Below are 144,179 nucleotides of genomic sequence, written 5' to 3' on the forward strand. Positions count from 1 at the left end.
TTGTATTAAAGATATTAAAAGAATAATTCTCATAAAAGAATGGAAGCTTTATTAAAAGAGTTGTTCGTGATTTTTAACCGCAACCACGGACTGCAAGTGCCGGGAACATTGCTTTAATTAAATTAAAAGCTTAGATGACTTGATTTTTCTCGGCGAATCCCAAAAGGAAGGGTTTTCTAAAAATAGGCTACCTACATTATCTGTTTTTAGAGCAAAGAGAAATTAAGGAATGTGATTCGGAAAAAATCCCGACTAATATTATAAAGGCGAAAGTTTGTATGTGTTGTGTGTGTGTTTGTTACTCCTTCACGCAAAAACTACTGGACGGATTTGGCTAAAATTTCGAATGGAGATAGATTACATCCTGGAGTAACACATACTTTTTATCCCGGAAAATAAAAGAGTTCCCGCGGGATTTTGAAAAACGTAAATCCACGCGGACGAAGTCGCGGGCATCAGCTAGTCAAGTATAAATTGATTTCTGTAGAGTTTAGAGAAGGGTTTAGGCCATACTCCATCACCAGTATTGGTGGTGAACCACCACCAATTGCGGATAGGTGGACTTTACACACCTTCGAGAACATTATGGAGAATTGTTTTGAGACATGCACGTTGGCTCACGAAGCCGGCTGGTCTCCCGTGAGTACCTACCTAGTATTTAGCGATCTGTATCTCGAGCTACTATGAAGCATTCGTGTAAATCCCTACGTCATAATAAGCCATGCCAGCCATAACAAGCCATGTACCACGTAAGCCATTAAGCCAGTGAACGTACGCAGCACGGCAATGGCGCGTCTGCGATGCGTTCATTATCACTAAGTTAATTTAGATCTACTACTAACAAGCCTACGGCCTATGTATGTAAGGCTAGTGGCACATCTAGATGAAATCCGTGTGCCGAATTTCGTTCCAACCAATCCAATTTAATTCATCAATCTAATGCTGGACAGATTGAGATTATTGACAGATCACGTGATAATTTGTTCTCGTCATCTTAAATATAAAAGGAAAAGGTGACTGACTGACTGACTGACTGACTGACTGACTGACTGACTGACTGACTGACTGATCTATCAACGCACAGCTCAAACTACTGGACGGATCGGGTTGAAATTTGGCATGCAGATAGCTATTATGACGTAGACATCCGCTAAGAAAGGATTTTTGAAAATTCAACCCCTACGGGGGTAAACAAGGGATTCGAAATTTGTGTAGTCCACGCAGACGAAGTCGCGAGCATAAGCTAGTCTTCTATATTATGTATAAAATTCAAAGTCCTGACTGACTGACTGACTGACTTATATTATATCAACGCATAGCCTAAGCCGCTGGTCCTAGAGATATGAAATTTGGAGTGTTTGTTCTTTGTAAAAAGTAGGTGCACACCTACTTTTACTTTTTCGAATTTTTCGAAATTCCATCCCTAAGGGGGGTAAATTGGGGATGGAAGTTTGTATGAAAGTCTATCATTTCCAGTTCAAGTTATTTCCATGAAAATTGATGTTTGGGTTTTCGGTTACAAAAGAAACAATACGTAAAAATCCTGAAATAGGTACCCTATTTCAGGATTTTTGGAAAATTCTACTCCCACGCCGATTTTCTAAATTCCACCCGAGCGAAGCCGGGGCGGGTCAGGCAGTCTTCCAATTGATTGGTATGTTGAACACATCCCCGATCCATTCCGCTTTTGTAGACAGGCAGGTACCCGAAGACTTCCCCAAAATACCGCATGCTTATGTCAATCAAAAGACGTTCCGTTTCCATAAATGATTCCTTGCTAATGAAGAAAGCGTCATACGTCGTTCTTAGCTCGGAGTTCCATTCAAAGATTTCCTTTGTTCACACAACATGGGGGTTTTTCATCTTGGCACACCGAGGCACGGCGCTAGATCTGAAGATAAGCATGGAAGGGAACGTCATAATGAATGCGAAAGCGTAAGTTTCTACATATGTGCAAATGCAAGCCTTGCCACGTTTTTATTATTTACGCCGCAACGATGACATGAGTTAAGGTACAGTTTTCTTACCTACAACCAAGTTGAATTTTGACGGTGTAGTATAGACGATACGATATCTCGTGGAAATACTATGGACGAAAGTATGCTATGTCAAAGATGCAACTAAACTCGTCGTGTCAAATCTCGTCAAGACTCGGTTTAGCAGCAGAGCCGTGAAAAGGAAACTGACAGACACACTTTTGCATTTTTGATAAAACAAGATGATGCCCACGAATTCATCAAGTTTTTAAAAATTCATAAGAACTTTTTGATTTCCCATTAAAAAAATAACTATTTTATCTTACTTTGCACATATTTAATTATATCTATGCAAATAGAAGCTGTGGTAGCCTAGTGGTTAGGACGTCCGCCTTCCAATCGTAGGTCGGGGGTTCGAACCCGGGCACGCACCTCTAACTTTTCGGAGTTATGTGCGTTATTAAAATATCACTTGCTTTAACGGTGAAGGAAAACATCGTGAGGAAACGTGCATGCCTGAGAGTTCTCCATAATGTTCTCAAAGGTGTGTGAAGTCTGCCAATACGCACTTGGCCAGCGTGGTAGACTATGGCCAAAACCCTTTTCACTCTGAGAGGAGACCTGTGCTCTGTAGTGAGCCGGTGATGGATTGATCATGATGATGATGATGCAAATAAATGCGTTTCTTGGTAGTGAAATAATTGAAGGACAAACTAACACACTTTCACATTTATAATATTATACTTAGTACAATTTGTGAACAATTTGCAAATGGCGATGTAATATATACCTACTCGTATCACACATCAAAGAACTGATGAAGATGTTGGGGTCCCAAATTGTTTGAATGATGACCCCACTAAGAATGCGGCTCTCGGCGAATCGCTGGACTCAAGTGGCGAATGACTGTACTCTACGGGAGATTTATGCAAGAGACCAATGTTCAGCAATGGATCTATCCATTGAGATGATGTTATGTAAACATTTCCCGACAGTCGTTGTGACGAAACGAGCCCTTAACATCAAAATATGAAAGCCCGATGAAGAAGCATACGAACGAACCTCAACACCACTCGCTCGCGTTTTACGAAGATTGCTTTTGGACAAAACGTGGTGTTTCTTAAATAAACAACCAAACATAAACGCTTCCTGAGTTTTACGCCTTGGTGTAAGACGTCGCGTTAAGTGTTTTTAAACTGAATGTAAAACATTCAAAAAAAGAATATGAATGCGTACAAAATGAGTTCTCACGCGCCATTTTAAATTTATATGTCAACTGTAAGTCGAAAGAAGGATTTTAGTCTCTATTTTAAAAGCGCACCATAGTTTTGACATGACAGTTGACACATAGAGTTAAAATGGCGCGTGAGAACTCATTTTGTACTGACTATGCAATATGTGAGTAAGTAGGTACCTACCTATAAAAGCAAAACAAAAATATTTTTATTTTATTGTGAGATAGACTTGCGCTTGCCTAACATATTAAAGCAATGATGAGATCTAAGTTGGAGCGCATTTAGGTAGATATCTTGTAGAAGTACGTGCATATTCACTGTGAAAATATTACTGAATTTATGATGGCATTCCTTAGAATACGTAAGTATTCTCCACATATTTTTTTGTAGAAAAGAAAGTTTAAGACATTTAAAAATAAAGTTCAAAATATAAAGCCCGAATAGACACTTTTGAAATGGGCATGTGTATAAAAATATTCATATTTTTCGTATGTTATCTAATGAAAAATTGTTAGTACAAAATAAAACTTTTTATTTTCCTTTCATATGTAAGTACTTTTGTCGCAGTTTTATTTTTCTAAATAATTATACTCACAAAGATGTCAAAAAAGAGACACGTAAAATTGTGGTAATCTTAAATGCACACCGGTCCATTAGGATAGAAATCTTTTCAGTACCAAAGTAATATTTATTTTGTTTTCTATTGTCTCCTTATTCACGGAATGAGTCGTTATTATTTCGTCCGATAAAAACCATTAAGCTAGCCTTAAGTGTCCCTTATTCCCGTCAGTGAGCATAAATGCCAGCTTATAAATATTCAGGAGTTTAGTCGTCGTTTTACGTACAGCTTTGCATATAAAACGAAGCTTTCACTAGATGGACTTTGGCCATTGATTTAAGGTCAATCTATTGTTCATTTATCCTTCCGCAATAATTATTGCAATCACCCTTTGTTAAAGGACTACGTATGTCTATGTAGATCGTTATGTTGAACTATTAAGGCTGTTTATGCCAGAGCAAAAACATGCAACAATGCAGATATTTATTTACTTTGTTTTCTATTGTCTCCTTATTCACTGGAATGAGTCGTTATTATTTCGTCGTTTACTAGTAGTTTACAGTTATATTATGTACTAGCTTCTGGATTCACACAGGATACAAATGGCATTTTTTTTTCAGAAACAAACATTATAACATCAGGACGCGCACCCTGGGGGGGGGGGGGGGGGGTCTCATAGTCGTTTCTTAGCTGACAACTTAGCTTAGCTCAAGAAAAACCCTACTTTCCAAATTTCAAGTTAATAATATCAATGATTAAAACTGTCCCATACAAACTTTCATCCCCTATTTTACCACCCTTATTTTCCAAATTTTCCAAAAATCCTGAAACACGTATTTCTTCATTTGTGACCGAGAACCCAAATACCAATTTTCATGCAAAAAATGACGGAGTTTCATACAAACTTCCATCCCCCATTTAACCCACTTAGGGGTGGAATTTCGAAAAATCCTTTCTTAGTGGATACCTACTCTTTACAAAGAATAGACTCTCCAAATTTCATGTCTTTAGGACCAGCGGTTTAGGCTGTGCGTTGATATATATGTCAGTCAGTCAGTCAGTCAGGACTTTGAATTTTATATATTAAATATAGATGTATTGAGGTAATTATATCGTATTTTGAATATAACATTACAAGCAGGCTTTGAAATGAATTATTCAAGGGTATTATAACATACCCAGCCTAGCTATAGTGTTCTTGGTAGCGTATAACATCATTACTATCCATCCTACTAATATTAATATACTTTATTATCAATGGTTAACAAATAAACTATTAATAAACTTAAATCTAAAAAAAAAAAACAACATTAAATTAAAATTAAAATAAATTAATATTATAAATGTGAAAGTGTTGATGTTTGGATGTTTGTTACTCAATCACGCAAAAACTACCGGACGATTTTGGCTGAAATTTGGAATGGATGTAGATTATAGCTAGGATTAACACCTAGGCTACTTTTCATCCCGGAAAATCAAAGAGTCCCCGCGGGATTTTGAAAAACGTAAATCCACGCGGACGAAGTCGCGGGCATCAGCTAGTATTATTATAAATGCAATGGTGTATTTTGTTTGCTGGTTTATTAGTTTATATCACGTTGCAATAGATCGACCCAATTTTTGCGTGGATATAGTTTAAGAGTTGAAGAATAACATAGGCCACTTTTATCCTGGATCATCAAAAGAGTTCTCACGGTATTTTTAAAAATTTAAATCCACGCGAACGAAGTCGCAGGCATCAGCGAGTAATAATATAAAGAAGGAGTTCCGAAATTTCGTCCATTATTACAATATCGGTCACGCTAAAGCAACCGCAATAGTTAATAACAATAATTAATTGATCAATATCTAGCCCTTTCAGCATCTATAACGTTTCTCACTTCACTGAGTATACCAATAACTAATTAATAATAATGGTTATATTAGTAATTTTGATCAGTCAGTCGTCATAATGATCATCTTGAATTACTAACTGATCCACTCCAGTTTCACTCGGGTGGAATTTTTGAAAATTATTTTTTAGTATGGGACAAAGATATATAAAACTCTAGATCGGCAAAGCTCATACATTTTTTTTTGAATATGGGTAGTATATGATTAGTGATTAAAAGGTATAAACAAGAAATGGGTCGAGTAGGTACTCGTTTATTACTCGGTACATCGGCACATTCGTACTCGGACGAATAAGGTTGAAAGCCGAGTATCCGGTTAAGTGACAAAGATAGTAATATACACTATACAAAGCTCACGGCCACCGCAGCGCAGCGCACCGCACCGCAGCGCACCGCACCACATCGTACCGCAGCGCACCGCACCGCATCGCACCGTAAATCTGAACCGAGTAACTCAGTCGAATACTCGGTTTGGCAAAACTAAAACCGAGTAAAACTCGTTAAGTACTCGGTTACTCGGCATAACTTGTACTCAGTACATCTCTAGTAGAACGCGAACTGGCTCCCCTTGAAAAAGGACACCGGATGGATTCGAAACAAGTCGGGCTAACGTTCGACTAAACACGTGAGTAAAGCCGGGTGTGCAATATGTATAATGGAAATCACTCACGATAGTTTAAACTTTAAACGCTAGTTTAAACTTTAAAGGCTAGTTTAAACTTTAAACGATACTTTAAACTTTAAACGCTATATCACGATAGTTTAAACTTTAGACGCTATTTGATTTGATTTGGACATAACTCCGTAAGTCGGTGCGTGCTTAGCACTGTAGCTACTATCAGCTGCTATTAGATAGATATTGGCACGCAGTGAAGTTTGAACTGCTATAATTGCCAACAGTGAACTTTAATCATGCTATTGATTAATTATCTACCTAGTATCCAGTGAGGCGAGGGGTGGTATCGCTGCGGTTGATTTAGCGCACGTGCCTAAAATATCACGGAAATTTCCAAGTGAATTTATTATTTGTTTCTCATTTCCAGAACAATTTTTAGTGTTCCGTACCTCAAAAGTAAAAACGGAACCCTTATATGATCACTTTGTTGTCTGTATGTCTGTCTGTCAAGAAACCTACAGGGTACTTCCCGTTGACCTAGAATCATGAAACTTGGCAGGTAGGTAGGTCGTATAGCAGACATTAGAGGAAAAATCTAAAAACCGTGAATTTGTGGTTAAATCACACAAAAATTATTAAATTGTGGTCATGAAGTAATAATTAGTATTTTCAATTTTCGAAGTAAGATAACTATATCAAGTGAGGTATTATGAAAGGTCTTCACCTGTGCATTCTAAAACAAATTTTTATTTATTTTTATGCATCATAGTTTTTGATTTATCGTGCAAAATATCGAAAAAATACCACTGTTATACGGAACCCTCGGTTGCGCGAACCTGTTTCGCACTTAGCCGGTTTTTTATTTATTTCGATACAAGTTAGCTCTTGACTGCCATCTGACCTGGTGGTAAATGATGCAATCTAAGATGATAGCAAATTTACTTGGAGGGAGTATGATAGTTTCATTTAACCTATAAGGTAGGTAGCTCTGCTCGGTTTCTACGCGGCATCGTACCAGAACGCTAAATTGCTTCGCATAGCTTTGCCGGTAGAGTGGTAACTAGCCACGGCCAAAGCCTCTCACTAGACCGTAACAGAGATAATTTAGAAATTATAAATTTCTGAATTGTTCTGCCAGGAATAGAACTCGGGACCTCCCACATAAGACAGCAGCACTAGTTTGCGGCCATGGAGGTCGTCAAAGGAGGGAGGCAGATTTTCCGCATAATAATACGATTGATCGATGGAACTCAATTTCTGACAATTATTTCCTACCTACCTACTTATTATCATAATTTTGAAGCGCAGCGAAGTGCGTAACGGTTTAATTGCTGACAGGCGAAGCTTAACGATGTTATTGATTAATTACATTCAGAAACTCAAATTCTGACAGTTGACAACTTTGATGTGGTTTTACCTCAATTACTGCCGATTTGACAGCGGTTTCCTTATTCAAAAGCGTTTACAGTACGTTTACTATAACTAAACTTGTCCTTTGCAGTCATGTTGGCACCATTGCATTTCACGCAATAATAAACCCTAAGTTCTAAGGAATACCTGACAAAGCAATGGTACCAACATGACGGCAAGGGACAAGTTATGGTGAACAGTCTGTATACTGCAAATATTTATGTACTAACATATGGATGCAATCTTTAACCTACAAGAAATCTATATTAAGTGTCTATTATATGAATTACGAACGTGTCAAATTATTTAAAGTACTTAAATCATGAACGTAAGCAGGAAGAGAGGTGGGGTTCAAACACACCCCATGAAATCCGAGAAATTTTAAAATGTGCATAAATCCAGTGAAAGAATTGAATCGCTTTCCATGAAAAACTTTAACAATTGGGTATTTGACTCCAATTTTTTTATTACTTTATTAAAAACTAGAATAAAAATAATGACGTAAACTGAAAAAACTAATTAAATCGATCAAATAACAAAAAAGTTATGAGCATTTAAATATTTCTGATTAGACAGAGATAGCGATACAGCAGTTTGACGTCACACCTACTAATGCCATAGTAGCGGTTTCATACAAATTTTCGTTTTGCGAGAAAGGGATAGAAGACCCTCCCACTCCAAAATTATAATGCCTGTAACTTTGTAAATCTTTATTGGATTTTAATACTTTTTTAAGTGTACGTCATTATTTTTATCCTAGTTTATAATAAAGTAATAATATTTATAAATTAGGTATGTAGTACACGTGGACAAAGTCGCGGGAATAAGCTAGTTTAAATATAAAACGAAAAGGTGACTGACTGACTGACTGACTCACTGATCTATCAACGCACAGATAAAACTTCTAGACGGATCGGGCTGAAATTTGGCATGCAGATAGCTATTATGACGTAGACGTCCGCTAAGAAAAGATTTTTAAAAATTCAACCCCTAGCGGTAAAATAGGGGTTTGAATTTTTTGTAGTCCACGCAGACGAAGTCGCGAGCATAAGCTAGTTAATCATAAAACAAATCATACGTCTGAAATTAACTTAAATCGATGAGTGTAACTTTAATTAGGGTAAAATGTGTATGGAGCCGTTATCAGGCGGTTATTGATGTGTAGTGAAGTGCGAAATGCTGTAATTGCCGACAGAACACTTATCATGGTTATCATGATATTGATTAATCACATATGAACCTATGGATTTACTTACTTACTGAATTTTGACTTGCTTGGGGATATTTGGCCCTTCCCAGCCTCATAGAACTATCACGATGAGTACCTATAACTAGTGAAAGAAAAAGTTTGGTAAGTATTAAAAAACCGGCCAAGTGCGAGTCAGGCTCGCGCAATGAGGGTTCCGTACTACAGTCGTATTTTTACGACATTTTGCACGATAATTCAAAAACTATGATGCATAAAAATAAATAAAAATCTGTTTTAGAATATGCAGGTGAAGACCTTTCATATGTTACCCCACTTGATATAGTCACTCACTTTGAAAGTTCAAAATACTAATTATTAGTTCATGACCACAATTTAATTTTTTATGTGTGATCTAACCCTAAATTCACGGTTTTCAGATTTTTCCCCAAATGTCCTTTGAGTGTTCCTTTTTTTACTACGGAACCAATTTAGCGAAGACATGCCATATCAATCAACATTATTGACAAAACGAGGCCGATCTCCAAGCACTTTCTAGTCTTCATCCAAATTTAGATACCTACCCAAGCCTTTCCTGTTGACTTTCGATATTAATGGTTGTGACCAAGCCTACTAGCCATTTTTCATATTTTTGGATTTCTTCATACGAACTGTAACATATACAAAGATCAACCGAGAGAGTTCAGTATACGCTTAGTACGAGATTTTATGTCTCACCAACGTTGATAGTATTCGAGTGTCGAAACACTTCCGTATTATAGTAAACTAGATCTTAACTGCCTTGTTTTAAAGCTCAAGTTTGTCTACACATCTACAACCAGCGCTCCAAGCGGAAACGTTGCGAAATTAAAATCAGTGGTATTAAATTTTTGATTTAAATTCAAGGCTTATCAGGTCCATTTTACTTTGACATTATTGTGTTTCGAATCTCGAATTTCAGCAACGATTGTGAGACGTAAAATCTTATACTAAGCATACAGCATTTTTTAAATTACTTTATTTGGTATTTTGTGTAGCACATCAAACAATCGGACATTTAGATAATTTTGCGCATTAAAATGTATTTAATTTTCACTCAAAAGCAAAATGCGGATGTTGATTGAGGCAAAAAAACGGTCAAGTGCAAGTCGGACTCACGCGCGAAGGGTTCCGTACCATCGTACAAAGTATACCTAACTTTTATGTTAAACAATGCAAGTTAATGTCAGACTGCGCCATTTGTGATTTAGTAAATTAATTTTTGCGTGAACACATTTTAATTTTTTTGTGATGTAATCACAAAACTGTTTTCGGATTTTTTTCTTTACTTGTGCTATAAGATCTACCTACCTGCCAAGATTTCATGATTCTAGCTCAACGGGAGTTACTGGGAATTACCGTATAGGTTTTCTTGACAGACACGACAGACAGACGGACAGACAGATAGACAGTCAGACAACAAAGCTATCCTACAGGATTACTTTTTCCGTTTGAGGTACGGAACCCTAAAAATATTAAATGTCCATTAGGGAATCCGGAAGGGCAAATTAATCTGTCATTTCTAAACCGTCGGATAAAACGTGCGTTTCAAAATGGCTTCTTGGGTATATTGCCTTTTTGTTTTTGATTTGATGTTTATTTTTAATGGAGGTGCAGATTTTGCGATGAAAAACTCAGATAATTACGTAAGTTTTGCGAGGATTTCTTTCTCGGTCATTAACGGATTCGAACGGGAATGGGGGAAAATTAAGGTCAAATAATATTGCTAGTTGAATTTTCCCAATTCAATTAGACGAAAAGATTTCCACGAAATTTTTCACGCGGACGTAGCCGCGGACAACAGCTAGTGATATATGTATGTGTAAAACAAATCCAAGATCAAATATATTTGATCAAGAATAACATGATTTTATCAACTACCCGACGCTCTCCCTGTGGTGCAGTGGTAAGCGCTGTGCTCTTATAAGTTGAAGGTTCCGGGTTCGATTCCTGGCCTTCGATTTCTAAAATTATCTCTGGTCTGATCTAGTGGGAAGCTTCTGCCGTGGCTAGTTACCACCCTACCGGCAAAGCCGATGCCGTGTAGACCCCTTCCAAGGTAGCCCGCTTCCATCTTAGACTGCATCATCACTTACCATGGGGTGAAATAACAGTCAACGGTTAACTTATATCAGAATTAAAAAAAAATTGCGATAAATAATTCAATTTGTTTTTCAGGGTCCGTATGAAGTGGAATGGGAGAACTACGCCACATGCCGAGGCCCCAAATCCTTGAATCTGTCCGTATATACCCCAACTCTAATTAAACAGCCCGACGGTTCCTACAGATATCTACTCAATATAACGTTCACAGATACCGTGAAAATTGAAGAGGTAAGAAATGTATTGAATTACTGTTAGAATGGGCAGGGCACATAGTTCGTAAAACCGATAGACTTTGGGGTCCCAAGGTGCTGGAATGGCGACCTCGCACCAGAAGACGCAGTGTTGGAAGTATGGGTCCGTATGAAGTAGAATGGGATAACAACGCTACATGCCGAGACCCCAAATCCTTGAACCTGTCCGTATATACCCCAACTCTAATTAAACAGCCCGACGGCTCTTACAGACTCAATATAACGTTCACAGATACCGTGAAAATTGAGCTTAGGTTAGCTGGACTTAGGTTTCTTGTAGGGACCACACGTCACCGCCTGATTCTAGCGGCTATATGCGACTCGTTAATTGACTGTCTGCCTACCTAGAGGGGGATCTTCCAACGCTGCGCTTTCCAGGGCCTTGGAAACCCAACCTATAGGTATCGATTTTTCGAAATATGTTCCCTGCCACTTCAGCTTCGCAACCGGCTGAGCTATGTCGATTACTCTGGTTCTCCTACGGGTCTCTTCATTTCTATTTGATCACGTAGAGAAAATGAAGGTAATAAGAAAGGTCAGAGTAACTCAGCGGACGATGGAGAGAGCTATGTTGGGAGAAATTCAAAATGAAGTAGCAGACAGGTATTTGTCTTTAGGCCGCCACAAGTACCTGTTTTTAGTGCAGTTTATACAGTACATCGAATTTTGGAAAAAGATAGCGGTTTTGTAGAGTCGTCGTCACATAGGTATGAGTGACAGAGACAACGCTCTACAATGTTGAAGCTCATTCGAAAGGTCGATGTTTCTTGCCGGCTACAGTACCTACATACGTAGTTATTTTAATTTTATCCTAATAGATAAGAATGAATGTGAACACAATCAAAGGTGGGAAGAAGACGATATTATGGAATGTCAATGTAAACAAACCATGTCAACATTACATGCTGGCGGCCATGCTCGAAACCTACTTCGGAGTGAAAAACTGCTGGGTGAAAAAGGTAAGCATAGTTTAAAGGCTGTCTTACGCCGTAGCTACAACATGCGACAATACAGCTTGCGACAATTGAAACGGCTTTCTGTTTATGCACGCCCTATATTGTATTACTCGGAAACATCATAGAATGTCGCACTGTGTTGCTCTGGCGTAAAACGGCCTTAACGGTCCAATAAAGTTTTCAAATGAAAATTAAAACCAATTTCAATAACCACAAACACAAAAAACTATAAAAAATTGAATTTATTATACTTAGTAAATATTATTCTAGTTCTATAATACCTAATAACATTTTTTGGAGCCGGTGTCTATATTTTGAAGTAGTGTAGTCTACTCTTCAAATTTTTTATGGCAAATCAATAATTTTCAGCTCATTGCCATTAGCACCGAAACATATATATAAGTAGGTATATACCTACTTATAGTATTATAAACTAACTCTTGTAAATATATAAATACGCATTCTGTAATAAATTAAATAACTTTTTAATTTTTAGTGTTTGTGTTTATTGAAGCTGGTTTTATTTATTTATTTTATTTATATACCCTCAATTAATGTAAGCTGTGATAGCCTTGCTAGCGGTTAGGACGTCCGCCTTCTAATCGGAGGTAGGGGGCTCGATCCCGGGCACGCACCTCTGACTTTTCGGAGTTATGTGCGTTTTAAGTAATTAAATATCACTTGCTTTAACGGTGAAGGAAAACATCGTGAGGAACCTGCATGCCTGAGAGTTCTCCATAATGTTCTCAAAGGTGTGTGAAGTCTACCAATCCGCACATGGCCAGCGTGGAGCTATAGACTATGGTATAGACCAAAACCCTTCTCTCACTCTGAGAAAAGACACGTGCTCTGTAGTGAGCCGGCGATGGGTTGATCATGGTGATGATGATGACCCTCAATTTATTTTGCAGGGTGACGTTTTCGTCGACATGCCACTAACGGAGCTCATGGTGAAATACATTGGAACGTCGTTCTTTTATGGAGACTACCTATTCAAAGTTGTCGTTAATTCGAAAAAAGCAAATCTAGCCTGTCTCGTTTTCGATCCAACGTTTAAGAAAAAGGGTAAAACGCCTTAGTTTACTGCCTTTATTTACTTGCATTCTTTTACTTGTGCATCTTCATATTGTATTCGCGAGCAGAAAATAATTATTGTCGTAAAACAATAAGTTTTTGTACCGTTATTTATTTCAAAATGCAAGGAGTTTAATGTTACATTACAAGAATAAAAGTTGTATTTATATTATTAATTTGATTTTGGTTAATTAAATTTAGTAACATTTACAGGAAACTAGCTGATGCTTTTGACTTCGTCCGCGTGGATTTTGAAAATTCCATGGGAAGTCTTTGATTTTCCGGCATAAAAAGTAGCCCTATGTAGCCGTACGAGATAATAATAATAAAATAATAGCTTTCTTTGTACCATTTTTATCGCATGGGCCGTTAAAAGTTAACAGACGGGCAGACTGACACACTTTGGCATTTATAATATTAGATATAGGTAATATGGCTTAAATCCTCTTAAGAATAAAATTGTATTTCGTGGTTTAACGACATATTTTAATGTATAAAACGGGTACATACCACGATTAATTTTTGTTTTTATTTGTCGATATTTCAACCCAAAACACGGGTCGTGGTTACGACGCGCGACGGGACTGCGGTGCTGCGAGAGACGAAATTCGAGCTGTCAAGGGCAGTAGCGAACTACCCTCTTTCTTGTTCTTTTCGCTGGAACTTCACGAGCTGTCCGGCAAAATACACTCACACCGTCACTATTAACTTTCGATGTCGTACGATTAATACGTACGTACAAAATTAATCGTGGTATGTACCCGTTTTATACATTAAAAAATTGTGTTTTTAATCGTTGGATTTTTGGTGGGAGGCTATGACCGTGGCCAGTTACCACTGTACGACAAAGCCGCGCCGCCAAGCGATTTAGCGTTCCGGTACGATACCGCGTAGAACACGATAAGGGGTATGGGCTAAATACTGAGCCATTCCAAGTCAGCCTGCTACTATCTTACACTACAAAATTACATACCACCAGGTATCGGGCTGATTTTTGTACAGAATTTAAAACCATTGAAATACTTAACTTTTTAAAATTGATTTAATCGACATTAATTTTGAAACCACACGTTGAAATAGCAGAGCAACTATTTCGTACCAGTTTGAAAATCTGCTACAGTTTCGGTATGAACTTTGCAATTTCTAAATTGTTGAAACACTTTATAGCTGCCACAAAATCTATTAATTCTCACACTAACTCTCTATAAATTAGATTTAACACTCCTAACGTCCAATCGCGTTCCTATCGACCGCTACCATATATTTCTCGGTCCACATTGAAATCCAAACCGAATAGCGAAATTCGCCACTTCTATAATCGTTCACTCGAACAAAAGCCTCCTGATTGGGCGATGGATTAAAGCCCCTACACATTTCAGTACTTTAGTATCGATAGGTATATGTACTTAGGTAGTGTCTATTTTTAGCAGGCCGTAATTTAATATAGCAAGAGATTACCGTATCAATACAAGTGTAACCAGAACCCTAGTGAAAACGAAAACAGGTGATGTACTAATGATTACTGATATGATACCACGAAATAGAATATATGAAAAAAATTCTACATTTTTTAAAACTAAGTATACGATATAATGCAAATACGCTTGAAGTGAACGAACGTTGCATAACTCAGAGTCAATGCCGCGTCGTAGGCAGGGCATTGACCCGAGTTTTGCACGCTATACATTGCGGGTTTGAAAAATACTAAATCACAAAACTAAAAGTAGGTATAAGGCAAATAAATGGTTGATTGTGCTTAAGCAGTGTAGTAATAGCGCTAAGTTTTCGTTAACATCCTAATTAGGTACGTTCCGTATAGTCACTATGACGTGACGGTACAGTCAACAAAAGCTAGTGTCAGATACGAGTAGGTATGTAAGGTCTGTTAGAATCAGGTAGAACAGTGAATTAATCTGAACAGTGCCAATGATTTACAGCCTCCAGTTTGGGGTCATTTGGTTGTGGACGCCGTGGCTCGCTACTTTACTGAGCAATTAGCATTTATAGGGTTAGGCATTACTTACGCCTAATGTGATTCATTGCAAGTGATAGCCTAGTGGTTAGGACGTCCGCCTCCTAATCGGAGGTCGGGGGTTCGATCCCGGTCAATAACGTTTATTACTTGCTTTAACGGTGAGGAAACCTGCATGCCTTAGAGTTCTCTATAATGTTCTCTAAAGTGTGTGTGTGTGAATCCACACTCGGCCAGACTCCATCTTTGGCCATCCAAAAGCCTTCTCATTTTGAGAGGAGACCCGTGATCTGTAGTGAGCCGGCGATGGGTTGATCATAATGATGAATGTGATGTCGGACTTGTGGTACCTACGAACTAATGAAATATTCCCGAAACGGTCGTCAATGTAATGTTAATTAGCGTTGCAAATTCGCTGTAATGGTGAATCATTTTTGGTCGCCGAGGCTATTAAATAATTTAAATGTTTTTCTTTATCCTACTGAATATTATTATTAAGCCTTTATTGCTGATAGTTTTCAGGTTTCCGTACCTCAAAAGGAAAAACGGAACCCTTATAGGATCACTTTGTTATCTGTCTGTCTGTCTGTCGGTCTGTCAAGAAACCTAAAGTGTACTTCCCGTTGACCTAGAATCATGAAATTTGGTAGTTAGGTAGGTCTTATAGCTGAAATTCGGGGCAAAATCTGAAAACCGTGAATTTGTGGTTATTTCACACACAAAAATTGTGGTCATGAATTAATAATTAGTATTTTCAATTTTCTAAGTAAGATAACTATGTCAAGTGAAACAGACTCTAAAACAGATTTTTATTTATTTTTATGTATAATAGTTTTTGAATTATCCTGCAAAATGTCGAAAAAATACGACTGTAGTACGGAACCCTCATTGCGGAGCCTGACTCGCTCTTGGCCGGTTTTTTTTTCCTACTGAATAGGTAAGTACCTAATTAATTATTATTATAAAATTTAAAAGTTTTCTTACTGGGATGCAAGCTATATCTGTCCCCGTCAAAATTTGTTAAGCGAATGGGCTGTGAAAAGCTATTTCCCAATCGCAAGTAACAACAACAATTTTACAACTGAGAGTAGAAAAAAATGAGACACAAAGAACACTACGAACCACACACGATCACAAAATGCTAAGCGGTTTGACTCAAACAAAACAGACCGGTCAGTCTGTCTGGCCGAGCTGGAGCTAGGGGCGATGTTTTGAATTCGCTGCAAAGTCTCCATTTATCCCCCACTTTATTATCCGGGAGGGTACTTGTTGCGTGCACAAACACCGTGTGGGGGAAAACAAACGATGACGTCTGCGCGTAAAAACTGTTATACCAATCGTTATACCGTACACCTATATCTGGAATGTTGCTGGAATTTTTATACGAGTCCATAAAGGATATTAGATTGGATTGCATAAAGGGCAGTGTGTGATAAAAGTAGATATACATTATTATGTCTATCGATCTTCTGTCACTACCCATAGCATAAATGCGAAAATGGGGTAGACGAGAAACAAAAATTCATCCTCACTTACATGTAGGGAAGCTATCCTAAATTTATTTTTATCACAATTTTATTGATTCACCACTTTGTCGGCGTGATTAATATTTATACCCATGCCAAATTACAGATTTCTAGCACTACTAGTTTCTGAGATTAACCGAGGACGGACGGACGGACAGACGGACGAACATGGCGAAACTATAAGGGTTCCTTGTTTACTTCGGAACCCTAAAAACAACATCTAATAATATCTATGAAATGTAATTTGAGTGCACAATGGTGGTTTAATATGGTTGCAGGTTATTCTCGTATTGTCGCAAAATATACTGTATCTATAGAGGTATAGAGCCGTTACGAGCACAATGGGTGTCGGCGCAATACAATGGGGAATATTGTTATAATGTGTATTGACGTAGGTGATTTTTGTTTGCGGGATAGTATTGTGCCAGAAAATAATAATTGATCTAGAATACGTTCTATTTTATCATTATTATTTGATTTTGTAGCCCTTGTATTATATTTTATATCGTAGAAGTTAAGGGTGTGTAATGGTGTCTAGTGTCAAAGTTTCATATTATGATATGTTTTACGGTTCCGTACCTCAAAAGGAAAACGGTTGTTGTCTGTCTGTCTTTCGGTCTGTCAAGAAACCTACAGAGTACCTACTTCCCGTTGACCTAGAATCATGTTTGACAGGTAGATAGGTCTTATAGCAGACATTAAGGGAAAAATCTGAAAACCGTGAATTTGAGGTTACATCACACAAATAAATTAAATTGTGGTCATGAACTAATAATCAGTATAGATATTAGTATAGGAACCGGCAGCAATCGATGGCTGCAATACGATCCGGCCCGTGAAAGTCGTAGCGTAAATCATGCCTGGCTAAACCATGGCTAAACTCATGTTGAAGCGTTTATGTTATTAAATATTAATCGCAAATTACTTGCAATTTACACTTTAAACAGTAATCGCTGTCGAGTAATTATGGAGTAATTGAAGAGTAATAGTCGAGTAATTTACGTTATGACACGGCAATCGGTGACAATTTCCGCTTTCTTCGCTTACTTATTCAGATTGTAATGATAGACTACTGATTGCTTGCGGTAGCTCAAGCGAAATATTCTGAGCGGCATATTTTTTTTATAATAGCTTAGGTACATTATAATAAAAATAATCTCAACTTATAGGAACTGACTTTATTCCATTTAGACAATGCTTAATAAACTTCAATCTTAGTTCTAAACTATTAATTTCTTCAAGACATAATTATAAATTCTAATTTTCCCTGTTTCAAATCACTAGCTCCGGCTTTCCTGGCCGCCATTTTACATCTGCTCCTAATTCTTTTTTTAAATTCAACTCTAGGCAAAGCAATATCGCTAACAATTATGTAGAGTACGCGATAAATCGAGATGGCAATTGGGGTGGGGACGCCCCGCACACCCGCACAGCCCCCGGGTTAACCTGGTGCGAGACAGCACGGGTGACGTATGGGTGTACGCGGCGTCCCCCCGCCTCATACCCCGATTGCCATCTCGACCTGTCACAAACTATAGGTACCACGTGTAATTATAAAATTCGCGTGAGTTTTGGTTTTTAGTTTTAGTTTTAATTTTAAACCCTTATTTTACCCTCTTAGGGGTTGAATTTTCAAATATCCTTTCTTAGCGAATGTTTACATCATAATACTAAGCTATCTGCATGCCAAATTTCAGCCCGATCCATCCAGTAGTTTGAACTGTGCGTTGATAGATCCGTCAGTCAGTTAGCTTTTCCTTTTAGGTATATACTAGCTCATGCTCGCGACTTCGTCCGCGTGGACTACACAAAATTTAAACCCCTATTTCACCCCCTTAAGGGTTGAGTTTTCAAAAATCCTTTCTTAGCGGATGCCTACGTCATAATAGCTATCTGCATGCCAAATTTCAGCCCGATCCGTCCAGTAGTTTGAGCTGTGCGTTGATAGATCAGTCAATCAGTCAGTTAGCCAGTCACCTTTCCCTTTTATATATTTAGATTATGTAGAAGAAGATTAAAGTCCCTTTAATAATATGTGCCTAAACACGTTCCAATCAAAATAGCTGCTACATTAGGGATTATCTTTAGTAGTAGCGGTTTACCGTTCAAAATTCATTGTATTAATGCAGCAGTCAAAATCAGATTTGGAAATTATTCCACGACGCCAATAAACACCGCGTGCAATATAACGGCAATAATAACTTTCATACACTTTGCATACTAATAACATTTCATGTATTAAACTATATTATGTGGTTAGAATATCAAAATATGAATAGATTATGAAGCGGAAACGCGGACACTGATCGTCGGCCTCGTTCGTTAATTCGCTCAGTGATTTATGTGGCCCTATCGTCAATTCCGCTGTCGTGCAGGACGGTACTATAATACCTGCAATATTGATATTGTGGCAGGTTACTTAGCAATCGTTGTTATATTGTATCAAAAAAGACAATTCAGTTTTTAACAATAATATAACGTTGCTTTATGAATTAACAACTTAAAATTAAATGAAACAAAATAATTAAACAAATTCCATTATAAGTTAATACTTATTGACAAATTACAGATAGGTACATCATTATTAATTAATTTCAGTCATAAATGATCATCGCCTCGCTATCGTTCCGCTTTTCGCTATCATTGAGGCCGTGTCCTTATGCATAGAGATAGGCATTATTGCTACTTAAAAAAAAATCGCGAATCATTATTTTTTTTCACATTGATTTTACAAGTGATTTTCCAATTTTTCATACGCATTTAATGTGTCACACGTAGCATTGTTTGATTTTATTTATTAATCTAGGAATGATTATGACCAACAGCGCGATATTTGAATTGAAACAGTAGATAGGGCGGATTTTGGTGCTATGGGGCGGGCTATGTTGGTTTTTCAGAGGAAATCCGAATTTTGTGAAACCTGCATCAATTATTATTACAATCGCAATTGTTGCGAGTGGCTGAATTCGTGCTATTCTTGTTGCAACAATGCATTGTAGCCAATAGTGAGCGAGCGTCAACCAATCAGAGGTGAATGTGATCGTGACATTGTAGCTGTCAGCTGTCATTCTACCGCAATCGCGCAGCTGAAGAGGTGGGCAAGTCATATCTGTCGCAACTGATATTCGCTGGGGCAGACGTGGAGTGGAGACCGTGTAACGGTAAGGACCTCTTGGAACGACCTTAAGGCCTGATGACCTTATGAAGGTGGCGAAAAGTATCTTGATGAAAAAGTGTGTGGGATTTCAAAATGAAATAAGATGATAAATGCTTCAACCTGCAGATTAAAGGTATTCGTAGGATGAATTAGTAGATATTGTTTACTAGATTATACTTGTTTTAGTTTCTAGGCTTTAGTTTTTAAAAAATCTCAATGTAACTCTTTTATTTTTCGGGATAAAAAGTAGCCTATGTCACTGTTCAGGTCTTTAACTATACCCATGCAAAAACACGTCAATCCGTTGCTTGGTTGTGACGTGATTGAAGGACAAACCAACAAACCAATAAACTAACAAACCAACAAACAAACACACTTTGGCATTTATAATATGGGCAGAGATAATAATAATTATTAGTGATGCACTCTGTAAAGTCTAGACGACTTAATCAGTTAATCAATTCTAAATACACACTATGTATAGATAGGCACTATTTACATAGTTAATCAAGCCACAAATTCATCTATTCGTCGTCGTGCTAATTATTATTGGTATATGAATACCTAATATATTATAATATAACTAAATGATGCCCGCGACTTCGTACGCGTGGTTTTAGGTTTTTTTTAAATCCCGTGGGAACTCTTACCATCTAAAGCATTCCAAAACAGTGAAAGATGCATCTGACGATTCAAAAATACCTACTTGTAAATGTTTAATTGAATAAAAAATATTTTTATTTTATTTATTTTACTTTACAACCCTATTTAGGCTACATACGGTTAATGATGATCACACATTACATCACTTGCTGCACGCACCGCATTTTATAGCACTGGGAAATCCATATTTCTTTGATGAATTTTTAATACTGAAAGATCGTAGTGTTGTACCTACTACTTATTGTTTTAGTAATGCAAATAATACAGCCAGTATTGCATTACGATGTGTTTTTAACGGTGTTTATTTTTGCCCTCCATGGTATATCTTTGGTTCGGTCAATAACATCCCTATGTTATCCAAGCTCAACTTTCTCTTTGACTTGCATCATAGGATGGTACTTCTATTATAGCTGGTGTACAGTATCCTCTAGGCAAGCGCGCTCTAATCTAGATCATAGCATTGCTTTTCATTAAGCATGATAATCATCTAATTCAAGTCTGTCATGCAATAATTACAAGTAGAACTGTGACTGGTCTTTCCCTTCCACGCTTGCCAGATAGAACCAGCCTTCAGTAGATAATATTATTTTTAACTAGCCCGTGACTTCGTACGCGTGGATTTAGGTTTTTAAAAATCCCGTGGGAACTCTTTGATTTTCCAGCAAAAAAGTAGTAGTAGCCAATGTCGCGTCAATCCGTTGCCCCGTTGCGACGCGATTGAAAAACAAACCAACAAACAAACACACTTTCGCATTTATAATAAGGGTAGTGATTAAGTAACTAAGGGTTTTTGATACCTAAACAAAAATGCGTGGCAGTAGGAGAGTATGTTCTTCACATGAAAAAGTGGAAATACGCTGACTGCCAACCTGCGCTAGTCGGAGAGGCACGCAAAGAAGAAGACGAGAGTATGGTGCGTGCGGTGCGGTACTACTTACTACGGTGTGCGATCAAATTAAACCATACAATTGAGGGTAATATCAATATGAACATTATCGTTTTCCTTGTATATTTTATATCGATTCCCAGCAGAAATTGCTTGAATGTTGTACAAAATGGTGATATCGTATTACTGTAACAATACTGATACGGACTTTTTTTCGTTTAATTTTTGTTTAACTCGATTCTTTTATCGCCTTTTTTGTTGATATTGATACTTACTTGTTGCAATGTAAATTGAGCAATTTACATTACAGTTACTTTATTTATATTTTACGTATGTTTTCATGCGGGAATTAAGAAATCTTTGTACAAATTTTCATATTTTCATTTATTAATTCTCTTTTTGTAGTACATAGTGTACAACAAATAAAGGCTGAAACCTGAAACAAAGAGATCGCATGACGGAATGTGAGCTATGCGACTCCAACCTATCCATACGATACTCTATCCACGGAGTGAAGTTAATATAGAGGTCTCTCTGTCACGTAATCCCATACAAATGACAAAGACAAAACACGTCCATTAACGCGTTTACCATTTTGAGGCACCAACCAATCACAAACAAAACTATATGTTTGCGAATTTAATTTTTAAATGTTTTCGAAAACGTTTTTGAGTTGAATATCGAATGTTCTTTGAAAACATGTTTGTGATTGGTTGGCCTCTCAAAATGTTTAATGATTATAGAGAGTGCCCTATAGTAACATCTCTCTTTGGATAAAGTATCATCATCATCATCACCATCACGGTTAACCAATAGCCAGCTCACTACAGATCACGGGTCTCCTTACAGTATGAGAATGGAGAAGGGTTTGGCCATAGTCCACCACGCTGGTAAAGTCCATACCTACTAATATTAGAAATACTAGTGTGTTAGTGTGTCTCTCAGTATATCTGTCTGCAAGCTTTTCACGCCCCATCCGTTCAACAAACTTTGATGAAATTTGGTAATTAATTTATAGAGTTCTATCCCGGGGACGGATTTGTCCCAGAAAATGAAAGAGTTCCCACGGAATTTGTAAAAAACCTGAAAGTGAAACCAAGCCTTCTAAAATTTAAAAATACCTTGAAAAGTAACACAATATTTTTTAGGAGTCGGATTTGTTACTAAATAAACAACTGTGGGAAAAACGTCAATAGGTCTTGGGAACTACTACGTTTGGTCAAATATTGATCTCTTCCCATTCAGAGCTCCTTCGAAGTTTCACACCTCGAAATTTAGTTTTTAATTATTTAATGACTGACTGATTTTTTTCAATAGGTTTTTGTTTCTATGGTTGGTGTTTTTTTGATAAATGGTTTACTTCAAAAAAATGTTAGGTTTGACACTTTGAGAATTCCTCAAAACTCTACAAACTTAGTTTTTTGTAGGTAGGTATGGTTAAACTGTGAAGTTTCCCACAATTTTTTTTATCTAGTTGCAGAAACTGAACCCAGATTTCTTTAGGCTTACGCCAAAATGAATATCAATCCTATAAGAAAAGACTACACAAATTTCAACTCCCTATTTAGGGTTGGAATTTAAAAAAATCCTTTCTAAGTGAATGTTTACGTCATAATAGCTATCTGCATGCCAAATTTCATCCCGATCCATCCAGTAGTTTGAGCTCTACGTTGGTAGATCAGTCAGTCAGTCCAGTCAGTCAGTCAGCTTTTCCTTTTATATATTTAGTTTATAGTATTATTTATAGTGGTGGCCTAATGGTTAAGACGTCAGCTTTGTATTCGACGGATGCAGGGTTCGATCCTCTAACTCTCTAACTCTTTGGATCAGTCCCTAAATTTTTGGAGTTATGTGCATTTTAAGCAATTAAAGGAAACCTGCATGCTGGAGATTTCAATAGTAGGTAGGTAGGTAGGATATGTAAATTCTGCCAATCCGCACTTAGCGTGGTGAACTATGGCTATAACAATACACTTAAACAAAAATGTATTGATCGTAATCAAAATCCTGTCGCCAAAATAATCGACATATACGAGAGAAAAATATTACATCTGAATTGCTATTACAGTTGTATAGAAACATTTTTTGTTATATTATGAGCGAACCTCAAAAGAGCCTTAAGTAACTCAATCAACGATGAATGAGCTCAAATATGCCCAGAAAATACCCGGAGGTGACGAAATGAGTTACACAGAAACTCATTTTGGTAACGATAAAGGTAAATGGAGATTTTCAGGGAACGACGCGTTAACCTCACATGTGCATTAAATGGAACCAGTGTTTCTGTTCTACTTCTTTCTTTCGCTTATTTGAAAAGAAAGAAAGGGAGAGAGATTTCTTTTGAGGCTTCCTTCATAAAATAGACCACTTAAGCTGATTGCATAGTACCGCTGCAAGAAATATACTTTTCAGTAGGTAGCCATTGATTGAAGACTTTGAACAGTGCGTGCTGCTAGTGATGACATAATAAGGATCCGATCAGATGGGCATGGTCGCTGACTATGTTCATAAGAAAGCACAGAGTGACTTAGAGGACGATGGAGAGAGCTATGCTAGTAGTTTATCTACGTGATTAAATCAGAAAAAGAGGAAATCTGTAAGGAGAGCCAGAATCCGAGCCGAAATTTGGTACAGAATTAGCAGACTGGCTACTTTTTGTCACGCAAAATCAAAGAGTTCCCACGGGATTTTTAAAAACCTAAATCCACGCGGATAAAGTAGCGGGCATTATCTAGTTATTAAAAATAATGAATTTAGCTAAAACAATGTAACGATCTAATTTGATTAAAAATGTTTTGAGGATAAACAAAATTGCTTTATAATCTTCATCAACATTCCTTTGAGGCTAAAATACAGGTAAGATGGGACGCGGGGCGTTTGAAGTGAGTATAAAGAAGATATCCTCATTTTCTTTTCATTCTGATTATGGTCCAAGATCCCAGTGTCGCCAGACGTTACTTATTTTTTAAGACTATGTGTACTCTTAATATACACACATTGCTAAGCTTATGCGCACGGCCAATTTAACCTGGTGTCTAGTTCCCGTGCTTGAAATTGATATCTTTAAATTGGCCGTGCGCCTAAGTTAGCAGATCAGTGTGTAAAATTAACGTGCGCTTTTTATTTTCATTCTGGTTATGGTTCAAGATCCCAGTGTCGCCAGACGTTACTTATTTTCTAAGACTTAGTGTGTACTCATAATAAACGCACATTTGCTAAGCTTGTGCGCACCAATCAAACCTGGTGCCTAGTGCCCGTACCCTTAGTGACCTCAAGCACCGGGTCGTATTAAATAAAACCACGACTTATACTAATAGTATTATGTTAAATAATACGATATTTAAGCAGAGAACGTGTTTATTGAGCTAAGTAGCATGACAGTACAACAATATCATTTTTCATCTTACCCACTTGTATTATCTTTTTATTATAAAAAGGTAAACAAATGATGTAGGTAGGTTTTTATACATGACATACCTTCCCTCTAAGTAAGTAATACACAATAATTAAAGTTTAACATCTTAAATTGATAACTAAGTACACAAACAAACAATTTACAAATCAATCATTCAAATCAACACAATCAATATTCTCATTAGAACCACTGGGCCTAGAATATGGAACTTTATTATGAAGATTTCGTTTTGTTCTAATTTTCCCCCCCGGTATGTCTATTTCTGCTGATTTAGGTATTCCTAATATCTCTTCCCATCTCTCTGAGCTGGGTATTTCAATTATAGGATCAGGGTCATTTTCTATTTCTCCTTCGCCTGTCTCAGAGCTTGGTATTTCTATAGCAGGGTCATTTTCTATCTCTCCTTCTAACCCATCCTCTTTTTCTTTGTCATTTCTGTCATGAGTTTCCTCTCTGTTTTTTATTTTGATTATTTGGTCCATATGTCGTCTTAACACTGCACCATCTCCGGTTTGTATCCTGTAGCTAGACGGGCCGCTTTTCTCCACAACCTGCCCTGGTAACCATCTCGGTCCGCTTGAGTAGTTTCTGTACATGACCTTTTGTGACACATTAGTTTCTCTGGTTTTTTGTTGGGCGTTATTCATGATTTGGTTTTCTATTCTTCTGTGTTGTATATTATCAGGGTGTAGGGTATCCATTAGCGTGCGAAGGCGTCTATTCATCAACAGTTCGGCAGGACTTTTCTTTGTTGTGCAGCATGGAGTAACGCGTAGGCCTAACAACATGTTCGGAATTTTTATTTCCCATGATCCCTCCATCTTCCGTAATTTTTCCTTCACTGTCTGTACCATACGTTCTGCCAAACCATTAGTGGCCGGATGGTATGGTGCGGATGTCACATGTTTTATTTTGTTGGATTCTAAAAACGATTTCATTTCACTGGACACAAAAGAAGTGGCATTGTCAGATACCAGGGTTTCACATATGCCATGAGTAGCAAATAAATTCCTTAAATGGTGAATCACTGTTGTGGAATTTGTGTTGTTTACCATTAACACTTCTGGCCATCTAGAGAAGGCATCGACGACTATGAAAAAATTCTTATTCATAAATGGTCCTGCAAAGTCTATATGAATTCTAGACCATGGCCTTGAAGGGATGACCCACTCGTGTGAAGATTTTGGAGGCATATGTCTATTTTCTAAGCACCTAGCACAATTGCTGACCAATTCATCTATGTCTTCATTCAACTGTGGCCACCACACATAACTCCGGGCCAGTGCCTTTGTGTGGACAATGCCGTTATGTGTAGTGTGCAGCATGTGTAGGATGTTTTGTCGAAGAGGCTGTGGTATAACAACACGACATCCTAGTAATACACAGCCATCTTGTAAAGACAATTCTGTTCTATGTAGCCAATAGGTTCGTAAATTTCTATCTGTAACCTTGTTTGGCCATCCACATTGTAGAAAGTGAACAACTCGTGAGAGTGTTTGGTCTTTTTTAGTTTCGGATGCTATCTCAACAGCAGAATAAGGAAAATCTTCTAGTTTTTCTGCCATTAGAAGTATTTCATATAAAGGTTCTTCTTCTAACTCAGGCACCGGTAGAGGCCATCGACTTAAACCGTCTGCATTGGCGATTTGAGTTCCTGGTCGATAAGCAATATTGTAATCGTGTGCCGTTAATGCTATAGAGATTCTTGTCAAACGGGGCGATAAAATAGATGGCATAGGTCTTTTTGGATCAAAAATTCCAAGCAGAGGTTTGTGGTCGGTTATCACCGTAAAAGACCTCCCAGCCAAATAGTTGTGGAACTTTTTAATGCCGAACATAATTGCGGTAGCTTCTTTGTCCAATTGTGAGTATCGTCTTTCATGTGTATTTAACGTCCTAGAGCTCATTGCGATCGGACGTTCCTGTCCGTCTTCCATCACATGTGATAACACTGCCCCGACACCATATTCTGAACTATCACATGTGAGTATTAGTGGTTTATTCAAATCATAATGAACTAATGTAGTATTAAATGTAAGCATTTGTTTGGCTTTACTGAAAGCTTCTTGTTCACGTTCAGTCCACCGCCATTTTTGTGATTTATCAAGGAGTCTGTGCAACGGCTCCAGTAAAGTTGCTTTGTGAGGTATAAACCTTTCATAGAAATTGTATAATCCTAAAAACGCCTGTAACTCTTGTACACTTTTAGGTTCAGGTGTTTTCAAGACGGCTTCCACTTTGCTCGGAGCGGGGTGTATACCTTCTCCATTGATCACAAAACCTAAAAATTCAACTTTCTCCTGAGCAAATTTACATTTGGTCTTGTTAAGATGAAATCCTGCCTTCTGTATACGGTTTAGAACCGCTTCGAGTCGTTGTTGCATAAGAAGCATTGTCGGGCCACTCACAATGATGTCATCAATTAAAACTGCGACTCCGTGTATTCCTGCTAGCAATGCTGTCATTAATCTTTGGAATATTCCAGGACAAGCTTTGACTCCAAAAGGTAACCGATGAACTGAATAAAGACCTTTGCATGTGTTTAAAGTTAATATTTTTGATGTGCTGTCACTAACTTTTACTTGCGTGTATGCTCTATCAAGGTCTAATGTTGTAAAAAACTTAGCACCTGCAACTGTAGCAAATACCTCATTTGCTGTCGGCATAGGGTAAGTGTCTGACTCTGTAGCTTGGTTGACAGTACTGCGATAGTCTCCACACAAACGGACATCACCTGACTTCTTTATTATTGGTACGACCGGTGTCGCCCACTCTGAAAAGGACAATGGCCGTAGTACACCTTCTGCCACCAGGCGGTCAATTTCCTTTTCAACTTTAGCTTTGATAGCGTAAGGTACCGGACGTGCTTTTAAAAATCTAGGTGTAGCGTCAGGTTTTAGATGTATAGTAATAGGATCTCCAGTAAATGTGCCAAGTCCATCTCTGAAGATGTCACTGTATTTAGAAATTGTCTTGTCAATGTTCATAAGATCACTATTCGACATAAAATTAATATTTAGTGCAATATTCAACGGGGTCAACCAGTCCCGTCCCAGAAGATTGGGACCACCCCCTTTTGCTACAATTATATTTAAGGTACATTTGATGTCTTTGTATTGAACTTGTAACTTAGTTTGGCCGAGTAACATGACAGGTGTTTCTGTCCATGTGCGTAGAGTAAGTGACACTGGTTGGAGAATGATGTGTAGGTTTTGGCATTTAATCTTCTTCCAAGTGCGTTCATTGACTATTGAGAAACTTGCGCCTGTGTCCACCTGAAGTATTACAGGTATGCCTTCCAATAAAACTTCAACCACAAATGGTGCTACTTTAGTATCACATTGAATACTGTAAAGGCCATTCAAGTGTGTAGCTATTTCATCATCGGTGAAGTTAATGCTCTTCTTAGACTTCTTCTTTAATAAACAGATCTTCTCAATGTGGCCGATTTTCTTGCAGAATCGGCAAGTGGCGTTAACAAATCTACATTCCCCACCATGACGGTCCCCACACCGGTAACATAGTCGTATGTTTGTCTTAGTCTGTACTGCATTAATATCCATGGCTTCCACTGAGGAACCTTGATTTGTAGTGGCTGCTGCACCGTTTGAGCTTGTGCAGCTGCTGTCTGTACTTGTAGATGACTGAATCATGTGGCAGTCTTTTCCCGCCGTTTCGGCTGCTAGCATGGCATCAACGACGTCTTGATAACGCAGGTTATCTTTTTTTAAAAGTTCGTACTGTAGACGACGATCCTTCATGCCACACACTAGTCGGTCGCGTAACATCCGTTCTAATTCCATAAAATTACATTTAGAGCTAATTTTTCGTAACTGTGCAATATATTCGGATGCATTTTCATTTGTATTCTGATTCCGTGTATAGAATTTGTATGACATTGAAATTTCATTTGGTTTTGGGCTGTAATGTTTTGTCAAAATAGCTTCAATTTCCACAAATGTCACATCACTGGCTTTTCTTGGTGTAATCAAAGCTAAAAATGTTTCAAAAACTTCTGCTCCACACACAGTAAAGAAATTGGCTCGTTTTGCGCCATCCAACATGATGCCGTTAGCCTCAAAACAAAACTTCAATCGATCGATGTAATTGTCCCATATATCTATTTTAGGGTTAAATTCACCAAATTTCACTGCTTTATGATCCATTTTAATCGAATTTGCGCCTCGTCGCCACTATTATGTTAAATAATACGATATTTAAGCAGAGAACGTGTTTATTGAGCTAAGTAGCATGACAGTACAACAATATCATTTTTCATCTTACCCACTTGTATTATCTTTTTATTATAAAAAGGTAAACAAATGATGTAGGTAGGTTTTTATACATGACAAATAGGTATGCAGGTTTATGCAAACCCAAGGACGAACACATTACTATGACAAATTCAAAGCACTATATTGCTTACACAGTTGAATATGACTGCGATACAATTGACTGTTGGTTAACTAGTGTAAACTAAGCCTAACATGTTTTTGGCTGTAAAAGGCTTGTAGCCAGAGCCGAAAAACGGTGTTTGAAATGTGTTTGGCAATCTGTTGTCCTCTCTCTCTCTAGCGATCTCTTATCTCGCTCTCTTGACTACACTAGCCGCTCTCCGTTGTACTCACTAAAATGTTCCTTACAAATTAAATCCCTTTCGATCAATATATTCCCTTTTTATTTCTGTATAACCCTTCAGGTTATCGGTCCCAGTGACGCGAGTGCTATTGAAAATTAACTTTATTTGTGGCGGCGCACGGCTGCGCATACGACGAAAAAATGGCATCATCCATGCACATTTCCATAGAAAAATTAAAAGGAATAGAAAACTACAATTCCTGGAAATTCCACATGAGGATGTTGCTTATCCATGAGGAATTATGGGATTGCATCGAAAGAGACGATGGGGAAAAGGACATGAAAAGACAACTCAAGGCGTTGGCACGGATTTCGTTATCAGTACAGCCGGCAGCAATTCCACATATTCGAAATGCAACAACGGCGTACGAGGCGTGGCGTAATCTTCAAAAGGCCTATGAAGATAAAGGTTTGTGTCGTAGATTAGGATTATTACGCACACTATTTGCTGTAAAATTAAACGAGAGCCAAAGCATGGAGGCGTACGTCAACAAAATTACCGAGATCTCTCAACAATTAACGGAGATCGGATCGGGGCTTGAAGACGACTTCGTAGCTGTCATCATGCTGAGTGGACTTTCAACAGACTATGATCCTCTCATAATGGCATTAGAAAACTCAAACGTCAAACTTTGCAGTGACATAGTCAAAGGAAAATTGCTTCAAGAAAATCTGCGTAGGGATGAAAATAGTGGTGGGTCAGCTGCTGCATTAGTTACTAAGAAGGTATTTAAATGTTTCCGTTGTAAAAAGCCGAACCATTTTTCCCGGGATTGTCCATTAAATAAGAAGAAAACAGAGACATGCAAGCGTAAGGAAGCGGAAAAGAGCACAGATAAGTCTCTTGTCACAGCACTCTCCGTGAAACTTCAAAGTGATGTTTGGTGCGTAGATAGTGGATGCACTAATCATATGTGCAATAATCAATCAGTGATGTCAGATTATGTGTCTAAGAGTCCAATCGAAGTGTGTGTTGCGAATGGTGAAAAAGTGTTTGCGTCGGGGTATGGCAATGTCAAAGTACAGATGCAAAATTGTATTAAGCAAATAGAAAATGTATTCTTTGTACCTAAATTGTCAACTAACCTATTATCTGTTAGCGCAATGACCAAGAAAGGATTTGAGGTACATTTTAATGAAAAAATCTGCAAAATTGTTCATAAAAATAACGTAGTTGCAACTGCAACACAAACTAATGGTATTTATGTACTCGATACCTTAATTAAGAAAAATGTATGTAATGTTGCATCAGATAACGCTGTTATGTCACCTCTAGGGGTAGATAGGGAGAATTTTGTAGACTGTTCACAGATAAAGGACCCATTTAACGCTGGCAACGTGGCACTAAGTGGAACTGGAACTGATGGTTTGGATAGCCAACTTTCAGCGTCCAGCGTCTCACAAGAGACCTGGCACAAGCGTCTCGGACACTTAAATTCTCGCAGCATGAATTTAATGAAAAAAGGTATGGTAATTGGCATTAATTATAATGATAGCAATTATAAAACTTGTGTTGCATGTATAGAAGGCAAGCAAACAAGGACACCCTTTCCGTCAAAATCGTATAGCAGGGCAAAGGAGGTCCTAGGGCTCATACACACTGACTTGTGTGGACCCTTGCAGAAGTCCTTCGGTGGAGCCAAGTACTTTATGGTGCTGATTGATGACTTTTCAAGAAAAACTTTTGTTTATTTCCTACAATATAAAAATGAAGCTTTTCAGTATTTCAAAGATTTCAAAGCTCTTGTAGAAAATCAGACTGGCGCTAAGATTAAAGTTTTAAGAAGTGACGGAGGAGGTGAATATGTGAATAATGAATTTCAGAGGTTCCTGAAAGCTAGTGGAATACAGCATCAAACTACTGTACCCTATTCTCCACAGCAGAACGGTGTGGCCGAGCGAGCAAACCGAACCATAATGGAGAAGGCTCGGTGTATGCTCTTAGATGCTGGCTTGGACCAGAGATATTGGGCGGAGGCTGTCAATACGGCAGTATACCTAAAGAACAGAAGTCCAACCAAGGCCGTGATGGGAGCGACTCCTGAAGAAAAGTGGAGCAACAAGAAAGTAAATGTAAGTCATCTACGTGTTTTTGGCTGTCAAGCTTTTAATCATATAGTAAACTGTAAAAAGCTTGATAAGAGATGCAAGAAGCTAATTTTTGTAGGATACTGTGAAGATAGTAAAGGATATAGGCTAATTGATCCTGCGAACCCTACAAAAATTATAAAAGCAAGAAATGTGAGGTTCATAGAGGAAAATTTTCAAAATGACTTGTCAAATGATGAAAATTTTGAACAACAAAATTTTGTTATTTATCCTCAGAATGATGTCAATTCCAATTTGTCAGAATCATCTAATGAAAATGAGGAGAGTAGGAAGCCTGATGACAGGTCGGAGGTATCCAAGGGGGTTTATTCCCAAAACAGTCATCGTAGACAAACTGTGTTTTCATTGGCAGATTCTGATCAAAGTCTCTCTGAAACATCCATGGAAACAGATGACCCGTCCGATCCAACATATGTTCCAGGAAGCTCAACGCTCGAGATGGCAGAGTCTGACAGCTATGATTCAGATATGCCCGAGCTCGCCAACTTGAGCTGCGCGAGACAGGGCGTCGACAGCGACGAGCCTGCCACCGTGCACGAGGCGCTGAGTGGCGATGAAGCTGAGCAATGGAAGAAGGCTATGGCAGATGAGTATCAATCTTTTTGTAAAAACAAATGTTGGACACTGGTCGAGAAACCAAAGAACCAGAAAGCAGTTCAATGCAAGTGGGTCTTTAAGAAGAAAAAGGGACTGAATGGAGAGGTTCTGCGTTACAAGGCTCGTCTGGTGGCAAAAGGTTACACACAGAAGTATGGAATCGACTATCACGAAACGTTTTCGCCTGTGGTAAGATATTCTACCATAAGGATGCTTTTAGCACTTGCAGCTGAGTATAATATGGATATAGACCATATGGACGTGACCACAGCTTTCTTGAATGGCGACTTACAAGAAAATGTGTTCATGGAACAACCAGAGAATTTTAAAATAAAAGGTAAAGAAAATATGGTATATAAATTAAATAAAGCAATATACGGACTTAAGCAAGCCGCTAAGTCGTGGTATGAGAAGATAAACAATGTTCTAACACAAAAATTGAACTTCAAGAAACTAAGTTCTGAACCTTGTGTTTATGTCAAGAGTATCAGAGGTAATTTGATAATAATAACATTGTATGTTGATGATATTTTGATCTTTTCATCCTGTTCTAAGGAAGACAAAGACAGTTTAAAACAAGAACTCATGGAAGAATTTGAAATGAAAGATTTTGGTCCCGTTAATCACATACTAGGTATGCATATTTGTAAACAAGATGGAACAATAACTATCGATCAGAGTTCTTACATAAAGAATATTTTAGAAAAATTCAAAATGGAATGTAATTAGGTTTAGTTTAAGGGAGAGTGTTGGTTAACTAGTGTAAACTAAGCCTAACATGTTTTTGGCTGTAAAAGGCTTGTAGCCAGAGCCGAAAAACGGTGTTTGAAATGTGTTTTGGCAATCTGTTGTCCTCTCTCTCTCTAGCGATCTCTTATCTCGCTCTCTTGACTACACTAGCCGCTCTCCGTTGTACTCACAAAAATGTTCCTTACAAATTAAATCTCTTTCGATCAATATATTCCCTTTTTATTTCTGTATAACCCTTCATTGACTAGTAACGCCATCTATTATGTGATCTAGAAAATATATTATTTGGTCTCGAACACACTAGTACAACTCTGTCGCACACTTTTTTTTCTCTTAAAAAAGTAAGGTCTGGCGGTTCCGGGATTTTGCTCTATTATATTTGGAGTGGAATCCAGACAGATTTTAATAAAGGAAGTAGAATCTCATTTCTATGCGTCGCATGCGACGCCAATGCTCAAGTGTTTTCACTAAGACTTCAAGAGGAGCCAGATTTTTCTCGAAAAACTTGTCCTTCAGAGAAAAGATTCTTAGCTTGGAAAACATTCAAGACCAAATTAACCGCGAAAGAAAAAAAAGTTCCTTTCTCTTTCGCGTTACGGAACTCCAGAAAAGGATAGCTTCCCTTGAGTCTTAATAATTTAGTTTTCTTTATAACTCTATATTATTATATTATAAGCAACGTGTTAAAATTTCGTGAAAAATATAAGTATTTTCCGTATTTTTCTGCATTATTCTTGTTCGACTTGTGTTATTTTTAAAAATTCACCTTTCAGCGCCAGGGTCTTTTTCGCCTCGAAGTGTTTTTACGGTTTCCACAAGACTTTAATACCGATGAGATGAGACGTTGGTCATTTGAAGTGAGTATAAAGAAGACATCCTCATTTTCTTTTTATCCCGGTTATATTTTGAGTGGAATCCAGACAGATTTTAATAAAGGAAGCGGCGCGGCGCCTCATTTGTATGCGGCACCGATGCTTCAGTGTTTCGAGTAGGTACGAATTTAAAACTGCTGTATTTTTCCAGGAAGAATATAGGTATAAACTTTTAGGGGTTTTCTTTCTACCTATATTGCACATTGAACATTAATTATTTTAGTTTTATAATTATACAACTAAAACTTATTATTGTACCAAGTAATATTATAATAATGTCGAAATGATGAGTATGTGTGTGTGTGTATGTTTGTTACTCTTTCACGCAAAAACTACGGAACGGATTTGGATGAAATATAGAATGGAGATAGCTTATACTTTGACTTAACATAATATAGGCTACTTTATAATATGCCGGAAAATCAAAGAATTCCCGCGGAATTAAAAAACCTTTATCCACACGGACGAAGTCGCAGGTATCATCTACTTAGTTACTAATGCGAGAAGTCTTGTATTCACTCCTTGTAGTCATTTTTATTAGGGTTCCGTACCTCAAAATTAAAAATGGAACCCTTATAGGATCACTTTGTTGTCTGTCTGTTGGTCTGTCAAGAAACCTACAGGGTACTTCCCGTTGACCTAGAATCATGAAATTTGGCAGGTAGGTAGGTCTTATAGCAGAAATTAGCTGAAATTGTGCACAAAATGTTTCTTTTGTAATGTAGAACTTCGAAAAATCCGGCCTACATTAGTAATAAGGCTGGATTTTTCGGAATTCCTATGGGGGCGTGTAACCGCGGGAGTCGGTCTCAAGTTATTAATAATATTTAGAATAAAATAAATAAAGTCAACTAAGAAAAATTATTAACCTTTATTTTTATATTACACCAAAATTTTTATACAAATACAGAACACAGCTGTTATGTTTTGCAAATACATTCAGAAACACAAGCCAACACACGAATCTACAATAATTATTTGGATATCAGTTTTCTATTTCAATTGTTACTTGAAATATTATCAATAATGGAATGGGTTGGTATATTATTTAACAAATAATTCGTAACTCATTAATTTATTTTGTTTAATTAGGTACATTATTATACACATTTAATTCACTGGGATTTACGTAATATTCACAGGTAAAATTATGTGTACGTTTTGAGAGGAATCATTTAGTGAGTGATATCAAATCATAAAATGAATAGTTTAACTATTTGAGATGTACACCGAGATTTCGATTCGAAATAATTTATAGGGTCTTGGATTGTAGTAATAAAATGATGTGATTTTTTGTAAATGCGGTAGTTTGTGGTACTAGAATTCATTATTAAAGAGAATAATTTAAAATAATCATGATTTTTATTCATTTAAAAAATAATTTATTATAAACGTCACGCTGTACGGAAAGCGATTAATGACGTCACATGGCGTAAACGACAAAAAATTTTAATTTTTTAACTTAAAAATAATTTTCCCGCAGAAATTACTCTATTTTTATGTTAAAAAATTGAAAAAAATGTCGTTTACGGATTGTCACGTCATTATTCGCTTTCTGTACAGGGTGACGTTAATAATTATGTTAAAAATAAATAAAAATCATGATTTTTTAAAATTATTTTCTTTAATATGAATTCTAGCCCCATAAACTACCAATATACAAAAAATCACGTAACTAATCAAGTTAAATAATATAATAAATAGATTTCACGAATTAAAAGCCTGTAAATCATTCATATTCTTAAAATCTGGTATTGACTCTAACTAAATACTAATTACAATTATTTTAATATTTTACATTGATTCTGTTGCTTAGGCCCATTACACACGGTTGACTAGTCGCCCAGCAATCGTTAGAATCTGTAATTTATATACCTAGAAGTTGCCGTGTCATGCGCACGAAGTCGCCGCAACTCCGTGCGCATAGGCGGGTAGGCACGGTGACTTCCATATAAACTATTCTAACGGTCGCCGTCGACTAAGTTGCCGGGCGACTAGTCGACCGTGCGTAATGGGTCTTACCTAAACATTATAATATAACCTAATCCAATAAGAGTCTGCTTAGTTATAATTATATCACAAAATACTTAATTAACTTAAGATAAGTCGACCGTGTGTAATAGCTCTTAGACCCATTGCGCACGGTCGACTATAGTCGAAGCATTTTAAACTGAATCGTCGAGTTATCTGTCTGTTTCAGACAGATAACTCGACGACTCATTTTAAAATGCGTCGACTATAGTTGCCTGCAACTCAGTTGACGGCGACCGTTAGAATCTGTAATTTATGTGGAAACCACCGTGCCTACCCGCCTATGCGCACGAAGTTGCGGCGACTTTACGCACATAGGCACGGCAACTTCCATATAAATTAAAGGGTATAGACCCTAATGGTCACCGTCGACTGAGTTGCTGGGCAACTAGTCGACCGTGCATAATGGCTCTTAGACCCACTGATTCGATCACTAGGCATGGTCGACCAGTCGCCCGACCAGACGGCAACCGCTAGAATCTATAATAATTTATATGGACGTCACCGTGTCTAAGCGCACGAAGTTGCGGCGACTGCGTGCGCGTAAGCGGGTAGGTACGGCGACTTCCATTTAAATAACAGATTCTAGCGGATACCGTCAACTGAGTTACCGGGCAACTAGTCGACCATGCGTAATGGGTCTAAGGGAAACTTGTCACAATTTTCATAAAATTACACGTATAGTCCGCGATAGGTCGAGAATTCGAGATGACAATCGGGGTATGAGGCGGATGGACGCCCCGCAAACCCGCACGTCACCCACACTCGCCCGCATCGAGTTAGCGCGGGTGCTGTTTGTATCTCAACCTGTTGCGTACTATAGATATGTTACGAAAAGTTAATGTTATAATTTTTAAAACAATTACTAACTTCGAAAATTACATAAATATTTATTACTTACCTATTTATTAGAAAGATACCTACCTACTATGATTATAAAATAATTCCACTCAGTGTATTTACAAAACTTTAGATATAAACATAGTTCAAATAATTAAACGTAGGCGTTAAACTGATTTAATTTACTCAGTTTATGATATTGTTGCATAAGTTAGTTCAACATTAGTTTTACAATGGGGCCGATTCTCTTGTAAACAATCTCTAAACTAAACTAAATTAACAGGTCTAAATCTAGTGCTATCCTTTTCCGCAAACAACATCATGTAAGGGACAGCAATATATTTAGAGGTGTAATTTTAGTTAAGTTTAGAGATTGTGTACAAGAGAATCGGCCCCAATGTTAGTTAAAATAACATTTATCTTTTATTGTTGTACTTAGCAAGCCACAGCACACTTTATTGTGTTGTTAATAAGGCCCGGTATCCACCTAAACGGAGAGGAGAGGAGATGCGTTCAATCGATCAATCAGATTCAAAATAGATGACGTGAAAAATTATCACGTCATTTTTTAAAAATCGGATTGGTTTACTGTACACATCTCCTCTCCGCTCCACTTAGGTGGATACGGGGCCTTATAGTCTACTAATTTTCAACATAATACTCTACAATTTTAATCAACGTATTCCAAGTTTGAATTCAAACGCCACAGACAATTCATCTCTTATAGAATAGTTTAATTAAATATTCTAAACCAGTCTTCTTTTTTATTTTAATTAGCAACGATACCTTCTGCAGCATTGGCATTGATGCGATAAAGTTCTTAAAGAAACTTATTCAAGTCCACAATCCACATTTTTTACTGAACTAAACTTACTGTTACTAAAGTGAGCACTAAAGATAAATTTGATAGAATTTTGATACTCGAGCTTGGTTGCCAGTAACTTTCGTCTTTTGATGATAACATTAATGAGTCTTCTCCATTCTGTATAACTTCTCCTGCGCAACGCAAATTCTCAGGTGGAATGTCAACTACAACTACTTGGTTTCCAATTGGGTTCACTGCATCTTCGTATTTATAAGATGGAGAATCACTGTGTACTTCTTCTTCATTACCATCCTGTTGAAACACTTCACCGTTTGGTTCAACTTCAAACGTATTTTCATTTTTGATTACCATTTCTTTATTTGTACTGTCTTCGTTATTAGTATTTGTGTTTTTGTTATTTGTATTGATATTATTAGTAATACAAGTTACTTCATCCAGCGCCATCCTGAGTGGTTCACTCTTGGTTTCATTTCGCAATACTTGAATCCAGGATATACGGCAATCGCAGATAAGCTTATTACCTGTAAATGAATATATAGTTAATTTTGGACTACCCATGATCTAGCAAAGCTGCATATCCACAAATTGGTCGATGTTATGTTGAGCTAGGTTGGTAACTAAATAGACGACAGTCTTTGAATTCCAGAATTTCATCTTCTTGATTATCTAACAAAATCAAAATCGGAGCAAATTGGAAATATAAACCGTTGTAAAGGTCAGAAGGCAGTGGTTCCGGGTAAAATCTTGTAACCTGTCAAATCTGTTTAGCATTTTATGCAAAATCTAGCCGCCAATGCAGGTACCTAACAAGCTAGGCGAAGAATATCTTTAGTTTAAAAGTTTTGTTTAAGTTTGGCACCGATTCTGTTGATTTGGTTTAGACCAAATATTAAAAAGGATGGAACATGAATATTACATTTAAAGACTTTACTAAACAATAGGCTCGCGATTGGCAGCTAAAGTCACGAGGTATGACAGCTCTTATTAAAATTTAAAACGGTGTCTGCCCTTTTCATATTACATTAGTGTGAAGATGATGCGAATACTCTTGAGTACAACTAAAATTGTGAGTTTTGTAACCCTCTAGCGTCTGTGTAAAATATATTTTCTATGAAAAATTGCATTCCCTGTGTAACCGCTCTGAGCGATATACAATTTGTTATACAAATATTTTACTCAGGAGACGATAATATGTCAACAAAACTTATATAAAAGCTCTCATATTATTGCTTATACTGATATTGAAAGTCTATTTTTATAGATACCACAGAATCCAAACACGAATACATATGGAAAGTAACTCCGAGCCTAATGTAACAAAAAACTCATGGGATTTATCGGGCTGGCGCGCGTATCGTCGGTCAATAAAAGTGTATTCCTACTAAAAAATCGGTCAAGTGCAGGCTGGACAAGCACACGAAGGGCTCCGTACTATCGTATGAGAAATAAAACTATTTTTTTTATTTTTTTTCATGGCGTCCATTTTGAAATTTTTATTATTTGTTGTTATAGCGGCAATCGAAATACTTACTCTGTGAAAATTTCAACCTTTCAAGTATTACGGTTCATGAGATACAGCCCGCTGACAGACAGACGGACGGACAGACCGTTTAGTAATAGGGTCCCGTTGACACCCTTCGGGTAAAGAACCCTAGAAACTCATGGGATTTATCGGGCTGGCGCGCGTATCTTCGGTCAACAAAAGTATAATAAAATTATCATGAGAACACTCCCGTTATGTTTGTTGATTTTTAATAATTTATTCTTCATTGTGCCCAAATCGTGTTATTACGCCATTGTTGACTCGCTAAAGGGAACTGTTATACTCATTAATTGTCCTTAACGTTAGGAGGGTGCTTTGGTAGGGGCTCATAAGCCCTGCAGGGAAGGCGCCTTTGTTTGCACAAAATATAGTTATTTATCTTCCCATGAGTGTCCTAAGTATATCATTAAGCTTTAAATAACATATCTGTTCAGACATAAGTTGCTTTTGTGTTATGGAGTTTTAGTATTGTTTAATTGATATTTATTTATAAATACTGTTAAGTAGAGTTAGGTACCGACTTTAATTGCATAATTACGTCGAAACAAAATAACAACACTTCCAAGCCAATGTAATTGTATAATAACGAGTGATTTAAAAAAATTGTCTATAAAATTAGAAATTGTAGAGAAAATTACTTACCACTTAAATATAAAACGGATGTTTTCATTTTCAAATTTTCAATAATTGGTTTAATTGTCTCGTAAGTGAATGATTCTATGTCATTATTTCTCAAGTCCAACAATTCAAGTCCTCGGACACCTTCCAAAAGTCCCTCGTTGATAGATTGCAATTTATTTCCAGTCACAGATAGTTTTTGAAGCAAAGCTAGACCGTCAAATGCTCTTTCAGACAAGTATGTTAGTTCGTTGTTATCCAATAGAAGCTCATTCAAATTCCATAACTCCGAGAACGTCAGATCGCCGACCATTGACAATTTGTTCGACCTCAGATCCAATCTCGTCAAATTCGCAAGACCCTTAAATGTATCTCTTGTTAAGACCGAAATTAAATTTGCCTCCAGTACTAAGTCGTTAAGTACATTTAAATGGTCGAAACATCCATCGTGAGCCAGACTAATGCTGTTAAACGACAAATCGAGATATCTCAGACTCGGCAAATCGACAAAAACATCTCTCCGTATTTCAGTTACTTTGTTCCCCTTTATTGTTAAGTTTACAAGCGCCGGCAGGTTTGAAAATGAGAACAAATCGAGCTCCATTATTTTATCGTTCATTAACGTTATTTCTCTAACTGTCGACATGTTGGTGAAGGTCTTCTTTTCGATTTTGTTCAGCGTCGCGTAATGAATGAAAAGCTTCTGCAGTCTTTTCAGACGTTGAATGACTTGAAGCGGAATGAATTTGAGAGCCCCGTCTGACCTCACATTGAACGTTAATCTTTCTAAATGCGGTTGCGAAGTGAAGCTGGACCAAATTGGGTCAGTTTCATCAATACCGCCGTTGAATACCCAACAATCGGCCCGCGTTGCTGTTTTCACTTCAGTGTTTTCACAGTAGCAATGCACTTTCGATTCCCTGTTCGTTATTTCGCACATGTTGTCTTTAGCCTGCACAGAATGATATCTCCTTTCGGTTTTATCCCTGCGTTTTTCATTTAGACGGCTTTCAGTAAAGGATATTTGCACTGAGGTCAATGCAAGAGCGAGGAGTAAATATTTAACGACGGTCTCCATGCTCCCCAGCTTTTTCAGTTATCTGGAACAAACAAAAATCTGCATTAAAGAGAGCTTTTATGCCGTGGCGATATTAAATTTATTTAGGTGGAACAACATCTGGTCAAATATTATAGGTATTCTTTTTATTTGAACAATTTCAAAATACGAATATGTAGGTACGTTTTAGGAATGAGATTTACAAATAAACCCGTCTAAATAATTGGATATTTGATTACTTTTGAAATACAGTAAAAATGGATTGTTATGCTTGAAAAGTAATTTATTATCTTCTTCTTCTTCAAGTGCCATCTCCTACCGAAGGTTGGCAATCATTAAGGCTAACTGGATCTTGTTTACTGCTGCCCTAAACAGTGATCTTGTACTCATGTTAAACCACTGGCGAAGGTTCTTGAGCCAGGATATTCGTCGACGGCCAGGTCTACGTCTGCCTTTTATCTTGCCCTGTATTATAAGCTGCAGTAGATCGTATTTTGGGTTGCGCATAACATGGCCCAGATATTCGAGCTTTCTCCTTTGCACACATTTAAGTAACTTTATTAGTATTTAAGTAAATTTATTATCAGCATTTTCAATGTTAAAGCTATTACATAATATGCTAATTTAAACGCTTTAGAAATTTACACATTTTGAATTTGGATCCGCGTGTGACATATTCCAAGATTGAAGACATTAATATTATAGAAATGGGTCCATATAAGCACGAATACCATTATAAATCCTGACATACGATACTGAGAGCACTTTAATATTGAATAAGACCTTTAAGTACCAATATACCGGCACAACCCGCCTATTGCTGTTTGCATAATATGATCAGAAATTTTCTATCAGAAAACTTTGTTGCACTCAGTCAGCGAACATCACAAGCCTAAGTATGGACAGGTAATCTGGACAGACATTATTCTGACAGTCTGCGGGGTGGGGTCTATTACAAAATGTTAATAAGCAGTATGCCTTTTGGGGACCGTCAGTTTTTTTTGACACAATGTTCTGATAGTTAGTATTCGGTAAGGCTATAAAGGTACAATCATAAGGTTGTGATATCTTAATATATAGAGGGAAAAGGTGACTGACTGATCTATCAACGCACAGCTCAATCTACTGGACGGATCAGGCTGGAAATAAAGGGCGGATCAGGCTTTAAAATTCAACCCATTCGGGGATAAAATAGGAGCTTAAAATGTGTATAGTTCACGCGGCCGAAGTCACGGGCATACGCCAGTACCTATTTTATAAAATTCTGTCAACACTTGAAGTCACCCGTTACTATTGAGGCATAGGTAGGTACATCGATATTTTTTCATATGGATATTCGAATTGATCACTTGATCAACAGCAACAGCAGATTCCGTCCTATAGAACAATCGCGTTAGTCTACGAATTTGACGAACGTTTTCTTTTAACTCCATTTGCGAACGCTGAGAAATGGGCTAATATTCTCTTAGATTAATGCTATTTTTATTAGTATTTCAGTAAGTAAAATGTGTTCAGTTGAAAGAAAATGTAGGTACTTTCTTGTTAGGCTTTTGCGCCTTTGCGACGAATTTTCGTAAAGGTTTCAACTTCCCAAATAAATATTTTACTCAATGGTGGTTGAATGCTTGTTGTAGGGGTGATATCCGTAGTCTATCGTCCGGAAAGAAACCATTCCGCGAGTCGGGAGGCGCATCTCCGTGTTCCTGGTGCACCTCAGACGGTGTGTAGGGACTATATTGGTCCCCTGAGGTGGGTCCGCAGCAGGCGCCGCTGGCTGGGTTGCGCGAACGTGTTTGGCCCCGTAGCCCAGCCACCAGGCGATGCGTGGAACATCGTGGGGTTTTAGTCGGTAAAAGTCCGACATAACCTCCGTGCCTCCCAGTGCGGTGGTATCCATGAGGATTTCCCCACGGAAAAAAGGGGTGATGGCAGTTGGAGCCGAATAGTCCTAGAGCGGAGATCATGTAGATACAAGTAAGCGAAATGTCGCGCCCTCCCAGTAAGATGGACCAACGATATAATGGGTGTGGTAGGAAGTTGCTGGATGAGGGCTACGAACCGAGTGTGGTAGTGCTTACCTATTAGAGAAAGTCTATGTCAAGTTGTGGACATCCACAATCTGACGATATTGATGGTTATGATGGACATAATACCTATAGTCCGCGTCAGGTTGAGATGGCCTTCGGGGTAAGAGGCAGGGTACACACCCCCACGTCACCCGCGCTCGCCCGCACCGGGTTAGCACTGGGACTGTGCGGGTGTGCGGGGCGTTCCTTCCCCGATTACCATCTCGATCTGTCGCGTACTATAGGTACCTATCAATGTTTATCAGCAGAGTTACAAAAAGACCAACCAATTAATTTGCAGCTTACAGCAATAAAACGCAGTGTGCTTTTCGGCGGTTAATTAACATTTAATGGACGCTTAACAGTAAAATATGTGACGCGAGCAAACAAAATACATTTCCGACATTAATAATGACATGTGCGTTAACATATGAAATTGTTAAAGTGTGGATTATTTATTTCATTGATAAGCTTGGGGTCTCTGGTACATGCTGTAATATTTTTAATTTAATTTAATTTATTTTAACACAGAATTTAATTTTATTTAAATAGGGCAATATGAATGATATCTACCCACTGTTTCTAAGACGGAGACAGAACGTACAACCTACCAGGATATTACTAACACCCCACTCGTACAAAGTATGAAGACATAAACAAAAATCATTTCTTAGTGGATGTCAATTGTCTACGTTATAATGGCTATCTGTATGCCAAATTAGTATTGTATAGCCTCAATAGCTCAACCGGTAAAGCAGTGGACTGAAAACTGAAAGGCTGAAACAAACTCCGCCCGTTGCACTATTGTCGTACCTACTCCTAGCACAAGCTTGATGCTTAGTTGGAGAGGAAAGGGGAATATTAGTCATTTAACATGGCTAATATTCTTTTAAAAAAATCAGTCCCATCCGTCCATAGTTTGAGCTGTGCGTTGATAAACCAGTCAGGCAGTCAGTCAGCTTTTCATTTTCTATATTTAGATGGGATAGCAGTCAAGAGCTAGTACCTAATCGAATAAAAACAAAAAACAAAAAAAACAACTAGGTCCTATTAAAAGTTTTTGTTCAGGAGAGGGCTGTCCAAAAATCCAATACAATAAAACCATTCCGAAGACAACAAAGGGCCTTTGTCCATCTGTCCTCAGTTTCCTTGATAAGACAGTTACTATAAAAAGAAACGAGTGGCGCTCTAATTAAAAGAGCCTCTTAATTAAACATTAACCTCGGAAACCTCGGGGGATTGTCGGCCATTTTGATTTAAATGATAATAAGAATGACAATAATAAAATTATTCGGATTCTTATCAGATTCCATTTACTTTATAGTCCCTTTTATAGTTAGTTTATTGACTGTCTTTATTTCAACTAACATCTGGACTAGCCTTCGTAAAACTTCGATTAAGTCAGCACTATTATAATATTTATTAGATTTTGAACTTTGCCTGGTCTTCATAGGGTAAAAAATATAAAAAAAAAATTATATAATATGATCTTTAATTTTTGTTTGTCATATTTTATGATAAAACTTACCATTTAACAGGAAAATGAAAAACACGGAAAACCCATTTTTGTGAACTTTGACCTTGAATAACTTTTTTTGCAAATATGGGATCGATGGGGACTTTTCACAATTCATTTCTAATAATGTTTCCAAATCTGATGACGTTCCGAACATTCGTACCAACTTTTAGCTCTATGCGAATTAATGTAAACTTGAATGTCTACTTATATTAACCGCGCTACGAGTTTTTCTACGTGATTGGTTAAGAAATAACGTCTTGCGAAGCTAAAGTGGCAGTAAGTAGGGCATATAGCTCAAGCAACCCTACGAGAGGCCTATGTACAGCAGTGGACGTTTATCGGTTAATTACCTACTATATTTTTAGATGTGTCCACAGAGCCTAGGTAGGCTTCGCTTTGCGCGACAGCACAGCATTTATGGGCGCGTCGCCTTTGAGTCTAAAGATTATTAAAGTCGACTTTCATAGCCAATATTTACTTTTAAACGGCAACAAGACTAGATAAACAGTTATATTTGATGACTTTATGAGTCAAAGCGTAGGGAGTTAGTGTTTTTCCACGGACACCGCACGACAAGTTTTGGTTTCACGATACGGGGAATAATACACAGAATCTCGTTTACGGCAAAATAATAGCTACAGTGCACTTTTCATTACCCGGCTCGCTATTGGCTAAAATTAGCTATTGCAGCAAAGATTCCATAAATTAAGCCAATCGCAACAATTGAGATTGTAGCAATGATTTTTTAAATAATTTTTTGTAGGCGCATGCTTGACCACGATCACATCTGATGGGAAGTGATGATGAGGCCTAAGATGGGACACGTTTGCCTAGAAGGTGCCTATTCACTCTTGTTTTAAAGATACCCGCGGGCTGATTACGTAAAACGTTGCAGTAGCGACAGCAACGTGACAGCAGTAGCAATGCGACAGTTCATAGATTGTCCGATAGAGGGTGAACTAGAGCTCGATTGCTGTCTGCTTTGTAGCCGCTTTTACGTGTGACGTTTGACCGCAATGATCGCGAGTTTTACGCCTGTCTTATAATTGGCAGAAAACACAGATCTTGGAAGAGTGTTCCGGACCCTAGCCATGCGTACCTATAAGGAACGATGACGCAAAGCGTTTTGTACGCGCAGATGGAATGTTGACGATATAGGGGTGGAAACTTGCCCGGCGTCTTGCGGTACAGTGGTAGAAAGGTGAAAAATATAACAAACATAATACGGAAACGCTCGAAATCGTTTCCGTATTATGTCGTGTCGTGGGGTGATCTGTGGAAACACGCTATCAGAATGAGTCATACACACGATTCCGCCGTCACTCCACACCCCCACAAATTAGTCTGAGTGCACATAGCCTTCCGGACCGCAATAGAGTAGGTACAATCAACGTTATTTCATGGCACCTAGTTGCATTTCTAGGGTTCCGTACCTCAAAAGGAAAAAGGAATCTCAATAGGATTCCAAACCTCAATAGGATCACTTTGTTGATTGTCTCTCTGTCTGTCATGCAAAATGTGTTCATGAACAAATTAGTTTAATAAATCACCATATAGATGGCGCAGTCCGTCATTAACTTGCAGTGTTTTACATAAGAGTTGGGTATTTCTTGTGTGCGGAACCCTTCGTGTGCGAGTCCGAGTTGCACTTGACTGGTTGTTTTTCACAGCTATTTTTGTGGTACTTTCACACGCCACAAGTATTGCGCCGCCTGAACCCAGCGGCTCCCTACGACCGATTGAGTTGTAGTAAAGTAAATAATGATGGAATACAACCCGTCGGAAATATCTGAGAACCTGGCGTAATGACGTCATGCAACATGCTTGTGTTGGCAACGTTACTGGCACTGGTACTGGCAACGGTACGGTAGAACGTAGTGTTTATTCACACTTTGGGTACTGGATAGACAAAAATGGGCAAGCTGCGGGGAAGCACGAGGGAAAGCGCATTCCAGCGAGGTACTCAGATATTTCTGACGGGTTGTAAGTCAGAGAATAAAATATATCTCACTCAGAGCAGGTACTTACAAAGTCAAATTCCATTTACACTTTAGAACTTTTTAACTAAGAAGATTCATACAATATTCTTTTAAATGGCCGAAATGGTAATGACAAAATAAGGTCAAACAAAAATATTATCGCGAAAAAAATAAAGAAACATTTCGACTGTTGCTTTTTTCTTTTACTTTCAACGTGTTCTTTAATATCAAGAGAAATTTGGTCCGTAGGCTGTTTAATTTAATTTCTTTGGCGCAGTACGTAACTAATTGATATGCAAAACCAAGGATACACATTTTTTGCAGGTTGTTTGTTTTGATTGGTTAGTGGCTTTTTATTGCACCATAATATAGTCAATTTAACTTTGCCACTGAATGACATATTCATGTAATGCTCTCAGCGTACTTCAGTAACTCCCGAACCAGTATTATAGACCCATCATTAAATGGGTCCCATTGAGCATTATTGTCCAAAAGCGCGTTGAACGATGCTTATGAACGGGGTATAGGTGACATAGATCTAGCAACAGTGCGATGATGTGGGACCACGAAAAGTTTATTTTTTCGTGGACGAAGATTACAATTGGATTCAGGGACACGTATGCGACACAGTTGGTCATGACGTTCTGGAGCATTAACATCTCCTCGCAAAATTTGACACATAATTTTCAGTTGATCGCAAATGCGTCTGACCTCCAGGGAGTTGAAACCTAAGCAACCTAACAGAAATTTGGTTGGATATAGGAAAGGGTAATATCCATAGCAACGTTTATACAGGTATCTTAGGAAGGCCTTTTGTACTTTTTCTAATATAAGTTCGTACTTTGCCTCGTACGGATGCCAGACACAGGTGCTTGTTTCGAGCTTGCTTAGGACTAAGGCGTAATATAGTAATCGTATTACCAATGGACTATGGAACTCCCGAGAGTTGCGTAGTACAAATCCTAATCTTCGAAATGAGTCAGCTGCTACGCTGTTAATATTATGGTCATGGAAGGTCAATTTTTTATCAAAAATTACACCTAGGTCTTTCATGTTCTGTACTCTGGGAATAGGGATTCCATCCATTTTATACTCATGTATCAAAGGATACCGAACTTGGGATGATTTAAGCTAACAATGCCGATATCAGCAACGTCAAATAACCGAGAAATAAGGGATGATTTAAGCTAACACGTGGCGGGCACGAGCTGTGCCACGTACGAGGTGCAGACGAGGCACGGATTCAAAACATCAGGAACATTGTTTATGAAGCAGCAGACGCCACACAGTGAAGCATCTATAATAATCTATATCAATGGGCGCAGTCTTGAGTCTAAGATTCAGAAAAAAAACTTAATTCCAGCTAAAAGAAGATGGTCATTCTGCCCTTCTTGTCTCCATTGTAAGTTTCTCTCGGTAATTCTTTACGGACAAAATGTATAGACTTTAATATTGAAACGCCTTTGTTACTTCGACTTTAGATGCCGAAGGTTGATAGAGATCTTTTGAAGAGACATTGGAGCCGATTCTGTTGTCTTTCTCTTAAACTAAAATTAGACTATGTGCATCTTTTTCTTTCTGATATTGCTAAAAAGGACGGAACATAAATAATTTAAACAATAGGCTCGCGACTGGCAGCTATAGTCACGAGGTTTGACAGCTCTAAATTAAATTTAAAACTGTCAAACTGTGTCTGTCCTTTTCAATGTATTAATAGTAATAAGAGGATGCGAATACTCTAAAATTTAGGTGTGCACAGAATCAGTACCAATTTCACGATTGAAGATAAAGTTCGCAGAAAGATAAGAATGAAGTACCTACGTCTCTATTGAGATGTCTGGATTGTTATTCTTCGGCCATGTTCTCGTGGCTTGAGCGACCTCTTATGCGATAGACACAGACTTAGCAATCGCTTATGGCGTTTGTGCACTCATCCATGAAATCACGAAGATGAATGAGGTGCCAATCTATTTGTTATAACTTATAATAATCAGGGTGACAAAGGCTATTAGTATTTTATATGAACAAAGGAACAAAGTCAATATGGCTAATGTAACATCCAACGCGAGGACTGATTTTTTAAAACAACAAGTTTTCAATCTCCTTCTTCGGAATATAAGCTCGCTTTATCTAGTCTATAGACAGACAGAAAGACATTCCTTGGCATTTATAATATTATCTAGTATGGATAATATATTGAATTAAAGGTTGGCCTAACTACTTAGTATATTTCGCCAATGTATTTAGAAGTTAGGAGGCACTCAATTCAATTAGATACGGTAAATATTCAAAGCTGTACCCAAAGTGGAATTGACAAGGCGAAGGGAATTTACGAGATGCTACATCCTAGGATCGGAAATAGGACGTTCTTCTTGAAATATCGCATCTACTCCAATGTAATAAGAGTCATGTCTACAATGTGTAACTTTAATAAAACTTCTTGTATGTACATTATAAATGTAGCATCTTGGGTAAGAAGAAAAATATATAAATTATGTTTATGAAATCATTTTACTCAGTAAATACAGTCCAAAAATGTAATTTGATTTAAAGAAATTATATCGCTAAGCGTATATAATACGACTTACGGTTTATTTGCGAAATGTGCACAGTAGGTACCTACAGTACCTACGCGGCCGGAAGTAATGTACATCGACCTTTAGAAGGAGATAGCAGATATTTTGTAGAGCGTTGTCCCTGTTATTGAGCCCGACAAATCGTCATATATGTATGAGTGACAGAGACAACGCTCTACAAAGCCGAAATGTCACTCTAAAGGCCGATGTACATTACTATCGGACGCGCACTGTACCTGCCTATTGCCTGTTCATTTCAAAAACTTCACTTGCTTTAACGGTGAAGGAAAACATCGGGAAAACTTACGTGTCTGAACTGTGGGAGTTCTCTATTAAATGTGTTTGAAGTGTGCCAATCTGCACTTGGAAAGCGTGGTAAACTGCAGCCTTCTCATTCTAAGGGGAGAACCGTTTTCAGTGCATAGTGAGCCGGATGGGTTGAGATAATGAACCTGCTCATTAGGTAGATTTTTTTGTGTTTTTTATCTATTAAACTCATATGAGTAAAGTACATGAAATATTAAGGCTAATGACATAATTTTTAATCCTGTCTACACAAAAAAAATACAATTTTTGTTTTTGTTGCGAACATAAACTTTTCAATCAAATTGTTATTATTATAGCTCTACTTTTGTTTTACCCTAATTAGGGAAAAATGACTTCAATTCTATTCATGTTATTATTCTGACACAGCATCTCTTTGAATGTCGCATTACAAACAAGTCGTAATTACAAAAATTAAATAATACGACTGCCTTGCCAAAAAACGAAATAAAAAAAATTCAGATTTGAAAAAATGGTGCCGCCTAAGTATTTTCAAAAAAATTACAGCTATTGTCACTCAAGATGATTGGATTCTTCAGTCAGGCATTTGGTATTTAAAAAAATCGGCCAAGTGCGTGGCGAACCACGCGCAGTGTAGGGTTCCGTAGTCACAATCCTCGAAAAACAGATATAACTCCTTAACCTGTGAACCCTACACATACACCATACCCATACCCATGATAGTTTTCCTTTAAAATTGATTATTATATACTACTACTGTGAATTTTTTCACGTTCCTATATACTACCATTTGGCTGATAGAGGGGGGGACATTTGACTCTAATAAAAATTAGCACTTTATAACATCATATTTTACAAACGGATCTGGAAATCCAAAAATGATGTTCCCACACCAACAGTATTTTTAAAAAACCTATTCAACGATATCCTACACTATGGGGTAGACGAGAAAAAAAAATCATCCCCACTTTACATGTAGGGGAGCTAGCCTAAGAAAAATTAAAAAAAAAAAAAAAAATTTTACCACTTTGTTGGCCTGATTAGTATTTATACCCATGCCAAATTACAGATTTCTAGCACTAATAGTCTGACGGATGGACGGACAGACGGACGGACATGGCGAAACTATAAGGGTTCCTTGTTTACTAACCCTAAAAACTCACATACGTATAGTAGGTACGTGTTACATATCCTAACGATAACCTAGTTCAAATCACTTACGCTGCAAACCATCTTTGAAGGCTAAGTCACTAGGTCATAAGTCCAGCGCTCGGTCAGCAAGAAACTACCTCATTGCCATACGTGACTCCGCAACGAATTGGGATTTAGCTATATTTTAACATTAAGGTATTTAAACCAAGTGAGAGATGTGAAGAAGGGCAGTCTGTCGTCACACCTCGACGCAGTCTCTTAGTTAGGTTAGATTAGATTAGATTTAGGTCGTCACCATGTAAACTCTGCATCTAACCTCGGTGCAGAGTGCAGACGTTAGGTTAAGTTAAAATGTAAAGATTTAAGAATATAAATTTAGTAAAAGCCTATCTTCGTTTCCTTCAAAAATCCTTCTGGTTGCCGCTTACGTAACTGGCGCAGTCGGTAGGATCCTTGTTGTTCGGGCCCCGTAACTACGTAGGGTAGCTAGGGAACTGAGGACGAGGATGCGGAATCTACGGACCTGCGGCAAGACCAAAAGGAGTATCCAAAAATCGATACAACAGAGGAGACAAGATAGTACCTACAGGAAGGATTACATGTAAGTACACTTGAATTGTTCTCGTGTTGCTTCCCTGTTTCCATTTTCCTACACCTAATCATAATTTAATACTTATCTAGAATATTATCCTTTCTTTCGGTAGCCTAAATTGCCTTAGGCCCACAGAAAAATTGTTAGTAAAATAGAAGTCCTTATTTAGGTTTAGGGCAATCAATCTTGGTTACCACCCCATAGTTAGTTTATAGGTTTCGGAATCTTACATTGTTTAAGAACCGCCGAAAAATAGAAATCCAATTTTAGACTTTTAGGGTAATCTATCTAGATTACCACCTTAGAGCGTAAAAGTTTTGGCATCCTGAATTTCTTTAGGTACAGCCGCCACGTGAGATTTACGTAGAAATAATAAAGAATATTTCGATTCGATATCCGCGATGTAATTTCGTCAGATAAGCACTTTAAAATGTAGGTTAGTCTCATATCGAACAACGTTTATAATAAATTACTATTTATTATAAATTATAATAAGTAGATTCAAATTACAGCCGCGGTTTTGCTGACTATAGGTATATAGATTCCGCTTGTGAATCGATAATAAATTCAAGATCAATAATTCATTTCAATTAATTGCGTTGTCATGTCCTACAGTCTTATACTGCTGTTACCTAATTCCAAACTCGAAATAATATCGTTAGACAAAGAAAATTCAAATTACCTATAATATTAGTAAAGCCCTATTTTCGTAGGTTTTACTAGTAGGTAGGTCCATCCTAACCTTTCCTTGCAACTATCGAGACACTATTCATGTACCTACCATAGAGACAGAATGTCCGAAGCACAAATCTGGAATTTCCTCGAGAATTCGGCCACCCATCATCATCAAGTTCACCAAACCTGAGGAAATCCTGTCAATTCAAGCAGAAGCACTTTTGGAAAAGGATCTCGAATACAATAGAAGGCTACACTTCTAGTTTGAAAAGCATATCGCCATTTCCGATGGATGCCACAAGAAATCTGACAACGATTTGTCCAGGCCATTACAAATGCTTGATTTTCACGAACGGGATAGCAGCCATCTCACAGCAGCAGATAGCTTCCACTTCAAATACCTAGCAATCTCAAGAGGATAAGGAATGCGACGTCTCGGCAACATTCGAACCATTGTTGCCTCTCTGAGGGCGGAGGTGTTACATATCCTAACGATAACCTAGTTCAAATCACTTACGCTGCAAACCATCTTTGAAGGCTAAGTCACTAGGTCATAAGTCCAGCGCTCGGTCAGCAAGAAACTACCTCATTGCCATACGTGACTCCGCAACGAATTGGGATTTAGCTATATTTTAACATTAAGGTATTTAAACCAAGTGAGAGATGTGAAGAAGGGCAGTCTGTCGTCACACCTCGACGCAGTCTCTTAGTTAGGTTAGATTAGATTAGATTTAGGTCGTCACCATGTAAACTCTGCATCTAACCTCGGTGCAGAGTGCAGACGTTAGGTTAAGTTAAAATGTAAAGATTTAAGAATATAAATTTAGTAAAAGCCTATCTTCGTTTCCTTCAAAAATCCTTCTGGTTGCCGCTTACGTAACTTACGCCACAGGTTGAAATGGCAATCGGGGAGTGGACGCCCGCACACACGTAGGTACAACACATCCGGTGCGGGCGAGCGAGGGTGACGTGCGGGTGTGCGGGGCGTCTCCTCGCCTCTTAAAAATGAAAACATTAGGTAAGTAGGTATTTTTTCTGGTAGTCGTGTAAAAATGGTGTTTGTTACATTTAAATCGGTATCTATTCCAAGGGATGTCACTAAACATACAAATTACGTAGTATTTCAGCGCAGAATACTTATTACGATCTGTAAATCTCAACTGCCCGAGTCCGGCAATTGGAGTGTGCAAAATAGCTTATTGATTTCGACCGAAATAGTGAAATGGCCGGGTGAGGGATGATCCGGTAGCTATAAAGTATCGATACCTACCCTATCGATGTACTTTTTTTTTGTGCCTTATCATGCGATAAGTCGGTGGACATGAGAAGATTGGTTGGAGGACAGATTGGCGTGATTGGAGACAACTTCCCCAGCGGGAAAACTCCATGAGTCTCAGCTAATTATCCAATGTACCTCTAAATAATATTCAAAAGAATATTCCATATCTAGTCATGCGTACCTAGTAACTTTTTTGACTCGCTATAGGCACACGCTTTACCACAATCACGCCAGATGGAAAGTGATGATGCGGCCTAAGATGGGACGCGTTGGCCTAGAAGATGCTTAGTCATTCTTGTTTTAAAGATAGGTACCCTGATTCTAATTGATAGGGAAACATAGATCGCGGAAGAGCAGGTATTCCAAGCCATAGCTTGCATTAGACATGCGAATGACGAATGATGCCGTAAAACGTTTCGTGAATGTCGACAAGATAAGAATGGTTTTCCCAGCGTCTTGCGGTACGGTGGTGAAAAGGTGAAGGAGGGACAAGATCGAAAAGCTTTTGAGCACTCTCTACTATAAAGCCGACAACATTACGGCGGTGATCAAGACACTGAAGTTTCACCAATAGAAGATAATCTTTGCCTATGAGTCTCCTAACTGGACGACCAACGGCATCTGGTCACTGTAGTCGATGCATTTTGAACTGAGTCGTCGAGTTGTATGTCTGTTTCGCTTGCACTTACCTACGACCTGTAAGTGCGAGCGAAACAGACAGATAACTCGACGACTCAGTTTAAAATGCGTCGACTATAGAGTCGTTACTTAGCCGAGCTATCATGGATGTTTAAGGTTAGTATCGCAACAATGATTCGATGCTAAAAATATCTAAGTTGGTATCGAATCAAAAGAATCGAGTAACTTAGATATTCGTTTGAACGTGTAGATATCGGAACAACACTAAGGCCGGACCTAACATAGATGTGCATCGAAAATTACAGCTATCTCCGCAAAATGGAAAGCACGAAATACAGACCTTTGCGACACTTAGCTTTCCCACAGATTCCAAGAAAATTGGAAACAGTAAGGCCGGTGTCTGATTCGTTGGTAATTGGTATGGTGGCATCGGTTTTAACTGCCTCGTTGGTCTAGTAGTTAGCATGTTCGGCTGCAGATGACGAGGTCCTGGGTTCGATTCCTGGGTTAGGAAAAGTATTGGATTTTCTCAATACCTACTAGCCCGGAGTTAGGACCTTTCACTCACTCTCGTGCCTCGGAGAAGACGTATAGTCGTCAGTTCTGTGCCTAATCTCTTTCGCGTCGTGTCAAATTTCCGTCCCATTGGGTTATGAGAGTGAGGGAATAAAGAGTGCACTTGTCTTGTGTGCATCTGGCTAATCTCTATGGCCGCCGTGGCCGAAATTCGGTCGGGAGGACATCTAAAAGAAAAGGTGACTGACTGACTGACTGATCTATCAACGCACAGCTCAAACTACTGGGCGGATCGGCCTGAAATTTGGCATGTAGATAGCTGTTATAAGAAATGATTAGAAGCTGTTAGAAGAAGAGAAGGAAGAAGGGGTGAAATAGGGGTTTGAAATTTGTGTAGTCCACGCGGACGAAGTCGCGAGCATAAGCTAGTCTATAATATAAAAATGAATCACCAAATGTGTTGCTCATCGCAAATCTCGAGAACAGCTGAACCGATTTCGCTAATTCTTTTTTTATAATATTCCCTGAAGTACGAGGAAGGTTCTTACGGAGAGAAATGTTTTAAAAATTTGAATCGACTGTTAGGCGGAACGAAGTTTGCCAGGGCAACTAGTAATATATAGAATACAATATCTAATATCGAATATCACGAAGAGCAAAATTTTTAAAAAAATCCTGAAAAATAATCGACTGTTAGGCGGTACGAAGTTCGCCGGGGCAGCTAGTCTTAAATAAATATCGAATTAATCGATACCCGCTGTATGCTTCCACCTTTAGTTATCCAAAACGCTTCACTTGAATATGTAAACAAGATAATATACTTGGACGTTTAGGTAAGTATATAAAATATTTCATACTTTTTATGAGGATATTCGGAATTTTTCATCAACTCGCAGTACCTACCGAGGGATTTCGAGCGACTTTAGTTTCCTATGTGTTTGGCGAGGGATCAAAAATATCTCGCTTTTTTTACTAATAGGAAATACGGAATCATGTTTTGATATACCTACTCTCCTTTTTTATATGAAAAGTATAACGAAATATAACATTATTTTAACACCATAAAAAAGTATTTGTGTACCTATATATAATGGACCTACTTATGCAACATGGAACCAATCCACACACATGCCAAAATTGAGATAAGTATACAGAAAGCTTTTAAAATGCACCTTCTATCAACCCTGTAAAAATCAAAATGATCTGACAATTCTAACATAGTAAAACATTTCTATGACAAAGTTATCAGTCCACATTTTAACAGTTGTTCAATAAACTAACAAGATCCATGTCCCATGGTAACCTGACAATCTAAGAAATCATTGAATTTTTATTTTTTTCATAAAGACCCATACCACATGGTCCCTTTTTATAAATCAATTTTGCAGAACCATGCGGGTTGGTTCTTGTTTGCAATAAAAATATGTCATAGTTCTATATTTTTACAAAGACTCACATTACTTGGTCCTTTGTTGATATAAATCAATATTTACAACATCTAAGAAAACATGTCCTTTGAATCTGTGTTGTTTAATAAATTTCTTGAAAAAAATTATTTATTAAAGTCAGTGATACCTAGTTACATTATTGTGATTCGCTAGTTTTTCTAAATTCAATTCAATTTTACCCAAAATAACTACATTTTGAGTGGTAATTTTGTTTTGGTATGAATATGGCAACTTAATCTAGATTAAATGGTAGATAAGTAGGTAATATTACAAAGGCAACACTGTGCTTTAAAGCAGATTAGATCAGCTCGTTGTGTGATTTGTAAATTAATTTACTATTTCCAACAATGAAGAGAGAATAAATATCAGGAGACAAACTATGATTTCTAGCTGCCGCCACTTAATTTTTTTTATTTAGCTTTGACCCTTACCACCTTAGAGTAAAACTTAGCACAGATATTCCTTGAGTTATTCTAACATTAAGAAATATACGTCTATTAGGTCTTTTCGTCACCTATACCCCAAAAGTCAGTCAGTGCATCATATCGGTTATGACTTACGGTGCCAAAACATGGACACTGACAGCCAGGCTAGTCCACAAATTCCAAATCGCTCGAAGCATTTGAAGAGAAAAGTTCGAAAAGAAGTAATTCGCCATAGAACTAAAGCACATATAATAGATAATATGGCTCTTGAGGCTAGCACAATGAAGTAGCAGTGGGCTTGTCAGAAAACTGCTCAACCAAGGACTGTTGATAACTGCTGAAATCGTAAGCTCCCCAGTGGCGACCGTAACTTGGAAAACGTATATCGGGACGCTTTATACGAGTATGGAGCACCCCCTGTGTGTGGAGCGATGACATTCAGAGAGTAGCTACCATCAAATGAATGCAAAAAGTTTAAGATAGAAGAGGCCTGTGTCCAACAGCAGATGCAACTATAAAAAGACGATGACTTTAAGCGTTTAACGTAGTTGTAGCGAATTTATAAACGAAATTTGCGATACGCACTTACCAAGTATAAGATATCGCACTACACCGATGATACTACCTTGTTTGCACCAGTGCTCGTCATATGGAAGAGCTACTTCTCAAAATGAAGTGTGTTAGTCTTAAGAGTTCAGATTAAAAATAAACCGCAGTAAATCTATGACGATGGTTGTAGACCGCACCAACAATAACTCGCCCGAAGTTACTCAAACTCTGAACTGGGAGGCTGTCCTATCCTGCATTTCTTGGTGCTTTAATCTTGAACAATGATGGTTGTGTAAAAGAAGTGAAGCGACTATGGCGATAACAAGAACTGCAATGGAAAGGCTGAGGAAAATATGGAAAAACAGAAAGAAACATCACAAAAGCTACGAAGATCCGGCTTGTTTGGACATTTGTTTTTCTAATTTTTATACGCTGCGAAGATGTGAACTCTGCGACTGATTGAGAAGAAGATTGACGCTCTGGAGATGTGGTGCTGGAGGCGAAGAGTCTCATTGAACGAATTTTGCACCAACGACGTCTCTATACTCCAAGAACTGGGCATTAAACAACGTCTTTTGGCGCTAGTGCAAAGTCGCATGTTCTTCGGACATGTCTCCCGGCATTAGAGTGACTCCATTGAGCGTCTTGTAGTGCATGGCAAGGTGGAAGGTATCAGAGGGCGAGGAAGGTCACTTAAGCGATGGCCCGACCAGATTAAGTCCGCTGTGGGTGGTCTCGTGCACGAATGTACCAGACTATCAGCCAGAAGGCGACAAGTGGCGAATGCTCTTGAGGCGTAAAACATCACTTCGTGAAAACGTCACTTCGTGATGACCACAGCCACTCTGCCAAGAATATTACGACGGAGCAGAAGAATATACGTGCAATCTAACCATTTTAGCCATCCTACCTGTATTAGCCTAACTTTGTGAGAAGTCTGTATTATTATTAAAAGAAAAGCTGACTGATTGACTGATCTATCACGATCAGTCACACAACTCAAACCACTGGACGGATCAGCTGAAATTTGGCATGTAGACAGCTATTATGACATCCGCTAAGAATGGTTTTTGAAATTTAAAATAGGGGTTTGAGATTAGTGCAGTCCACGCGGACGTAGTCACGGGCACAAATGACAACTCATTCATGATTTTTATTTCATTTCAACAATAATTAATAGATACTATGCGTTTTTTTTAATTTTTACTATAAAATTATGGCAATGTAACAAGGAACCAACCCACACACAGGTAATTTTCTACAAGGAACCATGACTTCTTTTTTATATTATTATTAAAACTGTTAATATTTTTCATCAATATTATATTTGTATAGATAGTATAAACTATTTCCTACAATATTGTGAATAAACTTTATTCAAAATAACAAACATATCAAACGTACACAAAATTTTCACTTAAACGGCTTTTTCTCAAAACTATCATCGTGTGGGTTGATTCCATGTCGCATAAGTAGGTCCTATTATATTTGGTAAGGGTCAAGGCTTAAGGTAATATGGTGGAGTATCCATAATTAACCTTAATGTAATTTTTGACAACCTTAAATAGGTTTAACGAGTATTTTTCATAATACCTCCCGCAAATTGCTAATGTGCGTGGCCGCCATTTTAGTGACGTCAGCACTAGACTGAAGGTTCGAGCTGATAGTATATTTTTACTTAAATAAATATATCATTTTGACGTCATTTAACGTATGACGTCAAAATGACGTCATTACGATATTAATGAGACATGGTTCCAGCGCAATAGCAATTTGCGGGACTTATAGCTAGAATGCCATGATCCTTATCAGGATTAGTGTAGTGTCCATCATTTAAGACCAAATTATTCTAGATTTATCAGTTTGTCTGTACCTACCTAAGTCGCTTTAAGATCCTCTTAGTTTTGTCGTGGAATACGTTAATCCCTTGAGATCGTTCTTTTTAACTATTCTGTGCCTAAAAATAAATCATGTGCCTCCTATGACAAGTGACACAAGTAAAAAATCAACACTTTACAGGTCAGCAAAAACAAGATTTAATAAATTTTAGTTCCAAATCTAAGTGGGCTAGGTTTAACTTGAGTACTTTTTTTTGTAAATAAAAACATTCATATTCATTTTGATATTTTCATGATGCGTTTAAATTTTTGTGGTAAATATCAGGTGATACAGTCAAGGGCTAACTAACTTGTATGTGAATAAAAAAATCTGATGAAACGAAACACTAACAAAGGTATATATATAAATTATTGTACGTTGGAAAAAATCCCCCAATAGAAAGGAGCAACGAAATGAATATTATTTCTGTGCCACAAAAGAATGGGTAATTCCAAAGACCAGACAGTATTACCCGATTCCCTTTTACCTGTTGGTTTCGCTAATAATAAGTAAAAAAAAATTGCATTTAGATCTTTGCTAAGCAGTTTTCACTACGGACTTCATTTGTTGGTAAATTTTACCTGTTTTTATAGTGTACTGCAGAATAATAGAATTCCAAACTGTTGTACCAAAGCCTCAAAGTATTCGTAACGAGAAATAAAATTTTGTTCGGCTGGATGACGCTGAAGAAACTGGTAGAACTGTTCACGATCGCTGTTATAAAACTTGTAACAAATCTATATATACACTGGTATTCGTCAAATATAAAAATGAATCACTAATTTGTGTTGCTCACGCAAATCTCGAGAACAGCCGAACCGATTTCGCTAATTCTTTTTTTATAATATTCCTTGAAGTACGAGGATGGTTCTTACGGAGAGAAAAATTCAAAAAATTTGAATCGATTGTTAGGCGGAACGAAGTTCGCCGGGGCAGCTAGTATACTATAAAACGATTAATCCAACATTGTTATATTGATTGTATCGGGCAATCTGTTGCCTGATGCAATCAAGAGCGTTGCAAAATACTGATATTATTTCTCGACTCTAGTATCATAAGGTCGGATGTGTACTTCCGACCAAACTCACTTTTTTACATAAAGGTAATGAGCATTTCGGGCTCTTTCTGCCAAGCTGACACCAGTATTTCTATCTCTTTTCGTTGCAAAGATAAATACATGCATAATGTCGTATCTGAACACATTCTAAAAATTTGGAGAACCATAATTATATTTTTTGACTTGCGTATGTATGCACCAAAGCAATGGAGAAAAATGATAGATGTATTTTGAGTTCGACCATTATGCTACGAAATAAGTTTATTTGTAATACTAGCTGGTACTGCAGTTACGCACTTCTGCTTCTAAAATCTGTAATAATTTTGTTAGGTAAAATCACAACAGATGTTATGCTTCAAATTTTTTGTATTAATATTTGGACTGTGAATCATTTAAGACTTTTTGCCTTGTAATATAAATAATTTTGCAATAAAATTCATGGAAGTAAGTTGAAATAAAGCTTTTTGTTTGTGACTACATTAAAGTTGATGTGATTAATAGGTAAGAGATCCATCCTATTTCACCAAAATTTTGGACTAAACTGCGGGAAAAAAGTAAAGAGCCAGAATAAAGCTGAAGACATTTTGAAAATGTAGACTAGAAAATCTTTTAGGACCACGAAAATCACACCATGGAAATCTAAACATATAATATAATAATACCCCACTAAGCAAAAAACCGTGCATTTATGGTGTTTTTTATGAATCATAGTTCAAATCATCAGTTCAAAAATGTATTGCCCTAGTTTTTAAGGTAGCCTTAAAAAATTAGAGTACCTAATCAATTTTTTTCTTCTTTACCCGTCTTATAATCGACCGAATTTGATATTAATCGAGAGCAGAAATTATAAGGCACCTACAATATGTGATGATAGTGATTCTAACGAAACATACCTTATCATAGGAAGCTTTAGATTATGTTAATTTAAATATAAATGTAGTATAAATTAATTTATTAATTAAACAACTAATAAAAGTGAAAGTAAAAAAGTAAAAAACTTAACTAAAACACGAAAGAAACAGTTTAAAAAAGTATCTGTTAAAAAGAACAGTCGAAACAGAAGCAATGGAATTTTCAAGAAAGCAGAAAGTATTTTTTTTATTACAAAAGTGGCAATGCCAGATTTGACTAACAGTAAATCCTTATACCTGCGTAGTTTCTGCACCTTAAAAACGATTCATGATGCTACCAGCAGTGTTGCTACTTTAATGTGGTCTGAAAACATCAGCTGCAGCGGAAGGAATAAAACAGTATCTTGTCTTCATTAATCTACTAGAGAAGAAACAAAGTATTCTCGAAATTGTTGAAGAATTGACTTTGTGGTCTGATAATTGTGTCGGTCATAATCGGAGCATGATAATGGTTATGGCTTACTTATGATTATTATAAGGATTACCACACTAAAAGGTGATAAATCACAAGCTTTATGCTAAAATGCAACATGTACCTACGTAGAGTAAGATGTAATCCATGCACAAATAGAAAAAAGGGAACAGCTGAAACAATGCAGATTACTAAACTAAGAGATTGGTCACAGTTTACAAGAACATGCGAAGGAAACAAAACTTTTTGATAAGTTTGATTTGGCACTACAACATATTTTTAAAGACCACATCCCTTTACAAAGGTGATATATCAGGACCGTTTGTTATATAAAAAAAAAAAGATAAGAACGGCGGGGATTTTCAGATTTCGGAATATATTACCTGGCTACAACTAACGCAATAATGCTGGGTGTTATTATTTTATAAAAACTACTTTAAAGAAGACTTTTTTGTATTTCATTAGTATGTTATAGGTACATATAAACTTAAAATTCTTCCCCGCTTTCGCCCAATATACGACATAATGAGAAACCATTATCCACTGTAAAATATAACCAACTTTTGCAGTAGGTACCTGCTGACCTCCATTCTTACTTTACGTACCTAATCATTATAAGGAAAATCAGGCTATGTTGGCATGTTTTAGCTATATTGATGTAACCATCATGTATGCAATTCCACAAAAAATGATTGGCCCACTGTAGGTTTCTAATTACTTTGTAATTTTTTTTCCAATTTTTGGCCGTTGTTTTTAATTAATGGGCTTTATTTGTGAATTTGTAAATGTTAATTTCATTCATTCAGAAGTCACAAGGTTTACACGGATGCAATGGTCAGACTATCGGGCGAATGCAATTATTATGTTTCAGATCTAACTAATCAGTTTCAGAAAAATCAGATAGGTACATTGTTGCTATCTCACAAAACTCCTAAATGATTTTTGTGAGCTAACTACTGTGATCTTTTGTCCGAATATTACTTATGTATAATCAGTTAAGACGTATTATGAAATATTAAGTAATAGATCCGACTTTTATTTCAAATTTGTAATAGTAAAAATTGCAGCCATAAAGTCGGTTTACAACTTATGCACACAATTTTTTAGCACAGTTACGAATATTACCAGCATAAAGTCGCATATCGTCCATTTTGAAGAAATTGTGAGTTTGTATTTTATTTATTAATGATAAAGTATTTCTAGTAATGGTTAATGATAGGTACAGTTAAGAGTTAAATATTACAAAAACAACTGAAATTGTATCTCTAGTAGTTTAGAAATTATGACCCGATTTCCCTAGCATTTTTGTTTTGGCTCTCCTGAAAAGTAGCAAAAATCCACATCCGACCTTATGATACTAGAGTCGAGATTTAACTATCAGTAGTTAAGCACTTGACCAACATTTCAATGTTTTGTACATATTGTAAATTTCTATCTTACCGGTAATTGAATGAAATTTCGAAAATTACATAAGTAATTAGCCTTAGAGACTATCTAGTACAAGTAGAAAATGCAACAACTGTCTTGATTGACTTTATCTTATATTAGCTAACACAACTTTCTAAGGGTAGGTACCAGGCGATTATAGAGTCAAAGAGATAATAAATTAATCCTTAGTTTAAAACGTTATACTAACTTCAGCGCTTCTAACTCCTGGTCAATCTAAACTTGAGGGACACGCTAAATTTTGAAAGGTATTTTATCATTCTGCTTGCAAAATTAATGTAAGTCAACTTTATCTCGAGTTTAGTGAAGTTTAAGGCTTGGACAAATAAGACGCGCAGCGGCCGCGACTCCTAGAAGTTGTAAGTTTACAAAGACACGCGGTTATAATATTGGCACGCTGTGCAGAGACAAATTTGAGTGCAAGCTCACCTGGTTGTAAGTGACGATGCAGTCTAAAATGGAAACAGGCTAATAGAAAGTTAGCCCAGTCAGGGGTTTGGCTTTAATGAACTGCCATACCGTATGGCAGTTCACCACAGTTCACGAAAGTTAGAGAACTTGTAACAAAACGTCAAGGCTTCGACGTCACTAACAGGCGTAATGTTACCTACATTTTTTTCTTTGATTTCACGTCAGTCATCACCCAGGCCTAATATTGACATATTGTCGAATCAGGATCAATCCAACAGTTCCCTTAATCTAGATCACTCTGCTTTAGCTAAATGGCGCAAGAAATGACTGTCACGATAAATTTTATTTGAAGGGTTGTGAATGACGTATACATATGTATGTGTGCTTAGTCTTTGTTTTAGTAATAACTAGTATAGTTACAGTCTGTGACTTGTGTTAGTATAGTCAGTAATAAGTATAGTTGTTAGTTAGTAATTTTATATTTTATTAATTTTTTATGTTTCCGTGTGTTTTATTAGTTATCATTAGTTTAGTTATCATTAGTTTATGATTCCGTGGCATCACCCGGTTCAGGGTACCAGCTGAAAATCAGCGCTGTATGTTCTTGTGCAACAAGGCATACAGCATAATGCTGAGCTGGGACCCTTTTTTCGGGTTGTGCCACACAATATGACAGTTTGTTCCGGCGCTTCTTTTGCTTGTTCTCAGGTGGAAGAAGCGCCGGAATAACCAGCTCTTAGCTTAAGTTGTGATGTGTGGCATAATTTGTATTAATAAACGTCTTTTCTTTCTTTCTTCTTTCTTTCAATATAGTTTCAGTCGCGAATCTCTGTACCCGTAGTACAAGATTTTACGTCTCACCAAACCAAACCAAATTCGAGAGTCGAAATACTTCCGCGTTACAGTAAACTGGATCTTAAATGCCTTGTTTTAAAGCTCAAGTTTGTCTACACTTCTACAGCCAGCGCTCCAAGCGGAAACATTGCGAAACTAAAATCAGTGGCATTGAATATTTGACTTCAATTCAAGGCTGTTTAGGTCCATTTTACTGTAACGCGGAAGTATTTCGACTCTCGAATTTGGTTTCGTTTGGTGAGACGTAAAATCTTGTACTGCGGGTACTGCTGTCGCGCTCTGTTTACCCCAGTCTCAAAGGGTTCAAGGAGTTTTGCAGTCCCAGTTTTCACTCAAGGCAATTACATAGTTGTTAAGTATTTACGTGGATTTGATTGATGGGCCCAACTCGTTACAAATTGCTGAAGTTTAATTCCCTGTGTATCTCGTAGATAAGTTATTGTTTTAGTTTGATTTAAGTTGTCCGCGTGTGATGTATCGGTGGCTGTTTGTGGAAATGCCTACAGTTTAGTGCGGGCAGTTTGCTTAGATCTAGGTAGGTAGCATGAATACAGAATTTCCACTTATTTTTATTTGTAATGTCGTGGAGTATGATTGACTTGATGCAATTTTAGAGTTGCCTGCATTCTTATTGTGATCAACCCATCGCCGGCTTACTACAGAGCACGGGTCTCCTCTCAGAGTGAGAAGGGTTTTGGCCATAGTCTACCACACTGACCATGTGCGGATTGGAAGACTTTACACACCTTTGAGAACATTATGGAGAACTCTCAGGCATGCAGGTTTCCTCACGATGTTTTCCTTCACCGGTAAAGCAAGTGATATTTAATTACTTTAAACGTACATAACTCCGAGAAGTTAGAGGTGCGTACCCGGGATCGGAACCCCCGACCTCCGATTAGAAGGTGGACTTCCTAACCACTAGGCTATCACAGCCTTTCATTCTGGTTGTAGTAAAATAGCCTCTGGACGGGTTTAACGGGGATGTGGCTGCGCATCGATACATACAGTTGAACTGTTCTTTCTTACGACTCTCAAAAACTTGCCCACTCAACCAGTCAAGAGCGAGTCGGACTCTCACACGAAGGGTTCCGTACCATCGTACAAGGTAGAACACTATGTACTTTTAATTTTTAGGGTTCCATACCTCAAAAGGAAAGAATGAACCCTCATAGGATTACTTTGTTGTCTGTCCGTATGTCGTGTCTGTCAAGAAAATCTATAGGGTTGACCTAGAATCATGAAATTTGATAGGTAGGTCTTATAGCACAAGTAAAGGAGTAAATCCGATAACCGTGAATTTGTGGAACCGTAAAAATACACACGCTCTGTGAAAATTTCAGCTTTCTACCTATTACGGTTCACGAGATACAGTCCGCTGACAGACAGGCCGACAGACAAACGGACAGACGGACGGACAGCGGAGGCCTAGTAATAGGATCCCGTTAGTACCCTTCGGTACGGAACCCTAAAAATCATTAAACTTCTTACGTGATAAAAATTCACAAAATCATTTTCATAAAAAGTTTCATCGTAAAACTCTATAAGTGCTCAAATATATTATGATGAAAACGGAGGATTCATTTCAATAAATTGCTGAAAATTTTATACTTTATATCCCGCTGAAAATTAACGTTTCATTAAAATAAACTCAAGTGTAACGGCTAGTATTTACGGAGCTATCTATCCGCCGTGTTCGCGCCGCTACAGTAAAACTTTCAGTGGATGAAAGAACTTCCTAAATGTATGAAATAGTGAAATACTTTTTTCACTTTTCTTTTGTTTTCTTTCATAACACGAAAACTCTTTCTTGCACTACTTAGACACCGAGCAAACAACCGATCAATCGGATGGGCCGTGAATTGCTAGCAGACAGACAGACAAACACATTTCGCATTCATAAAATATTAAGTAGGTAATTTCTTAATAATGATTAGTGGGTATGTATGTATTTAAAACCAAATAAGTGAAAATATTTACTCAATAAAATATGAACCTATGACCTTTAATAACATTTGTCATTTAAACAACATGAAACTAAAGAACAAGAAAATAATAAAATGGAAAAAGAAACCTGTGACATCTTTAAATCAAGAGAACCAAGTTTCGTAGAAGTTTACAGCGTATAATATCTTGATGCTCAGTACAAGGCTTAACATGAGTTTGTACAACTCGACAATGTTAAATGGATTCGATTGTCGATAACATCAGAGTAAAATGAACCCAAACTTCTTAGTTTGGTAAAACAAAAACTCGCTCTGGAACCTACCTAACGGATAATAGATTCTTACAAGTGGCATGATCCACAACACAGTTGATCAGCGAGCTAAAGGGCTATATTAGGATGTTTCCTAAAGGACAAGATCTGTAATGAAGAAATTCAGGGTAGAAGTCCTTTTTCTGTGGATATCTTGATTTCAGCTTGCTGGTGGCTTGGGCTTTATCGATATCCTTATATAGCCCAAACCACCAGCAAGCTAAAGTGGTAGAGGGCAGGTCATGCTAGTTGTAAGGACGATGGACATTGGTGCTAAAAAGTGGAGACCTCATACTAGTAAGCATTGAGTGAGCATCCCTCCGATACGATGGACTGTTCATACTGAGTGTAGCGGGAAGTGACTGGATGAGGAAGGCTGAGTGAGGACCGGATGTGGTGCCACTGGGAGGGTCTTAGTGCTATGATGAATAAATAGCTGTAGAATTACGAACATTTGGTTTAACGACATTAATTTAGTATTTTGATTCTCGAAACCTATCATCGTTATCGAGATGTACAAACTTGTACTAAGTATACAAATATTGCTGGAACATTTTATTTCGCAAATGGAAATTAAAGAGGACTCTGCCATGCTTAAGTGCTTAGTTTGATATCAGAAGTTGGCATGTGGGAGTCACGTTGCTCGTTCTAACTTATCTTCAAGTTAAAGAACAATGTGCTCTTAGAAAACTTTTTATTTCAATAAACAGAAATAATAAGGCAGGAGATTTGCTTTTAGTACTTATTTTATTTTATTTGGTAAGAATTTTCGTAGGCTTTTATTAAATTGAGTAAGAATTTCTGCAGAGTCTACGATTGTGTTGATTATTCGTATACTGTTTCTAAATATTTATAAAAAATATTTAGTGGTTTATGCGCTCCATATTATCTGTCCTACTTTTTTGTTTGATTTTATAACTATATCTTCTTCTCTTCACCTTCTTTTCTTTCTTTTTCTAGAATATAATAGTTTCTAGAGTAAAATACCTTTTTGTACCTATTCTACTCCCTCTACAACCTCTCGCACTGCCAAGGGTCACTGGTAGAGATCTCTCATAGAGATAAGTGCTTCCCTGTCCACTTTTACTCCCTTTTTCTCTTTATTGTAAATGTTTTTGGTACAAATAAAAAATAAATAAATATGTAAATACTAAATTAGGCAGACAGTGACTTAGTTTTTTTGTAACTTAAGAGAAGTTTCCGTAGCGCGCTTCATAGCGCTCTCCATACAAATGTAGTTTAGTTCTCATTACGATGGCTAGCTAAAATTATCATCAGTTTTTACGAGATTAATAAATGAAATAAAATTTTATTTTATTTCCAAAACATGCGATAGGACTAACAATTGAAAAATCAATCTCATATAATATTACATTTAATGAGATTGATTTTTCATTGAACATTTTATTGAATATATTATTGAAAATTTATATTGAATATTTATTACAACTATTTTCATATTTATATATTTAAAATTCATTCAACACAATATATTATTATCTACATTAAAAAGGTACCTATAGCTTTAATAATATCTAAACGTTTGTAACGGAAATAACACAGGTATTAATTTCCTACTTAAGTACGAATCCTTGTAATACTCGTGCAGACATTTAATATGTACGAATCTAATAAAATATGCAGACCTTAAGGAATTGGGCGGCGCAGTAGAGCCCTGAGATTTGTTTAAATGATACCAGTAGGTACGCTTAGTATAAGATTTTAAGGCTCACCAACGTTGGTAGAATTCGAGATTTGAAACACAATAACAATGTACATTACCATGCAAACTTCCACCGAAAATTGGTTTGAACGAGATCTAGTAAGTAGTTTTTGATTTATCCGTTCATCTGGTGCTGCAAATGTTCATGGGCGGCGGTAATCACTTAACATCAAGTGACCCGCTCGTCACTCGCTGCTCGTTTGCTCGCTATATCAGCTATTAACAAAAAAAGGTGTGCTCTATCAGCGTCGTGTAAGTATAAGAATTTACGTATCATCAACAACGTTACTAAAATTCGAGAGTCGAAACACAATAACGTCAAAGTAAAAAGGACCTACAGAGCCTTGAATTGAAGTCAAAAATTCAATGCCACTGATTTTAATATCGCAACGTTTCCGCTTGGAGCGCATGCTGTAGATGTGTAGATAAACTTGAACTTTAAAACAAGGCAATAAAATCCAGTTTACTATAACGCGGAAGTGTTTCGACACTCGTATACTATCAATGTTGGTGAGACATGTAATCTCGTACTAAGCGTACCGAAATATGGCGAGTGGCAACCTTGAAACGACACCTGTACGTTCTCCCACCAAAAATTTCCTTGAAAATAAAAGCGTCAATATAAATTAATAATTCATGAAACATGCAACCCGGGATTTCGTTTCTACGAGTATCTACCTGTACTTAATTAAATTAAAAAAAACGTTGTATTTTTGTGTCCTCCTTTATTTTATTCTGTCTCTGAACTCTCCAATGTTCAATTTAATATTGAAGAACTTTAATATTTAAGGAAAAGTGCACTTCAAAGCGTGTCGTCTGTTCTGTGTCGTCCTCTTATTTTATTTTGTCTGTGAATTCTCCCATTGTTTAATTGAATATTTAAGGAATAGTGTAATGAACTACGGGACATCGCCCGCGGCGACTTTTTGTAGAGATGCCTACAGCTGCAATATCTTGGAAGCGATTAATCGCGACAGTAGCGATGTAGACTTGGGCGATGCACGATGGTACACGCGTCAGCGACTCATCGCTACTACCTGTATATTGCGACATTTTTGCGGCTCTATCACTACACTAAGGGCCGGTTGTTTCAACAAATTTTGACGGACACGTATCCTTTAAATATGGCGCTAACGAACGTAAGAAAAGAAAAAGCGTTGATTCAGCATCTATTAGTGCTAACGTTCGTTAAAAAGTTACGTTTACGTTAACCGGTGCTGACACCATTGGTGATCGTCAAATCAGTTCGTAACTTCATACTTCTTACAAACAGAATATTTTATTTACAAATTATAATGGAATCAATTGAATTCAATGCTTTTAATGGTAGTTTTTTTGAAGATGAAAGAGAATTAAAAAAAAAGAAAAAGTGTTTAAAATGTGAAGTAGCACTATCAATAAGTATAATTTAATATAAAATGAAATAAAAAAGGATACGGAAAAGTAAGTTAATTTTTAGGGTTAGTTTCGTAACCAGAATAACAACGACGAACAGTTTTTTGTACAATGAAGCAACACTCTTAAATTAACAGATGTTAAAATTCGTCTACGTCTGTTAAATTTTAACGAACGTATCTTACGAAGACCAATGGTTTGAAACAACCGGCCCTAAAAGTCACCGATCACCAAAAACATAGGTAGGGTTGCCACTATCGTGTTCTATCGCCTATATAATGGGGAGTGCTCTGAAGAGCTTTTTGACCTCATTCCACCCTCATTTTTCTACAACCGCACCGCGCGCCACCGTAAAGAATTTCACCCTCACCACCTGGGTGTCTGGTGCACTTCGACCGTCCGCTGTGCCAGATCCTTCTTTCCACGCCCATGCAAACTGTGGAACCAACTCCCATCGGCGGTGGTCCCACTAGATTACAACATGGCTTTATTCAAGGGGCGGACCAACAAATTCCTAAAAGGCCGGCAACGCATCGACGGTTCCTCTGGTGCTGCAAATGTTCATGGGCGGCGGTAATCACTTAACATCAGGTGACCCGCCTGCTCGTTTGCTCGCTATCTCTATTTAAAAAAACTATTAATCACCTATTAATACTGCAGCTCTCCAAGTTAATGGTGTAGATAATAAGGATATTCAGTAGGTAATGCAAGATATCAAATTATTTTTTTTATACCATAATAAATCTTAATCTTATTTTCCAGGCCCTTCTAGTTATTTTTTTTTAAATTACTATGGTAATGCAAAATATTTCAAATAGGTAGAGGTACATGATAAAATACGCCGCAGGTAGAAAATGTATCTAGTTAAATAAATTATTAAACAAACAACTGAATCAATCAAAAAGTTATTAAACTTTGGCCCCATCTGATTCGTATTCATCCAAAGTTCATCTCTTAAAGGGTGAAACCTATTTTCGATTTCATGTCCTCATAATTCCATAAAAGTTCTCGATTATTGTTCGGACGAGTTGATCCAGATGGAGTCATAACTTGTTAAAACTTCGGCGGCACGTCCTTCTATCATCGATGGCTTCATGAATACAGAATTTCCACCTATTTTTATTTGCAATGTCGCGCGATGCAATTTTAGAGTTGCCCGCATTCTCATAATGATCAACCGGCAACCCATCGCCAGCTCACTACAGAGCACGGGTCTACTCCCAGAGTGAGAAGGATTTTAGTCATAGTCTATAACGCTGGCTAAGTGCAGATTGGCAGACTTCACACACCTTTGAGAACATTATGGAGAACTCTCGCAGGCATGCAGGTTTTCTCACGATGTTTTCCTTCACCGTTAAAGCAAGTGATATCTAATTACTTAAAACGCACATAACTCCGAAAAGGTGCGTGCCGGGATCGAACCCCCAACCTCCAATTAACCATTAGGCTATCACCGCAATTGTTGCATTCTTCTTCTTCATTCTGAGCTGGTTTCCGCACCTAAACGTTTCCGTCTGTTGTGCGTGTTGTTGCATTCTTATGAGAAGGTGTTATCACACCCTGACGTACCACACGAGTGAAATGTTTTAATTCCTTGTTACTACTATGGAAACACCAGCTTGTCCGCGAAATCGGTTCAGCTGCTCTCGAGATTTGCTATGAGCAACAATTTAGCGATTCATTTTATAAAATGAATCGCTAAATGTGTTAATGATTTAGTTTTAGTAAACCATTCTGCAAGTCGTCCCACTAAGATAAAATTTTATGAAGACACTATTTTCACTAAGTCCATGACTTCCGAGCTCTTTGAAAAATACTCTATTTAAGAATTGGATTAGCATAATATCTTAATCATAATGTTGTTAATACGAGTAGATCTAAATCATATTTGATTTTACTTATTTTGATAGTAGCGACAAAATAAAGTATTTCTAACAAAATTTCCTGTATACGTAAAGTCGTTAATCCAAGAGTAAGTTAAGTAGTATACAAGGTTTTTCATCAGCCTATCTACAAAATTAGTCCGAAGATCTCAGAGGCTTTACCGTAGGGCCACGGGTAACTGTTGGAAGAGGCGGAATAATGTGTCAAGAAAAAACAAAACAAGTACAGAATCTATTCTTTCTCAGCTGGAGGTAAAGTGTAAACAAATCACAACAGAAGCGCCTAAGCAACGCGGTATCATTGATATAATTTATGGGTCGAAATACAAATACAATCCTACTAATATTAGAAATGTGAAAGTGTGGATGTTTGGATGTTTAGATGTTTGGATGTTTGGATGTTTGGATGTTTGGATGTTTGTTACTCAATCACGCAAAAACGGCTGAACGAATTTGGATGAAATTTGGAATGGAGATAGATTATACCCTGGAGAGTGACATAGGCTACTTTTTGTCCCGGAAAATCAAAGAGTTCCCACGGGATTTTTAAAAACCTAATTCCACGCGGACGAAGTCGCGGGCATCAGCTAGTGCATATTATAAATGCGAAAGTGTATTCGTATACAATAAGCGCAATACACATTGAGCCCGCCGGGCCGCCGACAAAGCCCGGTGACACAACCCGGTTTCCTGTATGAAAAGAATCATGTCGGCAACATGCGCCCGCGCGAGTTACCCGCCGACATGTTGGCGGCTTGGGTACGCCTGCGCTCAGTTGCCCGGCATCGACACGCGGCAATCACTGACTGCCAAATAAATTTCTCATCTCAAGCCGCCGACATGCCGCCGACCAAATTTTCCGACTTATAATAAGTGACGCCGCCAACTAGACCGCCGACCAAAACTTGCCGACATAATATGTCGGCGGCCCGGCGGGCTCATTGTGTATTGCGCTATACAATATTTTATATAAATTATTGTTTATACACATAATATTTTAATTTTTTAATATTTTTTAAATATTCTGACTGTATGTAAACATGTTTTATATGGGTCCCTGACCTGCAATAAAATGATTTTATTTTTAATTCAGTGTAAAACGATCAGCCTAACACAATTTGTGTGCGCTGGCAATGCAACCTGCAAAAGTCAGCTCTGGTAAGTCACTAGCAGTGAACACCTGCTACAGCAAATGAATTATTGCAAGTTTTTCTTTTGGAATACCTATGTATGTTTTTATTTCTAGTTGACACTTGGCCTAAAGCTTGAATTCTTCCTAAGTATATGCCGATATCGATTGCGTATGTCAGTTGGATAGAGAATTGCCTTATAGTATCCTAAATCCTAATGGAAGACAAGTTCCTCTTATCCACAAAAAATTGGTCAAGTATGTCCTTTATTTTTTTCGAAAATAATTTAATTTATTTAGAAAACAAACAAACATAGTTTTAACCTTAATCTAGAAATTTCAGTAAGCCAGTGAAGTTTTTTTACGAATACCCTTCCTTCTTTCTGCATTCCGTTTCATTATTCCACCTGGTTACTCTAGTCCGACATCAGTTTATAAGGAACTCAGGTCTAAGCAGTCGCTTATACGACAAGGCAGTGGCCCGGCGTTTATCCTCAAAAGCTACTTTGCGCTGTTAAATAATTCCGTAACTAAAGTAGGCAGGGCAGGTGCCTTGAGAGGACAATCATTGTACCGTACATTTATCATTCATGTACCAATTTGTACCTTCACTTGACCTTAGTATTGTGGTTGAATTGGTTAGATTTCTATTGTCTCCTAATTGAATAGGGGCGGTTCAGCTCAATGGATCTTGTAGTTTAATATAATATTATGTTTAAGAGCAACTGTTGATATTAACTGTTGACAGTGTTAGGTACCTTGATTCCACAATTTCAAGTTAAATTATTATCTCTACATAGTATAAAATAAAGTCGCTTCCCGCTGTCTGTATGTATGTATGTATGTACGTGTAGATCTTTTTAACTAAGCAACGAATTTTAATGCAGTTTTCACCAATAAATAGAGTGATTCAAGAGGAAGGTTTACAGCTATAGTTTAATTCGCCAAAAATTAGAGATCCCTAGAGAAATTGAAATAATGCGAATTAGGTCGGAAAAAATCCTTTTATTTGAGAGTTTCCGAGGCAATGACACCTCGAAACTATAAGAGCTATACTGTTGAAACTTGGTAAGTAGATGTATTCTGTGAACAGCATAAAGATTTTCACACAAAAATAGAAAAAAACAATAAATTTTGGGGTTCCCCATACTTAGAATCAATCAAAAAAAAATTTCAAAAATGATATTGAGGTTTCTAATATAATTTTTTTCTAAACTGAATAGTTTACGCAAGAGACACTTCCAAATTGGTAAAATTTGTCCCCCCCCCCCTGTAACTTCTAAAATAAGAGAATGGTAAAACTAAAAAAAATATATGATGTACATTACCATGCAAACTTCCACCGAAAATGGGTTTGAACGAGATCTAGTAAGTAGTTTTTGATTTAAATTGTGCAAAATGACGATAAAATACAATTGTACTACGGAACCCTCAGTGCGCGAATCTGATTCGCACTTGGCCGGTTTTATATTTTACTAGCAGTCGCCCACGACTTCGTCGGCGTGGATTTAGGTTTTAACAATCCCGCGGGATCTCTTTTGTTTTGCGGGATAAAACTATGCAGGTCTTGACTATACCCCATGCAAAAATCACGTCAATCCGTTGCTCCGTTGCGACGTGATTGAAGGCAAACTAACAAACCAACAAACAAACACACTTTCGCATTTATAATAAGGGCACTTACTGATAACAAGCTTAGTATATTAGGTCCTTATAAAATTAAATATAACCAATAATTTATTTATCCTCCACTCCGTGGGAAAACTCGTTGCTCTATAAAATTTAATCAAAAACCCGTTAAGAAATCAAATAACGTTCCAAAGCATAGATAACGGTATCTTAATAGATAATACCCACATATATAAGGCGGCCTTAAAGCCCGTACTAATAAATGGCTGACACTAATTGGACAGAGATTGCTTCGCCGTGGTTCCTGAGAAGAAATTCCTTTAAAAATATCACCCTAAAAGTTTTAACGGCAATCATTATATTGATCGCACATTAGAAACAATCCGCACGATAAGAGACACACGCGCTAGACACAAAGCATTTTTCCGTAGATACTAAAATGTAAATGACATCAGCAACACAATTTTCAGGCCTGCATGTGAACGATAAAAATAGTGTGCGTGCAGCTGCCATTTACATTTCTCTGCTGCGTCTATTGCTTTGTGGATTGTACGAACTAATGTATCACCGAGATCTTAGAATTCAGTCAAAATATTCTTTTTGCGCACGAAATCACATTTGGATGTACACTAATAATACCTTTAAGATCTGTAAACTAACCCAAATTCGCAATAAAGAGAATTGAATTGAATTGAATTGAATCTAAAAAAATATCATATGATAATACAAGTCAGAAGCAAATTTTTTCTCCTGTGTACTTTGTTTTGCTAATGATTAGCCAGACACAAGTTATGAGAGTTTGTTCGTGAAGAGTTGTATTGACTTGGTTAGTAAATTATCTCTTAACGTTCTCAAGTACGCAAATCGACGACAGGTACGTTCTTATAATTTATTCACGGTTAAATTCTGCCGAAACAATGCTGGAGTAAGCTCACCTATGCGTCGACTTGTGGACACTTATAACAAAAACTTCGACGAAGTAGACATTTTTGCCCTGTCTGAAGGTAGATATAAAAAGGCTATTATTGATGTTTTGAAAAAAGAAACAATAAACGATTAAAAATTTTTCAATTCACTTATGTAGAACAGTGTTATGATTATGTATTTTTGTATTGAATGTCTCCCTTATTTTGTAAATAAGACTTTTTTTTTTATTAGCGCGATTAGTTGTTTAAATTTTTATGTATAGTTTAGTCGTTTGCTTGTATTTTTATATTATTATATATATGTATGTATTGTATATGTTTGTTAATGTTGTGTCGCCCTAGTTGTTTGTAGTAAGCTGTGGATAGTGTAGTGGATTACATATTTATCAATTTTGTTAGATTTAAGTCGTACCTAGTTTTAACCTTTAATATGCAATTGTTTACTGTCCCAAATTAAAAAAAAAAAAAAAAAAAGAAAGACGCGAAATGATTCGCTTTTACCATTTAGGTCACCATTCACGTAAAGAAGTATTGGCAATTGGCAGCCTGATTTACACCAGGCTATCATGTTGCAAAAGACAATGTTTTTATGATATATAGTAACTTTACCTACACTTCATGTGTTAAATTCGGCACGTGCAGCTCCTGAAATGCTTGTAGCGCAACCATAATGTGCGATCAGTCTAAAATTTCAACGTTCTTTGGCACTTATAACGGAACAAAAATCTGAAGTGTCATCTCCAGAATTTGTTACAAATTGTATCTGAGAATAACTTCCTCTTCTCTCAAAAGCGAATTTTAAAAATTCTCTTTCATAATCGTGTTTTATTTTGTAAAATGTTAAAATTAAATTTTAATATTTTACTTACGTATGCTTCATTCATCATCATGATCAACCCCTTACCGGCCCACTACTGAGCACGGGTCTCCTCTCAAAGTGAGAAGGCTGTAGGCCATAGTCTGCCACGCTGGCCCAATGCGAATTGGCAGACAGGCTTTATTTGTTAGTATTTTACTAGTACCCAGTAGTCAGTATTCTATATATTACTAGTTGCCCTGGCAAACTTCGTTCCGCCTAGCAGTCGATTCAAATTTTTTAAAAATTTCTCTCCGTAAGAACCATCCTCGTACTTCAAGGAATATTATAAAAAAAGAATTAGCGAAATCGGTTCAGCTGTTCTCGAGATTTGCGATGACCAACACATATTTAGATAGATAGATAGATAGAAATACTTTATTGCACACAAAAAAAATTACATAACTATTACAGAAACTTAAACTATCAAAATTATTGTATGCAAAGGCGGCCTTATTGCTCACAGCAATCTCTTCCAGGCAACCTTTAGTTATTTAGTGATTCATTTTTATATTATAGATATGCTAATTAAGCAGATAGATAACTAATTAAGTAGCTACAATTATTATGGTTTTCTGAGAGTTTACTTCATTGTGGACTTCCAATGTAAAAAAAACATTTTTTTTATTTTTTATAAACCAATTTATGAAGGCAAATGCAAACCACGGAAGCGATCCCGTTCAACCAACAACCGGTTTCCAAACTTTTTTTTACATTTAGATAACTGCGAATAGGCTGCGCCCTGTTGTTTTATTTCTGCGGGTATTTCGTGCGTTTGCTTATCCGGCCTTATCCGGAAAAAACTGGAGTGAGCCGGAAAATTGTCTAACATTTTATAGTAAAACCGCATCCGCAGTACGGAAATGTTTATCGTCTTCAATATTTATTTAATTTACATTTCGCAAATTGCTAATGCGCGTGGCCGCCATTTTAGTGACGTCAGCACTAGGCTGAAGTTTCGAGCTGATGGTATATTTTTATTTCGGCTGACGTCTAAATGACGTCATTTCGATGACAATGAGACATGATTCCAGCGCAGTAGCAATTTGCGGTACTTATAACTGCGAATAGGCCTGCGCCCTCTAGTTTTATTCCTTCGGGTATTTCGTGCATTTGCTTATCCGGCTTATCCGGAAAAAACTAGAATGAGCCGGAAAATTGTCTAACATAGTAAAACCGCATCCGCAGTACGGAAATGTTTTATCGTCTTCAATAAATTCTACGGAAGTCAGTTTATATGTTATGTGCTATGAATTCTAAGAGATTCCTCTCTTCGCACCTTAAGAGCCGGATACACCTGAAATGTGACTTTGGAAATTGAATTTTGCTATAAAATAAATTACGGAACGAGCCACCCCAGTAGCTTTTATATGACTGTACAGAGCAGACAATTTTACAACTAATTTTATTACTCATCGTATAATGGAATAATTTAAAGCTGTAATTCAGGTGAATCTAAATATATAAAAGGAAAAGGTGACTGATTGACTGACTGACTGATCTATCAACGCACAGCTCAAACTACTGGACGGATCGGGCTGAAATTTGGCATGCAGATAGCTATTATGACGTAGGCATCCGCTAAGAAAGGATTTTTAAAAACTCAACCCCTAAAGGGATGAAATACGGGTTTGAAATTTGAGTGGTCCACGCGGACGAAGTCGCGAGCATAAAATATAAGCTAGTTGATAAATGATGGTACAAAAGATAATCATTGTCCTGTAGTTAAAAATAGATAGCTATATATCAAATTTATCTATCACTGTAGTTTTTACCTCAAAACGTAGAATAGAAGTTATTTTGGTGAAAGGTTTATTATTTGTGTAAGTCTGTATGTAGCCATTCTCCTCAAAAACCACCCAAGCTGATTTGTACTGCTATGAGGTTTTAAGTAGCTATATCTAGACATATTTAAGACTGCTGTCTATAGGGAAGCGAAAGAAGTGAAGATTTTATTTAATTATTTTCTATTTATTTATTTGTATTGTTATGTATTTTGACTTCTATTTACCTACTTTATACGTACCCTGAATACCTACGTATTATTATGTTCGTATGTTCTAATTTCATAAAAAAGATGAAAAAAATAGGTATTTTCTGGTTATAGGTATTATTGGTAGTTAAAAGCTACCTACTTGATTTTCGTTATAAGGTCCGGAATTCCATCCCGTGTCTCTTGGTAATTATTCTAAACTAGCTTATGCCTGCGGCTTCGCCCACGTGGCCAACAGGAAACAAACATTATAACATCAGGACGCGCACCCTGCACCAGTACTGAATAACACATATAACCTTCCAACCCCCATTTCATCCCTTTTGGGGGGATTTTCTCATAGTCATTTCTTAGCTGCCACCTAACCTCAAGAAAAACCTTTCTAAATTTCAAGTAAATTAAAACTGTCCCATACAAAGTTTCATCCCCTATTTTACCACCCTTATGGGCGAATTTTCCAAAAATCCTGAAACACGTATTTCTTCATTTGTGACAGAAAGCCCAAATACCAATTTTCATGCAAATAACTTGAAAAATGACGAACTTTCATACAAACTTCCATCCCCCATTTAACCCACTTAGGGGTGGAATTTCAAAAAATCCTTTCTTAGTGGATACCTACTCTTTACGAAGAATAGACCCTCCAAATTTCATGTCTTTAGGACCAGCGGCTTAGGCCGTGCGTTGATATATATGTCAGTCAGTCAGTCAGGACTTTGAATTTTATATATATAGATGTCTTTATTAGTATTCATTTTAATTAGCGAAAATCTTTTTTTCTTCTTATTAAGTATAATATATTTTTAGATGAAAGATATACTTAGCCTTTATTTTCGACGTTAACAGTCGCTGCACGAAAACAAGATAATTGAGTTAGGATCACGTGTTAGCCAAAGATAATTGCAAAAATGGAATGTGAAGGTAGTTTGTGGTAAGTGGTAACCTACTTAGGGAAAGGTTTGCATTAAGTTTTCAAATTATGGTATGGTATAACTTTTCAAATTAACGTTAGCTATGCGATTTAGTCTTAACTTCTTAATTAAAATATATTTAACTCACCGTTTTAACGGTGAAGGATAACATCGGGAGGAAACCTGCATACCTGACTGAGAGTTCTCCATAATAATCTCAAAACTGTGTGAAGTCTGCCAATCAGTAATTGGCCAGCGTGGCGGACTAATTTCTTAGTTCTAAGGGCGAGGCCACAACACTGCGGTGCAACATCGCATCGCGAAAACAATGCCGCATTGCAATGCGATGCGTTGAGGCAACGCAAAAATTTCATCGCTTACGGCATCGTACGAGAAAACTCTGACCATCAATTTCTAGTGAGCCTTGGACCGCACCACACGTATCCTACGTCTACTTGCGTTAAGACGCATCAAGAAGAACACACACAGCACAGAATAGCACACAGAGAGGTGTGGACACCGACTGAACGGGAATACGTCGTTGCATCGCAAGTTTGTACGGCGCGGCGCCGCATCGGAAATTTGCACGGTGCATTGTGTGACGTCGTAGAGTTTCACGATCCGACGTCGCATCGCAGTGTTGGAGACCCGCGGGGTGATTACGTAAAACGTTGCAGTATCGACAGCAACGCGACAGCAGTAGCAATGCGACAGTTCATTTGCTGTCTCTCTCTTCTTCTTCTTATTTTGCTTTGTGGCTATTGCTATCTCTCTCTAGCCGGACGTTTGACAGCAATGATCGCGAGATTTACGCCTGTCGCAAGCCTGTCGCGAGATACGTAATCACCCCGCCGTACTGGGTAGTGAGCTAGCGATCGGTTGATGACGACGATGATGATGATAATCCATTTTTCAAAGCAGAGACTGTGGCAAAACTGACAGCAAAATCTATCGTCTAATAGACGCCTATGTCACCAAATTGCTTATACGAGATCCAATGACAATGTAAAATGTGATATCATTTATTTAATGAGGCAGAACCTAAACGTTTAGAACGAGCGACGTCTATAGGTACCTACCTCCTATACCTATCGTAATACTGAAAAGCTTTTTTATTCGTGCATGACTTTGATCTTTTCTGATGAATATAGCCCGACCCCTAATTGTTTGACTTTGAATACCTTGACATCGCGTCTTTAAGGCTAAGGTGGAGCCAGGATCCATGGATAGTTGTTTTAGGTATATTACCTCATGTGTATAAAATTATAAAATTATTAATAGTATTCGTAAACTAGCTCATGCCCGCGACTTCGTACGAGTGGATTTAGGTTTTAAAAATCGCGTGGGAACTCTTTGATTTTCCGGGATAAAAAGTAGCCTATGTCATGTCACTCTCCGGGTCTTAAACTATAGGTACCCATGCAAAAAATCACGTCGACCCGTTGCTCCGTTGCGACGTGGTTGAAGGACAAACCAACAAACAAACACACTTTCGCATTTATAATATGGGTAGTGATGCTTTTATTGAAAGCTAAGCTGTGGGCGTAAAATTTATGTTGACAAAATATTATTCTAGTCTTTATGAAATGTTACAAATATAAACACAATTATTTATAAAGAGGTTAACCTATGATATTTCATTTTTAGGGTTCCGTATCTCAAAAGGAAAAACGGAACCCTGTCTGTCTGTCTGTCGGTCTGTCAAGAAACCCACAGGGTACTTCCCGTTGACCAAGAATCATGAAATTTGGCATGTAGGTAGGTATTATAGCTGACATTCGGGAAAAAATCTGAAAAACGTGAATTTGTGGTTACATCACACAACAAAAATTAAATTGTGGTCATGAACTAATAAGTAATAGTAATTGGTATTTTAAATTTTCGAAGTAAGATAACTATATCAAGTGGGATATCATATGAAAGGTCTTTACCTGTGCATTCTAAAACAGATTTTTATTTATTTTTATGCATCATAGTTTTGAATTATCGTGCAAAATTACGAAAAAATACGACTGTATTACGGAATCCTCGTTGCGCGAGCTTGACTCGCACTTGGCCGGTTTTCGATATGAAATAGGATGTTAAAGGAAGTTATCAGGGAACCCTTACAATATGAATATCACAAAGAAACGCAATTTAAGACGACTGTGGGAAGTGGAGACCTGGAAAATTGTAGATCATTTGATTTCTCGTAAAGCAACCTTATTACTGGAGACAAAAACATCACCTACTCTTATTTCCATTTTAAGATAAAAACATTTTTAGGGTTCCGTACCTCAAAAGGAAAAAGGAACCCTTATAGGATCACTTTGTTGTGTGTCTGTCCGTCTGTCCATCTGTGCGTCTGTCTGTCGCATATTAGAATTAAAATAAGCAAGTTAACATTACAATATATATTATCAATTTTTTTTTTATTTATCAAAACTATCATGCACAAAAATAAATAAAAATCTGCTTAAAGATCTGTGAAACCAGTCACAGAATCTGCCTACAAGTCATATGATACCCCACTTGGTATATTAATCTTACTTTGAAAGTTGAAAATAGTAATTATTCTTTCATGAACACAATTTAATTGTTTTTTGTGATGATACATTCACGGTTTTCGTGTGCTCTACCTACCTGCCCATGATTCTAGGTCGACGTGAAGTACCCTATAGTACATAGGTATCTTGACAGACAGACAGACAAATGTCAAATTTCGTGTCAAAAGTACGATTTTAGTCCTTATTTTAAAGGAGAACCGTGCTTTTGACATGACAGTTAACCCATAGAGAAAATGGCGCGTGAGGAGTCAGTTTTTAAGCAATATACCTATTATTTATCTCTATATAAAAAAACATAAAAATGAATCGCTGAATGTGTTGCTGATCGCAAATCTCGAGAACAGCTGAACCGATTTCGCTAATTCTTTTTCTATAATATTCCTTGAAGTACGAGGATGGTTTTTACGGAGAGAAAATTTTAAAGTATTAAAAAATAGTAATTATAGACTGTCAGGCGGTACAAAGTTCGTCGGGTCAGCTAGTACATAATAATTATGTACCTAACATTTTATGAAACATCTGAAGCATGTATTCTCCATTGAGCAGTAGATACAAGTTTACAGTATTACACGTTCGCCAACGTTGTGGTCACCCAGCTTTACTTTGTTTGTATTGGTTATATTTGCACAGGTAAATGTTTGCTCATGAATATTTTATTCGCCTTCAAAGGCTGCGGTATCAAATGTTTTGATACGTTTTCCGCAAAGCCGCGGAATTGTATTATATTCAGACTATTTATTTGTTTTGTACAAAATAAACATTTCTGTTGTTTACTTTACAGGTGAATATAATTTTTACTTTGATATCCTATTTCTAAATAGTATTATGAGATACTAGATGATGCCCGCGACTTCATCCCGTTGAATTTAGGTTTTTGAATATCCAGTGGGAACTCTTTAATTTTCTGGGATAAAAAATAGCCTATGTCCTTCCCCGGGATGCAAGCTATCTTTGTACCAAATTTCGTCAAAATCGGTTGAACGGTTGAGCCGTGAAAAGCTAGCAGACAGACAGACAGCCGTACAGACAGACACACTTTCGCATTTAGGTATAATATTAAAGTATGGAATATGGATTATGACAATGTCTAGATGTAACCCGATTTCTGCTTTTCTATTCCAATTTTTGGGTTCCATACCCCCACCGGTAAAAAGGGATCCTTATAGGATCACTTCGTTGTCTGTCTGTTTGTCGTTTCTCTATAGAAACCCTATAGGGTACTTTTCGTTGACCTAGAATCATTAATTTTGGTAGATAGGTAGGCCTTATAGCACATGTAAAAGGAAAAGTCGGATAACCGTGAATTTGTGGTTACATCACAAAAAAAATAAAAATGACGTTGTTCATAACCAAATAATTAGTATTTGCAATTTTCAAAATAAGATAACTACTACCAAGTATCATATTATTATAGGGCTTTACTTGTGCCATAGATTAATTATTGGGCTCGCTCAGCTCTACACCTGTGCATTCTAAAACAGATTTTTATTTATTTTTATGCATAACAGTTTTGATTTATCGTGCAAAATGTCAAAAAAATACCCTCGGTGCGCGAGTCTGACTCGCACTTGGCCTGTTTTTTGAAATGAAATAGTTTATTTGTATTGAATGCCTTGGTTGGTTGGTTTGTCTTTCAATCACGGAGCAACGGTGCAACGGATTGACGTGATTTTTTGCGCATGGGTATGGCCTGAACTGGCGAGTGACATAGGCTACTATTGATCTCGAAAAATCAAAGAGTTACCACGGGATTTTTAAAAACCTAATTCCACGCGGACGAAATTGCAAAGATGTTTCCAACGTAAACGTTGCTTACGTTTTAATCTCGCCTGCAAAATGATCAAAGATTACAATATAATAGGCATTTTCATTATAATTCCTCCCTAAGGAAGAATCATTTAGAATTTATATTAAAAGAAGGTTCCTGCGAACTAATTTTCATAACGATGGTAAAACGTTAGGTATAGGTAGGTATAATATCTTATAGGCTTTTTGTCGATGCCAAGGTACCTACTCCTTGACTGCTAACTCACCTAGTGGTAACTAACAGTGCAATCTAAACAGGGCCGGCTTAAGCATATTTGGCGCCGGGGTGCGAAACTTAGCCTGCACCCCCTCTCTTGTCAAAAAAAGGCAGTGGTATGCGTAAGGGACAGGCGCAGTCGCAGCCCAAGTTTTTATGAGCTCCCGTCCCTCGAGAACTGTGGGCCCTAGGTCCGTGAGCCTGTGACATTTTTCCCGGCTTATCACTCTATTGTTACGCCACTGGCTGTGCTCCTCGTGTGCGGCTCCTCTCGCGTGGTCTCAGTATATTAGGTACCTATCAAAATTTATGGCGATCGCATTGCGCCCCCTAGGACTCTGCGCCCGGGTGCACCGCACCCCTTTAACCCCCGGGTAAAGACGGCCCCGACTCTAAAATGGAAGCTGGCTAACTTGGGTGGGATAGGTATGGCAGTTGCATTAAACCTAAAAGATTCCGATGAATTGAGAACCTCCTCCTTTTTGGCGTCGGTTAAAAAGTGGTTTCTACCCGTCCTTGCCAATAGGGTGGTTATGATAGTATTAGGTATTAGTGCAGTGCAATTTAAATAAACTTTCAAGTTTCACCCCAAAAAGGAAGATTTCTGTGATGCACAAGTCAAAATAATCGCCTCAAATAATTATATACTCTCTAGGTAGGTACATTGCGCGGCAGAAAATACCTTTAGAATGACATTTCGGCTTGTCTCTGTCAGCGTTGTCTCTGTCAGTTGTCACTCATACCTATATGACGTTATGTCGGTATCAACGACAGAGACGATGCTCTACAAATCCTCGCTCCTTCTAAAGATCAATGTACCTACCTACCTACATTATTTTCTGCCGCGTACTACACTAACCTATTTCTAATCACAACAAACAGAAAGACTTGAATGGATTATTAATTAATTTAATTGTTTAATTTAACAATTAAGTATGCTATCAATTAATTAATAATCCATAATATCATAACTAATATAGACGTGATTGTGTATTTATATGTCTGTTTGTTCTGTTACCTTTTTACGCTGCAAGCCCATCTGCTAAGCCGATTTTGATGAAAAGTTAGTACATATAGCTTGCATCCCGGAGACGGATATAGGCTACTTTTTATCCCGGAAAATCAAGCAGTCCCCACGGAGTTTTAAAAACCTTAATCTGTGCGGGTGAAATCGCGAGCATTTTTATATATTTCATGTGGGGTATCATATGAAAGGGCTTGCCCTGTGCATTCTAAAACAGATTTTTATTTATTAAGTGTCGAAATAATACGACTATAGTATGGAACCCTCGTTGCGCGAGCCTGACTCACACTTGGCCGGTTTTTTTTAAACATCATGTAGGTACCTACTAGGGTCTAGGTATCTAACTAATAAATTGTTGTTTTTGGAATGAAGAGAAAGCATGATTATTAAAACTGCCTATATGACAAATAACTACTTAGGTTCATATGTAAAATCTTTGATTGTAAAATAACCGATTAGACACCTATATAAAAAGGATGGCGGGAAGTTGCTGGATGAAAAAAGGTTAAGGACCGAGTGTGGCGCTCATTAGGGAAGGTATATGACCAATAATGGAGATTCACAGGTACGTAATAATGATGACAAAAACGTGTTCCGCTTTTTTCTTGTGAGTGCACTAAACACAATAATAATAAATGAGACTATGGTTATTTCTAGGATCTAAGTACTTATTATTAGGTAGATAGGTAAATTTTAAAAGAGAAAATACCTAACAGTGTTAAAAGCCAAACTTCTGATAACACGTAAGTAAAGAAGAAAAACAAAAAGCTCGGAAAATCGCTGAAACTCCATAAACAACCTTAAGCGGGTTCGAAAATAATGAACTTACGTAAATATCCGGAAACTTTGCAACTCCTCTGGACACGCACAGTACGATCACAATTAGCGAGACAAGTTCGAAAAAGTTCCGGAAAAAAAACGTTTTTCGCACGAAAGTTCCGTAAATTTTCGGGGGGAAACGTCGTCCCGGACCGCGATCGAGTTTAGTACTGACTTGAGCATTGGGGTAACTGGAATTGGGAGGGAGTGGACACAATGGGGTGGCTCTGGCTTCACAAAATTTGATAGATAGTTTAAACTAGTTTTTTGGGTCTCGCCAATGAAATGGACATAATATTATAGATACACGCACGCTGGAAGACGTGTCCCTTGCCTATAATGTGACAGTCATTTTTTGTGTCGATTCGACACTTTGTGTCAAAATATGGTGTACCTACGTGTTGACCTTACATAAAGGACTATATTATTATCATTGACTTATATATTACTTCGTAAGGACAGGGCCATTGAACAAGCAAAATGCAACCTCAGTGACGTCTCGATTTTAAACGGGTCGTTCATTAGTATCTAAGATGGTTCCAAAACCGTGAAAAGTTTTGTTCACTTGGGCATATCTTGTCATTTATATCGACGATTATTATACATGTACCAGGTGAAAAAAGAACTTGGAATCAAGCTATTGTAAGGTAAATGACCGTGTAAACATAATAGGTAGAATATGTTGATACTATGTTGATAGATATCATTAACATTTATTTCCAAATACACTCAAATGACGCTCACTGCTGCTATCAGCACCAAAAATATTATGGCGAAAATCAAGTTGCTTCAAAAACAGGTTGACAATCGCAGATCCAGCGTGTATAACTAAATAAGTAAGGTCAGTGGGACTCGCCGATACGCTTTTATCAGTTGACGCCTGACGGGTCCTTTTTCGGAACCACGTATTTACTCGAGTACAGGTAACATTTGGTTAGATGAGTCAGAGGTTTATAACTGCGCTGGACAATTTTTTGTTCTACCTTTTCTGATCTTTTTTTATAGACACTTTTTTATAGGTTGTGATGGATATAACAACGGTAATATTATGATATAACTATGTGGGGTAACATCAAAGCATTAATTTGGTCCTAGTATCCACTACATGAATACCTAGGCATGTGTAATTTCAAATATACTACCTACCTAGAATTCGTCGGCTGGGATTTCGGTTTTTGAAAATCCCGTGGGAACTCTTTGATTTTCCGGGATAAAGAGTAGCCTATATCCTTCCCAGGGATGCAAGCTATCTCTGTACCAAATTTCAACAAAATCGGTTGAACGGATGGGCCGTGAAAAGCTAGCAGACAGACAGACAGGCACACTTTCGCATTTATAATATTAGTATGGTATGGATATATAGGTATGTCATCTTTGAAAAGAGCAACCCCCGAGTTTCTTGCTGGTTCTTCTAGGTAGGACGCTCTACAAAGAAAAGGAATGCCTCCTGTTTCTACAACTCCACCGCGCGCCACCATAAGCAATTTCACGCTCACCACCTGGGTGTCTGGTGCACTTCGACCGTCCGTTGTGCCAAATCCTTCTTTCCACGCACATGCTAGATTACATGGGGTTATTCAAGGGGGCGGACCAACAAATTCCTAAATGGCCGGCAACGCATCGGCAGTTCCTCTGGTGCTGCAAATGTTCATGGGCGGCGGTAATCACTTAACATCAGGTGACCTACCTGCTCGTTTGCTCGCTATCTCTATTTAAAAAAATGCAAGGTAACTTATTATAATTTATCTTCGTTCTATGGATATACTCGTAGAAAAAAATTTTTTTTTCAAAGAATATAAGCCATGTTAAATGACTAATACCTATTCCCCTTTCCTCTCCAACTAAGCGTCAAGCTTGTGCTAGGAGTAGGTAAGACAATAGTGCAACGGGCAGGGTTTGAACCGTCAACCTTTCGGTTTTCAGTCCACTCCTTTACCCGTTGAGCTATTGAGGCTACTAAATTGTACGCACGGGTTCCACGCGACGCAATTTATTGCCGGTTGGTTAAATATTGGTTACATACATTCTGGAAGTTCTCCTAAGTTATAATAATATCCTTACATTTTCAAACGTTACCAAAGTGACATATTGTTATTTGTTTTGTCGAACAAATATCTTTGAGGATTCTCAAGACTTTGATATTATTTTACCGTAGCGTACGTTACGAGGCTCTGTGAGGTAATATTGTTCTGAATTAATTTGCTAAGATCTTTCCTTAGGCTAAGGATACCTACAGTGCGACAAGGCTATCTTGGCGCGTGGCGAAAATTCGAACTAACGTTGCCGTCAAGTGTCCCCTTTGTTCTTGTTTGAATATTCTAAGCCTTTGTTCTCCAACAGCGCCCCCCTGTCAATGTCATTCAAGTGCCAAGAGAGCCATGTCGCACTGTATTTAATATTTCTTATTTAAATACCCGCAACTTTGATCACGTGGATGTAGGTTTAAATCCCATCGGAACTCTTTGATTTTTTGAGATACAAAATCCATACTTTATGCTCGTATAATACGAGCATAAAGTATGAATGCGAGAATGTGTATGTCTGTCTGTCTGCTATCTTTTCACGGCTCAACAGTTAAACTGATTTTAATAAAATTTGGTACATAGTTAGTTTACATCCCGGAGAAGGACATTAGGCTACTTTTTATCCCGGAAAATCAAAGAATTTCCACGGGATTTTTAAAATCCGAAGAAGGACGAAGTCGCGCGAAGCCTATGTCAGTAAATTTTTACAAAATGTGTATTTTTATGGCCGCTATAACAACAAATTCTAAAAATTACAAAATGGCCGCCATAAAAATTAAAAAAAATTTCAAAAGTGTTATTTCTTGTACGATGGTACGGAACCCTTCGTGTGCGAGGCCGACTCGCACTTGATTAATTTTGTATTACCTTTTGACCTCATTGAAAAATAATCTTCAACGATTTTGCATTAAACTCGTTTTTACATTGATTCTGATTTAATTCTTTGGCAATAGCATTTGCTAGAATTTTCTACCTGGTCTCTTTGTTGTGTAATTTTTTTTTGATTTTATGATTTTTTTTGTAATTTGTTTTTACCAATGGATAGCTAACGATACGTAGATGTTAAAATAATCCGCAGGATATGTGCCATAGTAATTTTTACAGAAAATTTGCAAGTTATTCAAAGAATTAAATTTAAAAATCGAAAACTTGTAGAGTTTTTGGGCTGTAATTTTAAAATGCTTGAAGATTTTTCTTGTTTTATAACTGTTTATTATTAACAAGGATATGTACTAGCAAGAAATAAAAAAAATCTGATGAAATACATTGTTCCTTTTTTTATTAATTTTTAAAGTGGCAAACATCCCTTTACCAAGAAAAAAATAAAAAAATGAATAACTCGAAAACGATACACCTTCGCATAAGCACTTTAGGGGTCGTTTGATAGCTAATGTCCTGTACTATAACCCCTTAACGGGATCGTGTTCTCTTTTCCTGTAACCCTGTATAAGCACATATACCCATATCGATAAGCTTCGCTCTATATCAATAAGGTTTTATTTATTTTTCATTAATCTCAGATGCACCCGTCCTTTATGGGTATGATAAGTGTTGTGATAAGAGGCCCTCCAGCCATAATGGTTATTGTTTCGAAAAATAACTTCCCTAATATATTTTGACCATTGATTGCCCACCCCTGCTTTGTGTGAGTCACCTGCCCTCTCTAATGTTATTAAACAATGTGTAAAATATTGGTTGCAGTCTAAGTGCAAATATCCATCAATTTTAGTTTTGACTAGTTGATTTTTTTTAGAACAAGTCAATCAATACATAATAATTATCTTTCTTCTGTTTGTAAGAGATGACGTTTTCCAAAATAAAATGAGCAAGAAGACGTAGGGTATAATACTTATACGACATCACATCAAGAACACAAATGCTTAGCAATATCTAGAAATTTGCTTATTAGGTTGTGGTATAAGAAGATCTCTGACTATTCTACGCTTTACTGTTCGAATCAATAGAGAGTAGGTAAACTAATTTAATCACAAACATTTTAATATGAAATAAATTATGGTTAAAGTTTAATCTCCACTTAAATTTTTGAATTTAAATTGTAGTAGTGCTTTTTATGACAGATAATTTGCAACTTTATCATGACTGATGAAAAGAAATGTTGAGGTTTACATTAGTACGCTTTTACCTACAAGATACCTTCCTGTTCACTTTTGCACTGGAGAAAAAAAAAAGGTTAGTAAAGTTTTACGTGGAGGAAACACGAATGCGGGAAAGGCGTTGCACACTTTAGCGGTTCGTATCACGAATTTATTAATCTTAGTTAAGTATGGTTAACTCAGAAGTTTTATGAATATGTTTATTTCGATTTTAGACTACGACATACAAATTCGAGTGATTTTTGTCGATAGCATCGGCCATCGGGTTTGGTTGATGTCGATAATCATTATTTGGATAATGATATTATGAGTAAATACATGCGAGTATAATCTGCTTTCTTTTGATGTTGCTTGGTTTATTTATTTATTATTTTTTATCTATGAGTTACATGGAAAAGCTTTAATATCATATTGTATCTATTTAATAAGGCCGATAGACGTTGGGGTCCCAAGGTGCTGGAATGGCGACCTCGCACCGGAAGACGCAGCGTTGGAAGACCCCCCACTAGGTAGACGGACGACATCAGACGAGTCGCAGGGAGCCGCTGGATTCAGGCGGCGCAAGACCGTGGCGTGTGGAAGTCCCTACAAGAGACCTATGTCCAGCAGTGGAGTCTATTGGTTGATGATGATAATGATAATGATGAATAAGACCGCCTTTACACACTTCTGTACAGTCGCTTTGTCACTATTGTATGTTGTTTCTATTTGAGAGTGTGAAATACAAGGGATTAAATCTGTGAAAACCCTTTACAACGACATCGTATATTTTCTAACAGAAAGCTAATAGAGATCGTTCGCCTACTAAAATTATTCACTGGACTGTCTGGTGACATCCGAGTCCATTCGAATTGATAACAATTGGTACCCACGCGATCTACTTCCTTATTAAACTAGCTGCTACTGCATTCTCCTGACTCTATTTTGAACTCAAATTCAACATAGGTACTTTAGGTTTAAAGACTTTATTTTCTCAAAAAAGAACAAAAGTTTACTTACATGAGAACAATTTTAAACATAAATATAGAAGAAAACATTATTTAAGATACGGTGAATTTATACAATAATAAAACTTATATATATTTTAAAACTATAGTGTTTGACAATATTTTTTTTATTTTTCTTTAAATTTAGGAAAAGATTTTTCGTTAAAAATGTCTTTCGGCAAGTTATTATATAGTAGCACTCCCTCAAACTGTATAGTTTTCACCCCACAATTAGTCCTAGCTTTAGTTAAATGTAGTTTATGTTTGTTTCGTGTACCATGTCTATGAGATTTTGTCTTTAAAGTGATTTGTGTATGTACGGACTCTAAGAGTATTTTTCTAACTAGTATGCATGTTTTGTATTTGTATAATTGACTAATAGATAGTTGATCAGTTTTCTTATATAATTCTTTGGTCGGGAAGCGATAGTCTAGTTGGAATAAAACTTTTAACAATTTGTTTTGTGATATTTGTATACTTTACAAATTACATGCTCTTTTAAATGTAATATATTGTTTGAAATCTTTTGAAATAATAAAATATTATGTAGATACTTAAGTAGATTTCAAATAAAAATCAGTAATTAAGTGTGTTTTTGACTCTCGATGTTCTAGTGCCTCAGATAGTGTCATCATCATCATCATTGTTTGTTCTTTTTAGGGTTCCGTACCTCAAAAGGAAAAACGGAACGCTTATAGGATCACTTTGTTGTCTGTCTGTCTGTCAAGAAACCTACAGGGTACTTTCCGTTGACCTAGAATCATGAAATTTGGCAGGTAGGTAGATCTTATAGCTGACATTTGGGGAAAAATCTGAAAACCGTGAATTTAGGGTTAGATCACACAAAAAAATTAAATTGTGGTCATGAACTAATAATTAGTATTTTCAACTTTCGAAGCGAGTGACTAAGTATATCAAGTGGGGTATCACATGAAAGGTCTTCACCTGTACATTGTAAAACAGATTTTTATTTATTTTTATGCATCATAGTTTTTGAATTACTTATCGTGCAAAATGTCGAAAAACTACGACTGTAGTACGGAACCCTCATTGCGCGAGCCTGACCCGCAATTGGCCGGTTTTTTTTTACTTTGTATTCTTTCATAAGCTAGTGGTTCTAAGTTCTTACGCACGACTTGTAGCCTCCTATGATTTGAATTATATAATAACTTAGCACCTAGAATTTGAATAATGTAATTTTTTTGTATGATTCTGTTGGTGGATCAATAAAAATAAAAATTAACAAATCATTACAGTTCTTCGCCAGCCCACTACTGATCATATACGAAACCGCGAGATTCAGTTACTATGATCATCATCATGATAATAAACCCATCGCTGGCTCACTACAGAGCACGGGGTTCCTCTAAGAGTGAGAAGGCCTTTGGCCATTTGTCTACCACGCTGGTCATGTGCGGATTGGTAGACTTCGCAAACCTTTGAGAACATTATGGAGAACTCGCAGGGATGCAGGTTTCCTCAAGATGTTTTCCTTCACCGTTAAAGCGAGTGATATTTAATTTCTTAAAACGCACATAACTCCGAAAAGTTAGAGGTGTGTGCCCGGGATCGAACCCCCGACCTCCGACTAGAAGGCGGACGTCCTTACCACTAGGCTATCACAGCTTTGACACAGTTACTATAGGTTACTATAGGTAGGCACAAACTAAAAAAATAGTAGATACGGTCTTGCCTCGACGTCTGTAGAGCCACAGAATTGATGTAACTGTAGTAGAGTGTAGATGCTGAGATAAAAACAGTAAAGGTATTTAACTTCTAACTTCAAGTGTGAAAGAAACGGATTTATGGGGGTAATAAAATAGCATGAAAGCTTAAAACCAAAAAACTTATAACGGACTCTTGAAAACTTAAGAGGGTCTGAACTATGAACACCCAGTCCACAGCACAAAGGCCATAATAAACACTTAAGTCGAAAATATGCACTTTGAAACTGCGACATAATCTCAAGTAGGAACACGGCAATAAAACAAGGATAAACACTTAGTGTTTCTTAAGAAAGTAATAAACCTAAACCCTGGTCAAAAAGAACGCGCAGCGTCAGTCACGCGTGGCAACGGCAACTTCAAAGCCGCGTGGCGCGGCGTGGCGCCTAAATATTTTAGTACCAATATACGAAACAAAAATGAGAACATTCTCTCTTCGTATCCGTGCAGGGTAGAAAATGCTTAATACAAAGCAATGATGACGTCTATAGGCTAGTTTTTTGCATGGGTATAGCCTGCAAAGTGACATAAACTATTTTTTTACGGAAAATCAAAGAGTTCCTACGGGATTTTTAAAAACCTAAATCCACGCGAATGAAGTCGCGGACATCAGCTAGTATTAGATAATGTTATCAACGTAAGTAAACTTAAATCATCAAATCTTGCAACGTGAGATGAATTTGGCAAAATCGGTTAAACGTAGGCTGTAAAAACTTAGCAGACAAACAGCCAAGCTATTGTGCCTATTTATAATATTAATATGGCTTTTAGATATCACTTTATTTCTCGCTGCTGCTTAATACGCATCGCTACACTCTTTGTTTCACCAGGTCTTTAGGGTTCCTTTGCGAAGTAATAAAAACTCTCCAAATCGCATAAGACAAAGCTCTGTATAGCGAAACTTAGAGCCATTGTTGAGACTGGGAGCTCTCAGGTAAAATCTTTTTATTACCCCCATTGTATGAGATAGTAAAATTATAACTCAGCGCTTTTCAAGAATTATTATTATAAGAAAAATTTATGACTCCATTTAATAAGATTGTTTTTTTTTTTGCGGAGTTTTGAAGGTATTAATTATACAATTAACCGACATTGCTCAAAGGGTTGCGAAGCTGAAGTGGCAATGGGCAGGGCACATAGTTCGTACAACCGATAGACGTTGGGGTCTCAAGGTGCTGGAATGGCGACCTCGCACCGGAAGACGCAGCGTTGGAAGACCCCCCACTAGGTGGACGGACGACGTCAGACGAGTCGCAGGGAGCCGCCAGATCCAGACGGCGCAAGACCGTGGTGTGTGGAAGTCCCTAGAAGAGACCTATGTACAGCAGTGGACGTCTATTGGTTGATAATGATGATGATGATGATGACCCTTGAGCATGCTATTAGGGTATCTATCCCGTGCTTTGAGTAATTAGTTAGGTAAACTTTGAATTGAATAGAAATAATAAACTACTAGCTGACCCGGCTTCGCTCGGGTGGAATTTAGAAAATCGAGGTGGGGGTTGAATTTCCAAAAATCCTGGAACATGTTTTCTTCATTTGTGACCGAAAGCCCAAATATCAATTTTCATGCAAATAACTTGAAAAATGACTGACTTTCATACAAACCTTCATCCTCTATTTAACCCACTTAGGGGTGGAATTTCGAAAAATCCTTTCTTAGTGGATACCTACTCTTTACAAAGAACACTCCTTCAAAATTTCATGTCTCTAGGACCAGTAGTTTAGGCTGTGCGTTGATATATAAGTCAGTCAGTCAGTCAGGACTTTGAATTTTATATATATAGATGTAGTAGGATAAGATTTCTTTTTTTGTTTTAAACTTTTACTAGGTACATAACAGGCGGTCAAAGTTACGTTACGGTTACTGTTAAACTTTGGCCATAAAAAACCGGCCAAGTGCGAGTCTGACTCGCGCACCAAGGGTCCTGTACTCGGGTATTTTTTACAACATTTTGCACGATAAATCAAAAATTCTAGGTCAACGGAAAGTAGGTACCTTGGATTTCTTGACAGACACGACAGACGGACAGACAGACAACGAAGTGAGCTTATGAGGGTTTTTTTTTTCCTTTTGAGGTACAGAACCCTGAAAATCAGTTGATAATAATGAAGATTTGTTTGATATGATACCTAATAAACACTACATTATAAATTAATGTTTCTGACACAATTTATTTATGTTTTTCTTGCACCCAGCACAACGAAAGTAAATTATCCAAAATATGCTCAACAAAAAATGGTTGAGTGTGGCTGACATACAATACAATAACATACATAACCAGTGAACTGATTTAATAACTCTCTTTACAATACCCCCATGAATATAGGAAACAGCATGTATTCCGGTTTAATGCGAGATCACAGACTAAATGGAAAAGAAGGACCAATAGCAAAACAGAGATTGACCGCTTTTTCATATTAAAATACGTAATATTACTAGTATTATGTAATAATTCATGTGGAAAAGGAAAATAAGGGAATGAAAGAGATGGAAGATGTATATAAGTGAGATATGAGAGGAGAAAGGAATAAGGAAGATGCGTAGGCAATAATATGTAAGACGCATGATAATGGAAGTTCATCTGTCTATTACCTAAATAATTGTAAAAGATTTGTCAACTAATATTTTTTTATCTGTCTATCTACCTTTTCACAGTTCATCCGCTTTTGTCAAAATTTGGTGGGATACAAAGATAGTTTGTATCCCTGAGATGAATAGGCTCCTACCTTGGAAAATCACATTATATTTAAAAATCTAAATCAACGCGGACGAAGTTGCGGGTATCATCTTGTATTCTATAGCATATAAAATTTTACAATTCTCTTTGACTCTCTGTAAATCTAAATCGACCCTATATGGAAGAATTAATCTATAGTTTTTTTCTAGTCTGTGTACGAAATATGAATCCTCATTGTTGAAGAGGCTATAAAAAAATCAAAATACGTGTTATATTAGAAATCCCTGCACCCTTCGTTATGAAATTATGGTAATGCCACCATATTGTATCCTCTATAATTACACAATCTTTATTCTAAAAGAAATAAGGTTCAAAATCGTATGATAATATAATTGCAAAGGGAGAACAAGGGTCATGGTGTTCGTTTCCCTTTGATATAAAGAGATTATGAGAAATAAGTTGTTTATTTCGAAGTTGATATTGCAATATTTGGTTCCGTAAATATTATAATATGCACTGCAATTTTTTTTGACTTTCGTCTCTAGTTCTTAAGGTTGTCCAATGATACCCAGAAGACGCAGGTTCGAATTCTGCCGGTTCCGCAATTTTTGATATCTATTTAAAATTATTTAGATTTTTTTAAGTTTTCTTAGTGAAGTAGAGATGCTATTAAAAATGTACCTAGATTGCCGCAAGAAACCTGATAGAGGTAGGAATGCCAATAATATACCTGCAGAATCTTAAAATATGCGATTCATTAACGATGTTGCTTCCCTTTTAATGATTACCATGGCTTATATTATAATCACCGAACTTAGATTATCTATCTATCTGCTAGCTTTTCCCGGCCCAACAGTTCAACCGATTTTGATGAAATTTGGCACAGAGGTTACATCCCGGAGAAGGACATAGGCTATTTTTTATCCTGGAAAATCAAAGAGTTTCCACAGGATATTTAAAAACCAAAATCCACGCGCACGAAGTCGCGGGTATCTCACTGATTCATAAATGGTTAGGTATGTCGCAAACCGTTTTATTATTTTGACAAAGGATCTCTGAAAGTCTTCAATGCTTTCATTGTCGTACGCGTGTCCTTGAGTAAACTTTAATAAAACGATGAATTATGGGTAATAAAGTATTTTTGTGCGTTTCTAATGTGATTTTCTTTAGGTCTTTTTATAATATAGTAGCTTTTGCTCGCGTTATTGTCATACATACATGTATATATTTTTCGGAATAAATATTTCGTAAACTAATCTTAGTGATGGCTAGCTTATGCTCGTGACTTTGTCCGCGTGGACTAGTACAAAAATTTCAAACCCCTATTTCACCCCCTTAGGGGTTGAATTTTCAAACAAAAAAAAATATCCTCTTTAGTAATGAATTCTAGTCCCATAAACTACAGCTATATAAAAAATCACGTCATTTTATTACTACAGTGCAAGACCCTATTTCAATGAGTTAATATTCAAATGAAAACCAAAGTATTTTCTATAGATAGAGCCTAAGGCTACTTGTCTTTGCTCAATTTTATATCCAACTAGCTGCCCTGGCGAACTTCGTTCCGCCTAACAGTCGATTCAAATTCTTTTAATTTTTTCTCTCCGTAAGAACCTTATAAAAAAAGAATTAGCGAAATCTATTCAGCGGTTCTCGAGATTTGCGATGAGCAACACATTTAGTGATTAATTTTTATATTATAGACTAGCTTATGCTCGCGACTTCGTCCGCGTGGACTACACAAATTTCGAGCCCCTATTTCACCCCCTTAGGAGTTGAAATTTCCAAAATCCTTTCTTAGCGGATGCCTACGTCATAATAGCTATCTACATGCCAAATTCCAGCCCGATCCGTCCAGTAGTTTGAGCTGTGCGTTGATAGATCAGTCAGTCAGTCAGTCAGTCAACTTTTCCTTTTATATATTTAGATTAGTTACCATTGAAGTTTTTACAGCAAAGTCGTGGTCAAGAGCAAAAGACGAAGTCGGTGATTTTGCCTATTCATGTAATGAATTCGTTAGTCTTTTCACAGCGCGGGTTTCAGTTAGAGCGAGCAGCTTTTATTGCTTCTAGAGAAAGTTTTTCAAGCAGTTATTTAGGTCATCGCCGTTGTTTCAACTGATAGACGTTCATTATTGGCATTGATTCTGAGCACAACCTAATTTTAGAGTGTTAGCATGCTCTTCTTACTAATGGAAAAGGACAGACACAGTTTGACAGTTTTAAATTTAATTTTTAGATGGTAAAACCCGTGATTTTAGCACGCAGTCGCGAACCTACTGTTTAAATTTGTATTGTGCACTAAAATTTAGAGTCTTTAAATGTGAAAGTCATGTTCCGTTCCTTTTTTAGCATTAGTAAAAAGAAAAGAATGCAGATACTCTAAATTTAGTTAAGAGAGAGACTAGAGAATCGGGGCCAAGCTGGACATTTAAAAACCTAAATCCACGCGGACGAAGTCACGGGCATCATCTAGTTAAATATAGTTATCTAAAGGTGATGACTAACAAGTCAGGCCTAGTCCTAGACCTAGACCTAGGTTTACTTAATTGTTATTAATTGTTCTTTATCTGTATTAGTAATATTTTTTTCTGTTCCTTATATAATAATTTATGTCAGCACTCAGCAACTTAAAGGCAATGATTTGATTTAAATGCTTCGCAAAACCAGCTCGGAATACAATTCCAAATGTAATCTTTCCAACATCTGCGTCATTTAATCCATTTCAATTGTCAAGATCGATCATGTATCAGATTACATCCCTGATACCATTGTACGATATCAACAGCACTTGGTGTGGTCGTGTCCTTATTGTACGGCTTTTGTAGTTTTGTACCACTCTTGTATAGCTTCTATGTACCTACTGATAAGTTCTATAGAGGTTATTTAATGTCAATATTGTATTATTGTGTGTTCGAATTGGTTGCCCGTGATCAGGTTTGAATTAAAAGGTATATTTTGAAGGTAAGTTCTTCTACAAGTAGATTAGTATGTAAGAACTAAGGAACTTTATAGTTTGTCAAAACGAAATCCGATATCGTTTCTCCATTAACGAAGTCATCATGATCATGATCAACCCATCGTCAGCTTACTGCAGAGCACGTGTCTCCTCTCAGAGTGAGAAGGGTTTGGCCATAGTCTACCTCGCTGGCCATGTGCGGATTGGTAGACTTCAATTTTGGCCACAATGCCTCGCTGCGGATGAAGCTTTAGATTCAATTTATTTTAATTCTAATTTTATATTTGTTATTTTAGCTTTAATTTAGATCCAAATTGTTTATTTATATCCAAATCATAATAAACTTGTACTAGGTACTTTTGTCTAAACTAAACTTGTCTATGATATTTTATTTCATTATTGCGTCGATATACTGCGGGTCGCAAAGCCCTTTGAAATGAATAAAACTTATGATTATTCCATACTAGTAACTCATTTTAATCGATACCAAAAACTTACTCACGTGCAAAACGGGGATGCATTATTACATGCCCTTATTTCGCGGGGCTTAAGTGAAAAGGGGTTAGCGATCGAATGCAGTTACCCTGACTATACTATTATGATTCTTCTTTGCTTATTTAGCAATAGCAAAAAGGTAAGTATAGACATAACAGGCAGCTAAAGTTTTGTTACGGTCAATGTTAACCTTTGACCGGCAATGGCAAAATGCCAAGCCAGGATTTGTTAACTTTGGACCAATTTATCTTGATTATTTAAAATGTTTATCAACTGAATACTGACTTGTGCAATCCATTTTGATTTTATTGGTGGTTTAATGGCAACTAGGCCTTAGAAATTTGTTTCGTAACTCGTAACATTTAAAGCATCAATTACTCAGGACTTCAGGAGACCTCCATAGATGCAGCAATTCTATAATGCTCTGCACAAAATGTACAGTATATTTCAACTCAATCTTTCCTTCTCCACGTTATTATTAAAACAATTTGTAGTTGCGTGGGAATGATATGCATGATAAACTACTAAGTATATAAATGGCTAGAACTTATGCAAAAGTAGTCGGGCGTAGACCGAAAATTCACGTGAGTTGTTCATAATAGTTCACAATTAATTATCTATAAAAAAAATGTAATAAAGCCACATTTTTTTATCCATACTAAAATAATTACAAATGCGAGAGTGTATGTCTGGCAGCCTTGCACGGCCCATCGTTCAAACGATTTAGACGAAATTTGGTACAGACTACAGAGATAGCTTGCGTCATGGGGAAGAGCATAGGCTTCTTTTTATTCTGAAAAATCAAAGTGTTCCCAGACGAAGTCGCGGGCGGGATGTTTATGCTAACTAGAGTATAGCATAATTATCTTTTCTATCCACGCGCTGCATAAATCGCTAACGCCGATGACTTACAAAAAACCGTTGAACGCGAGTCATTCGCTTGGAAGAACAGATTCCTTTGTGAAGTCCGTCCCATACGACCGCCCTTCTTCAAACTTATAATAATGTTGTAATAATGGAATTCCCCCGGATTAATTGTGTTATTTTTGTTAGAGCGCTTTTTAGAGTCGCTGAGACGTTATTAATTTGTTGTTACAATATCTTTGGAACGGTTTTTACCCGTAGATAATCTTTCGTAGATTTGTTTTTGTTAAGTACCTACGGGTCAAAATGCTGGAGATATTTTAACGTTCCTAAACTAAACGTGAAACTATAGTAATATACGGATTTTGAACCTTTTATTTTTATCTTAGACCGGTATCCGGCATCTGCCTCATTGATAACTAGCAAAACTAGCTTGCTTATGCTCGCTACTTCGTCCGCGTGAAACTACACAAATTTCAAACCCCCATTTCATCCCTTTAGGGGTTGAATTTTCAAAAATCCTTTCGTAGCGGATGTTTACGTCATAATAGCTATATATAGTCTGCATGCCAGCCCGATAGTTTGAGCTGCGCGTTGATAGACCAGTCAGTCAGTCAGTCGCCTTTTCGTTTTATATATTTAGATATTTATGGCAGATACCTATACAGCTAATAGTGGCCTGACTTTCAAATTTTTTTTAACCTCTAAAACGCATTCTTTAGAAAATTAGGAACATTTCAACAAGGTGTTTCTATAATACTAGCTTATGCCCGCGACTTCGTCCGCGTGGACTACACAAATTTCAAACTCCTATTTTACACCCTTAGGGTTGATCTTTAACTATGAGATTTTAACATAATATGAGCTTAATAAAATATGTCATACTGCTAATTGCAAAAATAAACTTCTTTATATACACTTCAAAACTGACAGACTTTCATACAAATTTCAAACCCCTATTTTACCCCTTCAGGGGTTGCATTTTGAAGAATCCTTTCTTAGCGGACGCCTACGTTACAATAGCTATCTGCATACCGAATTTCAGCGCGATCCATCCAGTAGTTTGAGCTGTGCGTCGATAGATCAGTCAGTCAGTCAGTCAGTCAGTCAGTCATATAGATTAACGAACACATTGGCCCAGTAATAACTAAATGAAAACTCGAAACGCGCTGTAGGGACTCGACAAAAGCCGATTTGAAGTCACTGGAGGCACAAAGAAGATTACATCAAAAGGAAATAAGCAAAGGTAAAAATATTTTCGAAAAGAAAAGAAAACTTTAATGTCTCTTAATAAATAAAAACGTTGGAATATTGAAATTAAAAGGGCAGTTGTTTTGCGTTAAAACTTTAATCCTTTGACCTACTTGCTAGATGAGTTAGTGTTTATTAAACTAAATGGAGCCAGTTGTTTTCATATAAGCTCTTTCTGTGAATAAAAAACAACCCGGGTGCGATAGCCAGGGAGACGCAGGTTCAAATCCTGCCAGTTGCGCAATTTTTGATAATTGTGTACTTGTGTGAAGCTTCGAGATGTCTTCTCGTCCAAATTTCTTCAGTACTTGTAGACCAGCTCTTCGACCAGTGCGTGTTGCTAATAATGATATATGGTTTCGAGACATAGTTGCTAACTATGGGTGTCATAAGAATGCTCAGAGTCACTCAGCGGGCGATGGAGATAGCTATGCTTAGAGTTTCTCTACATGGCCAAATCAGAAATGAAGAGAACCAGATATAGCTCAACGGGTTCCGAAGCTGAAGTGACAATGGGCAGGGCACATAGTTTGAAACCGATAGACGTTGGGGTTCCAAGGTGCTAGAATGGTGATCTCGCACCGGAAAGCATTGCGTTGGAAGACCCTCCACTAGGTGGATAGAAGACATGAAATGAGTCGCAGGGAGTCGCTGGATTCGTGTGAAATTCGTGTGGATGGGAGGCGTGTGAAAGTCCCTACAAGAGACCTATATCCAGCAGTGGATGTTTATCGGTTGATAATTATGATGATTGCCGATTCTGTACATTGTTAAAGCTATGACCAAACGTGTGCGTGAGTGTGGAACATAAAAGAAGAAGCGTGAACATTTAGTCAGAGCTACAGGATAATAACTCAAAGTTATTTACTGATAGCCGCAATGATAAATGTTGGGTTATGAAGATATAAATAGAACGACATTTATGCTCGCTACACATATTTTACTTGTTACCTAATGCCCGCGACTTAATAGAGATATAACTAATCTCTGCCCATACGAATATTATAAATGGGAAATTGTATCTGTTACATTTTTACGACTTTTTTAATTGATTTTGGTACTGCTGTAGCTTGCATCTTGAGAATGGACATACGTGCAGAGAAGTGTCTATCTATTCGTCTGTAACCTCTTCACGACCCAGAGATAGCCTTAAATACCTGGGATGAAAATCAACTCGTTGCCATGCCATGCCACCCAACTCTCTCGGCCTAGTTGCATTTTGCTGCCTCGCCCATCTCCTCGATACGTATGATCAAGGCATAACAGCATACAAGACAAGGCATACATTTTATGCTCTACCACGTGAGTACCCGGCTTTACGTCAAATAACACTATCACAATAAAAAGCATGCTTGTTTCTCGAGGCTTGCATGAGGCTTTGCAACTAATACACGGTACAACATTTTATTGTAAATTGGTTCGCGACTGGACCAGAAGCTTTGCTGGACTTATGTTGTCGCGGCTTATTGTTGGTAGACTTGACCACGAAACATTTGAACACTACCCGTAATATAAGATTTTACGTCTCACCAAACGTTGCTAGAATTCGAGAAGCGAATCAAAATAACATCAAAGTAAAATGGACCTAAAGAGCCTTGAATTGAAGTCAAAAATTCAATGCCACTGATTTTAATTTCGCAACGTTCCCGCTTGGAGCGCTGGCTGTAGATGTGTAGACAAACTTGAGTTTTAAAACAAGACCTTTGAGATCCAGTTTACTATAACGCGGAAGTGTTTCGACTCTCGAATTCTAGCAACGTTTGGTGAGACGTAAAATCTTTTACTACGGGTACACATCTTCTAAGTTTAAAAGCGCGTAAGGGCGTTTATGCATTCATTCTTAAAATCACGGATTTCGTATAAATACGTATCGAATGAGTTCGTATTTGTATGGCGACCACTTCGAAAAATCACGGATACGAACCAAATGCAGATGATAAACGCCCTAAAGGACGCGTATGCATTATAAATCTACTTTTTTTACATATAGTTTACTAACGTATGCTCGCGATCTGGTCCGCGTGGACTTCATAAATTTCAAACCCCTATTTCACAACCTTAGGGGTTACATTTTTAAAAATCTTTTCCTAGCGGATGCCTACGTCATAATAGCTATCTGCATGCCAAATTTCAGCCCGATTCGTCCAGCAGTTTGAGCTGCGCGTTGATAGATCAGTCAGTCAGTTACCTGTACTTTTTATATATTTAGACTAGCTGATGCCCGCGACTTTTAGGACGATTTAGGTTATTAAAAATCCCGTGGGAACTCTTTGATTTTCCGGGATAAAAAGTATCCTATGTCACTCTCCAGGCCTTTAACTATACCCCTGCAAAAAATCGCATCGAACCGTTGCTCCGTAGCGACGTGATTGAAGGGCAAACCAACAAACCAATAAACCTTTACGGGTTACTGATTATAACAATTTTATCAATACCAATGACACTCAGCATTAGATGAGAGACGTTAGTAGAGGTATAGCTACTTGGGGTGCCAGTCAGGTAACCTCCCAGTGTGCCTGGGTGCTGCTGGTCCCTTTTGGATGCATCGGGCATCCGAGGGGAAGAGTAGTATTCGGGCGGACGTGCGGTGTGGGACCTCGTGAGCGGGGTCCCCGGTGGAGGGTCCGCCTCGGCGGATGTCGCTGACTGGGTCGCGGTGGTTTGCTTCGGCGTTCCCGTGACCGACGTGCAGGAATGCCGCTGGGTTTTAGTGGGTATTCTGGTCGCCTCTCGGCCGGCGCGTCCCACATACCTTCCCTCCAGTTGGTTGGCTGGCTGGTTAGCTGGCTGGCTTCCAGGAGGGGGGGATGCGTAAACGCATTTCCCAGTGATAAAAAAAAGGTATACCTACTTAGATCTACTTGAAGGATGAAACTAAAGTCCTACTCTGGAATTTAAATAAGATCATTGTATTTTTATCTGGCATAGGTCAGTAGCATAAAGGAAATGGTACTGTAAAGCGTACAAAAGATGATAATCCTAAGATGCAGATCTTTTGAAGGTTTCTTGCCTTTGCAAGTCTTATGTTGTCGTAGCTATTGTTGAGAAATTGGACTACGAAGAATTTGAACATGACTATATTTTGTACTACCTATTTAAGTCATCATTATCATCATCTCACTCACTGCAGAGCACGGGTCTCCTCTGAATGAGAAGGGTTTGGCCATAGTCTACCACGCTGGCCATGTGCGGATTGGTAGACTTCACACACCTTTGAAAACATTTATGGAGAACTTTCAGGCATGAAGGTTTCTCTTCACATACCTCCGAAAAGTTAGAGGCGCGTGCTCGGGACCGAATCCCCGACCTCCGATTAGAAGGCGGACGTCCTAACCACTAGGCTATCACAGCTTATAGCCTATTTAAGTATTTGTTAGGTAGGTATGCCAATGGCCAAAAAAACCGGCCAAGTGCGAGTCGGACTCGCACACGAAGAGTTCCGTACTATCGTACAAGATATTTTAATATTTTTATGTGCAGCACTGCAACATAATGACAATAGCGCCATCTATATTAGATTTGATAAATTAAAATTATTTTTATAACATTCCCACATTATTTAAGTACCTTCAGTACACGGCAAAAGTAATGTACATCGGCCATTAGAATGTCATTTTGGCTTTGTAGAGCGTTTTCTCTGTTACTCATACCTATATGATGTTTTGTCGGTCTCAACGACAGAGGCAATGCTCTACAAATCTGCTATCTCCTAAGGGTCGATGTACATCACTTTCTGCCGCGTACTTTACTGAGGTTTTCATTGGTAACTAAAGATACTTTTAATGTTGTACGATACGATATGTTTTCTATCTCTAGAATGTGGAAGACAAAAGCGTAATAAAAACTTCAAGGCAGATAAGTGGCCAAGTTAGCAGCGTACGCAATCTAACTTTGCCCCGAGTATGTTACTTCCTTTGAGGATACAGTTTACGAGGGCGCGCTATAAAAGTACATTGTAAAGTCCAACGAATTTACAATCGAATATCTTGACATCGGAATATCCTACGTGATAGTACTTATATAGTCCCCTTTGTGTATACATTGCAACATTTACTTTGCGACGTGTGTCTTTGTTCTTCGTCTAATATCACGTGTATTATGATATTACGAGTATAACATTACCATGATGTGCCAACTCTTAACATCTAATTGCATGACGAGCTGAGATCAGAATGACATTTGGGCTTTGTAGAGCGTTATGTCTCTATCACTTATACCTATATGACGTTTTGTCGGTCTCAACGACAGATAATGCTCTACAAATCTGCAATCTCCTTCTAAAGGTCGATGCACATTACTTTCTACAACGTACTGTACTGAGGTTTTCATTGGTAACTAAAGATACTTTTAATGTTGTACGATATGATATGTTTTCTATCTCTAGAATGTGGAAGACAAAAGCGTAATAAAAACTTCAAGGCAGATAAGTGGCCAAGTTAGCAGCGTACGCAATCTAACTTTGCCCCGAGTATGTTACTTCCTTTGAGGATACAGTTTACGAGGGCGCGCTATAAAAGTACATTGTAAAGTCCAACGAATTTACAATCAAATATCTTGACATCCGAATATCCTACGTTATAGTACTTATGTAGTCCCCTTTGTGTTTACATTGCAACATTTACTTTGCGACGTGTGTCTTTGTTCTTAAAATATCACGTGTACCTACTACGAGTATAATATTGCCATGACGTGGACCATGTACTCTTGTAAAATATTGGTACTGATTCTGAGCGCACCTAAATTTTAGAATATTCGCATCCTCTTCTTACTAATGTAATTGGAACACCCTTCCAGCATCAGTTTTCCCACCGAATTATAATGAGGGTACCTTCAAAACAAGAGTGAATAGGTATCTTCTAGGCAAGCAAGTTCCATCTTAGGCAGCATCATCACTTGCCACCCAGGTCTGATTGCAGCCAAGCGCTAGTCTATAAAAAAAAAGTAATATGAAAAAGACAGACACAGTTTGATAGTTAATTTAGAGCTGTCAAACTGCGTGACTTTGAGATGCCAGTCGCAAGCCTATTGTTTAAATTTGTAGCGTGCATTAAAATTTAGAGTATTTATATGTAAAATTCGTGTTCCGTCCGACAGAATCAGCGCCATTATGTAGCTAACCTCTAATTGTATGGCTGGCGGTAAAAGTTTATTGATCAGCAAAAAAATGTGATCGTGGTCAATCAATATCTAAATATATAAAAGGAAAAGGTGACTGACTGACTGACTGATCTATCAACGCACAGCTCAAACTACTGGACTGATCGGGCTGAAATTTGGCATGCAGATAGCTATTATGACGTACACAGCCGCTAAGAAAGGATTTTTGAAAATTCAACCCCTAAGGGGGTGAAATACGGGTTTGAAATTTGTATAGTCCACGCGGACGAAGTTATCTAATTAATTAGGACCTAATGAATAAAAAAAAAAGAACGCTTCTATGAAGTTAAAGCTAGTCTCATCCACATTCTGAACAGGATAGATGTCATCTTCAATTCTTATTACTGTGAGATGTCTATTAATTATTAGCCTGCACTCAGTGCTATATTGGTTCTGCTTTGTGACATAGGCTAGTTTACCTACTTCTAGTGGATTAGGTAGCTGTAACTATTAGCCTAGTTCTGTGCCTATTTGTGTTTGTGCACACATTTGCGCACTATACCTACCTAATATTGCAGTGTATTGGGTTAGTTTCCACTGAGTGACATGGCTGACATCCCATTTCCATTAGTTTCCATTGAGTGACATGGCTGACATCCCATTTCCATTAGTTTCCATTGAGTGACATGGCTGACATCCCATTTCCATTAGTTTCCATTGAGTGACATGGCTGACATCCCATTTCCATTAGTTTCCATTGAGTGACATAGTCTAAATTTGTTTTGAAGAACATCATTAAAAGCTATATTTATATTATTTTTATGATAGTGTTTTTACCTACACTTCAAGGATTTTCTGAATAATTTTTAAATAATACATACCTATCTAAAAAATTGCGGAACCGGTAGCATTCGAATCTGCGTCTCCTGGGATCGCGCCCGACGCTCTGACAGCTAATCCACGGTTCGCTTGCTGTCCGTGACGTCAGTGTCAGTGGTGTCAGTGTGTCAGTGATAATATGTATGTTCACTAAGACCTAAGTACTGAAGATACTGTTAAATGCCATCTACGATTAGTAGCGACACTTTGCAGTTATCGAAATTACTTTCAAAGGTCCATATTACTATTGTACATATTATCACAAATTTCATCACTGCAAGCGAACCGCGGTTTAGCAGAGCGTCGGGCGCGATATCAAGGACGCAGGTTCGAACCCTGCTGGTTCAGCAATGTTTGATATGTATTTAAAAATTATCATTAAAAGCTTTATATAAACATAATAGACATGGTAAGCTTCAGGTGTGGTTGTAAACGCATTTCCTTTGTGCGTCACTTAATTATCCACGCCGAAATAAGCCGATCACTCACCGTAGGATCTCCACACTGAACAAACATGGGGTGACATGATAGGTACGAGTGTGTCGTGTTAGCTTACTGGATGTGTCTAACAGCCGTACCCAGAGTCGCTTTATCGTTACTTAAGTTTAGTTAAAACGAGACAGAGCTATATCTGCCTCGTTTTAACTCAATCTTAAGTAACAATTAGCGACTCTGAGTACGGCGGTTAGCTTTTATTTATTTACTAGCAGATGCCCACGACTTCGTCTACGTGGATTTAGGTTTTTAAAAATCCCGTAGGACCTCTTTAATTTTCCGGGATAAAAAGTAGTCTATGTAAGGCCTCGAAGCATAACCGATTTTGATGACAGTAGGTACACCAAATTTCATCACTGAAATCACTTGAGAAGTCCACGGCTTCGCCTTGGCCTTCCAATAATTATACTCGGCCAGTAATCGTTTTATTTCAGGCCTGGAACGTTAAACTACTATTACAGATAGGTACCTTGAAATATTATTTTTGTCCGAGTCATTTCCTATATTATAATAATAAATCTTGTCTGTTATGTAATGATAATGTAATTTATTTTTTTCCACTAAAAATTCAATAATTTAGCTGTTTAATATTGTTCATGGGTGGCGGGTAATGACATACCTAACATCAGTTTCTCGTTTGCTCGCTATTTTTTTTAAAGTTAAGGCATTTAGCATGGTTTTGGACCTTTCCAGTTTTACAACATCCATACGCATAAGGCGGTTGTTTAATTTACCCATTGATTGCTCATTGTTGAGGGTGCGGACTCCGTTCAAGTGTACACCCAGCACCCTGCACCCTGGGGTGCATTCTGAAGGGTGCTTGTTTACAAAAGCTGTTTGATCAAGGGGTGCATTAGTTAAGATATCGAATTTAAATTAAATTATACCTAAGATATTGCATGCATATGTAATAAAGGTATGAGTGGCGGCTGAACTAATATTAAGGTCGGATTTGACTTTTGTTGTGTTTAAATTTAAATTGAGTTTAGATCGTTAAATATTAGAGAATCATAGAGATGTACCTAATTAATGACTATCTCAGAATACAGCCCTAGTGTAGGTATAAGTGCATTCAATATTAACTGGCTTGTTTCCACTTGAGACCGTCATTAGCAATAATTCAGGTTTTTAAAAATCTCGTGGGAACTCTTTAATTTTCCGGGATAAAAACGTACGTCCCCCGGGATGTACCTAAGCTAAATTTGTCCAAATTTCATCAAAATCGGTTAAACTGCTGACAGACACACTTTCGCATTTATAATATTAGTATGGATGTAGAAACTGTGTTTGTCTGTTTATCTATTTTTTATTCCGGAAAATCAAAGAGCTCCCAGTGCTCCTACGGGATTAAAACTAGGTAAGTACGGTCGGCCTCAGAATTCGAGTAGCAATTCCGCAAAACTATTGCATGAAAAAGCAGTCGCACTTATGACCCTTTTCTATAAACACGCCACACAGATGTGCGCACAACCGTGCCGTGCAGTGCAAGTGAATTTGATCATTAAGGTGCTAAACGAGTTATGGCCCTTGACTGTAGGTAGGTTATCCACGAGGACGAAGTGAACACAAGTTGCACAATTAGTCAGTATGAAAAAGTACTGACTTGTGCAACCCACTTTGCTCTGTATTAATGCTAATGGTATGGTGGATAACGTTACTTTAGCCATCTGTCATGCAACCGGACCTTAATCTGATAAAAATAAAAGTAAAACCATAGGAATTTGTACTGATTACACAAAACTGTATCAACATTCTGACTTAATAAAGAAATTGTCAGAATATCACCACTAATTGAGGGGCGGTGGCCATAAAGCTCGTAACGAAATACTTTTCCCCTCGCCCGGTGTCCTGAGCACCCCTGGCGTAAACTAAACACCAGGTATTACGCGCAGATCTCCCCCATGGTCGCCATAATGGCATATGTGGGGTACAAGTTAAAGGAGGCAGTCGACTTGGACAGTTAAAAACAATACTCACCAAAACAGCTAAAATGATTTGAAATGTGATGTTACAGAAAAACGCTGCGAATAAGTAACTAACCGGCTCGTTGGAAAGCTTGGAGCGTGCACCGCAGAGACGTAAGCTCTCTTTGCGTGTTCTATCGCCTCTATAATGGGGAGTGCTCTGAATAGTCTATGGCTCTGAAGAGTTTTTTGATCTCATTCCACCCTCCTTTTTCTACAATCACACCGCACGCCACCGCAAACAATTCTACCCTCACCACTTGGGTGTCTGGTGCACTTCGACCACCCGTTGCGCCAAATCCTTTTTTATACGCACATGCAAACTATGGAATCAACTCCCTTCCGCGGTGTTCCCATTAGATTACAACATGTGGTTATTTAAGGGGCGGACCAACAAATTCCGGAGAGGCCGGCAACACATTGCGGTGGTTCCTCTGGTACTGCAAATGTTCATGGACGGCGATAATCACTTAACATCAGGTCTGCTCGTTTGCTCGCCATTTTCATTTTTAAAAAAGTTGGTTTTAATAACTGTAAAACGACGTATCGTAAAAATAGAGGGCTAATGTTGACCGTCAAAGACAGAAAGGTGAGTAAGGGAAGGAAAATGTTGGTAGAAGAAAAAAGTTGTGACTTAGGAAAATCTGGGGATGGTCTGGGATAGCTAACGTTTGCTACGTTAGCTATCCCAGATTAAGAGAATTAATGATACCTTTTCTTCTTCTTTTCGATCTTTTCTTTTCTTCTCTGTTGGCAAGTACAAACCTTTTTCGAAACATTAAAAAATTATGGTTTTGTACAAAACATTTACTTACTATATTTTAGTATTATAAGAGCTACTCAAGTTAAAATTATTTCATATCATTGTTTCACGCTATCGCTTATTAATTGAACCGGTCTTGCAGTGAGCTTAGCAGGACGCCTAAAGCATAATTTCACGGACCGTCGGCAGTACTATCCATGTAATAAGCACTGTTTACAGTGAAGTCGCTTTATATAGGTATAGCACGCGACATGTTGGGATGGCAATCGGGGTATGAGGCGGGGGGACACCCCGCACACTCTCCTGCTCTCTCTCGTGCTATCCCACACCGGGTTAGCACTGGGGATGTGCGGGTATGCGGGGAGTCCCCACCTCGATTGCCATCTCGACCTGTCAAGTACTTAGACCTATTAACAGGGGAACAACGAAGTAATAAAGCGAGAAATTAGGAGCTTTTATAGACTTTTTTTATTAAAAATTGAACACACAAGCACTGGGGCATTGGTCTATGTTTTTAAATTAAAAACGTTCGAGTTACGATTTACCAAAATTGTATGGTAATGGCAAATCACGAAGTTTGACAGTTTCTACAAAAATAAACTTATATCAGTATTCAGTACCTTTATTATAAATGCGAAAGTGTGTTTGTTTGTTGGTATATTGGTTTGTCCTTCGTCGCAATGGTGCAATGGATTGACGTGATTTTTTGTATGGGTATAAATAAAGACCTGGAGAGTGACAGGCTACTTTTTATCCCGGAAAATCAAAGAGTCACGGGATAATAATGTAATATTACCCTCAATTCAAAGATAACTTTGAATACAATAATTTACCGTTACTTTTAAAATACCTTGGAGTTTTATATCTTAGGTAGGTAAGTAGGTATAGAAGTAAACTCGTTTATGGAAAATGGATATAGCATACCAAACTTATACTTTCGTTCTATGTAGGTACCTAATACATTTTCTCGTTTCGCGTACAATATAAAAGTCGGGAACTTTTTTACTAGTTTTTTCCCCAAAAGTGATATAAGATTGTGAACGTGTCAATGTTATCAGGTTACCCGTTTCCCATTTCGTAGTTCTTTTACAATTCCGAGTGATGGATGGATTATTTCTCTTGATAGTGCGCCTCTATGTAACGTACAAGTGTCGAAAAAATCTTATTTTGGTGATAGCCTAGTGGTTTGGACGTCCGCCTTTTAATCGAAGGTCGGGGTTGGATCTCGGGCACGCAAAACTAACTTTTCGTAGTTATGTGCGTTTCAATTAATTACATATCACTTGCTTTAACGATGAAGAAAAACATCGTGAGGAAATCTGCATGCCTGAGAGTCTTGTCCATAATGTTCTTAAAGGTGTGTGAACTCTACTAATCCGCACATGGCCAGCGTGGTAGACTATGGCCAAAACCCTTATCACTCTGCGAGGAGACCCGTGCTCTGTAGTGAGCCGGTGATGGGTTGATCATGATGGTGATGATAGGCTGCTTTGTTGTTGTTCTACACACAATCTAGTTGGGTAGGTCCAATTTCGAGGAAGAGGTCATCCGCCGAATCCAACTCGGTTGGGCAGCGTTCAGGAAGCTTCGAGATGTCTTCTTCGTCCAAAATTCCTCAGTGCTTGAAGACCAAAATCTTCGAACAGTGCGTGTTGCCAGTGATGACATATGGATCCGAGACACGGTCGCTAACTATGGACCTCATAAGAAAGCTCAGAGTCACTCAGCGGGCGATGGAGGCGATCTATGCTTGGAGTTTCTCTACGTGATCAAATCAAAATGAGGAGATCCGTAGGAGAACTAGAGTAACTGCCATAGCTCAACGGGTTGCGAAGCTGAAGTGGCAAAAGACAGGGCACATAGTTCGTAAAACCGATAGATGGTGGGGTCCCAAAGTGCTGGAATGGCGACCTCGCACCAGAAGACGCAGTGTAGGACGACCCCCCCACTAGGTGGACGGACGACATCAGAGTCGCAGGGAGCCGCTGGATTCAGGCGGCGCATGACCGTGGCGTGTGGAAGTGTAGTGGCGTGGCGTGTAGGGGCAAGAGAGCTATGTCCAGAAGTGGACGTCTATTGGTTGATGATGATGATCATGATGATGATATAATATATTAGAGAGCTATAGGTATACCATCTGCCTATTGTAGTAGACAACCTACTATTTTAGAAACCCCCATAAATCATACATATTTCGAAAAATGATTAATCACTGCGCAGTTTGATTGAATAATAATAAAAACATAAACTATTTATTCAATGATCAAAATATGATAAAAGGATTTGACAAATTCACAATAATAACTGAATATACAATAGAAAGGGCTAGTAAAAGATCAATCAATCAACGAAAACGCACATTAGCTGTATTTAATAGTGGGCTTCTAGCCCTAAAATTTTCACAACCACTTTTTTCAGGGTTCAAATCTAGCTCATATCACAAGTGACAGAAAATATAAAACCGCTTGTACGATTTGAACGATGTAAATGGTTTCTTTGGGTCATAGTCAACGCTAGGGATGGAAACAATTTATCGATAAATAAATCTTAAAACTTTCATGCATTTATGTTTCACTTTTGTTAAATATTTTTCGAAACAGCAAAAATACTTCTTAACCGCGACGCGTGCGCGAAACTAGTCGGGCTGACGTCGACTAAATACGTGAGTAAAGCCGGGTGTGAGATATTACATACTTCTATAGTTTTTTTTAAAACTTACCTACTTACTCTTCTATCAATCGAAATCCTTAAAACCAGTATCTACCTACTTCTTAAAAATTTTGTTGGGAATATTATTTGTGCAGGATTTATGTAGCTAGTAGATGTAAATACAGGTTGCCATATTTTTTGTTTTTAAAATTACCACTCACATACTAGAAATTTCCCAGAGTACAAGCCAAGACGTAAAATTTGGAAAAAGTTAATTTATTTATTAGCTTAGTGTTTCTTCACGAAAGGTCAAATTTTGGTCGAACAATGACAAACAAATATTATTATGACATGACTTCTCACCGGGCATTCCGAACTGATGGCAGATTCCTTTGACGATTCGACAGCAATTACAAGTTTAGTTGAATAAAATCTATCTATTAATACTGCATAAACATCTTAGAGCTACGAGTAGTATAAGTCCCGCAAATTGCTTGTGCGCGTGGCCACCATTTTAGTGACGTCAGCACTAGACTGAAGTTTGGAGCTGATGGTAAGTATATTTTTATTTAGGCTGACGTCTAAATGACGTCATTTCGATGTTAATGAGACATGGTTCCAGCGCAATAGCAATTTGCGCGACTTATGGAGACTAACAAAATTTTAATCGATCACCATCGACACATCCATTTTTTCTGCAATGTGCATCACTATCAAACGCTCGAAGGGACGTGAATGACAAATGGCGGTGATCATTTATCTTCTTACTGTCAACGGAGCCAATCAACACACGTGATGTCCCTCACCTTTCCTTAATTCCGCCTTTATAGGTAGGTATTCAGAATAATAAGGGTCTTGCCCTTTTGTTACCAAAATAGAATAAACCTTAGTACCTACTAAAAGTGGTCTAAATTAAAAAACCGGCCAAGTGCGAGTCAGGCTCGCGCAACGAGGGTTCCGTACTACAGTCGTATTTTTTCGACATTTTGCACGATAATTCAATAACTATGATGCATAAAAATAAATTAAAATCTGTTTTAGAATGCACAGGTGAAGACCTTTCATATGATAGCCCCACTAGATATAGTTATCTTACTTCGAAAATTGAAAATCCTAATTATTAGTTTATGACGACAATTAAATTTTTTTGTGTGTCCATTACTTTCGGCCGCGTACCGTAAGTCTACCGATATCAATAAACTCTCCATTTAAAGGAAATTAAAAAGGTTATCTATAACTCGGCAACGATAAAAATATAATTTCAAGAAGCACATCGAAGTTGTAACAGAAAGTAATTTATTATGAGAGCTGTTCAAGGAAATGAATTCTTTTTGCGGTCACTGCCAACTTTAAAGGTATAAAGGTGATCGCATATTACGATAAGATGACGACGAAATTACCTCTTTGCGCATTGGTTTAGTGGTTGGTATGTTCGACTGCAGATGACGAGGTCCTGGTTCGATTCACGGGTTGGGTCAAATAATAGTTATGTATTTATTGGATTTTTCTGTTAAGAAATTCTCAGTATTCCTATTATTTTTTTAGTTTTTTATTCAGATACAAGTTATCCCTTGACTGCAATCTCACCTGGTGGTAAGTGATGATGCAATCTAAGATGGATGCGGGCTAACCTGGAAGGGGTATGGCAGTCTTATTAAGCCCATACTCCTTTGGTTTCTACACGGCATCGTACCGGAACGCTAAATTGCTTGGCGGCACGGCTTTGCTGGTAGGATGGTAAGTGCCACGGCCAAAGCCTCCCACCAGACCGGACCAGATAATTCAGAAATTATAAAATTCCAAACCCCTGTTGAGGATCAAACCCGGGACCTCCCACTAACAAGACCACAGCGCTTACCACTGCGCCAGGGAGGTCGTCAAAAGTCATTTGTAGTAGTGGTTGGCATGTTCGACTGCTGATGACGAGTTCTTGGTTCAATTCCCGGGTTGGGTCAAAAAATAATTATGTATTGGATTTTTCTGTTAAGAAATTTTCAGTGTTCCTACTACTAGCCCGGAGCATCCTCGGAGAACAAGTAAAGCCGTTGGTCCTGCGCCTGATCTCTCTCCGGTCGTGTTGAATTACCGTTCCATCGGACTATGCGGAATACTAAGTTCACCTGTGTTAGCATGGATTCTTACAAGACTAATTTCTTATCTAATGTTTTTTCTAATTGATTTATATTGCATCTTCTCCACTTTAAGTATATTTTTCATAGTTAATTTTCTTGTATTTCTTTTTTCTGTGTTTTTTATTATTATTGTTTTTTATTTTTATTTGGACCATTTATAGCTGAAACCTGTTTTGTGTGCCTTTATAATAAAATAAAATAAAATATTATGTAGGTAACAGTTAATGTAATAACGTAAAAGATAAAAGCAAAGTCGCGTTAGTATGTTAAAAAAGTAGATGATACCAGTGGCTTTGACCATGGATTTAGGTTTTTTAAATCCCGTGGGAGCTCATTTATTTTACGGAATAAAAGACTGGGTATGTTGTCTCTGCAAGCTATCTATGAACCTACCTACCGTCAAAATAAATTATATCGGTCGAGCTGGTAATCGGGGTATGAAGCGAGGGGACGCCCCGCACACCGGCACGTCATCTGCGCTATCCCGCACCAACCCGGTGCGAGAGCTGTGTGCGGAGCGTCTCCATCCCGATTGTCATCTCGACCTGTCGCGTACTATATAGGCCGTAAAAAGGCAACAGACAGATACACTTTCGCATTTATAATATTAACTGTATGGATTAGTTGAAATAAATTAAAAAGGTGAAGTATTTAGGAAAGATAAGAACATAATCTCATTAGAAACTCTTCAAAGTAATAACAGAATGTAATTTACAAAAGTGGTTGTTCAAGGAAATAAATTATTATTGCGGTAAAACTGGTAACTTTGCATTAAAAGGTTTTTTATGGGCCGTTGGGACTGTAACGGACTTTTATAAACCAGTGGACTGATAAAATATGAAAGCAAAAATCGATAGAAGTACATATAAGCTATGATAGATAGAATTTTATAATATACTAGGTTATGCTCGCGACTTCGTCCGCGTGGACTACACAAATTTCAAATACCTATTTTACCCCCTTAGGGGTTGAATTTTCAAAAATCCTTTCATAGCGTGTGTCTACGTCATGATAGCTATCTGCATGTTAAATTTCAGCCCGATCTGTCCAGTAGTTTGAGCTGTGCGTTGATAGATCAGCCAGTCAGTCAGTCAGTCAGTCATCTTTTCCTTTTATATATTTAGATATAAAAAAAACTGGAAAGGGGTCACGATTCACAGTAATACGATGCAGAGTAGGAGAGCCTTTATAACACATGGTTTTCATGATACCAATTGGATTACAATGGTTAAAATGATAACAGCTAAAATGTGAAACTTTCAAATTTAATATCCACATTCTTATATGTATTTCGTGCAATAAAGTCTAGTGAAATGGTATCTTCGCTACGTGACACGGACGTTGAAGTTTAACTGCTAAAGGATGCGGCATGGTTAACTTTAAGTAGCACCTAATAGGTTCTGAATTTCAAAAAGTCTTCTTCTCGAATGTAAAATACCCTTTGAATAGTCAAACATCTGCCGTTTCGTAATATACTATGACATTTTATATATAACTAATTCATTCTCGCGACTTCGTCCGTGTGTACTACACAAATTTCAAACTCCTATTTCACTCCCTCAGGGGTTGAATTTTCCAAACCTTCCTTAGCAGATGTATACGTCATAATAGCTATCATATGCCATATTTTAGCCAGATCTGTCCAGTAGTTTGAGCTGATGCGTGACTGACTGACTGACTGATCTATATCAGTCAGTCATTCAGTCAGTCAGCCACCTTCTCATTTTGTATATTTAGACTACTACGTGATAGGCAAACTTGAAACCGTAATAGGCTTGCCACTCCTACCAGCTCAAGAAAGTCTGAAAGTCTTTGTGGGAATGAGTGATAAGCTTTTATAATAAAACTAGCTGATGCCTGCGACTTCGTGAGCGTAGATTTAGATTTTAAAAAATCCCGTGGGAGTTCTTTCATTTTCTGGGATAAAAAGTAGCCTATGTCACTCTCCAGGTCTTTAACTATACCCATGCAAACATTATGCCAATCCATCCTTAGCGACAAACCAACAAATAAACTCACTCTCGCATTTGTAATAAGGTAGTGATTCCGCAATTAATTTTAGACTCGCATTGGGGCCGATTCTCTTGTATAGAATCTCTAAACTAAACTAAACTAACAGGTCCAAATCTAGTGCTATCCTTTTCCACATGCAACATTATGCAAGGGATGGCAATAGATTTAGACGTGCATGCCATTTTAGTTTAGTTAAGAGATTGTGTACAACGGAAATAGCCACATTGTGGCTAATTCCGTTGTACACAATCTCTAAACTAAACTAAAATGGCACGTCTAAATCTATTGCTATCCCTTTCATAATTTTGCCTGGAGAAAAGGATAGCACTAGATTTAGACCTGTTAATTTAGTTAAGTTTAGAGATTCTGTACAAGGGAATCGGCCCCAATGTCACAAGTTTAAAATCTATTAAAAGTAAACACAATCGAAGATTATGTTAATTATTGATTTGCTGCTCGCTCCAGCAATGCGCGGGACTGCAATTAATACAAAAATCTAAAAGGAAATGGTGACTGACTGACTGACTGATCTATCAATGCACTGCAATGATTGGGCTGAAATTTAGAATAGAATAGAATAGAATAGAATAGAATAGAATAATGTTTATTCGAGGTATATAGGTGGTACATGGTGTAGGCAATATCGTCCTGTACAGCAGTGCAACACCTCGAACAGGTAGGCCACTCAGCTTGTGTTGAGACGTCGGGCCCCTCAGACACAAACCTCTAGAGCAAATATCTGAGGTACCAGTTGCCCCAACGCTGATTTTCAGTGACCGCCTTTTAAATATTACCTAAACGTCAGTGGCATAGAATACATAAAGTTGGCGAGTAAATGGATAAATAAAATGAAAAGTGTTTACAGTTTTTAAATTTAAAGTGATATAGGACATAAAAGAAGAAATAAGAAATAATACATTGAAATAGATGTTGTAAATTGTAAGAATAGGAAAATTGTACGATAGTTTAAGTTTTAAGTTAATTTGGCATGCAGATAGCTATTATGACGTACGCATCCGCTAAGAAAGGATTTTTGAAAATTCAACCGCTAAAGGGGTGAAATAGGGGTTTGAGATTTGTGTAGTCCACGCGGACGAAGTCGCAAGCATAAGCTAGTTTTATATATGGCTTAATATTATTATTATTGTAAATCGAATCTTTGAAAAAAGCAACTTTTTCTTGAGCTGAAGAAAAGAGAACAGTTTATTGCTGGTTCTTCTCGGTAGGAAATGCATTCCGAATCAGCGGTTAATGCATTTGACGATTCAAAAGTGTTTGTACAAGTTTATTTCGAGAATAAAAAAATCTTTCTATTGCTATTTCCATTTAAACTGTTATTCCTCATCCTACGTGTAGTTCACGCCTACGTATCAGTCTAACGGACGCAATACTTATTCCAATGGAGGACAATATTTATGCTAAATCTGGGTCATGTTCCGCCCTCTACACTTTTAAGTCTGCCGCCCTCACTATAATTATAGAAATGGCAAGATCAGTACCTACCCTTATTATAAATTAGAAGTGTGTTTGTTTGTTGGTTTATTGGTTTGTCCTTCAATCACGTCGCAACGGATTGACGTGATTTTTTGCATGGGTATAGATAAAGACCTGGAGAGTGACATAGGCTACTTTTTATCCCGGAAAATCATAGTTCCCACGGGATTTTTAAAAACCTAATTCCACGCGGACGAAGTCGCGGGCACCAGCTAGTAGATAATAAAATCTATTACAATTATATGAGGTCTGTTTGTATCATTTATATCTCTAATACCCAACTGAGTTTATTGTGAACTCTTCTCAGACCTGGACGCGTTTGGAACCTCCAGACCAGAGCTTATGTTTTAAGTTTAGTAATTAATTTATTTTCACCATTACATCATTATCTTACAAATTCAACAATTGACAATCATAAATTGTAGAATGGTACAAATTGAACAAATATTTTACTTTGACTTTGACTTTGACTTTAAATAGAGCTCAGGCCACACGTTCATATCATACTTACTCCCCCTTCGCAACGTCTTTACACTACACTAGCTGATGCCCGCGACTTTGTACGCGGGGATTTAGGTTTTTAAAAATCCCGTGGGAACTCTTTGATTTTGCGGGATAAAAAGATTATATCACCCTCTAAGTCTTTAACTTTACCCGCATATTTTTATATGCAAAAAATCACGTTGATTCGTTGCCTTTATTAGTCTTAATATATAAAAGGTGACTGACTGACTAACTGACTGACTGACTGATCTATCAACGCACAGCTCAAGCTACTGGCCAGATCGGGCTGAAATTTGCCATGCAGATAGCTATTATGACGTAGGCATCCGCTAAGAAAGCATTTTTGAAAATTCAACTCCTAAAGGGGTAAAATAGGGGTTTGAAATTTGTGTAGTCCACGCGGACGAAGTCGCGGGCATAAGCTAGTTACAAAAATAAATCATTAGGAATATTATAGCCATTATACAGCTCTAATAGAGCTCAAACAAGACCTAAAGCCACCTCCAAATCATACTTAATCTCTCCGCAGCATCTTTATATCACATCGACGTAGTATTTGTTGCTCTGGGACCATTATTTGGAGATCAAAATGGGCCATTACACCGGCGGGTTTGCGGCAACATTAAGCAAAATTTTATTTTCTATACTAAAACTTCGTGGACCCTCAGGAATTGGTTAATAAACGGCCCCGTTACATTGTAACCGTACGTCCTTGTTAGATTTTTACTTCGTTCTTCGTACTCTGGCTCGAAATACTTATACGGTAAATGTTTGCGACATTAAGTAATGCCACTTCCTTGAGAGTTATACTACATCTCTCATTTTGTACTCCATGATCTTCGATAAATGATGATGATATTCGATAGAAGCAATATGATGAACGTTTTCGTTTCAGCACCATCTATGTAAAAACTATTGTCGATATTGGTACGATTTTGAGCACAACTTAATCTAAGAGTATTCGCATCCTCTTCTTACTAATGTAATATGAAAAGGACAGACGCAGTTTGACAGTTTTAAATTTTCATTTTTAGATGGTAAACCCCGTGATTTTAGAGCACAGTCGCGAGCCTACTGTTTAAATTTGTAGTGTGCACAAAAATTTACAGTCTTTAAATGTAAAGTTCATGTTCTGTCCCTTTTTAGCATTGTTAAAAAGAAAAGGATGCAGATACTGTAAATTTAGTGTAGATAAAGACAACGGAATCGGTGCCAATGTAAGTACCTAATCAATATTATGTGGATAAAGTTATACCTACGGTTATAGCCAGTGGCGTGCAGGTCATAGAGGCATAAATGCACTGCTTACCCCAGTTGTAATAGCTCAATGCAAATTTTACATTATGACCTGCCAGTAAACAGGTTCCTACCTAACTAATGCCTACCCTGGCTTCAAACCCTGTGCACGCCACTGGTTATATATATACACTTTGACTTTGACTATAGTCAAAGTCAAAGTCAAATGATTTATTCAAAATAGGTAATAAATTACTCTTTTTGATGGTCAGATGTTGGATTTGTAAGATAATATAGTGGTGATAATTATTACTCAAACTTAAAACTAAAGCTACGAGGGTTCCAAACGCGCCTAGGTTTAGTTTTGCTTAATATGTAAGTTAGATAAAATATTTTAAACTTTTTAAAAGCTGATAAAAAATTTACCAAAAATAGAAGTCAAAATATATGAAACGTGTGTTTAAAGTTTATATGAATAAAATGAATAAGTAGCTAAGCTTTGCCGAAGATTGAAATCAAACTCCACTTTGCTCATTGGTCACGACCGACCGTGTGAAAGTTGCATTCAGCTTTAAGCTTTGCGATTAAGTTTATGAGAAACTCTTTCGAAAGCTGAAATGTTTGGCTAGTATTTTTTTTAGTATTTTAGAGTTTAGTACATTTTATTGCACCGATAAATCAACGTTGTAGGTGCTTCAACGCCTTACTATTTACACAACTGCCCAAGAGTATAGTGAAATATTGTCAGAGTTCGTTTTTGTTATAAAATGTGTGTAGGTACGGTCGCCCACAGAATTCGAGTAGCAATTCCGCAAAACAAATGCATCAAAAACCAGTCGCACTATGATCTTTTTCGATAAACATGCCACACAAACAGATTTTCCGTGCAGTGCAAGTGTATTCGATCATTTAGGTGCTAAACGAGTTTTGGCCTTTGACTGTACCTATGTGACTTTTCTCTGCCATAACTTCTGAATGCCTGAACAGATTTGGTTATATTATAGAGTATCGTTAGAATTCATCATCCCGAGTGAAATTTGGCTACGTCTTATAAAATGATAAAGAGCTCTCAGGCATTCAGGTTTCCTCCCGATGTTTTCCTTCACCGAAAGTAAGTATCGCTTATATATTTTAGCGTCAAAGCCGCGGCGCGTGCGCGAACGGACTCCCTTGAAAAAGGACCCCGGATGGGTTCGAAACTAGTCGGGCTAACGTCGATTAAACGCGTGAGTACAGCCGGGACAGATATTATTAAGAATGCTTATATATTGCTTACAAAAATTAATACAACAACCACCGTCGTGTTTCAGTTTATTCCCAATAAAATACTGTTTTAGTGGTGTTCGAGAGACGCCCCATACAGTACCCGTAGTACAAGATTTTGCGTCTCACCAAACCAAACCAAATTCGAGAGTCGAAATACTTCCGCGTTACAGTAAAATGGACCTAAACAGCCTTGAATTGAAGTCAAATATTCAATGCCACTGATTTTAATTTCGCAATGTTTCCGCTTGGAGCGCTAGCTGTAGAAGTGTAGACAAACTTGAGCTTTAAAACAAGGCGTTTAAGATCCAGTTTACTGTAACGCGGAAGTATTTCGACTCTCGAATTTGGTTTGGTTTGGTGAGATGTAAAATCTTGTACTACGGGTACTGTTTTTGACAAAAACAATCTATTTTCTAGAAAAGCTTTTTCTTCAGTCATTTAGTAAAGAAAGCACGTGTTTCCGTAACCTCTTGTAAATATTTTACAATGCCGCACTTCAACACGACCAAGATTAATTATTTACGGAATTAAAATACCCCAAACTGGACGGGCGTTGAATTTCAAAAAGGCCATTTCTTTTCCAAAAAGATTAAGTAAATATAACTAGATTCATAGATTAATTTGAACCTCTGAAACAGACGGAGGTCCGTAATTCCAAAAAAAAATTATATAATTGTCAAAGTTAGACAAATCGACAAGTTTTATACCTGCGCAGTAGGTACAACAGCTATACCTGCACCGAGAATTTTCACAGAGCAAAACTTGATCTACGCACGAAAATTCAGCTTGTTATTAATCAGAAAAAAAAACACTTGGCGGCTGCTGGACTAATTCTTAAATTATTTTAAGAATACTCAGTCACACAATGGGAGATGAAGAGAGCTAAGCTTAGAGTCTCTCTATATAATCAAATCAGAAATGAGGAGATCCATAGGAGAACTAGAGAAACCGATAATAGCTCAATGGGTTGCAAAGCAGAAGTGGCAATGCGCAGGGCACATAGTTCGAAAAACCAATAGAATTTGGGGTCCCGAGATGACCTCGCAACGAAAAGCGCAGCGTAGACCCCCCACTAAAAGGGCAGACGACATCAAAAGAGTTGTCAGTAGGGGACTGCCGAGAGAAGAGGAAACTTACAAGTATGAAATACCTACCAGTGTCTTTTTTAACCGACTTCAAAAAAAGGAGGAGCTTCTCAATTCGTCGGAATCTTTTTTTTAAGATCTTCAAGTTAACTGTAGTTAAAACCTACTAAATCAGTTTAGTTTCACATCTATCGGCACTCCGAGCGCTTCATGTTAACAATAGCATGTCGGTGACGCGACCTTGGAGTTGCTACCCAAAATCGCCCAACGCGCCTAAATAAGCTTTCACGTCTTAAGTAGGTAAGTACACCTTCTTTGTTTTTATGGGTCTTGGTCTGGTACTAGTTTTTTAGATGGCAATCGGGGTATGAGGTGGGGAGTGATGCGTCATTTGCCCTCGCCCGCACCAGGTTAGCGCAGGGGCTGTGCAGGTGTGCGGGGCGCTCCCACCCCGATTGCCATCTCGCCCTGTCGCGTAATAGGTTGTGCTATCGGTATTAGGTAACCTACTTATTTAGAACTCAGTGACCTATAATAATAAACAATGACTATGTCAGCTGTCTGTCTGTCTGATTTATAGTGCGACAAGGCTATCTTGGCGTGTGGCCAAAATCTGAACTAAAGTTACCGTCGTTTCCCCCTTTGTTTTTGTTTGAACATTCTAAGCATTTGTTCTCCAACAGCGCCCCCCCTGTCAATGTCATTCAAGTGCCAAGAGAGCCTTGTCGCACTGTAAACTTGCCATTTCGAAATCTTTGTGGAAACAAATTTCGCAAGCTTTGTTTTTTTTTCTAAACGACTCACTAATTGAGCGGAATGAATTCGCTAATTATTCAAGGAAAACGCTCTCCGTTGACACTCCATTACACGGACCAACCTGAATAAAAAAGGCTGAAAAGGCTAAAAAATAAGGCTGAGAACGACCCTTTTTTTAATGTAAAACACTAAACAATGTTAACGACCGAACATGGCGGAGTCATTTCTTTGTGTATGCATTTTAAATGGGTTTTTCTCTTTTTACAAGTCAATTACCAACGTTTTTGTAATTTAAATTATGTACAAAACCCTCTGACTTGAATACTTGATTAAACAATTAGAAACAAAGTGGACGAAAACTTTGTAAATATAAAAAGTAGGTACTATACGGAGCTTTTCTAGTATAGTTTTATTACTTTAAGTTACATACAAATCTTTGAGCACGTGTAACTTTGAACTAAGTACACATTTTTACAGAAACCACAGACACAGATATTTGTTTTAGAACGTATCTAAAAAAATTAATTCAGTTGGATTGGTTTAAAATTGATAATAATATGCTTTATTGCAACTAGACCACATATTATCTCTATAACGGATATTCCAAACGGGTTTAAACGCGGAAAAATTCGCAGAAATCGCTTAAAAATCCGAAAGTGTGTTTGTTTGTTGGTTTGACCTTCAATCACGTTGCAAATTAGCAACGCGTCGACGTGATTTATTTCTATTTTATATATTATAATTAATGTGAAAATGTGTTTGTTTGTTGGTTTGTTGGTTTGTCCTTCAATCACGTCGCAACGGAGCAACGGATCGACGTGATTTTCTGCATGGGTATAGTTTAAGATCGGGAAAGGGACATAGGCTACTTTTTATCCCGGAAAATCAAAGAGTTCCAGTTTTTAAAAAACCAGATTCCACGCGGACGAAGTAGCGGGCATCGGTTAGTAGACATATAAAGGCAAAGATAACTCAATAGTCACGAAAGCAGATTCTGTCATCAGACAGTTTCCGGCACATTATCGGAGGCTGAGCGGAGAATATTCGTTGGTCCGCCCACTTCAATTTCCTGTCTGGCTTCACCTATGGACTTACACTCGTATAGCTTGAATAGACTGAAATTATGGCTCCAGTACACATTGGCCTGGGATAGCCTAGTGGTTAGGACGTCCGTCTTTTAATCGGAGGTCGGTTCCGGGCACCTCTAACTTTTCGGAGATGCCTATGTGCGTTTTAATTAATTAAATATCACTTGCTTTAACGGTGAAGGAAACATAGTGAGGAAACCTGCATGCCTGAGAATTCTCCATAATGTTCTCAAAGGTGAGTGTCCAATCCGCACATGGCCAGCGTGGTAGACTATGGCCAAACCCCTCCTCACTCTGAGAGGAGACCCGTGCTCTGTACTGAGCCGGAGATGGGTTGATCATGATGATGATGATGACATATTGGCCAAATGTATTCGGCAATAAAAAAAATCATAAGCAACTAGATGACGCCCTCGACTTCGTCCGCGTTGATATATTCGTATGTTTCAAAAATCCCGCGGGAACCAGGGATTTTTACGGGCTACCAAGCTTTATGTGTTAATCTAAGGTATAACCTGACTGATCTATCAACACAACTCAAACCACTGGATGGATTGGGCTGAAATTTGGCATGCAGATAGCTATTATGACATATAGCAGATATAACGTGCAAGAAGAGATGCTTGTGCAGAAATATAACATGAATAAATATGACATGTGGTTTTACGCGTCTTCTCAGTGTGCCGACAACAGAATTTTAAATCGATTAAGTATTGAAATATTCCTGCATAGGCAGTAATATCTCTTCAGGTGTATCTCGTTGCATTCCATTATGTAATTTAAATTGCAATTTAGGTTATGATGGGGCTGGCGTGTCCGTGTCGGACAAAAGTCCCATAAAAATTAAGACTAAAAAAGCTTATGACGTAAACTAAGAAAGGATTTTTGAAAATTCAAATAGGTGTTCGAAATTTGTGTAGCCCACGCGGACTAAGTCGCAAGCATAAGCTGGTCTAAACATATAAAAGAAAAAAGTGACTGACTGACGACCGATCTATCAATGCACAGCTCAAACTACTGGACGGATCGGACTGAAATTTGGCATGCATGGTTGAAATTTTTGTAGCCCACGCGGACGAAGTCGTGAATAGAATAGAATAGAATATGTTTTTTATTCATGTAAACTTTTTACAAGTGCTTATGAATAGTCAGGTAGTTTTAATTTACCACTGGTTCGGAATGCCGTTCCTACCGAGAAGAACCAGCAAGAAAACCGGCGGTTGCTCTTTTTAATTTTTCAATTTACAATGTTATTATATCGTACTATACAAGCCATTGCAGCTCCGTGCATTGCTGGAGCGAGTCAAATCCAAGCTGTTTTATCGTTTACATTACTTTTTTTAGGAGCATACTTTTAACACATTTTTTAAACTTGTGTAAAGGCAAGTTTAAAATTACAAAAAAATTGAGCATAAGCTAATTTATGATACTTTTCACTGCCTGCATTATAGAATAGAAAAATAGAATCTTGAACTGCGCGTAAAGGTTACACGTATTTTAATAATATTTTTTGTTATTCATCTTGCACAAAATATCTCGTATCTCAGACTCTTGTGGAAAGCAGTTTCCGCGTAGGAGGGAATCTTTGCCTTAAGATATTTTCCTAACGAACCAATTACGCGCATACAAGAGTATTACCCGTTGAAAACTATTAATAGATAAGTAGAGTTGTAAAGTATAAACTTATTCATTACGTACATTTCTTATGAATCAAATGAAGAGAAGAAGGAAGAATTGCACACCATTTTTAACCATCAGGACCAGATAAAACTAAGATAAGTCAATGGACCGATTCTTAGGTATAAGTATAAGTTTATAAATTTAGGTCATTAGCCTCTCTCATAGGCTAGATTGTAATAACAGTAAAGTCAGCGCTTTATGATAAAAAAAATACCAGACAACTCTGAACAAAGTACGTAAGATTATTTAAAAATCCTGTGGGAAATCTCTGTTTTTCGGAGATGCAAGGAGCATATAATATTATGCCCGTCCTCCGGTGCTGGCTATCTTTTTACAAAATTTGAATCATTTATCTTCTTACTGTCAACGGAGCCAATCAACACACGTGATGTCCCTCACCTTTCCTTAATTCCGCCTTTATAGGTATTCAGAATAATAAGGGTTTTGCCCTTTTGTTACCAAAATAGAATAAACCTTAGTAGGTACCTACTAAAAGTGGTCAAAATTAAAAAAAAAAAACAAGAAAAAGATGATGACGATAAGCTCTAACTTACAGATACCTACTTAACTAATCTACAAAACTCAAACTCAAACTGAAATAATTTATTCAGATTGGATATTATTTAAATATTTAAAAGGAAAAGGTGACTGACTGACTGACTGACTGACTGATCTATCAACGCGCAGCTCAAAATACTGGACTTATCAGGCTGAAATTTGGCACGCAGATAGGTATTATGACGTAGGCATCCGCTAAGAAAGGATTTTTGAAAATTCAACCTCTAAGGGGGTGAAATAGGGGTGAAATTTATGTAGTCCACGCAAACGATGTCGCGAGCATTAGCTAGTTTTGTATATAAATGTGAATGTTGTAGGGGTAAACAATAAAGTTTTTAATTAAAAAAAATATATCCCCTTCTAGAATGGATAGTAACCAGACTGTCACAGCAGTTGATCGTTAAAAAATCCTTCGGGAGTACCTATTCGGGTCCACACTCGACCCTTATAAATTGAAGGCGACAAAATCCTTCTTTTGTGACCGTTGTCCGCTAATTAGACCCCAACATACGACTTGTTACCTCTTGGACAAAATCCCGTACATTTATAATTGCGTTAATTATGAGTGTAGTAAAGTATAAAGGATCATCCAAACCTGCGCGACGAAAGCGATTACGAAGGGTACGATACGATACGTACGATATCCTACGATATTACGATACTATTCATAAAGATAAGTGCTTCCCTGTCCAATTTTACTCTTTTTTCTCTTTATTGTAAATGTTTTTGAAACAAATTTAAAAAAAAAATTACACCATACACGCTACATTCGTTTCTTATACGAACTGCAAATATATGAAACGCCCTTCCGGCATCAGTTTTTCCTACAAAAATATGGGTACCTTCAAGTCAAGAGTGAATGGGCATCTTCTAGGCAAGCGCGCTCCATCTTAGGCTGCAATCTGAATTCTGATTGCAATTGGTTGCAATCAGTCAGTCAGTCAATCTAGTCTATAATAATAATAAAAAAACAACAGTCGCTTAGGTGTGCTCTATCGTGTAGGCCCCCTCATCGTAACCCGCATCTCGCGTACAGTACACTTAGTATGAGATTTTACGTCTCACCAACAACGTTACTAGAATTCGAGAGTCGAAACACAATAACGTCAAAGTAAAATGGACCTAAAGCGCCTTGAATTGAAGTCAAAAATTCAATGCCACTGATTTTAATTTCGCAACGTTTCCGTTTGGAGCGCTGGCTGTAGCTGTGTAGACAAACTTGAGCTTCAAAACAAGACAGATCCAGGTTACTATAACGAGGAAGTGTTTCGACACTCGAATACTATCAACGTTGGTGAGATATAAAATCTCGTACTAAGCGTACACTACATGACGCGCAGGTGTGGTTGTAGCTTGAGGTGTACCATTATTAAAGTTTTAGTAAAGGCATACAACGTACAACGACGCTTTGTTTTATCCTTACAATGTTATGTGTGGACTCAGTAGTTCCTGTTGTGTGTTTTCAAGCAAACAACCATGACTTTAGTTGGCATGGCATACAGCGTTTGGTGAGTTTTTTAAAGTCATAAAGGTACGCGACAGGTTGAGATGGCAATCGGAGAAGGAACGCCCCGCACCCGCGCAGCCCTCGCGCTATCCCAGTGCGGGCAAACGTGGATGACGTGCGGGTGAGCCCGTTCCCCCGGCTCGTATTATCCCGATTGCCTTCTCGACCTGTCGCGGACTATAGCTCTACCGTTGCAAGAACTTGTAGCTGCGTAGCATTTGACGTAGCACCAGTCATGTAGATTGTAGAGCGTTGTTACTGTGTTTATTACGAGTATCTTTGTTCGCTACGAGTATGTTTGATCACTATAATAATAAGTATTTTTATAGGTATTTGAAATCCAAGGAAACGATGTAATAGTGAATTACAGTTGCATTGTATCGATTCAGCAACAGAATTGTGGTTACTTACGTGGGTGAAAGAAAACATAATGAATCAACCACTCGAGTGAATATTCGCTAGAATTAACCGTCTGATACCACCTTAAACATCCATGAGCTCGACAATATAAAATATATGAGATATTTTATTTTAAAAATACTTACCTACCAAAAAATGCTTAAGTTTTTTCACTAAGGTCAAATTTAAGAAAACACTAAACCCATTTTTGGTGGCTTTGAGCTAATAAACACAATCTTGTAACCCTTTAAAAAAATATAACGAGCTCGTTTATTACGGTTGAATATCATATTTAGGTACCTCTGCAATATTACACCGTTTATAAAATGTTTGCACCCCCTTAATTTCTAAACATCCCCAATTAGGTACCCATTTTAATTATGAACGTACCAGATTAAATACAAAGGTCGTACGTTGGATCAAATTAACGGACTACGGGCTGGGCGGAAGGATTTTGTCGAGTGAAGCCTGCAAGGGTTCATGGAATTAAATCCTCAAAATGCTCCCGTACTTTTTGAACGTACTCGTTAATAATTATGATTATTAGCAAGCGAAATGTGGTATGGGATCAGTGGCGTGCAGGTCATAAATTATAATAAAATTCCGTCAGAAGTTCAAAGTTTACCAGAAGGGAGGTTTAAACGTTTCATCAAAAAAAGCCTGTGTAAGAAAGGCTACTACAAGTTAGACGATTATATATCGGATAAGGATGCTTGGACAACTCCTCTAGGCTCTAATACATTGAAGTAATGTTACATATTAACATTAAGTGTTTTATTATTTATTGTTATTTTTTGTTAATTTTGACGTTGAATTGTAACTGAAATAATGACTTACAATTTATAATTTAGGTACCTTAAATTTGTAAACTGGTTTATTCTATTTTTATTTTATTATTGTAAACTGATTTATACTATTTTATTTGATTTTTGTGATTTTACTTTTGTAATGACATTCAAAAAGTGTACTCCGTATGTACTTACTTTGAATAAAATATTTGATTTTGATTTTGATTTAAAGGCATAAATGCAGTGCTTACCCCAGTTGTAATGGCTCAATGCTAATTTCATTATGACCTGCCAATAAACAGGTTCTCACCTAACTAATGCCTACCCTGGCTTCAAACCCTGTGCACGCCACTGTATGGGATTATGATGCTGAAGTGGCAATGGGAGAGCTATGTCTGTCGAAGAGCTATAGCGGCTGGGGCAGAGGTGTTCTGAAGTGGAAACCGCGTATTAACAAGCGCAGCATGGCATGATCAAATCCTGCTGGACTAACGATCTTAAGACAAGATTTTAAATATTCTGTATTTTTTATGTTAAATGTATACCTATATTTGTGTGTAGTAAAGAGTTTTTAATGATTTTCTAGATAACAGGTACATACCACGATTAATTTGATGGTTTTTTGTCGATATTTCATCCCAATTGCACGGGTCGTGGTCAAGTCGGGACTGCGGTGCTACGGAAGATGACGCTCGAGCTGTCATGGGCAGTAGCGAACTACCCTCTTTCGTTGGAACTTCACGAGCTGTCCGGCAAAATACACTTACAACGTCACTATTAACTTTTGATTTCGTACGATGCTGTCTTGGTTTGCATAATTCTACCACTGTATTCCACATACTTGCTAGTTCATCTCTCGTAGCACCACAGTCCCATAGTGATTCGTGACCACGACCCGTGCAGTTGGAATGAAATTTCGATAAATTAAACAATAAATCCAGTGGTTCGAACTGTGCGTTGATAGATCAGTCAGTCAGTCAGTCAGATTTTCCTTTTCCTATAGATAAACCAACAAATAACAAAACAAATCGATAAACCAACAAATCAACAAAGTAACAAACTATCAAACCAACAAACAAACACAACTTCACTATATAATATGGGTGGTGAAATTCTGTGGTACTATTATACCAGTGTAGTCCATTACATTTTCAACATACAGTGTAGTGCAATGTAGTGGCTAACACAACAATGTTCGCAGAACAAAGTGCAAACAAACCGGCAGTTCCGCGAGCTATAATGTTATTATGCTCTTGTTTATTCCCACAACTACGATGTGTTTTTATCGTAGGTACAGAATACAGATACAGTTCACGACAGTTAACTATAAACCACCAGCCGATCGAATGCATCCCAGGGTCGGATATAATATGATCCGTTTTGTCCCAGAAAATCTATGAGTTATGGGGTTTTCTAAAACAAAAAAACCACGCTGACAAAGTCGCGGGCAGAAGCCAGTTGTTATAAAAACTGTTATTATAAACTTTGTAATAGAATTATTACTTCCTACATCCATGAAACTTTTTTATTCTTGACATTTGATTTCAAATTTTTCATGAATATTTCTATTATGAAACTCCACATTGGCGAAAATCTTTTCGTTTTTCTTGTACAAGAACTTTCAATTTTCTTTTATAATGTTTCTCAGTTTCAATCTTATTTCGAAGCTCGTAAAATCAACAAGCTGTCGAAGTTTCGATACTTTTTTAGGGTTCCGTACCGAACCGGGTGTCAACAGGACCCTATTACTAAGCGTCCACTCCGTCAGTCTGTCCGTCAGTCTGTCCGTCCGTCTGTCCGTCTGTCTGTCTGTCTGTCAGCTTGCTGTTGTACCTCATGAACCGTAATAGGTAGAGAGTTAAAAATTTTACAAAGTGTACAGGTACTTCTATTAATTGCCGCTTTAACAACAAATAATTAAAAATTCAAAATGGCTGCCATGCAAATTAAATTGTTTACATAAGTAAGATTATTTTTTGTACGATGGTACGGAGCCCTTCGTGTGCGAGTCTGACTCGCACTTGACCAGATTTTTTATGTCATAAAGTTGTTAATTTTTTTGTTGGCAACTTGACGACAGTTTTATAAAGGACAATGGGCAAAATGAAAGACCTTGATGATCCTTTCCGCTGAATGCTGAAATGATCCATACTCAATCCATATCATAAATGCGAAAGTGTGTTTGTTTGTCTGTCTGCTAGCGTTTCACGGCCCAACAGTTTAACCGATTTTGATGAAATTTGGTACAGAGTTACCTTACATCCCGGGAAAGGAGATAGGCTATTTTTATTCCGGAAAATTAAAGAGTTCACACGGGGTTTTTAAAATAGTGTCACTCTCCAGGTCGTTAACTATACCCATGCAAAAAATCACGTCTATCCGTTGCACCGTTGCAACGTGATTGAAGGACAAACCAACAAACAAACACACTTTCGCATTTATAATAAGGGTACTGATGTCTGCTATAAAACCTACCTACCTGCCAAATTCCATGATTCTAGCTCAACGGGAAGTACCCTGTAGGTTTCTTGACAGACAGACAGACAGACGGACAGACAACAAAGTGATCCTATAAGGGTTTCGTTTTTCTTTTTTTGGTACGGAACCCTAAAAAGAACATCTTAAATATTTAGTGTCATTTTTATGTATAGAGAAATCGTTTTACTGATTGCTCTGATGAAATCAGACTGAATTCCTTAACAATTTGTTTCCCTACTTAGCCGAAAATTTAAACGCACCAGAGATGAAATCCCGGAAATGGAAATGGGCGGGCCTCTGAAAGCAGACAGCCTCCAATGATGTACCGGATGTTATCGGAGAGGAAGCTGCACTGTCGATCAAATGATTTAGTACTTGCAACCGTACTGTAAACGTACCTAAACCGTACCCTGACACAACGGTGATTATTGTGATTATATAACTTGGAAGTTCCGGGTTCGATTCCCGAATAATAATCCTAATACTAATAATATATTCTAATCCTAATCCTAATAGGAATAGTGGGCATCATAATACAGGATGAAACCAGAACGCTAGCAAAAACTTATCTTTATTGTTATACTACCTAAACACAAACCAATACTAATAACCATTTGCCTCATTTTGTAGTTTTAGTAATTAATATTTGTGCAAAACTCGGGTCAATGCCCCACCTACGATGCGGTATTGACTCCGAGTGGGCTACTTATGCAAAGTTCGTTGACCTCTAGCGTCAGGCAGATGTTTTATCTGTACATATAAAATTCAAAGTCCTGACTGACTGACTAACTAACTGACTTGTATATCAACGCACAGCCTAAGCCGCTGGTCCTAGAGACATGAAATTTGGAGAGTGTGTTCTTTGTAAAGAGTAGGTTTCCACTGAGAATGGATTTTTCGAAATTCTACCCCTAAGTGGGCTAAATGGGGTTTTGAAATTTATGTAGTCCACGCGAACAAAGTTGCAAGCATAAGCTAGTGTGCAATATATCGTAAACTTGTACAAAATATAAGATTGTTTTTTTGTATTTTTTCGCGTTATTTTTGTGGTATCATAATATCAGTAATCATCTTTACTATCACCTGTCTTCAGAAAAAAGTTCACGGCAGAAAAAAACTTTGAATTATAATATATAATATCATAGCGAACAAAAACATTATGGTGAACAAGTATATCCCAAAGGCTTGCAAACATTCCTAAAAACTGTCACGTTTGCCGTTATCTAATAAATTAATTCACTAATTCAGTTAACAACTGATTATGAACGTTTTGCGTTCGAACTTAAGGTACATATTCAATTCTTCTGTATCGTACAATAGACAATAAAGTTTCGTAGAAAATGTCCTGTGGGAACAGACTGACACGAAGGGCCACGCACGCAAGTTAACTACAGATAGACCCCTAGTAATCAGGTTCTACAAAATATTTAGCAGTAGGTACATTAATATTGTAAATGTAATATACTCCTACTTCCCTCAATTTGGGTTTTAATTATATGATGGTAAAGATCTGACAACCGAAATGGAGCGGAACGGAGTGAAGATGAAAAGAGACGTGTGTGCTTCGACCAATCAGATTTTTGAGAGATGACGCGATAAAATTATTAATCAATAATCTGATTGGTTAACTTTACATGTCTCTGCTCCATTCCACTTCAGTAGCACCTATTTTGATCTTGAACTGAGTTCAGGAAGACAGAGAAATGGAGGTGACTCCATTATTATTCCAGCTTCCAAATAAGGAACACTAGAAGTAAGTAAAGTAAAATTAGGGAGTTGGTGGAAATTTCATATATCGGTAATATGATTAACTTGATAGGTGTGAGTTTTGAACATTTTCACGTGGGTTTGGTTTTTTTAATCCAGTGGGAACTCTTTTATTTGCTGGCATATAAAATTTTAATTTTCTTTTTGTTGAAGCGACAGTGGTTGATTTTAGTAAGATTATACCTAAGATAAACTATTATAATCAAAGCTTCACTAATTATATACAGACCATCAAAACTGACCGATAGACGTTCCCTGCTGGACTTATAGTAAGTAGGTCTCTTATTAGAGACTTCACACACCACGCTCTTGTGCCGCCTGCTACGCGATTGCGGTAGAATGACAGCTACAATGTCACGATCGCAATCACCTCTGATTGGTTGACGCTCCCTCACTATTGGCTCCAATACATTGTTGCAACAAGAATCGCACGAATTCAGCCAATCACAACAATTGAGAATGTAATAATGATTGATGCAGGTTTTACGAAATCGACCTACTGAATCCAGCGGCTGCCTGCGACTCGTTTGATATCGTCTGTCCACCCAGTGGACGCCTGCACGAGACTAAAATTATTTAATTTTCCTGCCACCAGCTTCCTATCTACTAGAAATTAATTGGTAACATAACACCAAGTATCAAATGGGTCAGAATAATTCCCTCTTGTAATGATGACCTAATTTCTAATATGAGTTTTGTTGACTCTATGTTCACTGGCTGCACCCTAGTTTTAGATTTGATTGGCTTCCACAGTGAAACTAGTGCCTAGCTACATTATATGGGTTTAACACACGTGGCTGGATAATTATTTCTAATGTATTAATCTAAATATATAAAAGGAAAAGCTGACTGACTAGCTGACTAATATGACTGATTATCAACGCACAGCTCAAACTACTCAACGGATCGGGCTGAAATTTGGCATACAGATAGCTACTATAATGTAAATGTCCGCTAAGAAAAGATTTTTGAAAATTCAACCTCTAAGTAGATAAAATTGGAGTTTGAAATTTGTGTAGTCCACACGGACGAAGTCGCGAGCATAAGCTAGTAAACAAGTAAACTGTAAGTAAGATCATTAATACGAGCTCATAGACATATTTTATTACTCGTATTTTTCGCCGCGTATTTTACCAATGTATTCAAACATCGTGAATAATAAATAACGTAATGGAGGCTCCATACGCTACTTAGCTGTTCCAATGACATTATAAGGTATTTTTCACGTATTCACGATGAGCTTGTTATAAAGATATCAAGTTCGATATACTCGAGTCTACACCGTAATGCTTTCAACGTTTCTCCGTTGTTTGCACTATAAAATACCATCTTGAAAATACACTTGACTTATATACACGCGAACTGTGTACTGGTGAAGGTATAATGGGTTTTATTAGGTAGTTATGTTATGTTTATATTAAACCTTTAATACTAACACTAAAAATTAAAAAAATATTTAATTTATTACCGAATATATTATGTTATTTTTGGGGTAATCGCTAAATGTTTATTTCACTATTTATCACAGTTTAACTTTAACACCTTTTGTAAAAAATGTTTGCATAATATTAGGTACCTACCTAAAGCAAAAGCTGTACTATTATAAATGTATGTGATTAGACAAGGGTCAAATTAGCGGACAGAGCAGAGGTAGGGATTTGGTCGAGCAAAGCCTACAAAGGGCGACTTACACGAAATTAATCCTTCAGGCACCTGCAGATGCTTCCGTTTTTAGGGTTCCCTACCCGAAGGGTGCCAACGGGACCCTATTAAGAAGCCTCCGCTGTCCGTCTGTAGGTATATGAGTGGGCTGTATCTCGTAAACCGCAATAGGTAGAGAGTTCAATTTTCACAGAATGTGTACCTACTTATTTCTATTGCAGCTATAAAACAATTAATCTGACTGACTGACTGACTGACTGACCTATCTATCTATGAACGGATCGGGCTGAAGTTTGACATGCAGATAGCTATTATGACGTAGGCATCCGCTAAGAAAGCATTTTTGAAAATTCGTTCCCTAACGGAGTGAAACAAGCGTTTGAAATATGCGTAGTCCACGCGGACGAAGTCGCGAGCATAAGCTAGTAAAAATATAAATTTCGAAATAGCTGCCATGAAAACTAAAAAAAATAAAAAAAAATATTTCTTGTACTTATGATAGTACGGGACCCTCCGTGTGCGAGTCTGACTCGCACTTGGCCGATTTTTACGAAATTTTGCGCCATGTTGTACTGAAATTAATCTTGTGAAGGATAAAGTGGGTTTTGTTATGGCTTAATTAAAGTTGGATAGGTCATTTTTCTCTGAGAGTTCCCTATAATGTTCTCAAATGTGTGTGAAGTTTGCCGATCCGCACTTGACCAACGTGGTGGCAAAATCCTTATCATTCTGAGAGGGGACTCGTTCTCTGTAGTGAGGCGGTGGGTTGAGGATGATTGTTTTTAAAATTCAGATACAAGTTAGCCCTTGACTGCAATCTCACCTGGTGGTAAGTAGTGATACAATCTAAGATGGAAGCGGGCTAACCTGCAGGGGTATGTCTGTTTTTATTAAACCCATGCCCCTTTTGGTTTCTTTTAGGGTGGTATCTAGCCACGGCAGATACCTCCCAGGCTTCGGACCAGACCAGAAATTTAGTAATTATAAAATTCCAAACCCCTGCCAGGAATCGAACCCGGGACCTCCCACTTATTAGACCACAGTGCTTACCACTGCGCCAAGGAGGTCGTCAAATGATAGGTGATGAAGATGATGAAGTAATTTATAACGCCCTTAGGTCCAGTGGCATGAAATACAGATACAGTAGAGTTAATTTAGGTTTTGACCAGCAATAAAAAGAATAGTAGGATCCACATGTCAGTATTCATATGGCATTGTTAAGCCTATTAGGTACAGTAGCGTGCAGGTCATAGAGGCATAAATGCACTGCTTACCCCAGTTGTAAGCTATTTATCATTATGACCATATTTTTCATTATGACCTGCCAGTAAACAGGTTCCTACCTAACTAATGCCTACCCTGGCTTCAAACCCTGTGCACGCCACTGATTAGGTATATCCCCGAGCTCGGTTGTAATATTTTGGTTCCTGGCACGGTTATAATTATATAAGCTGATAATATAAAAACACTTAATAGAGTAGGTACCTGCGTTCTTCGAACAAACGAGTACTCATTGTTCAACTCAGCAGGAAGCTTTATTTATAAGCTCCTCGGTAACTTAATATTAGTTTTGGAACAATATCTCACATAAATCTGATTCTTCGGAAATCCCATTTTTCGATATTCGCAGAGCACGCGAGTATAGTGTAGCTTATGGCTGCATCTTCGCCGGCGTGGACTACACAAAATTCAAACCTCTGTTTTAGCCCTTCAGGGATTGAATTTTCAAAAATCTTTTAGCGAATAGCCGACTATACAAATTTCAAACCCTTATTTTACCCCCTTAGGGGTTGAATTTTTAAAAATTCTTTCTTAGCGGATGCCTACGTCATAATAGCTATTTGCATGCCAAATTTCAGCTCGATCCGTTCAGTAGTTTGAGCTGTGCACTGATAGATCCGTCAGTCAGTCAGCATTTCCTTTTATGTATCTAAGTATATGACTCATAAAATACTATTGATGTTAAGTACTATTAATCTAGGCTAGAAAGCTAGAAGCATTTTAGCTTAGGCAAATCATAATTATTTTTAAAGAAAACTCCACTTAAAGTTTTACAGCCTTTACGTGACAGAATTAAACAAGTTAAGTTTAAATTAAGGCTGACACGAACAAAACGCGTGACCGCAACGTATCCGCTTCTATAAATTGTAATCCAAGATTATTGTTATACAGACTACGGTCTATTTGGGCTGCAAATTGCAAACACCAGTCTCAAATTTTATCTAGTGCTTTGGTATAAAAGTGTGGTGTAAAATGTTCACTTTTCATTAAGTCGAAACAAAATATAAAAATAAATAAAATAAAAATAAATTAAGGGATTGCGTTCACATTGGTTTATATCGCTAACACTTTCTTGTATGTCAAATAAATACGTCCACACGCAATCATTGGAAGTTCCGTTCCGTTCCGTCACATAATAGGCTCACGAGCCACATGCAAGTGGATCCCTATAGTACGCGACAGGTCGAGATGGCAATCGGGGTATGAGGTGGAGGGATGCATACACAGCCTTTGCGCTAACCCGGTGCGGAATAGCGCAGGTGACGTGCGGGTGTGTGGGGCGTCCCCCCGCCTCATACCCCGATTGCAATCTCGACCAGTCGCGGACTATAGCTGTCATTTTATCATAATCGAATCTCTGTATGAAGCATTCAAATTGCAACCTGTGCCGCATCATGGCACCTGCCGTTATGTGTTTTGTGTGGTTCAAGCTTTAAACTTACAAAGTGAAAACCACTTACCGCGCGAGCTATTTAAGGGCTGAACACCCCGTCACGGTCGGCTTTAGAATTATTTCATCCGAAAAGGAACGGTATAATTAAAATTTAAGCCTCGTAATGTATTTTGTTTGAGCCCCAAAATGTATGTAGTTGGAAAAAATTCAGCGGCGCGGGCAAGACTTAGCACCGCAGTCTGACCTTTGAAAACACATTCGCGACATTTCACACGACAAAAAGTCGCCCACCTTGTGTAGAAATTCTCTAAATATATAAAAGGAAAAGGTGACTGACTGCCTGACTGATTTATCAACGCACAGCTTAAACTACTGGATGGATCGGGCTGAAATTTGGCACGCAGATAGCTATTATGACGTAGGCATCCGTTAAGAAAGGATTTTTGAAAATTCAACCCCTAAGGGGGTGAAATAGGGGTTTGAAATTTGTGCAGTCTAATAAGCTAATCAGTTCTTCTTATTATAAATGCGAAAGTGTTTGTTTGTTGGTTTGTTGGTTTGTCGTTCAATCACGTCGCAACGGTGTAACGGATTGACGTGATTTTTTGCATGGGTAGAGATAAAGACCTAGAGAGTGACATGGCCTACTTTTAATCCCGGAAAATTAAATAGTTCCCACGGGATATTCAAAAACCTAATTCCACGCGGACGAAGTCGCGGGCGTGACGTCATTAATCGCTTTCCGTGCAACATGACGTTGATAGTTAATTATGTTAAAAATAAAGAAAAATCATAATTTTTATCTAACTATGTATGTATGTATATACTTTATTGCACCACAGAAACACAAATGACAGGATACAAAAAGAAATCTTAATAACTGTTTAATAATAAAATCTAGCCCCATAACTGCTGGAATATAAAAAATCACATCATTTTATTACTACAGTTCAAGACCCAATTCCGGAGACGAACAAAAAAGTAAATAGGCTGGTGTGTATAGAAAGCTGTCAGACGTCAAGACATAAAGTCGTTTAACAAAGTGTCTAGTACAACCTTTCTCTAAGCCGTGACAGAAACCCTGGATGCTTTAACTCTAACCCAAATGTGGGGTCATTTACACATAATTGCTCCGAAATGTTTGCGAAACAAAGGGTAATTTTATTTAGATTATATTTCACATTCGAGTTTTTGCGCCGTTTATCGCTATTAAAAATGTGTACTGTTTGTCTACACTAATATTATAAAGAGGAAAACTTTGTTTGTTTGTTTGTTTGTTTGTTTGTTTGTTTGTTTGTTTGTTTGTTTGTTTGTACTGAATAGGCTCAAAAACTACTGGACCGATTTTAAAAATTCTTTCACCATTCGAAAGCTACATTATCCACGAGTAACATAGGCTATATTTTATTTTGGAAAAAAATAGGGTTCCGTAAGATATTTGGGTTTTTCGGACACAAGGTGTAAAAAATCAACCAGAAAAGTTACTTATTTTGCGTACGCTGCCTAAACTATAAAAGATAGAACCATAAAATGTTCTAATTAATTGTAGATCTTATAAATATCTACAAAAAAGTCCGCGACACACTATACCCATCTATGTCGAGTGAGGCACAGCAACCATTTTTTTATTTAAAAATCTTGAATTTTTTTTGGACTACATTTAAACGCGTTTATTTTACTCATGCTATTAATCCTTATCAAAATAAATGATTTCATCACTAAGAACAGTTTATGGAGATAATATTTGGTCTTTGAATGATTAAAATTGGACGTTTGGTTTTGAAGTTATGGCGAAATTAAAATATTACGATTTCTGCTGCACGGCCCGTTGTCTACACTAATATTATAAAGAGGAAAACTTTGTTTGTTTGTTTGTTTGTTTGTTTGTTTGTTTGTTTGTTTGTTTGTTTGTTTGTACTGAATAGGCTCAAAAACTACTGGACCGATTTTAAAAATTCTTTCACCATTCGAAAGCTACATTATCCACGAGTAACATAGGCTATATTTTATTTTGGAAAAAAATAGGGTTCCGTAAGATATTTGGGTTTTTCGGACACAAGGTGTAAAAAATCAACCAGAAAAGTTACTTATTTTGCGTACGCTGCCTAAACTATAAAAGATAGAACCATAAAATGTTCTAATTAATTGTAGATCTTATAAATATCTACAAAAAAGTCCGCGACACACTATACCCATCTATGTCGAGTGAGGCACAGCAACCATTTTTTTATTTAAAAATCTTGAATTTTTTTGGACTACATTTAAACGCGTTTATTTTACTCATGCTATGAATCCTTATCAAAATAAATGATTTCATCACTAAGAACAGTTTATGGAGATAATATTTGGTCTTTGAATGATTAAAATTGGACGTTTGGTTTTGAAGTTATGGCGAAATTAAAATATTACGATTTCTGCTGCACGGCCCGTTGTCTACACTAATATTATAAAGAGGAAAACTTTGTTTGTTTGTTTGTTTGTTTGTTTGTTTGTTTGTACTGAATAGGCTCAAAAACTACTGGACCGATTTTAAAAATTCTTTCACCATTCGAAAGCTACATTATCCACGAGTAACATAGGCTATATTTTATTTTGGAAAAAAATAGGGTTCCGTAAGATATTTGGGTTTTTCGGACACAAGGTGTAAAAAATCAACCAGAAAAGTTACTTATTTTGCGTACGCTGCCTCAACTATAAAAGATAGAACCATAAAATGTTCTAATTAATTGTAGATCTTATAAATATCTACAAAAAAGTCCGCGACACACTATACCCATCTATGTCGAGTGAGGCACAGCAACCATTTTTTTATTTAAAAATCTTGAATTTTTTTTGGACTACATTTAAACGCGTTTATTTTACTCATGCTATTAATCCTTACCAAAATAAATGATTTCATCACTAAGAACAGTTTATGGAGATAATATTTGGTCTTTGAATGATTAAAATTGGACGTTTGGTTTTGAAGTTATGGCGAAATTAAAATATTACGATTTCTGCTGCACGGCCCGTTGTCTACACTAATCTACACTAATATTATAAAGAGGAAAACTTTGTTTGTTTGTTTGTTTGTTTGTTTGTTTGTTTGTTTGTTTGTACTGAATAGGCTCAAAAACTACTGGACCGATTTTAAAAATTCTTTCACCATTCGAAAGCTACATTATCCACGAGTAACATAGGCTATATTTTATTTTGGAAAAAAAATAGGGTTCCGTAAGATATTTGGGTTTTTCGGACACAAGGTGTAAAAAATCAACCAGAAAAGTTACTTATTTTGCGTACGCTGCCTAAACTATAAAAGATAGAACCATAAAATGTTCTAATTAATTGTAGATCTTATAAATATCTACAAAAAAGTCCGCGACACACTATACCCATCTATGTCGAGTGAGGCACAGCAACCATTTTTTTATTTAAAAATCTTGAATTTTTTTTGGACTACATTTAAACGCGTTTATTTTACTCATGCTATTAATCCTTATCAAAATAAATGATTTCATCACTAAGAACAGTTTATGGAGATAATATTTGGTCTTTGAATGATTAAAATTGGACGTTTGGTTTTGAAGTTATGGCGAAATTAAAATATTACGATTTCTGCTGCACGGCCCGTTGTATTATATAAAGAGGTAATGTCGTTAAGTTTGTTTGTAGGGGGTAATCTTTAGAACTACTGAACCGATTTTAAAAATTCTTTCACCAGTAGAAAGCTACATTATTCCTGAGTGACATAGGCTATACGGGATCTTTAAAAACCTAAATCTACGCGGGCGAAGCCGCGGGGATCAGCTAGTAATTTAATATTTTTAAATTAATGTTTATTTTAGCCAGATTTTCCGTAATTGAGTTTCGTATGACTAAGTATTGCGATTTTCTATGTCAGCTTTGTAACATCTTTTTAACCGACTTCCAAAAAGGAGGTGGTTCTCAATTCGGCCCGTTTTTTTGTACCTATAAAAAAATATTTTTATCAAAAGTGAGCAGCGAGCTCCTTTCGGGTTTTAATCCCTTAGTGCTTTTTTTCGCTAAATCTACCTTAATGTTCTTTTGCATGTAGTGCTTTCATTGTGTTACCTACTGGAAGTTGAAGCGTAAAAAGGAAATGGCAAACAAACAAGCAAATAGAGACACTTTCGAATTTATAAGGTGTGCATTCTATTAGGTAAAACGTGCAAACCATGATCAAAGTCTGCACGTATCAGATATTCACTAATTAAATCGACTGTATCCAGCGGGGAATTTGAAATTGATTTGCGAGGAGACAATATTATGATAGGTTTAGTTTCGGCAGTTTTTTTGCCGAATTTTCCGAAGCCCACGACCATAGGCTTTATCACCACGTTAAAGTTGAGGCAATCCAGCTACTTGACCGGAGGAGGTTCCGGCACTTTAAAACTGGGGGATTTCTGTGATAATATTAAAAAGCTTAGCTTTTTAACTGTGCCTTTGACTGTGTTTTTAATCTTATATAATTATATATAAAAGGAAAAGGTGACTGATTGACTGATCTATAAACGCACTGCTCTAACTACTGGACGGATCGCGCTGAAATTCGGCATGCAGATAGCTATTGTGACGTAGGCATCCGCTAAGAAAGGATTTTTCAAAATTCAACCCCTAAAGGGGTAAAATAAGGGGTTGAAGTTTGTATGAAAGTCTGTCAGTTTTGAAGTTAGAATCGCAAAAGTTTGTAATTTACACTTATCTATCTTATCTTATATTTATACCCTAAGGGTATAAAATAGGGGTTTAAAATTTGTGTAGTCCACGCGGACGAAGTCGCGGGCATAAGCTAGTATAATAAAAGAAAATTGCCTTTTTAACAGCAATTACAACATCCGATTTAAATTATCTAAATTAATTGTCTGAACGCAATTCAATGTGGGTATAATTCCCCGCGGCTGGGCACAGTCAACCTAATTAGTGACGTTTGCGGTCGTATTATGTGATTCTCTTTTCTTTAAAAAAAAAAGTTTTACCTAAGTAATTATTCTCTCTCTAATTTGTTCTTTCAGATTATGCTTATTTTTTATTTTAAAGTAAAAAATTTTTTTACCTATGACTTAGTTGTTACGCGGTCGAAAGTAATGTACATCGACCTTTAGAAGGAGAGCAGATTTGTAGAGCGCTTTCGTTGCGACTGACAAAACGACATATAGGTATGAGTGACAGAGACAACGCTCTACAAAGCCGAAATGCCATTCTCAAGGCCGATGTACATTAGTTAAACATGAAATTTACTATGAAATAAAATTTTACTGCACATATTTCGTGATATTATCGAATATTCAGTTCAATGACAAACTCATTTACGTTGCATCCAATGTACAATGTTGTGAAATAGAAGCGGCGAGCGGGCATTAGGTGCCGTAAATACGAATTTATAGTCGGTAATAAGCAATAAATATCTATCGTACGGACTCTAACTTGTCACCTGGGTCCCCAATTATATACCTACAGGCTAAACGTGATAGAAAATTGTTGAGTAGGTACATAACATATAGGTACGTAACGTTATTTTTAGATATTACTAGTTAAATCCCGCGACTTCGTCCGTGTGGACTACACAAATTTCAAACCCACATTTTACTCCTTTAGGGATTGAATTTTCAAAAATCATTTCTTAGCGGAAATCTAAAATGAAAATTCTATTAATAATACTGTTGTACCACAAACTCCAGAGTAATTTTATTCTACTGCTGCGGCAAAATTATATTATTATTGATCTACTACTGATCTTTAGATGGCTTATCTGGTTGTAGAAATCCATTAGATATAAGAAATTCTTCTAGTTTTGTAAAAAAATCTATAGCAAGGCGAACGTATGCCATTTGCCACACGATGCGACACGATGCCATTTGTTCTCCAAATAATACCCTAAAGTTGTTTACTGTTTTCTGTTTTCTCTTTTGAGCTCCTTTCAGAACTTTTCTTTTAAACCAGCGCAACACTGCATCCGAAGTTTTCTTTACGTCCGTGTTCGAGCAACCTAATAGAGTCGCTGAAGGTTTTAGGCTAAAAGCAACGCTACCCCTCCACTGAAAGGGGAGACTAAAGTACATATATATACAGTTTCCGTCATGCCGAGAACTGGACCAGTTGGTCCAAAAATATGGGAACTTTTGATTTTGTTAATTGTTGTTTCAAAATTTGTGTTAAATTGAGGACCTATAGAATAACATTCTCATTTCTTCAAAAATAAAGTATTATCATAATAACTAAAAAATAAAAAATAAATAAAAAAACAGTAAAAAATATTTAAGAATCTACCGGAAGAGATTATTGTGTAAAAGTTCTTGTACCTACAGATATATGATTTATATAAATATAACCTAAGTGGTTTCACAAGCCTCTTAGTTTACTGAAAACTACCTAAATATTTGTTTATAGCCAGTAATATCTCTTCAATTATATGTTGCAGATAATTAAGTAATTTAGGTAACTGTAACTTAGTCTACAAGTGTCTGTGTCGGATAAAAGTCCCGTAAAATATTAAGGTAAAATAAACTGAAATGCTAAAACTTAATGAAACATAACTTTTAGCATTTGACCGTGTTCTATCCTATTCCTGTACGTGTTGCTCGATATTTTTAGGCACTTCGTGATCTCCCACTTTGTTACTTAAACTTCTAAGAAGCAAAGTTTTATAAGGCCTTAGAGTGTCTTTATTTTGCGGTATAAAATAAAGCAAGTGTTCCAGGAATACTATGATAGTAACTCGAGGCTTATTAAGAGTTTAGTTGGGAACTTTTTGATAGATAAAGTAGACTATCGCTGACAGTTGTGCTCATCGGGGCTCTATTAAAGTTTCTTAAGTTCTGTTATAAGACTTCAGCGGTAACCGCTTCAGTGTGGGTCACGCGGGTCACATAAAGTTATGACTTATAGTACTCGACAGTTCGAGATGGCAATCAGGGTATGAGACGGGGGACGCCCCGCACACCTGCAAGTCAGATGCGCTATCCCGCACTGGGTTAGCGCGAGGGCTATGCGGGTGTGCGGGGCGGCCCCACCCCTATAGCCATCTCGACCTGTCGCGTACCTACTATATGCTCTAGATGATGCCCGCAACTTCATCAGCGTGGATTTTGGTTTTTTAAATATCGCGTGGGAACTCTTGTAGCAGACAGACAGACAGACATACGTAGGCATGGATGAGTTAATAGATTTTCTGCATCTCGCCTGCCCCCCCCCCCCCCCTCTCTTTCCACTAAGTAGTTAATATAAATCCGCGACAGGTCTTTCGCGGATTTATAACTAGTAACGCGTAGTAACAAATTCCTAAAAGGCTGGCAACGCATCGGCGGCTCCTCTGGTGCTGCAAATGTTCATGGGCGGCGGTAATCACTTAACATCAGGTGACCCGCCTGCTCGTTTGCTCGCTATATCTATTTAAAAAAAACGCGTAGCGCGGGGCGTTCGCTCCCCGATTGCCATCTCGACCTGTCGCGTACCTACTATTCATAGCTACATAATAATTTTCTGCTGTAACAATAGTTCTCAAAACCATTAATAGAAAGACCACCATAAAGATAATGTGCGTAGTTTTGCTATATTATAATAA

At 37.5% G+C, this 144,179-nt stretch overlaps 2 protein-coding genes across 3 annotated transcripts; one reads left to right on the forward strand and one right to left on the reverse strand.

Annotated features, from left to right (window-relative positions):
• Positions 1 to 5,085: 5,085 nt before the first annotated feature.
• LOC138403412 (uncharacterized) lies at positions 5,086 to 13,356 on the forward strand. Its single transcript, XM_069503881.1, has 5 exons — positions 5,086 to 5,137; positions 10,531 to 10,559; positions 11,092 to 11,247; positions 12,089 to 12,229; positions 13,138 to 13,356. The coding sequence occupies exons 1-5, from the start codon at positions 5,128 to 5,130 to the stop codon at positions 13,303 to 13,305; spliced, it is 504 nt and encodes a 167-aa protein (XP_069359982.1). The 5' UTR covers positions 5,086 to 5,127; the 3' UTR covers positions 13,306 to 13,356.
• Positions 13,357 to 36,243: 22,887 nt separating this feature from the next.
• Positions 36,244 to 84,731, reverse strand: LOC117989414 (connectin-like). 2 transcript variants are annotated; one of them, XM_034976769.2, is made up of 3 exons: positions 84,595 to 84,731; positions 39,768 to 40,843; positions 36,244 to 38,103 (listed from the first exon to the last, which is right to left on the reverse strand). In XM_034976769.2, exons 2-3 carry the CDS (start codon positions 40,819 to 40,821, stop codon positions 37,613 to 37,615), a joined length of 1,545 nt encoding a protein of 514 aa, XP_034832660.1. In that variant the 5' UTR covers positions 40,822 to 40,843; positions 84,595 to 84,731; the 3' UTR covers positions 36,244 to 37,612. The 2 variants fall into 2 exon arrangements, with proteins under 2 accessions (XP_034832660.1, XP_069359972.1); XM_069503871.1 differs by lacking the exon at positions 84,595 to 84,731 and adding an exon at positions 78,578 to 78,669.
• Positions 84,732 to 144,179: the final 59,448 nt, after the last annotated feature.

Source organism: Maniola hyperantus, chromosome 16 (genome assembly GCF_902806685.2).
Source record: "Maniola hyperantus chromosome 16, iAphHyp1.2, whole genome shotgun sequence".
In the NCBI taxonomy this organism is placed as follows: domain Eukaryota; kingdom Metazoa; phylum Arthropoda; class Insecta; order Lepidoptera; family Nymphalidae; genus Maniola; species Maniola hyperantus.

Excerpts from the sequence above, each read along its gene's own strand:
- LOC138403412 (XM_069503881.1), top strand. Across the intron at positions 10,560-11,091 it reads TGAAAAACTCAGATAATTAC|GGTCCGTATGAAGTGGAATG; the intron begins GTAAGTTTTGCG and ends TTTGTTTTTCAG. Across the intron at positions 12,230-13,137 it reads AAAACTGCTGGGTGAAAAAG|GGTGACGTTTTCGTCGACAT; the intron begins GTAAGCATAGTT and ends TTTATTTTGCAG.
- LOC117989414 (XM_034976769.2), bottom strand. The coding sequence starts at position 40,821 with ATGGAGACCGTCGTTAAATATTTACTCCTCGCTCTTGCATTGACCTCA. Across the intron at positions 38,104-39,767 it reads ATCCGTTTTATATTTAAGTG|GTAATAAGCTTATCTGCGAT; the intron begins GTAAGTAATTTT and ends ATTCATTTACAG.